Raw genomic sequence first — 144,179 nt, 5'->3', positions numbered from 1 at the left:
GGAGAGCGTCTAAACTCTCCCCGTTGTCCTCCAGGGTGTTAGAGATGATAAAACAGATGTTGTTAGTTATATGACAATTGATTAGTATATTTGGTAATACTGAAGCTTGGAAAACCTTTGTTAAACTCTATGCTACCATTTGCTTTTTCTCCGCCAAAATCTCCGGCGTCTGACGTCACCTACAACATCACTTCCGTCACTTACCGTTCCCTTCCTTTTTAGTTTCAAGATAAACCTTGTTTCAAGACAAAACTTTGAGACAGACTTTGCATCTGGAGCCATGCTGTAAAATGCGATCCGGTCAACTGAGGACACTGCTGTCATGCGGGAATAGCGGATGGTTAAATGTAGCTCCCTGCTGACACAGATACCATCAAAACTCATCCTAAGCTGGTAGAGAGGCAGTGTTTGCACATTTAAATCCAACAGAAAACCTCATACAGCTGTCAACACAATGAAATAAAAGTGATTAATATCATTTTTGCCAGATGCCATTCAAAGATAATCCAGCTTCCACTTGTGCAAGCATCGTTAACATTTTTGTTGCTCTGGAAGCCAAAACACAGAAGAGTGTCTGTTATGGTTGTGATAGATGGAAAGTTTGTGGGTAACCTGGGGACGAGGATTACAGAGCAGAGATTACAGGTTTTCTAGTTTTGTGATGTAACTTTTTCAGGGATAAGCCTCTTACACGTGCATGCAAACATAGGCAGGGATTGGTGTGTTGAGGAAACTCAAACGCATGCATACACACACACACACACACACACACACACACACACACACACACACACACACACACACACACACACACACACACACACACACACACACAGACACACACAGACATAACTGCGGTAAACAGAACAAATTTGAGACGGACAGCAATACCTTTCCCATTACATAGGTGAGTGAAAACTCCCTGATAAAGGTGTAATCAGATGCCGTGATAACAGACTGTGCATTGCTTTGATCTTAGTCTCACTGGAGCAGCCCTGCAACATTTTTGCCCGGTCTTGCAGCTCTGTTCTGCTGCAGGGGATTCCCTTACAGTTGGGAGTAAGAGCTTGTAAGATCAGGTGGCTCTATTTGACATCTCTCACCGGAAAGCATTAGATGGGAGACGACAGAAAAGTGAGAGGGACTAATTGTTTGGAGCGTTTAAAGATTTAATGACAGTATAACTGTAGCATCAGATTACTGGGTTGCACTGCGGTTAAGAGGCTGTGACTTCTGGAGTTTGTCAAGAAAATGGAAGGATTTTAACAAAAAGCTTTAGAGGTTTTCAGGGATATATCAAGAAGATTTTTTTCTCTCACTTTTTAATATCTAGTACAGCAAAGAGGCAGAGTAAAGAGCACTGCTGCAAACATCTGATCAACAAACTAAATTGTGAATTAGGGTGATCTGTTCACCTGTTCCCATCCACCTCCGGTTTGTTTTAGAGAGAGAGCTGAAACAAGCTGCCATCGTTTTTCTTCTAGCAGTGTTATCTGCATTGTGCACAAGTGTGTCTTAAGTTGCACTAAATCCATTTTAATTGTCACTTGCTAATTATTCTGCATATTTAGATGAATAGAAAATAAGGAATAAATTATTTTTTCTGAATAAGCTAAGCAGCTGTATAAAAATAATAAGAAAGAAATACAAGCACATTTCCAAAAAAGTTAGGATGCTGTGTGAAATACAAATAAAATGGAAAGTAATCATCTACAAATCCTATAAATCTGTATTTTATTCAAACATTTAAACATATTAATGTTTAAACTGAGAAAATGTGTCATGTTAAGAAAACTATTAGAGCTTTTTGTGTTTGTTGGCAGCAACACATTCTTTAAAAAAAACTGTGACAGGTTAATGTTTACCACATCTTCTTTCTTTCTTTCTTTTTTTTAAACAACAGAATATAAACATCTGGGTACCCAGCTGCTGGACTTTTGGGATAGAACTGTTGACCCATTTTTGTCTGATATTATCGGGGTTTTAGCTGTTCAGCAGTCCTGGGTCGTCTTTGTTGTATTTATCATTTTATGATGGGGCAAATATTTTAAATTGATGTAAATCGGTTCACCTCATCTACGATGAAGACAAGTTGTTGTAATAGATGTAGTGTGCGTGGTGTAGCATTGTCTTACTAAACCAAGTGTTTGTAGTACCACTTACTTTTCCAATCTTTCGTTGCCCTGTCTCAGCTTGTTTAAGACGCGTTGCTGTCATCGAATTCAAAACAAGCTAAGATTTTTCATGAAGAAATATGTTGTCACAATTTAAACATTTGAAGTATAGTTTGGGTTTGTGTGTATGTGCATGCGTGTGCATGCGTGTGCATGCGCGTGCCTGCGTAACAGGTAAAACTGTGATCTTATGGCCCACGGCCCAGTGAGGGGAAAAATGTTGCTTTGGACACTGCAGTTATGCAAACGCTGTCAGCGTGAAATGGCATAGTGATCAGAGTAATGTGTAACCACATTAAGTACAGATGTGTATTTGGTAACCTGCAGGAAGCCATGCTTGAAAGTGCACTCATTTCAATTACAGGGCTTTGAAAGAGTGCTGTATTGTTATTTTTGATCACTACCTCCCTGAGTTGGAGGAGTGGGTAATTTAAACGCTTGCTGCGTTTCCTTTGCCTGCTTTCTTTGACTCCCTCTCTGGAGGGAGTTACACTCTGCAGGCTTATCTGGCACTGTGTTTGTGCACTGTTATGCACAACACACATCATACTGATTAATGGCTACCTGATAAAGTTATATACAGTTTTAAATGGCTCTGAAATACACACAAAATACTTGTACAATATTTAACTTTTGGCTGTTCTGACTTTTAGACTAGTCGGCAAGTAAGATAATCTGCCAGAAAAATCCATAGTCAAATCTAGTCTTCAAATTAGGTTGAGAACAGTGTTTTTCTTTTTCTTTTTTAAATTGGATAGTTTGAAACATCGTGCTGTAGCATTATGTTAAACTCTTGTCACGCAGGCACTGCCTGGGGAGTTTCCAAGCCTTTATACTTCTGCTGGAATGTACAGTATAGGTGAGAAATGAATTTTTTTTTTATAGAGTATGTAGGAAGTATTGACCAATTCTTGCAAATCAAACAGCCTTTTGTAGTCTTATTCAAACTCCTGACCTACTTCAGGATAAAATAGTTGTTTATTCCAGCTCTGAGAGGCTGAGGGTTTTCTCGGTCTGCTTTGTCCTTGATCATTTCTGGACCTAAACTCGCTCACTGGGGCTCCTCTGTGCTTTTGTATGACAGGTGAAACCAGACTCTGTTATCAGTGTAAATATGAAACTACCTTTGTCCGCCCACTTCACTGCATGCCTTCCCGCTAACCCTCAAGCTGAGCAATTTTTCCCATGCACTGAAGCAGTAGACAGCATGCTGTGACTTAATGATCTTATCCTGTTTCCTGGAGAGGTTCAACATTTGTTACTCAGCTGCCTTTTCCTAGTCTGTGTTGCATATTTATTTGTAATCTACCAAGAAGGTTGACCAGAAAATAATGCCACTCCCTGTTTGGGAAACCTGCTGGTAGAGGAAACAGGAGCATTGTTTAGCTGGTTAGAAATTCCCCCGAAGGGCAAAATTATCTGAGAGGATGGAAAAGAAAAGCTGGAGCGTCATCGGTGATTTGTGGTTCTAAAGAAACAAAAGATGTGAGAAAGCACTTGAATGTGGTCTTTATCTGGAATAAATTCAACGGGTTCCTTTGTCCATGCTTCATGTCTCCATGTTCTGTGTGGTTGGGCCTGGTAGGTGTTTGACTATTATTGCCAGCAGACAGACAAACTGCACTGAAAACATTTACAAACAAGTTGAAAACAGTAGCGACCGAAAGTAGTAATTTCTGATTGGGTGGTATATATCTGAGCATATAGAAGTACTTTATTGTGAAACCTATGCACCTCATCTCATAGGCCTCATCAGGGTAATCATGAACAAGGTAATCTTATCATTACAACACGTCTCCTGAAAAGAAAAGAAAAGAAAAGAAGCTTCAGGTCGTGCATTTTCTAAGTCATCAGTCAACAGGTGAGGTGGTACAGAAAGCAGATGTTCCTTGGATGTCGTCATTGCTTACATTGAGAGACTCGCTGGTGTGGCGAGAATGTGTCTCAGAGGCATACAAATCGTAGAAGCAGAGGACAGCTTGAAGTAGCTCTGAAGCTACAAGCTGAAATTAATGTCAATCATCAGGTCCCTGAATCAGCCTCTAAATCAGAGATTTGGATGGTAGCAGCTATCCAAATATTGCTTTTCTTCACTGATATCACATTATCAACCTTCTTGTTGAGAGAAAAAAAGAGGCTGCTTGGGTTGTATCTTGTAATACTTGTAAATGAAAGCCCTGAACTTTTCAGACCTGCACAACCAGTATTGTCTTCTTGCTGCATTTTCCACGACTAAAACCAAAATAGGCTACTGAGAACAAGAATAAAATATTTGCGAGCGATGGTTTGTTTGACAAGTGACCTGCTTGGGGACAAACACCTTGCCTGACTGGTTATGTTGAAATCTGCTAGAATGCGCTCATCTTGCAATAAAGTTGCTGCAGTACCCTGTAGGAGGACATGTCAAAGTTGACCAAGAAATATGGAATATAATTTGTACATGAGTAAATTAATCTTCAGAAGCATGTGTGCTTTAATAACAGATAAAACTTTGTTTCCAGAAGTATGCCTTTCAGTTATTGACGTAATGCTTCTGCTGTGCCTGACATGGACAGGTAGAAACCTGCCCTGAGCTCTGGCACACACATTGGGAGGCTAGGGGTGGTGGTGGGACAATTTCCTGGGATAATGACTAAGAAATCCAGGTTTGCATCCCTTTGAGAGCTTTCATATCTGGTTTATTTATTGTTTTTCTTTGTTTTTTTTTTTTGCTTTCTAGTTTAGGTTTGGCAACAAATGTGTCGAGTTTAGATGCTAAAAACGTTTGGGTCTGCTACTAAATGCACAAATGCATAAAACAGCATTTGTTCTGGTCACCTTCCTCAACTCAACCACTCACTCTTTACAGTGCCACACCTTTCCTCTCACAGCCTCATGACTCACCTGCACACTGTTTGATGTTTTCTTCTATCAGGCTGTTATCTGATGTAGGTCATGGTGGATCCAGAAATGCTGTCGCTTAGAGCTTATTTACTGGATCTATCTGCCTACACAGTCTTATTTCGTGCAGTCTAATGAGTAGTAACACCAAGATCATCTCTGCCTACGGACACCTTCATTGAGCCATGAAGAAGCCCCGGAGAGACTCCCGTGCTGGCATCAGAATCAGACAGCTGCTGAGTCAGAGCATGCTTCCCTCTTACTATTGAGTGTCAGTTTCCCTCAGGCCTACAGGCTGGTGAAGAACTGCAGGTTCCTGTAGTGACATATCTAAAGTGATTGTCAGCTTTGCAGAACCAGACTAAAAATTTGTAAGTCTCAGGATTTCAGTGTTTAAACCTCTCAAGTTTGTGAAGAAGCCTACAGAATACCGACGGTATAGTCATGTAATAATATCCTTACATCTGGAGTGTCTCACATGTGCTTGCCATATTGTCCTTTGGAAATGATAGCAAAAGTTCCCATCTTTGACAGCCTGTCAAAAGAATAAAAGAAAGTCACACTGTTGATATATTGCGATTGAACACATTGTCCTTTTTGAGGCGTCTTTGCAGCTGGATTTATCTTCTCATTTTGCCAATAAAATGTCATCAAATGCTCTTTAAAAAATTAAACTTGGAACTCGGAAGTGCCAAAAACCATAATGTCCATTCGAGGCTGGCTCCTGAAGTATATCCATCTGGATGTTTAAAAGGAAAATGACTTCAGACATTGCTGCATTTATTGGAAGGTGCCCGGAGACAGGCAGCCAATCAGTGTCTGCTAGGCCCCACATCTTTAAATTGGAGGCACTGAACTGGACTTCTTCAGAGAACATCTGAGAGTTTTGTGCTTCGGGTTCGTTAGCAATCTAGTGTCCACAGTTTTCAATATTTTATGTTGTGTGATCGTAGATACTAATAACAGCTTGGGCTGATTCCCACCAAATGTGAAAATCAAAGAAAATTTATATTACCCACAATTTTTTCACTTCACATTTTCGATATAACGATATATATCGGATGACGATATAAAAACATCTATAGTTTCATTTTACGCTACCGTTTGTTTCGTGGTGTTGCAAAATAAGCTGTTTATGGCAATATGTTTTCATCGTTTTGATGGTCACTGTAGTGGCTATATTAATTAGTTCTCTCTTTCTCTTATATTTAATATAACCACACTACTGACGGACAAGCGCCTGTTTTTATGCGTTGTCATTAGCAACAAAGATGGTAAAACCATCACGTGTCCGCTTGTTTATTTTCCACATAAACCTTTCACAATAAAGCTCAAGATCCTGTTGAGACTTTTCAAAATAAACTGAATCACGTGAAAGAGTATGCAGATTATTTACAGATGAGAAGCAAGAAAGAGCCGCCACGTGCTAAAAAATAAACCGTAGACTCAAACGTTAGAACAGGCTTTTCCCTGCAGCACGCCGTGTAATAAATACTCACAAAGAAAACGACGCCCAAGATTAAAGTTGACGTTGAAATTTTAACCACTCATATCGAGTAATATATTTTTCAGTATATCCCTCATAACAGGCTGACATCACCATATTGTAATAAAAACATCATAAAACATCAAAGTTTTAGTGTAACCCTTGCCCTTTAGTGGGAGTTGCGTTGTCTGAGTGCTACTGTAAGTCCTACTTGACACTAATTAGCTGATATGTCTTTATATTGTACCTCTATACTCTATGGCTCCCACTGCTAACTTGGTACTAAGTTGAAGCTCCATAATTAGGACACCAAAATCAATAGGTGACGTCATGGTGGCAGTTTAACCTGCTTGATTTTATGAACATTAACACATACATATATGTAAGCTAGTATGGTGGTTTGTCGCTTGTGTTTGTTTCCTCAAAGCAAAGGTGCCCTGAGTTTCACCCATACCAGGTTTGGTGGAGTTTGCATGGTCTGTAGGTTTGTTTAGTTTCTTCTGCGAGCTCCCGCCATCAGAAACAGGTTATTCTCCGATCACGGTGCCCTTGACCAAGGCAGGGGCTTAGAGCTGGATTTGGCTTCCCAGGTGCTGCCCCTAACCACCAGCTTCTAGTCGGCATTTAACCTACCTTAATACTACGATGGATTATTCACAGAGAATAACATTTCTTCCAGGTATTAAATAAGAATGTTTCACAGCCCCTGAAATCCACAATTCAGAGGAACTTAGCATATGAGTTACCACAGTGTTGCTGCAGTTAATCTGAAAAGGATTACGGCAACTACTACAAATAAGATAAAAATGCAAAAGACAACTAAGGGGAAAGGCTGCCATTGATGAAAGAGGGGGACCAATAAACCCCTCTTCTTTCTGTGCCTTTACAAATGCAGGCCAATTTTACCATTTATTATATGCATGCAGGAGTGGCTGAGCGCCCAATCAGCACCAACGATAAACGAGGAAGGAAGGAGGTGGTTGATAAGGGTAATCGTTAGGGCTGCACGATTTTGCATAAAATGAGAATCACGATTTTTTTGGCTTAGAATTGAGATCACGATTCTCTCACGATTCTCTTTTCCAGTATAAATATTTATTGCACTTATTAACTGCACATCAACTTCGTAACAGTTGAGACTGAACATAAAAACAATAAATAAACATAAAAACAACAAATGTCTCACGTTTTGTTGTTGCCGCAAAATGTTGTACTGCTTGAAATTCCGTCTCCACCGTTGCTCGACACTGCGTGTATAGAGCAGGTAGTGCAACAATAGAAAAATAGTTGCAGGATGGCACTGTGTAGCGTTTGTCTAGGGTGTTGATCATTTTCCTAAATCCCTCGTTTTGCAGTGTTGATGGGAGCCATATCTTTGGTCGGGTGATAAGTGATAGCCTCCGTAATTTCTTTGTGCCTGCGGGAGTTCGACGGGTATAGGGAAGCGCTGTATAAGGTTCCCGTTATTGATGTTTGGGTGGTTGACAGGGACGGATTTTCTCCTGTCACTTTCTCGTCATCCCTGACTTGCTCTCCGTTGTTTTTTCCCTGATAATTTTAGCATCACACGGCACAGCTTCTGTATCACGTGGTATAAGGCTCCGCCCTTGTCATTTGTTGAGCAGGAGGAGTGAGCGCTTGTTTTCATGCAGATTACGTCCCGGATCAAAATGCGGTACAATCGTCATCGTCTTTTTTTTTTTTTTTTTTTTTTTTTATCGTTGTCATTTGGAAATGAGATCGCACATAAGTATGAATCGAGATCGCGATTTTCTAACGATTAATCGTGCAGCCCTAGTAATCGTTTTTCATTTGTCACTAATATCTGCATAATTTTTCGTCTCTTTAAATCTTTTAAGGGACCAGACAAGCCCAAAGTTTAAGGTATTTTTTTGCGATTCTGTGGTGGAACTTGATGACACATCATCTTTGTGTCTACATATTTGTGTCGTACTAAGTGCCTTAATTTTGCTCATGGTCCATCTGGCTCCACGTGCGTGCCCATTGTCAGGCAGCAGACGCTCGGTCTCACTGCCAGAGCTGCTTCTCTCTCATAACAAAATTATTGCTGCAGCTTCTCTTCCTGTTGCTGCTACTGTGAATATTAACAGATTACCCGTGCGCTGACCTTTCATAGGCTGAGCTTTTAATGTTTCCACAGCAGACATCTGTAAATAATATCTCATGGTATGAGTGGATCTCTTTTCTGTCATATCACTCTGCTTTTCATTTCTGACGTGTGATAACTGCTCACATTTTGTGTTAACAGGGGAGAATGAATGTGTCTGTAATTTTCATGAATAAGGCTTATAGCTGGAGGAGCACAATGAGTTTTAATTAATGACCGTAAGTGGACTTAGTCTGCATGGCTCAAGGGCACCACCTCGTTTAGTGAGCTGCAGTTTTGGAGGTTTTATTTTTAACAGTAAAAGCCCTTCCTCTTACCGGAAACTGTGCCAGCAGCCCTGGCGGTGTGGAGAGCTCAGCCATCTGCCACTCTGAGAGTGTGACAGAAAGAGAGAGAGTGTGTGTGTCTTTGTGAGATACCAGAGCTGAATCTTGCGTGGGTGTGTGTGAGCCTGTGATTGGGCAAACAGTCTGTGGTAGAATACTGTTTAGAGCACAGTCTGTGTTTATGCTTTTTTTTTTTTCCTCTTTTTGTGGAGATCTTAACTGATTTAGTGTAGAGTGCTGACAACTGTCATTCATGATCAAAGTGTTCTTATCCCAATGCATTGTATAATGCAGCTTTGTCAGATGCCTCTCCCCAAGCTGTCCTATGGTACCCTGATATTCCAGCTGCTACTAAAGCAGCTGTTGAACAGGCTCTACACATGGAGGCTTGGGGTGGTGGTGGTACAACTTCCTGGGATAATGACTAAGAAATCCAGGTTTGCATCCCTTTGAGAGCTTTCATATCTGGTTTATTTATTAACTTGCTAGTTTAGGTTTGGCAAAAACCTAAACTTTGGTCATGCAACACAGAGCACCTGTATAAAAAAGCCCAAAGCCGACTGTACTTCCTCAGGAGGCTGAGGTCTTTTAACATCTGCAGGAAGCTCCTGAGGATGTTTTACCAGTCGGTGGTTGCTGGAGTACTTTTCTATGCTGTGGTGTGCTGGGGGAGCAGCACAGCAAAGAAGGACTCATCCAGGCTGGAGAAACTGATCAGGAAGGCTAGCTCTGTGGTCGGCATGAAGCTGGACACTCTGGTGACAGTGGCAGAGAAAAGGACATTAAAGAAACTGATGGACATTATGAACAATGCTGGGCATCCTCTGCACACGGCCATAAACAATCAGAAGAGTCTGTTCAGTGACAGGTTGCTTCTCCCCAAGACAAGAACTAACAGACTTAAAAACTCCTTTGTCCCACACGCCATCAGACTGTTTAACTCCTCTCTGGAGGGGAGAGGGAGGGGAAACAGGAGGACAAAGGAGGGGGGGAACAACTAAGCTGTAGTGCCTCTTCACCTCACTGTACAATACCTTGTGCAATACTTTTTGTAAATAGTCAACAGTGCAATAGACTCAATACTTGAAATGTGCAATTCACTTGTATTTTTATTTTTTATTCCTATTTACTCTATTTATCCCCTTTGTATATTTTATTTATATTTGTCTCTGTATTTATATATGTGTGTGTGTGTGTGTGTGTGTATATATATATATATATATATATATATATATATATATAAAACAATTCTGTGACTGTAACTTCGGTCGTTGCTGTGCTTTTTGGAAGTCGAATTTCCCAGAGGAACCCACCCGAGGGATTAATAAAGTTCTATCTTATCTTATCTTATCTTAAAAATGTGTTACGTTTAGATGCTAAAAACGTTTTATGACTTGTGCTATTGAATAACACAAGTAAAAATTGTAGTGAAACCCTACCACTGCCAGTCTTGGAGCCCTGTTGTTCACTGTTGAGGCTCAAACCACATCAATGTTTGAAGGCCCGCAGTGATGTGAAATTATACCCCTCAAGTGACTTAAACCAAAAGCGAGCCCGTTTTAAAAATGTAAAAAAGTAAAAAGTTGTTAGAAGGAAATACTCAACTAAAGGTACCTGAAACTCCTACTTAAGTACAGTAATTAAGTATTTGTACAGTAGTAGTAGTTACTTCCCAACATTGCCAGAAATACAAATCTAACAGGGCCAGTCGCTTAGGTTTTACACTTTTAATGGAATGAAAAGGTACAGTGGACTATTGCTTGTAAAGTGCTTTTCTTCTTAATTTGTGGACACAAAGTGCATTCGTACTATAAGCCTCATTCACTCATACGTTATTTTATATGCCTGAGCACTTTGTAACCTAAAATTCCCACTCCAATGGAAACTATTTTGCATCAAGATTCTTCAGTATGCAGGTTGGATGAGCCAGGGATTGGACCACCGACCTTGCGATCAGTGGCTGTGGCTCTCTGACAAAAATGTAAAGCAAAGAAAGCTGGGTGTCATTGTGAGACATTAGCCCTTCTATCTGCTTTATGAAAAGGCGATGCAGATGCACCATCCTTCTGTGTAATCCTCTAACTTCTGTCTCAGTGGTAGTGTTTCTGAGTGTGTGTTTGTGAATGTTTTTAGAGGATTTTCATTTCCTCATGCAAACTCCATACAAAAAGAAAGGACTCGGGACCTTCTTGCTGTGAGGCAACAGTGCTGTCCACCGCACCACTGAGCTGTCACAAAGCACAATAAATAGCAATAGCATACACGTGGTGTGTGTATGCTTTTCTGCTTCTTATAGCCCCCAGTGATTTTCCTGGGGTTTGAAATCTCGCGTGATCTTGTCCAGGCAACTAACCACTCTTGCTTGATTAGGTGACGTCATCTCAACAAAAATAAATTTAACAAGCGTGAAGTTGTTGAATTTCATGCAGCTCATACACAACTTATTATGTTCACCATAGAAACTCTTGTAAATGTAATAACTACCCAATTTCACTTTTTTTTTGAGTGTATGAGTTGGAGTCTGAGGCCAGCTTGTTCCTGAGAATCACTTAAACAGTTTTTGTCTCTCTTGACAGTTGATTGTTGCTGACGTCAGTCACATCAGTGTGAACTTTTTTGCAGAGTAGAAATGCTACAGGATTGAGTGTGAAAAGATAACACGGTTTCCTGTGCGCTGAGCGAGCGGAACCTTCTTTCAGTTACAACATCCTGTGGGCTGATGTTTAGTTGAACTGCTTTTCGTCCAGGTACATTCAGTCATTGTGCTGTAACATTGTGATTTATCTAGCCTATTGCATCACAACAAACACCCAGTTGTGGATTTGCCTGCTAAAGCAGAAGCAGTGCTATAATCCAAACTAGTCACACTTGATGCGACCATCATTTTATATACAAAACCCTCTTCAGTTTCACAACAGTTCCCTAATAAGGTTTCTGGTTGCCATCTGTTTACTCAGACTCTTTTCACAGCCTGTTCTGACAGATTATTTATCACTGCTGCAGAATGCACACAACCAACAGGACAGGCCCTCAGTGATTTAGTAGAGTGTCCCCTCTTTGTGATTCATTCTTATGCTAATCAGTGCTGGTCTGTATTTTTTATACAGTGTTGCCTGAATTCACTGCAGTAAGATAAGAGGACTTTTTCCAAGAACATCCATCCATCCATCCATCTACTTTCATAACTGCTTATCCAGCATATTATATATGGTACAGCAGTTGTGTCTGTTTACATAGGTGTTTCCCTGCACAGAGTCTAAAGACAGGGATTTTCAAAATCCATGCACTGGTGCTTACATGCAGTCTTCCAAAAAAAAACCCAGCATATAGCTGTCATGAATGAGATTATACATAGGTTAAACACTGCTTGGTTGAAAAATGGTCCGGGACAGGCATAAAACAAACCCACCAAAGATCGAAACATACAGTGCAAGAAGCACAGATGGATGCTGAACGGGACACTTTTTAAAAAATTGTTTTATGGTTATATTTCTTCTCTATTAATGGATATTTGTGCAGAATGCAGAATCTAAAGGACAGGGACGAGATTTATTTGTACTGGAAGCTTTATGGTCTCTGTTTGTAGGCACGTTTGACTGGGCTTTGGCTCCCTGCAGGTGAGCAGTCCATATGGATCGCAGAAGAGGAAAACGATTGCCAAAATCCTGTCTTGTATAAACACTGGCTGCTTTCTGATGACAGTTTAGATTTCTGTCAACTAAAAAGTCATGGAGATAATTTTACTTTATCCATTTTAGTAGATTAAATAAATAAAAAGAAGTGTATGCATTTATTTATTTTCCCTAGTTGGGATTTTAAAACACAAAGAGAGGGGAAAAAAGTCAGTACACAAAAAGCCCCAAAGAAATACAATGAAATGAGTCAAGGCCGAGGTTCAGCACTTTCACAGACAGCGACTGCTGCAAGACTCGCTGACATTCACCTTGTGTGGTTAATGGAAGCTACGTATAGATAACAAACCTCAAAACAGAAAATTTTAATTCAGAACCACATAGACAAACGTTAATTTGTTTGAATAATGGTTCAAACTAGCTAATTTAATTTTTGGATTGTGTAAGTTAGTGTCATATCTTTGGCAAGCTTTTTAGTGTTGATCACCATCTATCCACAAGCACTAGACAACAAAGCCATGCAACTTAAAGAATCCTGAATTAAATTTAATGGGAGATTTCAGTAGCAAAGCAAAGCAATGGTGGGGTTCTTTGTTTTGTTTTTTTACACTTTGTGATTGATCATAAACTATTTGTTTAAGACAGAAGATTGACTCTTCTTTTCTGTCCTCTCTCTGCAGCCATCAAGGTCAACTGTCATGGCTCCTGTGGGGTCTCCAACACAGCAAACAGCACAGCATATAATGTGGAGGAACAGTACTTAAACAGCACGCTGTCTGTTGCCGAGAAAGGTAAATCAATATTTTCACACTCTGATAGGTTATCACACTTCTAGAGAGGTTAAAAACCATTGGCATACACTTGCTCTTTTTTCTAGGCAGCTGTTGCTCATTATTTGTATGTGCACTCTATGAAAAAACTTAAGGATATGCTGCTTAGATCTGCACGACAGTAAGACCAAACCTGTATCTTGAAAGCAGTGGACATACTGCAGGTGTGGCTCACTGGTTCAGCAGGTTCCCATGTACCTTATTGTTGAAATGCAGTGACCCAGGTTTGAGGCTGACCTTCAGCCCTTTGCTGTGTGTCCTCCCCTGCTCATTCTACCCTTTTCTGTCTGCTTTTCAATGCAAAACTGTCAAATAAAGGCAAAAAAGCCCCAAAATAAATCATCATTTAAAAAAAGAATATACTCCAAGTCAAAAAACAAACAAACACTGATATGATCATTAGAGTATGTGAACTTTGCATCTTTCTTTGCTGATGACAGATTTATCTCCCAACCTATATCCCAACAAATATCAGAACCTCCTTGTCATGGCACAACTGTAAGACTTGACTCACGGCGACTGGCTTTTTACCCCATTCAGTTTAATGAAAATCTGCTGGAATAGAGCTAATGTTACAGTGGCCTTCAGAGGTTTTTGCTTTCCTCTAACAGGGGAAAAGAATTTGACCGATCGACTAGTTTAAGAGTGGGAAAACAGTCAAAACTGCACCCAGTCCAGTGGTTGAGCTTGTAGATTGTATAAATATTGCTCACATATTTAAAGCCATTTTAAACAGTTGATCACATTGTTTAGAAATCATCTTTTTCCCCTGTAGGCTGACATGCATGCACCTGTGCACAACGTGATTACACATTTTTATGTTCAAGCGATTATATGTTCATTTAGTGTGACACAACCAACATAACTTGGGTCATTTTTAGTAGATCAAAGTCATTCTCTGTCATTTTCCTTTTATTGTTCATCTTCACATCAGAGAGCGAGAATGAGACACTGTCGTCTGTAATCTCAGCATCAGATCCTTGGGTAGCAAGAATGTATGTTTGTGTGAAAGTGTAAGCTAGTCCTGCTCAGCAAAAAATTATAGGTGTCAAAAGTGCTTTCTACTGAGAATACAATCAAAATTGTCTTTGAGATCATTCCAGACAACGTAAAAGTTATTTTCTGCAGATATGCATACAGATGGCTTTGAAATTTTTGCCTTGTCTTTGGTGTGCCTCGGGCACAACCCTAGTTTTTGCAGCCTAATGAAGAGTTACTCAGAGTAACAGTCCCCTGAAGCCTGTCTCCTCTCTGAGGTGAGACATAGCCAATCAGAGTCAAGAAGCACTGATGAGACGGTTGGAGAGCCCCCACAGAGAGCAGGTTAGAGTATTTTTCTCCCCTGAGTGTCTCTGTACCAACATGCTGTGCTGCACTGTGCTGTTCCTCCTGCCTACGGAAATAAGAGCTTACAAGACCTTCTTTTGCGAGTACGATCTTCCATCTTTTGTATGTGTTGCAGCCCATAAACAGAAGGTGAAATGTGCCACGCATGCATGAAATCTGTTGTAAATGCAAATCACACTGTGGGACACAATGGCAGGCATTAGAGCATGCAGTCCATGCTGGTTAAAACAGCAAACAGTTCAATGTTTAACTCTCAGGGCTGCGTTCTTCAGCGCATGATAGAAACTTCAGCCACACAATGCTGGAGAGTAGATTTAGTCAAGTACTTTACTTAAATATAGTATTCAGGTGCTTGCTATGCTACTTCATACTTTTTCAACATTTCAGATTGAAGAGTTGTATTTTCAGTATTTCTTGGATTGTTTTTTATTTTATTTTATTTCACTATATAGGTAAAAAAAAAAAAAAAAAAGGCAAAGATCAGAGGAACATGGCCAGACTTGCTAGACCATTGTTGTGTTGTGTTTGTGTCGCATACAAGTGATGTCACAGGACTTTCGGACTGCCTTGCTGTAACGACCCCGTTCATATTGAGGTGGCACTCAATTATAATGGAAGACTAACTAACAGAGTTGAGTCAAGCCGCTAGGTGCTAGTGGAAAAGAGGCATTAGAACCAAATGAACCGAGTTTGAAACTGAGTGCTGCTGGCCATGTCCATCGCTTTATACCATACCATACCACCTTTATTTATAAAGCACTTTAACATAAAACCAGAGTTCACAAAGTGCTGTACATGCTAAAAGCATAAGTAAAGAAAATTAAAATGAGATAAGATAAAATAAATAACTAAAAAACTAAAATAAATTGAAACATGTCAAAACAAATTGAGTCAAGAGAGAAGAGGCCTGCCTAACATGCAAGGGTAGATCATTCCACAACTTTGGAGCAACTACAGCAAAAGCACGATCACCTTTAGATTTATACTTAGTTTTTGGTACCTTAAGGAGCTGCTGATTGGCGGACCTAAGGGAACGGGGAGGTGTATATGGTTGTAGTAGCTCCGAGAGGTGGGGGGGGGGGGGCAGGCCATTAAGAGATTTAAAAGCAAATAAGAGAATTTTAAAAACAATCCTAAAATGTACAGGTAGCCAGTGGAGTGAAATTAAAATTGGGGTAATGTGCTCAAACTTTTTTGTTCCAGTTAAAAGACGTGCTGCAGCATTTTGCACAACCTGCAGGCGCCTAATGGACGCATCACTAACCCCAAAATAAAGTGCGTTACAATAATCCAGCCTAGAAGTAACAAAGGCATGGATTACTGTCTCAAAATGCTGTTTCGATAAGATAGGCTTTATTTTGGCTAATTCCCTCAAATGAAAAAAGCTAGATCTTACAACAGTTCTGACCTGGCTTTCAAGTTTAAGATTTGCCTCTATTTTAACTCCCAGATTAGTGATGACTGGTTTAACATACTGTGCCAGTGAACCAAGATCTATAATAGTGGCCTCAGAAGCGCCACCAAAATGGCGCAGACTGTACCCTTCCTTTAATGAATGCTATCGTCACAATAAATACACCATGTCACAAGGTTCACATCATGATTAAGTGCTTTTTTTCTGTTTTTATTTTGTTGACTACAGTCAAATGGCCTCCACAGTCACCAGATCTCAATCCAATCCAGCACCTTTGGGATCTGGTGGAATGGGTCATTTGCTTTATTGTGCAGCCAACAAGTGTGCAGTCTGTTATCATGTGAAAGTCGAATAAAATCTGTGAGGAATGGGTCCAGCATCGTGTCTATACCATGAAGGATTAAAGCTGCTCTTAGGGCAAAAGGCAGTCTACCTATTAGCAAGGTGTACATAATAAAGTGGCTAAATGGTAAATAGCCTGTATTTGTATAGCGCTTTACTTAGTCCCTAAGTACCCCAAAGCGCTTTACATATCCAGTCATCCACCCATTCACACACACATTCACACACTGGTGATGGCAAGCTACATTGTAGCCACAGCTGCCCTGGGGCGCACTGACAGAGGCGAGGCGGCCGGACACTGGCGCCACCGGGCCCTCTGACCACCACCAGTAGGCAACGGGTGAAGTGTCTTGCCCAAGGACACAACGACCGAGACTGTCGGAGCCGGGGCTCGAACCTGCAACCTTCCGATTACAAGACGAACTGTCAACTCCTGAGCCACGATCGCCCCCACTTCTAATTAAAGTGACAAGATATACGTTTTATTAACTTTATAGACACAAATAATGAGAGGCAGAAAGTTTGATTATCTTCAAGCAGACCGAAGTTTCCTCTTTCCTCCATCCTCCGAATGCCTTTGGCAAAAGTCATTACCAAAAATAAAACAGGAAACAAGAAAAAGAGAAGACGAGGAAACCAACACAAACAAAACTAAAGTAGACAAATACACAGAACATTAAAAACAAGAGAAAATAATAATAATTTAAAAAAAAAAGAAACAGACTGTGGCCATTTTTTGTTTTCGCCTGTGTGAGAAAAATCACACGTACTGTTCGTCAGCTGTCAGGCAGGGCGTTTCTGGGAGGTGAAAATTAAGTCGAACAGGAATCTTGAAATGTTTGTGCAGACACAAACATGAGCACACCCACTTCACCCATTAACATAGCAGCTTTGATGTTGTAAGAAAGAAAAATATATACATACAGCACTGTGAGAAAGTGTTTTCTGCCTTCCTGATTTCTCTTTTTAACATTAGTCAGACTTTAAATTTTCAAATCATGAAACAAATTCGTTTATTAATAACAAACATAATCTGAGTCAATACAAAATGCAGTTTTTAAATTTTGATTTATTTTTAAAAGGAAAAGGTTATCTAAACACGCATATCCTAAGTGAAAAAGTCATAAGAGAAAAAGTAATTGCCCCATAAACCTAATAATTGGCTGTGCCGCCCTTGGGAAAAGGAACTGTAATCAAGCATCTATGATAAATGGCAACAAATGTTTCACTTTGAATTGTTTTAATTCAGTTTTAATTCAGCCACATTGGAGAGTTTTTGTAAGAGCTGCATGGACGGCCTGTTTGCGGTCATGCCAAAGCACCTCGATTAGATTTAGGCTCAGACTTTGAGTCGGCCACTCCAAAATCTTCATTGTGGATTTGTTTTTCTTTTTGGTGCCATTCAGAGGTGCACTTGCTGATGTGTTTTGGATCATTGTCCTGCTGCATAACACAGGTGGTGTTGACTAGGGCTGGGTATCGTCACTGATTTCTAGAATCGATTCAATTCCGATTCACAAGGTCCCGAATCGATTCGATCCACGATTCGATTTAATTCGATTCGATTCGATTTAAATCTGGGAAATTTTGACAGTCAGAGATATAATTCAGATCAGGACATTTACATATTTTTGTATCTATAAAAAGGAAGCTGACACTCTCAAGACTTTATCCAAGCTGTGAGCATCACAGCAGATGCCTTTGTGTCAAAGTAGCTGAAGATAAAACACAGAAAAACATGTAGGTGATTTTCCTGGCCTGGGATTTTATAAAAATATTCTGCAGTACATCAAAAACGAAAGAAAACCATTAATTAATCAACATTACCTCTGACGTTACAGCGGTTTTATTAGACACACGGCTAAGCATTTTGCATTTTGAATAATTTTAAAAAGTTTCAATTTGTTCAGTATTGAACAGCAGAAATGAGGTTTTCTTTTCGGAAGAATGTAAAAGGGGAAAAAACAGCGGCCGACAGCGCTGTAAGCAACAGTAGACTTGTGTAACAAGCAAGCGAATAATGAAGAAAGCGAAACTGTTCGAGAGAGGGGGGGGAGAGGGGGAGGGAGAGAGGGAGAGAGAGAGAGAGCTGCGCATCGCAATGGAAGCAAAACAGTAAAAGAGTGAATTCATGACGATGTTTATGTGAAGCGTTTGGATCTTCTTTTGCTGCTGGTTCGGTCAATATTGTTTGGAGAGAGATCAAACTAACAGCTTTAGAATCAGCGCATAAAGGGCGTGAACACAAAGCGCGGACCCGGATCAGCGAGCTGTCGGCTTTCAGCCCCGACTGTGAGAAAGGCGACATCTAACTGATTCTGATCCGCGGGTCACGCCCTGTGTTTAAGTCTATGTGAAGAATCCCTGTACCTGCTCTCATTTACTGTTTGGTGGTTCTTGAAATTTTGTCAGATGTCACCAGAGATTCTGGCATTTCGGACAAAATAAATTTATATAAAAAAATCGATTCAGGATTTTAATGAATCGATTTTACGTTATCCAAGCCAGAATCGATTTTAATCGATGAATCGATTATAAAAACCCACCCCTAGTGTTGACCTTCAACTGATAGTTGGACGTTCTAGTTGGACGTGCATTTTGCTATTTATCGTACTGTTTATTTTAATCTTTGTGTACAGCGCTTTGTGACTACCTGTCTATGAAAAGCACTTAATAAATAAACTTTACTTACTTACTTACTTCAGGATTTTCTGGTAGAGAGCAGAGTTCATGAAGTAGACCCAGACCACTACGAAAACTTTCTCAAAGGCTTTGGGGTCATCAAGATGATTTTGGTAAATGTGGGATGAGGTTTAGAGGTACAGCTGAAGAGGAACAGCTGTAATGAGTCTGTATTATTGTTTAACTTGATTTAAAAAAAAGAATATCTAATTTTATTGCCTTGAACCTCTGAATTTATTATTATTGTATAAACAAGATTTGTCTCTGAGTTCTTTGCATTTCATGCAGTGGTGCTTATGAGTACATGAGGAAAGTCAATACGGTTTGAAGTGTATTATTAGAAAGCGTTTTCACTATAACTACGCACCGACCAAATAAATTCCTTTCAAATTATTAAATATTTTCTAACAGAAGGTTCTTGTTCTTTGAAGTGAAGACTCAGGCCTTCTGGCAAATATGTGATAGTAAAAGTTATTTTGTCATGTCGCCCAAATTCCTGGAGTTTAGTGTTTCACATTTTATTTTATTTATCCAGTGTGTGACCCTGGGCTATCTGTACCAGCGTGGTCCTCCAGTTAAAGAAATTGCTGTGAGATGAAGACCATCAGTTCTCACACTGGCACAGTCAGATATTACTCTGACTCCTTAACAGAGAGCTGCGAGGTTAAAAATGTTTTAATGTAGTGGTCTTGCATGCAAACATTCTTCCGTAGATCATTATTACTTCTTCTATTTACAGCTTTTAGTTGTATAAAGTTTTTTTCTGCTATATTTAAGAGTTTTATTAAATGAAATGAAATTGTTTATTTACTTATTGTTGAAACTGACACCAAAACCCAGGTGCTGATTCAGTGCTAATCCCAATAACTGGGACATGAATCTGTGAGTTTTCGTTTAATGAAGGGCAGGTTTGAGGTTTTTTTGTTTAGTTTTTTTATCTTCCTCTTAATAACAGAAAGAGACGTTGAAAGCAGGAAGTTCTTTGAAGCAATAGTTAAACTTAAAGCCTTACTGTGAAACGTAAGGCACCAGAAGGAGAAGGTCATAAATAATTCATGACACACCCTCTCTCGGAGTTCCTCTTTATCTCTGCCGTTTTCCCATATCTCGCTCTCTTCCATAAAGGGTCTGGTTCGCCCCCAAGGGTCGAGCAACGGAGGGAGAGTGAGAGAGGAAGGGTGACAGAAGATCATCTCTCTCTCACACACACACACACACACACACACACACACACACACACACACACACACACACACACACACACACACACACACACACACACACACACACTCTACAAAGCAAGCGACCCTCGCTGTGGCTGGTTGATAATGTGGTATGCCACAGATGCTTGGCGGTTAGGGGAGTGAAGACCGCTTACATCAGCAGCTCTTCATGGACACTGACTTTAAAAAGTGAGAGCTTCATATTTAGAACACGTTTAGGACAAAGCCACGTGGAAGTTTTTTAATAGTATTATTTACTAATACTGGCATTTCTGCAAAGACAATATTTCTTCTTCATTAGGTTTATAAATGTGTTACTAAAAAGGCACTGTTTGTGCCAAAAACCCTTCTAGTGTTGTTTTAAACTTTAAAAAACTTTGATTTCTACAGTGAGTAATCCAAGGTAGTAGCAGCAACAGTAGTTCTGTATTTTCAAAAGAGACTGCTTATCCCACTGTCAGTTTATGTCTTTGGTCTGTGCTGCCATTTATGCATCAAGGCTGTTTTGGTGTTTGTGTTGTAGACACATTTGCATTCTTTGTAAAAGCATAAAGTAAAAGGATTTTTGATGTTAAAATGCCAAAAAATACATTCGGAAAAAAATGGTCTAGAAATTATTGACCGGGTTACTCAAAGAAAATCCACAAACCTTTATGTAGGAAGTTTAATAGCAGAACTGTTTTCTTTCTGCTGTCTACACCTGCTAACTAAAACATGAGTGCATCTTAGCAATGTCTCTTTTTAGTTATCATGACTTGGTTGCCTAGTTTTAGTGTTACCCAAAACAAAAAACCTGGAAGCTTCATACTGAGATCATCTAGATGGATAATTAAAGCTAAAAAATATATATATTTCCTTATAAAGTATCCTTGTAAGGTCATCTGAAAAATATCAAAATATTTGTGAGCCTCTGGGCTGTGTTGGGGAGAATTGGTGGCTCTTAGGTGACACTAAAAGCAAAATATTATCTTTTTTTTTCTTTTATTGTGTCCTTGACTACACAGACTGTGTGAACCACATGAAATAGTCACAGTTCAGGTCTGTGTAGTCATCCTAGTATCTCGCACAACATGGGGCTTGATCAAAATATCGATGAACAAATATATTTATTTTCATTTATCCAACCTTTATTTAACCAAAAAGAGCAAATAATGAAGTTGATTAAAACAAAAACTGGTATTGAACAAAAATACAGTAAACTAGAATAAACACAGGGTTCAGGATTATCACTGATCTGGGGCCAGTAAAAACCTATATTGAGGCAAGTTGATTGGCCCATTTGGAGCCTCACTTTATAATCTCTTTATGATAATAGGTCCTGCTAGGTTTTAATAGCAGAATGAATGTTTGTTATTATTATTATAAGGTTAAATAATGATAATCATTGATGTTGTTCCTCATTTGTGACTTTTAAAGAGTCTTTTATTCTTTCACTCGTGTGGTCCTGGCCCAGTTTGCATGCAGTGTGTGCACTGCAGTGTTAAGACTGACTGTTTCTATTAGCAGTAAACAGGACTGAGTGATAAGCACACACACGCATACACACACACAGTCTGAGCACTTTCCCTCAGGAAACGTAGACTGAAGGGGAAAATGTTGTGCCCGTCCCTAATGAGGTGGGACATGTTGCTATCTGTAGTAATTTAATTGGGCTGCCAGCTCATCTACAGAATTAATAAGCTGGTTGACTCAAGGTGCTCTCAGTGTGATGGGGACATAAAGGCGATTTTTGTTTCCTAATGATCTAGTTATTAGTTTTAACTGAGCTTGTAAAGTAAACGGTGCATGTGATGATGGCCCATGTGAAAAATAAGTTTGAACTCAATCAGAATTTCTTTCTAGCTGATTTCTTTTATAGAATTTCTTTCTAGCTACAGGCAACAGTTGTGCGATTTGTTAAATTATGGGTAACTTGTCTTCAGGCTAATAAGATGAGATGCACTTTGACATGTTTATTTTACTACACTTTGGTTTTTAGGTTATTCAAAATTGTCAAACTCTGATTTTTTTTTTTTTTGTGCAAAAGACAAAAAAAACCTAGAGGCGTCTCTCTTCTGTGTGTTCTCTTCTGTAAAATTTATTATAGTGACGCCGATCAGGCACAATGTTTTCACCACTGACAGGTAAAGTTAATAGCACTGATTATCTCTTCATTATGTCGCTGGTTAGTGGGTAGGATATATAATGGAGCAAAGGAGATATTCTGTCCTAAAAGCAGGAAAAATGGAAAATTGTAAGGATTTTAGCGAGTTTGACAAAAGGCCAAATTGGAGACGACTGGGTCAGAGCATCCCCTCAACTGCAGCTTTTGTGGGGTGTTCCTGCGGTGCACTGGTGGTATCTATCAAAACTGGTTCAAGGAAGCAGCAGTGGTGAACCAGCAACAGGCTGATGGGCGGCCCAGGCTCAGTGATGCACAGACGAGCTATTGTAGCTCAAATTTGGCTCTGATGACAGGTGTCAGAATACACAGTGCATACAGGCCTGAACTGGCGACTGAAGAAGACTTGGATGAACAGCTTTCTGAGACCTGAGATCAACTTTCCCTCAACTTTCAGGCAACTGTTTGAACAGCTACCAGTGAGACCACAAGATACTGCTGATTGACACAGTGCCTGGTGGTAAATACATTGGAGCGTTGCCTAGACAACTAGACAGAGCGAAGCAACAATTTTCAACTTTATGTGGATTTATGTGTCGTTCTGATTTCTGCTGTAGAAAATCATGCAAATTTATTTAAATCTCATGCCTCATTTGCTTATTTAAACATGAAAAACGTGAGAAAAGTAGAGATGGGAAAAATAATTAATATTGTCTGCCTTTTAATATAAATCTTTCTTTGCGTGGGATTCTGATTATACCAGTAACTAACAGATGAGACTGGATATTCTCTTTCTTTTCCATACTGTCAACAAACCCCATGTCAAGGCCAAAATCAACAAAGAAGTAATCATTCTAATGAGCTTTCCTGTGCAGGCCAGGAGCTTTTATCTGCATTTCCTTTGCGCCACGGAGCTCCATTGTTGTCCAAAAACAAATAAAAAAAGACATCAGTGAATCCCGCTGTTCCACAGTCGATTACATTTTCCTTCATTACAGTAAACATGCGCTGTAGTTCATCTTCAGCCACTCTCACTTGCGCCATCTGGCTGTAAGCACCAGTTTACCAAATGTGTACCTCTCCCAGCAGGTTTCAGGTGAGAGTTGAACTTCACTGAGGGGGAAAAAAAAGTTTATGGTCTTGGACTAGGCTTAAACCATTTCTGGAAAACTGACCCTTTATATGATTGAGTTTGAATAACATTTATTTATTGTATTTATTTAAACCAGAGATAAAAGTTCGTGAGGATAAAGCTCAGGGCTGTGGCTTTTGTTTTAGGAATTTGCTAGCTATAAAAAAAAAAAACACGGAGCATTCTTATCTTAGCTTCAATCCAAACGGTCATACTTGTCACACTGATGCTGGCCTGCAGATGTGATGGGATGGAAGGAAAAGGCTTGGCTTTGATTGCTGCCGCCTCGCCAAGCCTTTAAATGATTGCTGAGAGAACCTCGAACCTTGCCACTTGTGTCACCCAGCAGTTTATCACTTCTTATTATTAACCATTAATAGTCTAAGTCACTAGAAAAGATAATTGTAATCGTCTCAGCTAAAGCCTGTTTTGTCTCAGAAACCTCATCCTGCTGGGAAAGCAGGTGAGCCCAGCCAGCACGCGGTGTCCTTAAATTAAAAGTTAATGAAAGAATATGGACATAAATTATGAGATTTTACAGCACATTCACTTTAATTTGCAGTTTTTTCTGTCTACTAATTTTACTATAATGATTTTAGCATATGTATATTTATTAGTATGTGCCTCTCTCCTCCTTAATGGATCTATTAAAATCTGTGTTTTGAGAAAAGCGTCATTATAAATGTAAACCTTTTTCTTTTACAGGTGTCCTTGGAGTGGGCGAACACAGTTTCCCGTTCCAGTTTGTTATTCCAGGTGAGTGAAACGTCATTCTTCTGTGTGCCCAGCACCGCCTCACTTCCCGTAACAAGTTTTCTTAGATTTGTTTTATCACCCATCTAGGTCAGTTCAGCGAAGGGTGCATGCTGATGCAGGTGTGATAACCCCTGTCGACAAAGCAGTTAAGGTCCAGTTTGTGTGTAGGCGAATGGAAAAACATTACGTAATCAGTGTTTAAAGATTTAGGAGTGGTACGCCATTTCCTGATACTTTTATTGCTACTAAAAGTTTTTTTTTTTTTTTGCTCATGATAGATAACAAAATTGCAGTGTGTAAATAACCCTAAAGATCAGCTGAACATTCTTGGCACCTGTAAGGCCACACATTGTGCAATCTGTCTGGTATCTTACACCCTCTCTGAGGCACAGGCTGACACACAAAGGGGGGTAGCCAGGGGTTATTTTTAGTTCCCTCTCCTTTTGTGCAGTCACTGTTTAATTGGGCTTCATGCCTCCGTGCTTTGTCCTCCCCTCCTTTCAGCCCACCAGTCTTGAGAACATCAGTGAAGGGCATGTTAAATATCAGGCAGAGAGGTGGCTAACAGAAGGATAAAGAGGCTCCTGCTGCCCCCTGCTGGTACCTCAGAGAGGCTAACAAACCCTAAAATGAACAGTGTGATCCTTAAGAGTTTTTATGGTAAAAAAGAGTCTACCTGAATTGTAACATGTGGTTTAAAAATTGAGCATTTATCATAATATCTTAGCAAGTTTTCTTTGTTATTCTTTTCAAAGTTTCTCTAATAGTCACAAAAGACATCATAATAAAAATGAATCTTCCGCAAAAACAGTGTCACCAATAATCAAAATACATACATGACAGTTGGTGAGGAGGCTTATTTTTGCAAATTTTTGGCACTACACACTCTTAAGGGCAAATGGAGTCTCCAGCTTATACAAAATGCTCTGTTTCACACAGTTTTTCTTCTACTCTTGGCTCTGAAAATCATAAAAGAGATGGGATCTTAAAGCTATTCAAACCTGTTTTAGAGGGACATCCAATTAGAAGAAAGTTGGCTTAAAAGGCTGAAAAGCTCAAATGACTTGTTTAACCCTCTCGAGGCAGGCGTTGCCGATTTGCAACAGTTAAAAACCAACAACCTGATTACCCAACATACATATTTTATGAGTTTTTTTTTACTCAGAAGTACCACTGCAGGACTTGGTTGTGCATTAGCAACAAAAAGTTTAATTTGAGCCTGAGAGGGTTAAATCAGCTAAGGAGCTGAACGAAGGCTCAGTGTAGGTTAAATAAGGATTATTTTGAACTGTGAGTAACACAGAGTTATAATGGGTCCACTTTAAGGTCAAAAGATGAACGGACATTGCATAAGGAGGGCTTTGACATCGCCAAGTTATTTCTAGGCTCTTATGTTTCCAGTCTATGGATTTTGTCTGCACTCCAAGGAGCAAGACAGGCTCTACAACCCTTAGCCACTTTCAGTAACCACGAGCAGCCCACTCCCCAGGGAAATTCGGCCTGATGTCAGCCAGTGATGGCTCCATTTTAGTTGCCAAGCTGTCTGCAACCAAACAACAACAATCTGCCTCTCCTGCTTAATTCTTATTGACAGCAGCAGCAGCAGCAGCAGCAGATAGTCCCTGGAGCAGCTGGCATTAACATCTGAATGAGGATCAAGGAACACATTAGAACAGAGACTGCGCCAGGGGGCTCTGCCATTATTTTGACACCACATTAAACTCTTTTGCTGTGCGTTCTGCTTGGAAATTTATACACAGATTACTCCATGAACAGGTTTTGAACCTGTTGTTTGGGTGTTTTTTCCTCTTCACTGGATCTGAACATCTCTCCCCTTCTGTCTATCTCACTGCTGTCTCCCCAGAATTGTTATTTTTCCTCTTCTTGAATTTCCTACGCTCCTATGTTTACCCTCACAGTTTCCACTTCTTCACTGTCCTTTTCCTGAGACACATGGCCTGTCCTTTTTTCACTAAGGACACCTGCAGGAATCCATCTGAAAGCTTAGTTTAATGACATCTCCAAGGGAATGCATACAGATTTCAGCTCAGTCTCTGCCTAGGGGAAAATATCTACAAAAAATAAAGTGTAGCCACATTAATATGACATTTTCTAGAATTTCTACATTTAATTTTCCTTTTTGTCCTTCTTTTAAATTTTTTTTTAACTTAAATTTACAATTAAATGTATTGAACTTAAACTTCTTTTTTTCCTTTTTTTCAATTTAAAAGAAAGTTTTTGCTAATCCTTAATAGAAAATGCTAAAAAGAAAAAAAATTATCGAGTCGTTCGTTGAATCCCTCGCACAAATTAGTCATCGAAATATATACATTTGTATGACTTTTTAAAAAATATTTCTTGTACTTTCTATTACTGTTCTAGTACTTTTGCTTTATTGCAATAGTTCTGACTAACAGCATTGTTTTCAGTCTAATTTACTTCTTTGTTTTTCCTAACCAGAGGCAGCCATTTCCTTTGATTTGTGTCAGTCACCCAAAGGTGAAATGCTGACTCCTTAAGTACACTTTGTAAACCAGAAACAAACAAGTTTGTGGAAATGCAAAAGCAAAATGTAGAAAATACAGAAATAGATGTAGAAATAATTTCATACATTTAATGTGATGTTATTTATTGGCTGTTTCTGCCCGCCATAGTTTACAGGCCGCAATATAACAACTCATTGGTTGTATGAGAACTTGAAAATGTTAGACTTTTAATCACATAGTTTACCTGTGATCCACTTAGTCGTCACCTATGGAGACAGTTTTTGCTTTTTGGGGGGGAAATTCTGTCTTACTGAGCTTGTTAGCTTTCTTGTACAGTGAAGGTATGACCCTCTGAATTTGATGTAAGTTACAGCTTTATTGAGAAATTGATGTGGGTTGGATTGAAATTCCCAATGTCACTCATGTTTGTGTTTTCTTTCCCCACAATCTCCTGCTTAGCTGCTGTCCCAACTTCCTTTGAGGGACCCTTTGGGAAAATAGTTTACCGAGTGAAGGTGACTATTGACACGCCACGCTTCTCCAAGGACTACAAAATCCAGAAGCCCTTCTACCTACTCAACATGCTTAACCTCAATGAGGTTCCAGACATTGCTGTAAGTGCTTGATTCACATTTGTTTTCCTTCACTTTGATCTCACCTTTATTCTCTTTGATTCTTGCCCAGTGCATTTAGGACTGGATTGAAAAGAATGCTGTAATGCATTTCTTTATTTAATAAACTTTTATCTTTGTCGAAGCTTATTTGATTTCGTTGCAGAGCAGGAAAGGGTTCTCTCCCTCCTACTCATAATCAAGTCTCTTCTCCTGATGACTGTCAGTTTCCTGTTTATCCTGCAATAAAGAGTCTGCACAGCTTCTGCTAGCCAAACTTTTTAATTACTGCCAACGTACAGACAGACAGACGTTTATTCAACAACTCTGCCTCTTCAGTATCACAGTTCTGCTGTGGCCACCAAGAAGTTCAACTACCTCCTGGTGAAGTCGGGGACTGTGATGCTGAAAGTTTGCAGTGACATGAAGGGTTACATCCCCGGTCAGGTCATCAAGTTATTCACCGAGATCCACAACAAATCTGGCAAGGACACGGGGTGTGTACTGGCCAGTCTCGTACAGGTATGTTATTAAATGTAGACAGTTATATCAGTATTTCTTAACTCATCCTTGGTTCGTGTAAATCATCTTTAAGAAGGACTGAGAACTCTTAGACCTTCTATAATAATAGAATAAACCAGAATTTCCACTCAAGTAACAAATCTTTTCATGTGGACACACATAAAATTCGTTTTACCTCAGATAAAAACAGTTATCTTGATCATTTCTAGAACAGTAAGTTATCCTGCGAGCTTTCACATTAGTGGTGTGTGAAGCGGTTTGAATTTGCCATTACATCTTTTCATGCTTCTAATTGTTTGACTTTGTCACACCAGAGAGTGGCCTACAAGACTAACAAGCCTGTGGTAGACCTACGGACCATTGCAGAGGTGGAGGGAGCGAAAGTGAAGGCAGGAAAACATGCAGAGTGGAAGGAACAGATCATCGTTCCTCCACTCCCTCAGTCACAACTGACAGGCTGCAACCTTATAGACATCATCTATTTCATTCAGGTGTGTGTGTATGTGTGTGTGTGTGTGTGTGTGTGTGTGTGTTATACCAGGTTGATAGCAGTTTTGCAGGTTTAACATATGTTAGTTGAAGCTTTTCAGCTCCAGCTTTTCATTTTTCTACTTCCTTTATGCCGTCCTAATTGTTTCTGAATCAGACCACAGAGTGTTGATGGCAGCCATCTGGTGGGCTGTGAAGGTACTACAAGTTAACTGTAAAAAGTCATTTAAAATAAATAATAATAAATAAATTTGACCCTAAATATTTAAATATCAAATAAAGATTCTAACTTTTCATTTTCTGAGCTATTTTTGGATCTAAGTTTGGATCTAAGTATTAGGAAATAACTAAAGTGGAGCTGCAGGTCTTATAGAGCAGTGAAGCTTTTAATGGACAGTTGACCTTAAGAAGTAAATTATCGTAGGATCCAAATGAATCAAAAAAATTCATGTGATTGTCCAAGGTGAAAGTATGAGTAGGTCACAATAGATTTTTGAAGTGGGAAGAAGTTCAGAAATTCCTCTATGATGATATTGTGATATTTTGCAAATGACCATTGCAGCTAATAGCAGATCATCTGATGTTTTTTTTCTTCCCCACTCATCATTTCAGATATTTTTTTACCATTTTCAGTGCTACATTGAAGTATGATTGCAAGTTTGGCAAAACGGTTCGATTTGCCAGGGGAAGCAATTTGCAAAACTTTCCAGGTTGCAGTTTCTTGGTGTTCTTGAGTGCTGCTGCTTTAAGAGGAACTTATTAAAGTAATCTGCTCGTGTCATTTCTAAGCTGTTAAAATGGTGGCTGCATGTATTAAACGTGCTTTTAATTCTTGGTGTCAGACACTTTTCTACACAAACAAAGGGTCTTTGCTAAGGGTACCCAAAAGGGGTGGTAACTTTTAAAGAATAGATTCTACAGACACAGGATCAACTTGGGTGGGGGGAATATAAAAAATAAATTAGCTGTGAGTAATGCACAGTTAACAGGGACTGATCCCGCTGCTCCCTTCACGGATCTCTGTTTGTGTTACAGGTGTCACTAAGATATCCTGAAGCAGCTGTCACTCTGCCTATCTATATCGGAAACATCGCTTTAAACCAGTCTCCGACGAGGTCTACACCCACCAGTCCAGCGGGTGCAGCAGGGGTGATGCCCAGCGCTCCGCCAGCAGAGGAGGATCGAGGCGATGATATATGTGCAGGAGGCTTTACCAGTGAGGAACTTCCCACAAAGAGTCACTCACAGCAGGATCCCTCAGGCCAGGCAGTCACAATGTCTCCCAGCGCCTTCAGCTACGCACCAGGTGCGGCAGCGCCGCCTAGCCACAATCCCCCCGATGCATCTGCTCCGCTCTTCTGTTTGTCCACAGGAGCCACCATACCTTTCTTCACTGAGGGAAATGTTGCTCCAACCCCCACTTCCTGTTCACTCATTCTCCCTCCAGAGTACAGCACTACTGACTACCCTCATGGTTAGTACTTAATAAACCTACCACACCCAGACAATCACCTGCAAGGTGTAATGGCTAATTAGGCATTTATGAGTTGCATCATCATCATGCTTCAAGTTTAAAAAATATTGGCCGATATTGGGTTGTTGTTTTTTAAATCACCAAATATCTGTACATACCAGTCTTATAAAGTCCTGTATCGGCCAGGCTCCATTCACAGCAGTCCACATAATTTGTCAGATAATAACAATAAAAATACTCCAGATTAGGAAGAAACTGTTGTAATGCTGTATAGTTGGGTATTTAAAATGTGCAGCCAGCCTTAATGTGGACATTAAAGGGCCTGCAGTTTCTTGCACTTCCACATTTTCAGCTCCAGAGTTCGACTTCACTACTACTCATGGAAGCCATGATAGCGCCCCCCCCCACTCCCCAAAATGACTAAGCAATGTGTTTTGCATTTTCTGGCCTATAATCTCTAGTAGATTAAATCACAGTAAAATTCCGAGATAACCTTAAACTCTTATCTAGTCCCGTTTACTTTTCTTTGCCTCTGTGTGTTCCAGAGCCCCCACCTAGTTATGAGGAAAGCTGCAGTAGTGCCAACTCCAGTTTCAACAGTAGACAGTAGAGAAGAAACAGGTGGATGAAGAATTGTGACCACTCCCACCTACACCTGTTTGCACTCGCCTCGAAACGAATCCAGAGACAAGGTGGATGAAAAGAGGATGGATGCTTCAAACTCCCCAAGGATTGATTCTTTGTCCTGCATTGAGTTTTGTTTTGTTTGTTTTTTTAATAAGGGGATAATTTCTTATAATGAATATAAGAATTTAAATTTTTCCTCATGTCCCAGCAGATAATGTCAGGTGAACATCACTGTGCCTAAAGAAAAAAAAGAAAAAAGTATTTCAGATTGTTATACAGCATTTAGAATAATCAGTCGTTGGACACGTCTGTTGTGTTTTTATTTCCAACATGTTGTTGCATCTGTGATGCCTTGAAACTAAAAACTTTCAGTCTGGCCTTTTTGTGGTGGGGCGGGGGGGTCCGGGGGTCCAAACATGCGCTTGTTAGTGTGGTCCGCTGCTCTTTGTACATGTCTCTGCTGTCCTCGTCGTCGTGCAGGCAGAGCTGCCTCCATCATGGATATAAAAAGAGGAATACACAGTCACAGGTGATGCCTGTGATAACAGCTTCTTTTCACATCAAAATCTGTTTTTAAATGCACAGAATGGTTATAAAGATAAGTAGGTCCTTAGGGAAACCACTCGGCTGAGTAACTGATTAAAATAATTCAAGGAGCAAATTCAAATTCAGTTCATTCAGTAGTTTTCCTCTGGTCTGTTGTGCTGTTTGTTTGTTTTTTATCTAAATCATCTTGATGTGAGTTGCCCGATTTCAAATATCCTTATTATGGAGCTACATGGAATGTTTAAAATAATACATTTCAAAAGGTCATCAGCAATCATGAGCCAGTTTCTCAAACAAAGTCCTAAACCTTTTATTCTACTGTCTATTGCCATCATTCTTCTGTCAACGTTTGCCAACCATATCCCTCTGCAGAAGTAAGCATCCAACGACAAATGACGAGAGGCTCACAATGTAATCATTAAAAGCCTCCACAACAGCTAAGCTGCTTCTTTTCTTTTGCAGATGTAGATAATAGAAAATAAAATTGTTCCTAAACGAAACTGCTCATGACAAAATCGGGGTATTTGTTTTGTGTCACCAGGTCATGATGTGGCTATTCCTTATCTTTCAGGCTGTTATGGGCTGTGGTTTGCACTGTTGGCAGTAATTCCGATGCGTTCTCGATGGGTTTTGGCTGCCCTTCTTCACAGATTCTGTTCATAACTTTTATTAATTTATAAATCCATCCAAGTGGTGGAGGGTTTCTTGTTTGGTGACCTCAGGATCACCTCTCTGCTGTTGGTAGATGATGTGTCTTGAGGCAGTGAGGCACTTTGCAGGACTGAGGGCATGGTTCTCAGCCGGAAAAGGGTGGAGTGTGCACTCTGGGTCAGGGACAGGTGTAAGTGTCCCGGGTCTTGAACCGACAAGTGAGGGAATAGAGGAGCGGGGGATGGACAGAGGGATGGGTGTGGTACGGGCCGTACCAGTGTGCTTTGAAGAAGAGAGATCTGAGCATAAAAGTTAAGCTGTCGATTTACCAGTTAATCTACATTCTCACCCTTGCCTGTGGTCATGAGCTGTGGGTAGTAAGCCAAAGAATGAGATAACAGATATTTGAAAGGTGTCTGCGCTCTCCCATAGCAGTAGGATGTGGAGCTCACATCACAAAGAGCCAGTTGAGGTAGTTCTGGAATTTATTTATTTATTTTTTTTAACACAATGTCCTACTGGGAAGAGGCCCCCATGGCGAACCTGAACACGCTGGGGAGATTACATTGCTCAGCTGGTTGGAAATGCAATGAAGAACCCAATGAGAGGCTGGGTGCCTCTGGGTAGACCTCTGCCTCTGTAACCTGAACCCAGATAAGCGGCAGAAAATGGATGGATGGATATTTTCCTTCTTTCATGTTTTTTTTTCTTCTTCTTTTTGTGTGTGTGTCTTTTAGCTCCAAAGGTGTCGTGCCATTCAGTTCCATTAAATCCAAGAGTAAGCAGACGGCTGCAGAGCTGATATGTCGGAAACTGGGAATCTCGCACCGAATCAATAGTGATGGATAAACAGCACTACAGACCAGAGGAAAATTAAATACAAATTAGATTTTAAGAGGAAAAGGCCTTTTAATCAAAAATGCTTCCACAAAGCAGTGCAGTCAAACTTTGTTATTATTTATTATATTTTTTATTTCATTACGTCTCCCTTTCATTGGCTCCTTAAGATATTTTTCTTGCCGTACCACTTTTGTATTCAGAGGAAGTTTGTCTCGTGAGCCTCATTTTCCCTGTAGCTGGTTATGAGGTCTGCAGTACCGAAAGCCGTACTCTGCCCCCTTGTGGGTGATACCGGTACAGGCTTTATCTCTTTTGAGCCTGCTCTTAAAACTGGAGACTAAAACGACCAGCCATGTTAACTGACCCACCTAACTTAGTCCTTGTTTCTGTGATTCACCAGCTGAAGTCCGCTCTAGAAATGTATTTCTTTCCTTTCTGTTGAGCAGAACTTATAAACGGAGGTTGAAGATGCATGTGGTTTGCATCAGGATGATTTATGTTATTTTTCCCCTTTGTTGCCTTAAATTTCTTCTGGTGATTTGAGTGTGTCAGTCAATGCAGATGTTAACACATCTGGACATCTCAGCACTTCATTTACTGTGTGTGTGTGTGTGTGTGTGTGTGTGTGTGTGTGTGTGTGTGTGTGTGTGTGTGTGTGAGAGAAAGAGAGAAAGTAAAATGCAGTTTAACTTCAATCAAACTTGAGTTCAAGCCAATTTCTGATCGAACATCTGTAAAAGTGGAGATATTTTCCTTTTTTGTCCATTTCTGCTTGTGGTCAGCAGTGGGGTTTAACTATTGTATTTTGTATTGATTTTATGTTGTTGTACCATAATATGATCTTAGCATTGCACAAATGTCTGCTATTTTCTGTTGTATGTATAGATATTTGTTCACCAAACCTTTTGTTTTGCACGTATAAAAACTCTTTTCTCATTTTATTCATAACAGCAAAATAGACTTCAGTGCTACAGTTCCACGTAGTTGCATACATTTGTCATGTTTTGTCATATATTGATGACAAAAAATTTAATCCACATCCTCCAGGCATAGTAATGCCTAATGTCCCTGAAAATCTGAAGCACAACATCTGCACTGAATGTTTGTGTGACTCTTCGTGTGTTTTCGTCTTATCTTGCCACTCCGCTTCAAATCACAGCATGAGTGTCTGATAACAGAAATCTTGTGGCTCTGCATTATTGTGAAAGCATGCCTTAAACAATCTGGATACCCTTCAACATTTACATGAGCCTGCGGTGGACTACCTTCTTCTTCTCTATGAGGACATCAGGACATGCTCCTCCTGCTTTGTGTCTGGCGGGACTGTGCAAAGTGCACTTGATGTACACAGATGTAGCTTTCAAAAACAGTAAGACACTGGACTTTGTAGACCTGCTGAACTTTGTTTTAAACTCTTTGTTTTAGGAGAAAAAAACTTGTGCAATTCCTTTTCTGAAGCCATTTCATGCTGCCTTTACCAGCCTTCATTCTGTTCAAATCCTCTTCACCAAAAGGTACTATAGCTTTATGAAACCCCTCGTTATGTTATCTTTTCATCCCTCCCCCCTCCCCTCATATATTGATGAGTGGTGTCCAGTTTTGTATTTTTCTACTATATGAGCTGTTTACAGGTGCAGTGTGGATATAGTTGCACCTCAACCATTACATGTACAGTTTCAGCTTACAGTGCAGAATCAAAGCTGTACTGCATAGAACGACAAAGTAAGGGGGTAAGGGGAAGCAAGGCACTACATCCACCCACATTTCTGTGAAAAAACAAAGTTTTCTGCTGTATAAAAAATAGACTGTTTACTATTACACCTGAACATTTTGCCAGACTTAATGTTATGGAAGGGGTTTCAAAACATAAGGTGTGGGGCCAGAAACGGCCGGCAAAGACTGCAATCTGGTCAACTGAATAATTTTGAAAAATGTGAACAACGTCATAAATATCTCCATTTTAATAGTGTTTTCACATGATTTAACAGCTTTGGCTACTAATAAAGACCTCCCCTACTGCCATCCATACTAAAGTAAATAAATAATAGATAAACATTGAAATGACAGAAACGTCCACCACAGGTGGTCCCTGCAAGAGACAACTGTTCCAGACAAACATGTATACATCAACAGTACGGGGTCATGCTGAGGAAAAGAACTGCAGATGTGATGCACTCTCTTGGTGGATTCTAGAGGAAGGCTATGACGGGTGCCAAGAGAGGAAGTGTGGGACTGCATGAGGAAGTCAGGAATGGTAGAGAAGTGTATGAGAGTGATGGTCTAGAGCAGGGGTGGGCAACTACAGGCCTCGAGTGCCGATGTTCTGCAGGTTTTAGATGTGTCCTTGATACAACTCCAAGAATCGTGTGAGCTGCTTCCGTCTGTCACATGACCACAGCGTTCTACAGTCATTGGTTCTGCATAATACATATTCATTAAACGCTTTAAAAGCTTCGATTTCTGCTCAGTTAGCGGTCTTATTTCACTCGTTTTTAAACTCAAATATTTGGGGGTTGTAGCCGCCCTCTTTAATCTGAAGGGTAACGGTTGTTCATCCGGGACTCTCTATTTCGGCTGCGCAGTCGCACTCAGGATGTTTGCCTTCGCCCTACATGTTGAAAAACTACATTAACCGTCAACCGTGGTTTGTTAGGCGAAGTCACGTGGTACTACAGGCTACATACATAGCGTCTTTGGGCTGAGTAGGTGGGACACTGGCTGTTTCTGTTGAGGCATATTTGAGAAATGCACGCCGATGATGTGGAAATGGCTCGTGCTTGAATGTCCGGACCGAGACTCATCTGTGATGGAAGCTGCGCTCAATAACCGCTGAAAGTGTGGTGTCAACGTTAGCGCAGCAAGCTCGTCAGGATGCGAGTGAGTTCTCTTTGTGTGTGTTTGTTTTGTCACTCAGCGGTCTAGCATACGCCATATGTGCTACTTTAATAAGCTGTTTTGCATTTGAGACGTTTCTTTGCTGGTTAATGTGTGGCACTGACTCACTTAGTGTGAGGAAAACACGTCATGCACACTTCAGGGAACCCAGGGAGTAGGTGCTGCTGCTTTATGCACTTGGAATTTAAAATAAGCTCAATCATTGCTTTAGGGTCTTTAGTGCATTTATGCCAATAAAACCCGAGTGACTTTTGTTAACTATAGGTCCACTAAAACGAGTAGTATTATTGCAGTTGTGATATTTTTACCCTAAATAACCTTTAAATGAAAGTTATCGGTTAAACCTAAATAGTGAAAGCACATTTTGAGACTCGGAAATTGTTCTGTATTCGTGTAAAAGTGCAGAATACAGTCATTTTGAGTGCTTGTAGTAGCAGCACTAATTACACCATTTTCAGTCCCAACTGTCACCTTGAAAACAAACACCTGGTTTTTCCAAAGTGTATTTGAAAGATAAGCTCACAGTGCTTTCCGAGTCTAGCCCCCAGTTGGATTGTTGACTCAAGCTGTCTGTATTTGATTTTTCCCCTCGTTCTTTCATTGTGTCAAATACTTCGACTTTTTTATCACCTCTGCTGTCCTGTGCCATTTTAAATGGAAACTTTGGCCACCATGTATCCGTTTCACATTAAAAGAAGTTATAAAGACATAAATTTAATGTTTCTCACTGTGCAGCAAAGCCAGCTCTTTCTAGCTCTTCTTTTTTTGCCTTTAAAATAATAACTACATTTATCACAAATTGGATGCTGCTTTTGTAGGATAGTTTATTATTTAAACGGAGTACAGTTCACTCAGTACCATAATTACTAAGATTTGAGCTTAAGGTGAGCTCACTAAAAAGATGACAAGGAGAGCAGTCGGGTAGCTGATCAGACCAGTTTTAAACAAACCACGTGTGGTTAGGGCTTCAGAATGAAGGTAAATTCTGAAGTTAAAACCCAAACTAAATAATTTTGAGTTATTATTCATGTACAGATGGCTTCATAGTTCAGTTTTGGCTCTGATTATACACTGTTTCTCTGTGGAACTGCGTTTTACCTCCAAAAATCCTTAATTTGATAAAACATAAAGGAAGGAAAACTTGGATAGGAAGTTAAGTGGTGCTTGGGTTAGCTTGAACCTTGTGGGTGTTTGAGACCTTTCGGTGTGGAGTGAGGTTACTTCAGTTCAGTAGGGTATTTGACAGCCTGACTAGGGTGTCAGTGATGGATGGGTGTAACTCTGCTGGTTCTAGTTGTTGTGATAGACCACTACCATGTTGAGTAAAATGTTTTGTAGATTAAGAGCCAATATAGGATTATCCTTTGACTGCTTTACTTGGTTTTCTTTTCTTTTTTTCTTTTTTTTCGCCTGTCCCATTTGGTTCTTTAGCCATCAGAATTGTTGTCTGAAGACCAACAAGGATACCCAATGGATTTACTTTGCCAAATGGATCATCGTGGCATTGCCGTATTGGTCCATTTGGTCGATCTTTGTTTTTATTATTTATTATATTTTATTTTCAGATGTTACAGACGGGACAGACATGAGTGAGAGATAGGAAAGGGAGAAAGAAAGAGGAAGGAAAGGAAAAACAGAAGGGGAGAGGGACAGTGAGAAAGGGGGGGAGAAAAAAAATAAAAATCTCCTGGATCACCTGTTGAGAGAAGAATAGAAAACAAGCAAAAAAAGACAAAAAAACAAAACAAAACAAAGCAACATACTAAACACAACACCATCGCATTAATCTAGCTAAGTGTAAACAGCAGTAAATACTAAATATTCAATGTTGTTGTGCAGCACGCAGGACAGATGTGCTTCGAAGTAGCAGCCAAGAAAGGTGTAATTTGGGTCTACGAGCAGTGAACACCCGTGTGCATACCTGTGTGGATCAGCACGCTTGTATTCCAAAGGTTTCTCCATGTAACGATCTGCTAGGGAGTGTGGGGGGGCCACAGCCCCGTCCTCCAGGGTGTGAAGCAGGTATGGAGGAGATCAAAACTCCAGACACCCAGAGGCCCCCAGAACACAAGAGACCATGGAAGACCAACAGAGGGGCAGCTGCGCCACTGTTCCAGTAAGAGCTGAGGAGAGTCCCAGATGAGGGTTCACTCAGCAGCCGCGGAGCAGAAGTCAGGGGGAGTTGCAGTGACGCGCCCGTGAGCTCCGCCGGCCGCCAGCTGTGCCTGAGTGACCGAGCCCCAGGCCGAGAGGCCTTTACTTGGTTTTCTATAGCACAGTAGTTGTAAGAAGAGTCAACTTGGTTCTTTTCTTAGGCCTCCATTGTACCTGTCACATTAGTCACTTAATCGAGAGGTGAACGACCGGCACCAGAGGATATGACATGACTTTTGTCGAATGGAACAGTAAGCATAATGGCCCCATTACATGATGTGATTGCCCAAATATCTGACCTCCAGGATGCCTGCCGTGCTTTGTCTTTTTTTTTTTTTTTTTTTTGCGAATGTCACAACTAGACAGGAATGTACATGATGGAATTAATTAGGGTTCATCATCTAGTCAGTCTTAGTTATACATTGCCACTTCACAACAAGGGTCATCTCAAAGAGCTTTTATTTTAACGACAATTTTTGTGAGCTGGAACCCTGATGAGCAAGCGCTTGGGGATGGTGGGGAGGACAAGCCTCCTTTGTAACAAGAAGGGACCATCAGCAGAACAAGGCTCAAGGAGGGGAAACCATTATTGCCACCAGGAAAGAGAAGAGGAAAAAGTAGAAAATAAAATCCTTCCCTCTATGCTTTGTCTTGTACTTCATATTGTGCTTTCTCCCTTGTTAGGTCCATATTCTAACAAGGGGTCATCACATTCGTCCACCAAGTTGTTTCGGGAAGAACTTTGAGGATGTTTGATTATCAGCACTGCACTTCTGAACTTGGTCATCTGGCCTGACTGTATAGTTGAAATTTTAGAAGTCCAGGAAATAAGGAGGATTAAGGCATCGATTGTTTTTACGTCACAGCCAGTGGCCACAATACCAAACAAAACAACTCTGGTTACTGTTGGACAGATGGACCTTTGTTCTTAAGCTTATTGATTTGGCCTCCGGATAAAGCAGATAATCCTTTGCTCCAACAGTCTTTTGTACTGCATTGTCTTTGCTGGGACGAGTTCCAAGATAACCAGACTCATCTGCATAGTTAACTGTCCCCATTTACTTTACATATCAGAAATTGCATCATCACACATGGCTTTAGGCTTAAATGCGCGGTTTTCTGTTGGGCATCAGTTTTCTTTTACAGTTGGTTATACTTTACGCAAGATCACCAGCAAAGTCTAAAACTGGGAAAACTGGCTCCAGTGGATGGCTCAGATCGGTTCTTGTTTTCCACCTTTTAGTGAACCTTTCAGGTAGTTTCCCATTGACAATGGTGCCGCTTTCGTAATGACATTGTGAAGTGTTTATGGTCCCACATTGGTATCTGTTTGTGTAGGTCTTCGAATATGCAGAGGATATGAAAATGTACTTGTGTGCAGTCCTCCAAAAAGCTGTATGTGGGTTGATTGTTCATTGGTTAGCTTAGGCAGAAAAGGGAGACTGTTCACAAAGAAAGAAGGCACAAATAATAACTGCAGTAGACTTTTTTCTTTTAAAAATGCTTTAAACGATCAGTGACACACAACTACAATATGTAGATGACAAACTACAAAGCTTTGTGTAATTCTACATGCAACTAATGTACAGCTATGCTGTGCACTTCAGTGTGACCATATTTAGAAAGGCTTTCGTGGTCTTCCCCTCAATAGTTGAAGGCTTTCCTAAAGTTGAGTGAGGTACTCCATTCAGTGCTTTGCTTGATAATCTAAATTCATAAAAACATTTATGAGGAAGATGAAGCAATAAGAGGGAGAGAGGCAGAAAGAGAGAGATATGGAGTCACGGAGAAAGAAGCCAAACGGTGGTTTGGGGGCATGAGGGGCCGAAGCTGCTCCCAGATTTTTTTTATTTTATTTTTTTTTTTGAGAGAAATATCGTATGTCTTAACAGTTTGTCATTGGAGGATTTCAGAGTGCCCTGAGATAAAGTGGTAGACAATGATCCAAGACCATCTAAGGCGAGAATTTTTAGGTCAGTGTGTATGACACTGGAAGCCAGTGTAGCTCTGTTAAATTTGGAACTTTATCATTTCCAGACTTTATAACTAGCAGATCTCAGCTAGGCTGATGCCTAACTGAGATCTGCTAGTTTGCAGCTGGTGAGAGGCAGTTATGCCAAGACAGGTGGTGAATTATCAGGGATAGAGCTGTGCTGCTGAGCAAGCAAGAGCCACAGACCGTGCATTCCTCTGTCAGCCCATATCCACAGCAGCAAGGCTGAACAAAGTGTGCCTTTGTGGGGCAGTATGTCCTCTAATTGTCGGACAAAATCATGTGTGTGTATATACAGCATATTTGTGCAAAGTAGTATAAATTAAATTCTTTGTTTTTCACTCTGTAATCAGAAATATTTTGAGTACTATTGTACGGACTGTTCTTGGAACATTGGACAACACTGCATTCAGTATAAATGTTGGCCCTAAACTCCACTTTACCAGTGAACAACTCCTAATACCCTTCTCATTTTTCTTTAGATGACTTTTGGGGTTTCGAGCAGTGTGACGCTGCTGTTTGACTTCTGGGATGTGCACAGCCCTGCAGGTAAGCTGCAGAGTATTAAAGTCTTGCGAAAAAGCCTTAGAATCAGTTCATCTGGATTTAAAAATTGTGTGGTGCAATTCAAATACTTATTTCTGATGACGGTGGAGTGTTTCTGTAATATTGCTGACATTACTATACAAACTTGATCTACCATGTTCATGAACTGAAGCTTGAATAAACCTGTTCAAACTTGTTTTTAACAGGTTGATAAAATTTGCTTCAGATTTATCTTTTTTTTTTGTCAAGTGTTTCTTTTTTTTTTTTTCTTTTTTAAACTTGTCGCAGGAACCAAAAATGTATTAATTGAAGTTAGTTTTTAAACAGCTTTGAAAGACTGTGCACCAACCCCTTTCTACATTTGTCCAAATATGCCAGCCTTGAAGTGGATCTGGATTAGATTTAATTACATTAAGGAGATGTTTAAGGGGTTATAATTAGTTGTTAAAGTGAAAAAAAAAAATTTTAATACTAAAATATTACGGTTGTAGAGGAGTTGCCAGAACAGATACCCCTCATGTATCCCAGGGGAAGCAGGGAAAATGTTCTCAAGCTATATGTAGAGAAAATGTATTGTTTTCTCAATGCTTCCAGTCCTCTGTATTTTTCATGAACCTGCTTTTGGCTGGAGCTTCGCATTAAGTGAACAGATGTTGGTGTCAATCTAGTCTAAATCTGAAAGTAGCAAAAATAATGATGTATTATTCAAAGGAACCTATTGAATAATAGGTTCCAATATGTGAGTATTAATAGCATGAAATCTAAACTTAGAAAAGTAACTTGTGGAGTTCCGCAAAGATCTGTTTTGGGACCTAAGTTATTTTTACTTGATATAAATGATATTTGTACAGCCAGTGATACTTTAAAATATGTGGCGTTTGCTGTTGATACAAACTTATTTTGCTCTGGAAAGGACATAAAGAAATTACTGAAAACAGTGGAAACAGAACGCATGAAGTTAAATAGATGGTTGTATTTAATAAACTATCATTGAATGAAAGTAAAACAAGATTTATGTTATTTGGAGGTAGTAAAAGTAATATTAAAGTAAAACTGACTTTAAATAATGTTGAAATTGAAAGAGTATATGAGACAAAATTTTTAGGAGTAATTATTGATGATAAACTTTGTTGGAAGCCCCACATAGAACATGTGAAACGGAAATTATCCAAATCTGTTTCTATTCTTTATAAAACAAGAGATTTTTTTTGAATAAGAACTGCGTTTATGTATTGTATACTTCCCTTTGTTTGCCTTATATGATCTATTGTGCAGAAATTTGGGGGAACACATACAAAACATATTTGGATTCAATTTTTAAATTGCAAAAAAGAGCTATTAGAATAATAAAGTTGGATATAGGGAGTCCACCAACCAGTGTTTTGTAGGATCATCTATGTTAAAATTCATTCTAAAACTTTAGAAATGATATATCGAGTGATGAAAAATGTTCTAATTTGTGTTTTAAGTATGTTTCAACTAAGAGATGGAAAATATGATTTGAGGGGGTCTTATAAGTTTGGTTCTCACTTTAGGTATTTCAATGTTAAGTATAGATGTGTGTCAGTTTTGGCAGTGAAATTATGGAATGGACTTAATGATGAACTGAAGATGTGTTTTTCTTTGTCATTTTTCAGGAAGAATTTAAAAATTTGTATCATTCAAGGTTACGGAAATTTGGTTTGATGAATAACTTCGTGTTGATTTAATTTCTTGATTTATCATTGATTTCTTTTCAAACTGTTATATAACTTATTTATCAATGCTATTTATTTTCTTGGTTAAGGATTTGATTGTTCCTATGGGGTAAAGGACAGGATAATTATAAGCCACAAGCCTTCAGCCTATTCCATTGTCGGTTACTGTAGGATTGAGTACTTTTATGTAAAATGATAATCTGTGTTGTTGTTGTTGACCGAAATAAATTTCACTTCATCATCATCATCATATTGCATAAACGTACTTTTTAATAGTGACTTTTTTGTGAGTTAACATTTTGTATTTTTGTACCTACAGGGATGGTGGTGTCAGTGCTGGTGGTCTTGCTTCTGACTGTCTTTTACGAGGTGCTTAAAGTGTGGAGATTGTGGCTGGGGAATCCCTCCAAGCTGACCCAGCCTCAGTCTCCATACGACGCCCCATCTTCCCACTGCGACAGCATCTCTGTCCTGGACAGCAGCCCCTCTGAATCCTCACTGACCCCTATAGCATCAGTCGTTACACCTCAAAGTACCAGGAACAGGTAAGCAAGTCATTTCTAGTAACTTTTTTTTTTTATCATGGATCGTACTGTGAAATGCAAATCACTGAATAAAATGCAGAAATGCATCTATTTGAACTGTATGGTTGTGGCATGGTGGTAACCTCCATAGCATGGTGACACCCTTTTTTTTTGTTGGTGTATCCTAGATTGCAACTATTATTATCTTTTGGGCGGTATTAAACAAAAGTGTGTGGCAAACTGAGACCATCACATATTGGCAGACTGAATGTCGAGACCTGAACGATGTATTTGACTTATTAGTTTATTTGTAAATAACCCTCTCCCTCTTCTTTTCATCAGCTGGTTGTTGCACATCATACAGACGGTCCTCCACATGCTGCAGGTGTCTCTGGCCTACATGCTGATGCTGTGCGTCATGTCCTATAACACCTGGATATTCCTCGGGGTCATCACGGGGTCGGTCCTCGGTTATTTTATCTCATTTCCTCTCTTAGGTCGGATGTGATGGCACAGACATTTAATAGTGAAATAAAGAAAAGTTTACTTTTTACTATCCGAGGATCTCGAAGGATGGAAAAATTGGTGGAGAATGAGCCACATGACACTAAACTTTGCCTAAACCTCATCTGGATATAGAAACTGAAAATGATTTTAAGCTTCCAGAAAACAGAAAATGCTACATTTTAACATTTTTCCCTAATTAACAAATAGATCATTTCTGTTAAAGGTACATAATGTTAAGAAAACACTCAGTTTTTCAGTCCTAGTATTAGTTCTGCTTCACTTTTAAGTCAGCAGACTGTGTGAGTAATACCTGTGGAAAAATGATTTTTTTTTTTTTTTTTTTTTTTTTTTAAATCTCCAGGAAAAGTAGGTGTTGTTCAATTCTGCTTTTTTAATTATTATTATTTTTTAAATTATCTTGAAAATCTAAACAATTGAAAGAAAGAAAGAAAGAAGAAGAAATGCACTGGAATCACCCACAGAATGATAACACAAAACCCAGAGATGGGAAGTCTGCACAGATTGTGGTGTGTTAGGAAGCTATGTTGTTGTTGTTGTTGTTTTGTTTAGGGTTGGGTTTTTTCTTTTCTTTTTTTTTCCATTTGCTGCCAAATGATTCAAGATGGAACTTGATATTTGATTGTCAAGTGTTTTGGACTAAAATCTTAAAGCTGACTTGCAGCTAAGTCAGACATTTACAGTCACGGGTCATGAGACAGAATTGCATTGCGCTGGAGTCCGTATGAGGAACTGATACATGTGATTCTCGCTTGTAAAACCTTGTGAAAGGTCATCTTGGTTTGTTATTATTCATGGTCATGTGGTTCTGTAGCAATTGTTTAACCACAATCAGAAAAGCAAAGTGCCTTGAAGCTGACAGTTGAGACGTTTCAGAAGTTCCTATCTTTGGTAATATTTTCTTTTAACTGATTAAAAAAAATCACTGACACTAAAGGCTTATACAGATTTGTTCAACTGCTTTATTTACTGTTGCATATCAATAAGATTTTTTCTGGTGATGGCTTCTTTTTTTGTCTTTGAAAAAAAGAATAAAGAGATAAAGAATGAAGCCGATAAAGTGTTTTGTGCTTTGTTTGTTTTTTATTCATCCATTTCGATACATATTTTAAGTAAACGTAAGTACAACAAACAGGAAAAAAACTGTTTACACCTGAATGTTATAATCCACATAGGTTTTATAATAAATAAAAACAAGGTAGCCCTCCATTGGAAATAATGAATCTGGGTCCTGACTAGATAAAATGGTTACATTAATATTAAATTAACTGCTCAGGATTTAATGGAAAAATACGACTTGGTCAGTGTCTCACACACAGAAAAGGGCTAAATATGGACACTCTGTAATACATGGACTATCAACCCAATGTCTAATCATTTCTTACCATAGTTAAAAACCCATTTTTCTAATTGCTTTTGCCTCCTTCTACCCTGTTTTCCTTTTTTTTTTTTTTTTTTTTTTTCAAAGGGAATCGATGGTCTAAAGACAGAAGGTGTTGTCTTTTCGAAAAGTAATGATTGACAATGTGTAAGTTCTGTTGCTCTTATGAATTAAAAAAAAAAAAAAAAGTTATTGGGTGTTAAAATGTAAATCGCACGCAGGTCTAACCTTGAGTCTTTCAGTTAGTACATAGCAGGTCTGATCAGGGCAGAATCAGGCAAAAACATTAAATTCAACAACATTCATACTGTTGTGCACATACAGAGCTTCAATTTCCCCCCTTTAGTACCAAATTAACAAGTTCTTTTCATAAAACCACTCATAGAAACTATAAACAAATTATACCCCCCTAAAATAAACGGTTATCTGTAGGGTTGCCAAACAGACTGGAATTAAAACCTATTATCTGTTGTCACATAAAACACAAGCTAAATTTACAGCTTGAGATCACTACAGCAGTGTGTATGATGTTAGATGGATGATTTTAAATAAAAGATGTGATATTTGATGCAAGTGATAATCTAGAATCACTAAAGCCAAGTTTTCCTTCTAATAATCAAGCGGGCTTCCTCCAGAGCTGTTGATGGTTCTTCAAGAAGCTTTATTTTTTAAATGTTTAAAAATAAAAACAAATCCATTGTTTTAAAGTTACTGTAGATGTGTTTAACATTCCCTGCCTGTTTGTACTGAAATGCATTGAAACATAAAGGCCATAAAGTAAACAAATTGCATGCTTGTAAAGTAACATTTTACAAAAAAATAGATAAATACAGATCAGGATGAAGAAGAAAGTATTGCTGTAGCACCCCCTGCTGACCAGATAGAGGCTAAGAACATTAGGCAAGGCTCCGATTACCTGTAGTAAAGTGTAAGTTGTAATTACAAGAGCATTTAATGTTACAGATATTCAAATTATTTCCTGCTATTACAAAAAACAAAAAAACAAAACTTGGTTTGGATATGACTTTACTGACACATGCGGAATATGAAGAAAGTCTACACTCACCAGTCACCAAATATACGTGTCAAAAAACTGGAGGACTGGGTTCTGGAGTGTGCAATATCAACAGCAACAAAGAAAAGGCATTTTTAACCCCTTAAATACAATCCATATTCACTCAGCTTCTCAATATTTATGCATGCTGCCATTCATCTCTGCAGGTTTCTCCAGTTTATTCGTGGAATGTCTTCTTATGATAAAACAACCTCCACTTCTACAGGGTCGACTATCTTTTCCTCTCCATTCAGACCATTTGTGATTGGCTGAGGCTCGCTGTCAACTGGTCCCTCGCTGGTGGGTGACTGGAAGCCGCTGTCCTCACGTGAGCTGGAGTCTGTAACCAGTGGTGGGGAGGACTCATTATCTGATTCGGCTGCAGAGATCTCTGTAATCTGTTCACTTTCATCTTCCTGCACTGCTATCTCTAGCTCCTCGATGGCGTTCTGGATGGCTGCTTCCTCCTTATCAACTTCCTGTTTCTTGCTCGCCAACAGCTGCTGGAGGATTGCTTGTGGGGACGTCTTCTCTCCCAGAGACCCCTTTGGAACAGTCTCCACCACAGTGGTGACGTGAGTCACGCCCTCCTCGACCCCATCCTCCACGCTGATGCTGCCAGTGGTCGCCTCTGTTTTGTTGGTGACTTCACTCTGCTCCTTGGACACTGGCACCGCCACCTCAACCACCGGATTAATCAAGTCCCTGATTTCATTCACGCTATCAGGAGACTTGGGGCTGAGGTCCTCTGCTTTTCCCAACTGGTCCTCCTCATTCTCCTCCTCTTTGCTCTCAGCATCCTCCTCAGGGATCAGCTCCACCCCTGGGACCTCCAAGCAGGACTCATAGGGCAGAGGCACCCCGTCCAGCTGTATCATTGACACCACCTGCTTGCGTCTTCTCCCAAAACCTCTTCCTTCATCTGCACTGCTGACAGAGCCCTCCGGCTCATCACCGCCAAATTTGGTGGCCCAGTCCACCTGGGGGTTTTCCCCAAGCAGGTGCAGGTTGGGGTCGCTGTTGGTCAGAATGATGCTGTCCCTGTAGAGGTTATGCCTCCTCTGCACAGCTGCTTCCTTTACAGCTGGACACGGGGGGAAAAGGTAAGGCATGTTATTACTGCAGCTATCCATTGATGCCATCATCATGAAAACTGTTTCTAAATCTTGATCCTGGCCCTTACCCATCATTATGTCTTTGGAGACAGACTGCAGCACCACTTCCTCAAACATATTTTCTATCAACAGAAAACGCGAGAAGTCCTCAAAGATTAGCTCCTTGAAACGAGGCAGCTCCTAAGGAAACAGAATTCAAATAAGACCAGGATGTCGTTTCTAGCACCAATCCTTTTAGTTGGTCAGCAGGTGAGGCTGAAATCATAACTCTCAAAAATGCTCTTTAAATGCATCCTCAACTCTTTTTTTTTCCCCCTCATAAAGACGACATTTATGTGCTCCCTGTATCCTTAATGACGAGTCAGTATTTTATCACTAAAGACATCTTTTGATGACCATTGCAGCAGTTTTTGGGATAGTCCAAATGTTTGCAGAAGACGAGATCCCCCTCTCTAACTTCTAGTAGACAGTCCTTTTGTTCTCTGGTCAGGGCTGAAATATGATTGAAAACTTCTCAGTTCACAAAAAAGCTTCAAGCATTACTCATGGCAAAAGTTCCTTTTAGAAACACGTCTGCCTACTGTGCAGCCATTTAACTACGCTACCTCTTTTTCCACCGACGTGATTCAGTGATTGTCGCTAGTTCTGGTGCCAGTTCAAAACCTGTTCTTTAAGTGATTTATGAGAACTTGTCTTCTAGTTTGGAAACTGAACGCTATTGTGAGACAAAAATTAATCACTGAATTTCTTTTGATAGTCATGGGACTGGTTCTAGATTAGACACAAGCATCATATTGATGAAGTAAATAGGATGGGGAAACAGGATGACAACAGGTTTTTTTCTTTTTGTTTTTTTCCCTCTGAGTCAATATTTATGCCTTTTTTTCCCCCTCAAATGTACATTTGCTGCTTTGGTGATTCATAGGTACTAAATTTTCTACTTTTGCAACCCACTCATATATTGTATGGCATCTTGTGTTTTATTATTTACAGTTTTTATCCTTCAAATCCCATAAATTATATGTAATTATATGTAAGGAAAAGTTTGTAAGACAGTTCATTCACTTTTATTTCAAGTGTTACTCACAGGTGAGCAGGATGGCGCGAGCTGCTGCAGCATGTAGGGGATGATGATCTGCAGCAGAGCCTCCCTGAAGAACTTCTTGCGCACCGTGCTGCTGTCATAGTCATATTTCTGACAGGAAAAACCAGAAACACAAACATAGCTTAGGGACATGAATTACCTTTAGCGATTCAGACCTTTCAACACTTATTCTGTGCTGCTGTAAAATCCTCTCCTCTTTAGACAGTCATCAAATTAACCTGCTTTGAGTTCATTTGAACTTTGATGGACTCAAACATCATTAACACAAACAGGTTTTTCCTGGAATATCTAATCTGAAAACTGTGAGCAATATAAGAATCATTTTAAAATATATATATATATGTGTATTTGACCGTCTCCTCTTTTGATCTTTCCATGTGTTCGTGTTTTACCTTGAGAACTCTGTCCTGGCATCTCTGGGTGAGCTTGCACATGTCACTGTCTCCCTGGGCCTCTAACGACTGGTTAAGCAGCTGTTCAAATGTGTACACTGCATTGTCCATTTGCTGTCAAAATGAAATCATTATAAAAAGGTTAGGTGTGCCACAACTCAGATTCAAATTGCATATTCTTTTTTTTGGCCAGCAGGTGGCGGTAGACAATTCAGCAGAGGTAGTGTGGATGCTGCTGTATTATAGCTTACTGAGGAGCAGGGAGTGTTGTCAGAGAGCCTGACAGGAGTGTGTGATTAAAACTAATATTTCCCATCATATTACAGAGGAGGGTTGTTGCATCTTACCTCCCTCATAAGGATCTGAGCCCTGCTGATGAACACAGATGGACTGGAGACGTCGAACCTCTGCTGCAGTCCCTCCAGGTTGAGCTCTTCCACCTTCTCGTAGCAGCTCTGCATTTTCACTGGATGGAAGGCAAGCATTGACAGCCTTTCCATGTTCTGAAAGAAAGAAAGAGAAGAGCAATGTGGTGAGTGCAACTGACCCAAGGAGAGGGAAAGTTAACAACAACTTGGCTGACTTCTGATTTAGGATAACGCAGGTTGGACATGCCTTTTCAGGCACTAACCTCTCCCATTTTTTCTTTGCCCCCTCCGTTGAGTGAGTTCTTGCTTATCTCCACCATCTCCCTGAAGAAAACATCCCTGACCTCGGCAAAACCTCGGCTAGTGGGGTCCATCAGCGCCTCCAAAATGGAGTTGATGTAGGGCTGGATGTTGGTCCGCAGGATCTGCTCTGCTTTTGGCAGCACTAGAGCTGCACAACAGAAGCAATAGAAGGATGGAAGAAGGGGTAAAAAGTAGTTAGTTACTGAAGCTTGTAAACAAGCGACGCATGCTGATGACAAGAAAAACAAAGGTGTGGCACCGACTTCAAATGAGCTGTGCTAGAAAGTCACAACAATATCAGAGATATTATTTGGTCGTTGAAATGGTTGGTATGCATGTGGTGACATTTAAGTAAACACACTAATGCTGCTTCCATGGAAGGGCCACACCTTTTGTTTTTATGGTTTTCTACCCAGTGTAACGCAATGCAACTGCAGATGCTAAAAAATATAAATATAAAAATAGATCATAGCTACAGTTACACCTGATGAAGCCATGCATAAGCCTCACATCCCTTACATAACCCTTTGTTATTTTGCTCAGTTGATTTACAAAGTCAGAAATGGCCTTTGCAGTGCTGGTGAAGGAATGCAGTTCCTCCACTCAGTGGGAGCTCAGTGGGAAATGGTACACACGAAGGAAACAACCAGCCTGCGCCAAAGACCGGGTACTCTGCTGCTTTAGAGCTCAGCACGCCAAGCAATATGTAAGTTACAGTGGGCAAAACAAGCTGTGACAACAATGTGCAAACGCCAGAAGAAGTGGAAAATGCCTGCTAAGGAGGGAGGTTTAGTTACAGAGTTACAGGACCTGTTACTAAATGTCCAAAAAGGGTTTTCAGAATTTTGAGCATGCGGTGATCAGACTAATCACTCCTCTCTGCCAAAACCGCTGATTCAGAGAATCCACAGCTACATGTCACTGAGTCAAATAGTGGGCGAACAATAGAGCACACATCTGTGATCGAGGGGGTTACGTGTCAAGTCACAGCGAGTACCGAGTGAACCATTTTCAACATACATCCTGCATACACACGAGTGAGGATGTAAACTGAGGCAGTGTACGGAAATCTAGCTGGGGTACTTTTTATGTCTGTGGCAGCTGAAACTGGAATATCTTCTTGCTGATACCTCGGATCTTGCTGCTGACATGTTCTTTAGACGTGATGATCTGGTCCATATCGGTTCGCAGCCTGGCGTCTAGTGGGCCTCTCTGGGCCTCGCAGGCTTCAACCAGAGCTTCGTACTGCCCGGTGGTCTGAGTCAACACCTGCTTGTACACGGCATCCGATATCTGGAGGAGTTCAAGAGCATAAATGGATTGCACTGGTTGACTTGTGTGTTTTTTTTACAAGTTTACTGTACAGATTGACAGAAACTCACCAGCATCCAGTTCTTCTGCCTCTGCTGCATCTTCCCCTTCAGGCGAGGGACGATCATGTTTCTTATGTCAGGGTGAAGGGTCTCCATCACCAGATTAGCCAAAATCTGCACACACACAACACGTGGAATAAACGCTTTTAGATTTATAATTAGATTGACTTGCAAAAATTTCATACTATGAATTATGAAATCATCTGCCTGTCCACAGCCAGCAGGATGATATAGTTACTATATGCCAACCAGCTAAAGCAAAACAAAAAAATAGAGCCTAAAAATAAGCTCCTCTTTCCTGTATGGCTACATGAACACAGTGGGACACTGGGAGGCAGGAAGGCTGCTTTTACTGGCACTGCCCTCACAACTGACAAACACTCACGAAGCTCAGATCCTTCATGATGCTTTAACTAAGCTAAACTAAATATTTGGTGATGGCTATGTTGCTGGGTAATGAACAGCCAGACAAAAGCAGCATAGATTTTCCACGCAGCGGGCTTTACAAATAACAGATATGTTGTAGCCTGAAATCCAGCAGCGTTTTCTTTCTGTAGTATATTTGCTCTACTGATTGCTGATATGTTATCCTTCACTGTATAACTTGACTTTAAATGGCCATAAAAGCCAACCCTATTCAACCTCAAACAGGCTCACTGATATCAAGATTAAAATGAAAGAAGTCATCCTACAGCAAGCATTAATGGAAAGTAAAGGTCTTTGCTTTTTCTGTCGCAATAACGGTTCAAACTGTTAACTGTTATTTCAACTGCTGTTCTGTCTGCGTCTTTGGTTAAAATGTGGGATACAAATGCAGTCACATATAAAGTGCGACACCAGATCAGATGTAGCCCGAATTTCATACACCAGAGTGAGATGAGGCAGTCAGAGTCAAAATTTTGGTCTAAAGCTACATTTAGACCAAACATTTGATGCTATTTGGGGTGTTATTCCATATTTGTCTCTATATTTACTGTAGTAAGTTAAAATTGGATATTTTTAAAGGGATACTGCCAAAAACTAGCACTAGCACACTGCCAGAGAAATATTTGAAATACAGTACAAATAAAAACCCTCATAGCTAGCCTAGACATATACCTGCAATTAGTTACCATGGTAACTCTGGCCCTTTTGTGAAAGGCCTTGAATTTAAACCACTAAAGCCCTGCCCCTCTGATTTGATCCTTCATGCTAATCTGCTGTTGCTAACGTAGCATTTCATTGAGGAGTTAGTCCACCAGCAATATGAGTATACTGCTGGAGGCCTGTTCTGTGGGAGAACGAGTTTGATGTTCTGGCTGTATCACCAGTGAAGTTTGAACGACACCTGGAGGGGATTTTTAGGCTCTCTGTGCCTCCATGAGTTCAACAAGGTCAGTAAATGTTTGCTTGCAAACTGTATTCATTGCCTCTGTTTGCGTTTGTAGGCCTGCAAGTAAACCATAAAGCTAACAGCACACACCACTAATAACAATGACAATGGCTCAGTTATGGTTAGGGTTGCCAACTCCCTGAAAAATAAATAAGGGACACCTCGTGGCCAGGGCCGGGCGACCCAGTTGTCTTCACCCTTCCCAGTGTGGTGAATTTTCTAGCTCTTTTTTTGTGTGTGAAATTATTTTTTTAACCATTTCACTTGAATTTGATTTAAGTAGACGTGTATTCTTTGTGATATGAACACATGTGAAACAAATGATCATTTAGCCATTTATTTTTTAGCTCAAAATGACAACATTAACACAATAAAACAGGTCTCTTTCTTAAACAGAAGCCTGTCATGCTTAACTTTTGAGAATATAAGTAAATCTTTCTTTAAAAGAACTCTGTCCTGCTTAACTTAAAATAATAGAAAACAATAGAAAGAAAAACATTCTTGTAACAGTGCACATTTAGTGCATTTAGTACAATTGGCTTAATGCTAATCAGCTGCTCCTGTTTGTAAACCCGCTTGTTCCCATGATTATGCATCTTAACTCATCATCATTATTCATCTATGTATTACTTTTATGTATTAGTCATCTATTTGTTGTAATCATCTATCCTTGCAGTTGTTTATTACACAAAATAAATTATATTATCACACTTCTGGCCACATAGCGCTGATATTCACTGCACATGCCCATATTAACTTTTTCCAGCCAGGTGTTTTCCTTTTCCCATTTTTCCCTTTCTCTGAACAAACATTGCTGCTCTAATGCTGGGCTCACACTGTGCGGTTTTAGGCCCATTTTGAGCCGATTTTTGAGTGATCGGACCGATTTTGGCCTTCATCGTGCATCGTGTAGTATACGTGGGGTAACGAGAAGTGATTAACACCTCACGACCAGCTCCCGATCATCAATCGCTCGTGAGGGTCTCATCACAGCCGCTCACACTGCTCACGCGCAAACGTAAACGTTGGTGTAAAAGATGGAGCAGCACGGCAGTGCAGCGTGTGATCTGGACACAAGCAATGGAGGCACACAACCGTGAAAATAGTTGGATTTACATTGCTGCTCAGTCACAGCTGCCCGATCAATGTTTTTCATAAGCAATTTAGCAAAGTTGATGGTGGTGTGCGTGTCTGTGTGAGTGTAAGACGGAGAGAGAGAGCGCGACAGATTTTCTGTTATAACCTTCATTTTATGGAGGCACAGTGTGAGCACTCAGGTCGCATCAGAGCATCGGGCGGTATAGTGTGAGACCTGCATCGTGACCTACGAACTTCTAACCCCTGCGAGTCAATCGTGCAGTTTGAGCAGGAGCTGAATAACGTGACTGAAAAAATCGCACAGTGTCTGCCCAGCTTTAGGTGTACTGTCGTCCGAGACTTGCACCACAGTGACGGCGTTTGTTTCCCTGTTGGCCATGCTTCTTGTTGTGGTCATCTGTTGTCTTCCGGTATTTTCTCCGTAAGCGACCTTTCCTTGACCAATGAGATGAGCGGTAATCTGAATTGTCATACTCGTAAGTGTGCTGTCAGCTCATTGGTCACAAAGCAGGAGAGGGGCTGGGAATTATGTTTTCAAACAAAGTGTTAATTCCATTAACATTTATAGACTACTTTTGATTCTCACTGTATTACGGGACAAAGTGCGTCCCTTATTAGCTCAATACGGGACGTGTACTTTTGTTTCGAAATACGGGACGATTCCGTATTTTAAGGGACGGTTGGCAACCCTAGTTATGGTCAACTTATATTTCCCCAGTGAGCCTGTTTCATGCTTTATGGCTTGTTGATGGTTCTCTGTTAATGCCGCTTCCAGCTACCTGTGTGCTGCATTCACTGCTTGTTGTTTTCACACAGCCACTTGGATTGTTTGAATATAATGGGTGTTGGGGCAGATTTTGTCACCCCCCCCCCCCCCCGCCCCGACATTTCCTACTGGCTCAGTGACAACACTGGTCTTAAGTAGAAGTTAATGTTTTTAAGTTGCTTTAGAAAATTCAAACAGCCCATTTAGCATCACGGTGCATGGCTTTTATTAGTGGAAGGTTAATCTTAACCACAGAGGTACTGGTGAGTGTTTGCTTCATATTTTCCCTTATAATAAATGTAAAAAGCCAAGCTATATAATGGGAATCAGAAAAATGATTGACTACATCTCAATAAATACCCTGGAGACATAACCCTGCCATCTGTTTCAATTAAGAAAACATTTGAACCCATACAAAGGATTCCTTTGTATTACCCATGGTGCTCCATCTCTACTTGGAAATTAGGCCTGAAAACATTGAACTTTACATAATGGAACAACGAGGAAATTTTACCTGGAGGCACTGACTCTGCAAAAGGTTTTTTTCAGAATTATTTTAGTTGGTTTTTGTAGCAAAGGATAAAAGTGGTTGCATAAACTGGCTGTATTTCTCTCTTAATTCCCTCTAGATGTTTATCCAAAGTATTTGTAGCATTACGTGCATGAGCCTTAATGCCAGCGTCTCTGTTAGACTGAAATAAAAGGAACATTTGGCCCCTTAACAGTAGAAAAGCCCAACCTACATCTATGTCACATTTCTATTCAGTGTCCATGTGGCATGGAGTAAACACTGTAATGTTCAGGAAAACTAAATATTAAACTGACATTCAGACTGAAAGTGTTTATAGCTAAAAGGTGGCTGCCATAAACACAGGGCTGTACTCGGCTCTGGCAAAGACTGAGACTAGGTCCTTGTAATTGCTGGTATGTGGGTTGAGGTGTTTTTGGCCTCTTTGAAGGATTTGTGTAGGTGCATTCTTGCTCTCTGATGTGAGGAGAGGGTGTGTGTTTCATTCGTCATCGTGGCCTCTCAACAGCTTCACCTATAGCCCTGACCTGCACTCTGAGCTACTCACAGAGAAAGATGAATTGCTCCTGAAAATGTCTTTTAACCATAACCTGCAGCAGTCTTGATATTTTGAGTTGGTGTCAGAGCAGCGGCACAGAAAGAAATTAAGGTGTGGCCCCGGAAAACTGTTCCCTGACAGAATCTGCGAGCAGAGTTAAACTTCCTGAAATGAGGTGCTTATCATTCATTCTGGAGTTTTTTTTCACATGTATTTATGTTAATTTGACATCCACAAGCAACGTCAGCCACTGGTAAAGGGTTTAGATACCCAGGTTGTGGCATTATGTAGTGCACAAAAAGTTTATGATTACAGGTCAGCATTTTCAGCAGTTAGTTTCTGTGTTGCCTGACTTGACAAAAGCCATTTTAACAGAAATGATTTAAAAAATAAACCCCCCTCATCGAAACACCGGATTTTTGGGGGCCAAATAAAACTGTGGGATAATGTCTGACTTGGATAAGTCAGCCAGGTATATTGACTGCTGCCCGACTGCATTTTGTGACTCATTCAGCATTTTTAATCTATTTAAGAGAAGGATCCCCACGATCCACTTACTAGTGATTAAGCAGTTAGCCTCAGGCCTACATATTTTCCCTACTGCTAGTTACTTTTGTGCCAGTCTTCCACATCCTCTCCATAAACAGTCTTATAGGCTTCTTGGACTGCCAGTAGTCCTTGTTCTGTTTCCCAGCACATTAACCAGTTCTGTGTGTTGAAGGTTCTGGTCAGAGTGGTACCGCAGTTCAAAGTGACTCTCCAGAGCAGAACAAGGCCTTTAGTCTATCTGCTCACACTATTTACTGTCACAAAGTATATAAAATATCTATAACTCATTGTAGGTGCTGTGGAAATGTGTATGGTATTGCGATTTATTTGTGATTAACCTGTGGTGGTGTTCCACACATCATATCCCAGGTCCCGTATTGTCCTCGGGCTTGTCTGTGGAGTCTCACAGCGTCGGTGAATGCCGGCGTCTTAACAGTGCAGTTCTCCGGCAGACCTGTCGGGGGCAGGGAAGAAATGGGCAAAAGTTGAGAAACAAGATATCATCCTTTCTCTATTCATGAGAATACTCAGCAGACTGAAAAGTGTCTTAGTAATTGGGTGCTGGATGATGTCTTTGTAGTGCAGAATAAAGGGTGTGGTGCTGCTTTATCGCAACAGTTTCTGCAACACCAACAAAAACTGTTTCCATCACATCTGAGTCACTCTGTGGGACAGTCTGGGAGCCTAATTTTGGTCAGCGGTATATTCAGTCACGGTTCCTGGAGTGTGTCATCTCTCAAAACAGGAAGTAGCTGGTTTGTTGAAGGACAGATTCATGTGGTTGCTATAGTTACTACAACTCGCAGTTGACAGGACAATAGAAACGGCTCAGAAAGCACTCGGCCACATGCGTGCATTTTTTAGGAAGTTTGTTCTCATCTTGTAGCTGGTGTGATGAAAATACACCCGGAGCTGAAGTCAAGCGCGGCTTCTCTCACTTATTGTCAAGGAGCATAAAAGGACTGAGTGCGGAAAGTCATGAATCCCACACAATAGTATAAACAGGTGTGTGGAATAAAACATCCCTGTAATTAGCAGCTTGTTATTCAGAGCAGTTCTCCCTTTCAATAAAAGTGACCAATGTTTCAGTTGTGTTTTCTCTGTTGCCAACAAGAAAGAAGCAGTCCTTTGTAATTAAGGAAGTGATTTACAGTTTGTTTGTTTTTCCAACTAGGCTTTCATTACATATTGTAAATTTCTGTCTTTAAAAATACATTCAAAATGTCACAGAATGTTTCATTAAAACAGAATGTGAAGAACCAACTGCTGTTACTTTGTCAAAAACACCTATGTTGACAAGATATCGGCTAAAGTTGTGCTACAGCTTGGCTCTGCTTTCAAGCAACACCACTTTGTACTACAACATGGTGCAGAAAATCAATGTGGCCTTTAGCCCAAGCACAACTTTTATTTCCAGAATATCCAAAGCCTGCTGTCTGCTGCTTCTGCATCATCAGTGGAGCCAAGGGCCAAGGTGTGGTGGGTTAAGCTGACCCCATTCCTGCAAGGTACTGCTTCCTGACTCAGAACATGTAAACACTTTTACTTGATTGAGCCAAGATTGGAAAAAAAATACATTTAAAAAAGTATAATTTGTTCTTTTTTATGTTTTAGTTTTAAATATTTAAACATGATCAAAGTCTGGTACTATTATTTATGACAAAATCAACTAGTATTTATCACATTATTTGAAATGGATATACTGCAGTTATATAGAATTTTCTAATAAAATGATCAACCCTAAATGCTCCATGACTTTTTAAAAACTATGCACATACTAACTGTATAAAATATCTAAATATCTGTGTTGATATTTAAGTTTTTTCACCTTTTGAAACAAAGAAACTAAAAAAACTTTATAAAAAATATATATTGGATTTTAAAGTCTATCAGGTTTCATCACATTCATTGTTAAGTCTGCACAAACTTGGTGGTGTACATTAAAGGCCATGTTGTTTGCTGACACCAGTGTTCAGCTTAAGAGAAAGATCAGCTGGTAGGAAAAAATACAAGAATTTCCTCATGTTTACATGCTGACCTTTGTGCCAGTAGAATTTATACCAATAATGTTTATGATTGCAGGTTGTGCCAACTCAGCCATTACAACCATTGATATATTAAAAATCAGGTGACGTCTTAACTGTATTACTGTGTAACATTGTCAAGACCTGTCTGTGTACTCGAGCCTGTCAAAACATCTTTCTCAGTGTTTATTCCTACTGTTTCCGTGACGCTGACTTGTCTTGAAGTGTCAGTAATGAGGTAACCGAAGTAGCGAAGTGTCCTGTTCTACAAATGGATGAATGGTTTGTTAGCCCGAGCATTCCTGAGTAGTGAACTGCTGTCTGTGAAGTCTACAGTGCACAAGGCCCACCATCCCCATGTGAGTGTTTCTTCCGTGGCTGACTCAGACGAGGTTGACAAAGACAGGAAGTTACCAAGAAGGAGTGAGGAGGGGGAGGGGCAGAGCCAGACAGGAAGCATTCAGCGAACAAATTCTGATGAAAAGCTGAGGGCCGGGGTCCCTGGTTTGTTTTGGCACCTTTTAATGAGAAGTCATTGGGCACTGAAGCTAGAAGCACAATGGTGGCACTAAGTTAAGATGGCTGCGATGCTGACAGGTGGTAAGCCGTCATTAGGATGTGAAATGCAATGAAACGCTGTTTTATGGTTTACCAGACAGGTGATAACTGTCGCCGTGTGGAAAAATACAATTTCTGCTGTTTTCAAGAAAGTGGTTGATTCAATGATAAACAAAAGGTTTATTTTAACTGGACAGAATAACCTCGGATGTAAAGTAATTGCCATTGAGCAGTAGGACACATGTTAGGCTGGCGTTTCAGCTATAACTGAACAGCCTCCACTCGCCTTCGTTACACTCACAACCCACTGACCCCAAAAGACCTTCAACATCAACATAACGGTGTCGTCATTCATTTATAAGAACAGAATAAAATCCTTCTCACGGTGTCCATAAAAAGACCATTTGGATGGCCTTGACTCCAGCAACTCAGTCGCTTCCAGCTGCTGAGTGAATAACTTTGGGAGGGAGATGGGCTACTAGAATACTGATCTTCAAAGTCAGTCAGACTAAGCTGGTAAATATGGGAGGTGTTATTTCATCTGAATGCAGCACAGGTCTCAAGTTAGAGCAACTGATAGATGGTTTAGTTTTGTAACTGTATCCAGAAATATTGACTAAACAGAAGTAGCAGTCATCATAGTGATTCAGTGACTCCCTCTGAAACCCAAGCTCCTCTTTTTCCGTAGTTGATGCTTGGAAGTTTTCAACACTCGCCCGACAAACTCAATGATGTGCCCGTCGCTTGCCTTGTCACAATTTCATACCAAAATAATACAAATATTCCTTTCTCAGAAAATCAGTAAAGTTTTGTTGTTGTTTAGATGTGAAAAAGCATTCACAGATAAAGCAAAAAATATCTGGATCATGTTTACAATTGCAAAAAATATGATGTGATAGAGCAAAATGGATATTTTTCAAATAGACAACCCTAAATTAGTAAAAAAGACTGCTAGATTTTATACAGCAACTGTAATCATACCCATAAAATGTTAATGTAGCGATAATAACTAGCCACTTGGCCTTTTAAAGCTCAGTGAATAGCCATTGAGAGGGCCCAGGGTTGAAATGTAGGGCCCTTCTGTGTGGACTTCATGTACATGTGTGGGTTTTTCCCCCACGAGCTCCAGTTTTTCCCATTGTTAAAAACAGACTAGGGTCATTCTGCTCATCTGATCCCAGGCCATGCTCGTAGCAGTAATTTTTAATGTCAAACATTTTCACATCACGGTTAAATGAAGGTAATTAACAACAAATGGCGTTCATGATCCAGAGATGAAGTAGGGTCCTTTTTTTCTTTCACATTTCAGTTTTTCTTCTACAGCCAGCATGCTGTTGAAAGATAAAGCTGCATTCCCTTCTGGGTGATGGTTAGATAAGCGCGCACAGGTGTTTATTATGCTGCACCTGATATTTAACTGTCCCCCAGTTCAGCTTAGAGCAACTCTTCAAAAGTATAAGACACACAACTTGTGGTTACTCAGTCATCAACCGGGTGACATCATACCCGCTGCCTTGGGCTTTTTTTTTTTTCTTCTTTTTTTTTTAAAGGTACGTGTGTTTTGTTTAAATCCAGAGTAACAAACTACCAAAAGAATGACTGACAAAGCTACGATTGCTTTAACTTTGCCAAAAGTGTTTATGTATTGCGTCGAAGAGATATTAGCTGAGGTTGAACCGGGCTGTACTTTTGTGTAATACTGATCTGTACCACCAGATGGTGTAGTGAGTCAAGGTAACCTTTATTTAACCAGCATATTCCTATCTACAACTATGCCCTGGCCAAAGACCAAGCCCCTTGAGGAAATGGGGGTAGCTCAAAGAAATGGCAGTTAAATAGCAGCACACAGCTGAGAACATCTCAACCCACCCATGTGTGAAATGCTGCCCCTGCTGGTGAAAGTTTTACCTAAATTCTGTAGGTGGTAAATGCAAAATGTACCTCGTTAATTATGTTTAAAAACTTGCCCCAGTGTTCACTTATATGAGACGCGTTGTCACAATATTGGTAGAAACCAATAATAAAATGGCTCCCTCACTGGGACATTGGAGAAGCTGCATCTCAATACAGTCCCTAATGTTACTGTATCACTGGGACATTGGAGAAGCTGCATCTCAGTACAGTCCCTAATGTTACTGTATCACAGATCATTAGATATTTCAGTACATCCTACACACAGTCTTATCTGCCCTACCTCAAAGCAAGAAATCTGAAATATGTCATGATGTCGTTATTTTTAGATCATTCAATGAGCTCATGCGAATGTGAGGCATCTGTCATCAGTCTGTCCTTCCACAATTCACAAAAGCCACCACTCCTCAAGAGCAATGGTAAGGTTTTAGTAAAACTACATTCATTTGTTCTGGGCCTTGACTTCTCAGTGATTCTAATTTCAAACTATTTGAATTTGTTTGTAAAGCCAACTGATGGCAACAAAACCTGTAACATTCTTTCTGTTCTTCACACATTACAGGGAATTAAACTGCACATGAACTGCAATAGATCATGAACTGGATGAGCTAATGCATCCCTGACGTTCTGGTCAACTCCTCTTAGCTTGCTAACAGTAATGAGAATGCACCCCATTCAGGATGAGCAGCTAAACAAATGCGTACCAGATGAAGTTAAAGAATAGATGGCAGGTTTTTTGCCCCCTTAAGTATTATTCTTAATATTTAAAGGCATGCACTGGGACCACATCACCAGTGTGATTTTCTTGAAAAGTAAATTTGCTGCATTCCCAGTTTGTTGCCCTTTTAAAGAGAAATGTCCTGCTGGTGCCAAGAGAAAGAAGAAATATTTCTGGACAATCTGCCAGGCCAGTAAACCGCTACACATTCGCCATGTGTCTGAACCAAGCTAGATCAAGGAGTAGATTAGAGTTTCTTTGCTCTGTGTGTATGTGTACTGTGTATAAATAGCACATGTGGCAGCACTTACCACGCTCTTTTTATTTAAGGCATTTCCCCTCCCTGCCTTTCTCACCATGCTCTGGTTGACGGGACTGTAGCAGAAGCCAGGAGTTGAGTTCCCAGGCCTTCATCTTGACAAATGTGTCTCTCTTTTTATTTATTCGACAAGTCAAAGAGGATCTGAGACTTCATCTTCAGACCACCTGGCTTCAGAATAAAGAGGTTTTCCAACATTTCCTTTCTTTCTTTGAGTCAAAGTGCTGCTGCTGCTGCTGCTGCTGCTGCTGCTTCCACTGACATGCATGAGTAGGATTTCCCCATATGGTGCAGACCCGTGGAACCAGCCAAACCCACAGTACAGTAAACACTCTCTGAAACATACCATCAGCTGCAGACTTCACAACCATGACTGAATAGGTCCTAACCTGCCATTTTAAACTCTTGAGGCCAGCAGCAGTGAATGCAGGAGGCCTTGCGTTTGTTCATTTTGCATGTTGGCACAGCATGATGTATGGTAACAGTGCCATGTAATCCATTATGCCTCTATTTTGAACTACATTGCATGCAGAGAAGCGCCATGCTCTTCTACTTTAACTTCTACTTTAGTTATAAACCTGGATTTATTGTTCTCTGAATTTTCCCATTGTAGGTCTGTTCTTGTTCAGTTAATTAGTCTGTGGTCTGTGGATCAGAGCAGAGGATGGTTGACTGGTTTTGGAGGCTGTGGGTGTGGAGAGTTGGCCACGATTGATGGTTCTCTAGCGGGAAGCTTGAAGCAGGCTTTGACTATATGACTGTGATTCCCTGCAGCATGGACAGCTTTCTGCAGGTCAAACAGCAACAAAACTAAACCAATTTGGGGATGAAATAATAATTTGAATCATCAGGAAATATCTTGATTTGCATTTAAATCATTGAGATGCAAAAATAATGTAAAATTATAAACTGAGACCAATGGTGATGAGATCAAAGTGCTTTTAGTTGCTTCTAACTAGTGTGTAGTAAAAATAAAATTCTGGATTTACACAGGGTAGTCTTCTACCAGGTCCACTTTCAGTCATTACCACATTTTACTCTCTATGAGGATAACTACAGTGGAGTAGGGGCAGGGACAGTTCTTTCCTGAAACTCGAGGACCCAGACTGTGGTTGCACACTACATTTGAGTGCATGACGTGACACCTTAAAGTGGACCTTTCATGCTCATTTCCATCCCTGTATTTTTATTCTCATACTCTTTTGAAGTAAAGATTGAATTGACCCTTTCCTCACTTTTCTACATCCTGACTTCCTGTCCTTTTTTCCTTATCACAGATTTCTTTTTGTATTCCTTTATCACTTAACTGAAACGTTGGCTTGGTTTCCTTTCCAGAAAAGCCCAAACTCTCACATTTAAGTGTGTCTTTAAAATAAATCTTTAAGTCCTGAGGTTTTAGTTTTATGCAGTTTAACCGGATGTCAGTGATGGCACCAAATTTCAACCTCATCTTATTGGCTGCCCCTCATACACTGAAGGTTTAAACAACAGCTAGGTGGCAATGCCACAGTGTGCCTTAGTTCCATGTTTAGCATCAGCCTCCACCATCGTTAAAAGTACAGATGTATGACAGAAAATCAGGAACATAATTACATGGTGTGGGTCCCGTTTAACTTTGGAACTCTGTGATTTAAAATGAATGAACTGACAACGTGCCTGAAAGCATGCCTAGCTGCTGATTTCTTATAGTGATAGCTCAATTATAAGGGTGAATTGCCACATCCCATCTTGGTAGCAGAACTGGTGTGTAAAATGTGTCAAAGTGACTGGTGTGTAGTCACTTTAACATGTTCAGACCAGCTTTTGGTTTCATGCATGCACACGTTACATCACTAGCCTCTCTGACACAGTGAGAACATCCAGCTGCTGTAGGTCCATCTCTCAGCAGCATAGTAGTATAATACTGAGCTTAAAATGCTGACCAATGACATGTGCTGGTGATGATGTCACCTGTTAAAGGAGCTGATTAGCAGGGCGCTTTGCAAATCACCCTGTTAAGGTGATGCAAAACAGTACCCAATTGTTTTATAGAAGAATTGTTAGGGCTAAAGCAACAAGAACTTTAGTGCATTTAAATATGCCTTTGGTGTGTCAGCGCGAACATTTTAACTTGTGGTTTCCGCTTATCAAAGCCAGCTGAATGGTGTCTGTGTTCCGTTAAGGACAGCTTTGCATGTAGCATCTATGCTGATACCATTTTATCCTCTGTACCGTGACTAATATGGTCTGTTTTATGCTTAATTGCCTAAATCGGTCATAATTTCAAACTTGAGTACATACATGTAAACTCTACCTTCAAATATGTCAAAGAGAGACATTTAACTACTGTCTATTTGTATGACTGAATGAGAATACTAAGAACTAAAAGGGCAAAGGTCAAGACAGAAAACCATATATCCTTCTTCCCAAGCAGAGTTTTTTATGCCATCTGGTTGTCCTCAGAGCACTGAAGTGAAGCAGTATGTGTGCACAAAGCAGAAAAAACATGAATACAAGTTCACACACCCAAAGAGCAGCGAGGTTACCTTTAATAGCCACGGGGACCCTGTGCTGCTTACAACATATTCGCTAAGCCCAACCTTGGAATGTGCGGCAAAGACTCTGACACTTACTGAGCATGCCCAGACAGGCAGTGTTTGGGAGTAACAGGTGAGTTGGTACAGAGTTGATCAAAAAAGTCAGTTGCTGACTTCTAATTCCTTTTTTTGGAACAGAAGGTACAGAGAAACTAAATACATCACACGCTGGATGTATTTAAATGAATACAAATGCAAACAGCTGTGAGCATCGTACTGTGTGGTTAAGCACAACGCTTGAATTCATGCAACATGATTGGCTGGCAAAATGGTTGGCTCTTCTGCCAAGCCTGAAAGAAACTGAATCAGGTTGAGCAACTTTGTCAGCCCGGTGAGGATCTTGGCGCCATTTATTTAGTATTTTAAATTCTGTGAACGAAGTTTAGTTGCATTAATCGTGACGCAGAACTGCTTAAGTTGCATTGGATACAGCTGTACAAACTATACACACGGGTGATTGGCATCTTTCTGCTGAGTGATTTGATGCAAGTGACTTGATTATTACAGTGACACCTAATGTGATCAATGCACTCACTTACTTAAAACACAAGTAGGGACAACTTAACTGCATGCTCTGCCAACCGAGAGGATCCAAACAAGCTAGATCACTTTCAGTGCAGCAGCAAATCGTTCAAGTTTGTTTTTGAAAAAAAATGAAAAATACAATCTCATCTCAAGTGAGGCACGCTGAATGTAAGACTGCATGCATGTGCAGTCATACCACAGAAACTGGTGCCCGTGTTCCTCCTGCCAATCAGAGCTCGACTTTGCAGCCAATGTGCAAATTAACTATTGGAAGAAGGCGGGTCATTTATATCACGGTGCTTCCAAAACGTAAATCTCAAAATAGTCCTGGAAAGCCAAGTGTTGCAACACACACACACACACACACACACACACACACACACACACACACACACACACACACACACACACACACACACACACACACAAAAATGTATTACACTGTTGTTTGCACATCCTCCAGGATGTCTCATCTCTGTCTCAATAACAATGACACATGAGTCACACTTTTGCAAGAAAGAAACTAATATGAAGAGGAGTCATCCACCCTAATTAAACAATCCTTTCACTGTGAAATGAAATGCTAAAAGTGCCAACAGTGCTGTATCCTCCAGAACACCATAAAGCTCAAACAAAAGCTATGAAAAGGATCTCAGTGAAGGCAGCAACTGTATTGTAATGTCTTAGTGGGGAAATTTCTCATTTAACAATGAGTTTCAGTTCAACTTATTCATTAATTCATTCTAAATAGTGACATATGAGTTACAGTGTTTGGAAACTTGAGGCTAACTACAAATATTTCACAAATGAATTGGGGCAGCAGCACGTTGGTATAGGTTAGCTTTAGTTAGCTAGTCTTCCCTGTAGCTGCGTTTCCTCAGAGTACTAAATTCTTCTGACATGCATGTTGAGGCGTAGGACATCCAATTATTCTAAACTGGCAGTAGTTGTGTTTTTCTGTCTTTTGTGGCTTCGTGTTAGCCCTCAAGTTGTACACACACGTTGTACCTATCCATTTCCTTAAGGCACAAAGTAATTGGAATGGGACTTTGGGGGTTGACCTTGTGCTTAAGCATGATTTGGCAATATTCTTTAGAAAGCATAATGTAGAAATTTGATAATGTGCTAAAAAATGATATGGCAATACTATGTGATACTCTGCACTTCAACCATCAAAAATAGCCTAGAAAACAAACCAGAAAGCTACTTTTCTCTCAAACATAGAATTGTTTCTCTTGTGTTTCTAATGTTGTCTACTATTTGAGCGTTTCAGATGCTCATCTTGACTGTAAATGATGCACAGAGTGTAGATCTGATCCAATGGCAACAACATTTACAAAACAAATACACCCCATTCCTTCAGCATTTCATGTGCACAGATCGACCTGCTCACTCAGATGGCATGTAAAAGCTTCACACTGTGACACACACCCTCATCGGAACTGCCAACAAAGGTACAGAGGAAGAGAGGTTTGCCAAGGTGGAGAGAGAGAAACACTGCTCATGCTCAGAAGATGTACATATGATCCGAATTGCATTAACTTCACACAGCCTCTGGCTTTCTAGTCGTTTCTGTCACTTCCGATTTATGTGCTGCTTTGTGTTTGCATTGTTACCATTGTTACTGTCTCTGACGCAATCCTGCAGCACAGCGTGCCACTTCTTCTGCTCCTTCTCGGTCATCACACAGAAGTAGTGGTGGCGGGCGTATGGGTGCCACAGGATGAGGGGGAACCCGGTTGCACACTTGATGAATGGGTTACTGCCCACTTTGGCCTTGACACCTGCAATGGACCAGATGATGAATTGAGATTTCAAAAGCACTTTAGGAGAGGGAAATAATGATGTTTAATATTACTATAACAATCCGACAAACTGTGGAGGGGGGGAAATATACTAATGACATAAGTATTTATTTTTGTAGTCACGCTAATCGTGTCATAACTTTCCACCATTATAGATGTACGGACAATCATGGTCACATTATAGGGTTAAACGAATAAGGTCCCAGTCCCACAGACTTATAGTCGAGTCAATGACTCCTGGGAAACCCCAGTTGCTAGGCAAAAATGTGTATTCCCCAACAAGTTAGAAATACCTCTTTGCACTTGCTCTGGCTGCTAGCAGATTGCTGCAGTTGGCTAGTTTGCATTGAATACGATGACTCACCTACAAATGCTCACCAGCAACTCTGAATGGAGCAATGCAAACTAGAAATAACTATGGTCACAATCTGCTAGGGACGAAAGCAATCATAAGGAGGTTTTTGGTACAGCACTGCTCCTTGAGACTGATTTTACCTAGTGACTGCCAGCAGCCTCCAGGAAGCACTCACCAACCAGATGGTGGATTCACTTTCTTTTTTTCTTTTTTCTTTTTTATATCTACAAGCCATAGTTTTATTATGTCCAATGTGGTGGACAACTCTTAAACAATGTGGGCATAGCACCACAAAAACCCAAAGAGAGAGTCATTTTGAGCCCTTTGCATCTTAAAAGGGGCTTAGTCATTTCAGAATTTGATGACTAACAACTGTATATTGTGTGTTATTTTCTAACCTGGCAGACTTTTATTAATCAGCTCCATGTACTCCTCCATTGACGTCAGGGCCTTGTACCCGGCGCAGTTGATGGTTAATTTTGGGTGCAGTCCCCGTTCGTGTGCCTGTTGGTGGTGAAATGGTTTTCATGCAGGTGACCAAATTGTCTAACCGGACATAGGTCGAGTGCCGTAAGTAGCTTTACTCACAGCTTTGCTCTCATAGAGGTTTATGGTGTAGTCCTTGGGCACAAAGACAAAACGATTCCTCCATTTCCGATTCTCCTCCAGGTACTGAAACAGACTCCCTGAGAAGATGGTGCAACCTGCCAGAGGGTCCTGAAAAATGCAAACACACACACAAAAGATTGCATGCGTTACTGTACCTTAGGATACAAACTCTAACAGGTGTGTATACTGTGCATTATTGAGACAACTGGGTGTTGTTACAATCTCCCATAACTAATCAACTTGACGCTTAACAGGTTTTTCCAAACGTGACAGGGTGGAGTTTTCATTTTGTTTTTCTTTTGTTTTTTTACTGAAACATGTTTACAAAAGGATATACACCACCCACTTTGTTTTCCTGTCTTGGATTAAACAATAATTGCTCAGATAGGAAGAAAAAACAAAGGCTTACTGCTTCCGAGCGACTGAAACGATAGGCCCAAAACATAATGATGATTATAAAATGGCTTGGCTTCTGTTTGCTAACAGCTGCAGACTTTTACGTGGATTTTGTGGCAGGGTCACTGGTGGTGGCGAGTGGGAGGGTAAAAGTGCCCGATCAGCTCAGAAACCAATCAAGTATTTATCTATAAGTTAAAAAATGGGAAGGGGGTTCAAATAGATTCCACTACAGTTAAATATTAAAGTTTTTTTACACATTTAGTCCAGTATTTTAATAACTCAAAGTCTTTTGAAACAGGATAGTTTCTTGCTGTGTGCTGGATCACACGAGCAGCTGACTCCCACACAGTGACCAGAAAAGATGAACCTGCATAAGAGAAACAGCACCTCTGCTCGTGTGTAAAATGTGCTCCACTTTCCCTCCAGAGTTAGAAAACATGGATTTAAAAAAAAAAAAATCCAGCCTTCAACAAGTGACCACAAAGATAATAGGGAACACAAAGACCGCTGAGAAATAAAGCAGGGGGCTTGCTCATTAGGTAATGTCCTTGTACATTCCCAAAGATGACCTCATTCATGCACTGTGTGCATCATCAAAGTCTGTTGGCTGTCCCGCCTGTGTGCATGTTTAAACAATGTCAAAACTCTGATGTACTCATTTCTTACTTTGTCCATCCTGCTCACTCCCAATAAAACCTTTAACTCCTGTCTTTTTGTCAGTGCCACCATCTCCAAACCACACGTCATGGCCGGTCTCACTAACATCTTGTAAACCTCTCTTTCACTTTTACTGATATCCTTCCTGACACTCGTTTCCACCTGCTCCACCATGCCTGTGCTCTCCTCTCTTCTTCATCTCTTTAGCACTGTCTGTTGCTTTGGATGGTTGACCACAGGGCTCACTGTTTCACGCGTCTCCATCACATTCACACACATGCATTCTGTCTTGCTTCTACTGACTTCTATTCCTCTCCTATCCAGAGCATACCTCCACCTCTCCACGCTCTATTCCACCAGGCTGTCTCTTGTGGCTTTATTAAATGTTCAGAAATATAAACAGAGGGGGTCTGAGGGGGCCAGTGGAGGCCACTATTTTATTTGTTTTTTTCCCATTGAATGACCAAGTGTCATACCTTTCTGTGAAGCAGCTGAGACTGCGTCCCTCCTCCTCCTTCTATCTCAAAGCGGACGCTGTTGAAGAGGGCGACTGCATACTGCTGCTCGTACACTTGGCTGAACTCTTTCATCCATTCTCTGGTCCGAGCTGCAGGGGGAGAGAGAGAGAGACACACACACACACACACACACACACACACACACACACACACACACACACACACACACACACACACACACACACACACAAAATCAGCGTCGTCTTCTGCACCAGTGCATGATTAACACAATCTATCTTATGTCTTATAGTAGAAGGACAAAAGATAAGTTCTGCAGTTTTCTTTCACAAGGTAACTTTAGAGATTTATAAAGTCAGAAATTGACCTAATTATACTACTTAAATGCTTAATACTTTATTTTGAATCTGGCAACCCAAGTCAGAGAGAAAAGAAATTAAATTCCTGAAAGGACAGACTGGTTCACTCTATTCCAAGCATGTTTTTCAAAAGTCACCAGTGCTGCAGTTTAAATTTCATTGTCAAAAATTAACTGGGTTAGATAAAGAGCTGCTGTTCTCGTGTGAAGGCACGCTGTCTCTTTCACTTGCTTATTTAAAGGCCTCAACCTTTACTCCTGCTATCGGTTCTTTATGAAAACTCCCATATAATAAAATGTAAAGTGGACATTTGAGATAGCGATTCTCAGGCAAAGCTCAACAAAGAGGTACCTCTCATGTATGATCGGCACAAACCGTTGTATTAAGTGAAGCTCTAACAGACTCACAGCTGAAGTATTACTTCAGTCATTACATAAATTTTAAAGCAACACTTTGTTTTGTTCAATTTCATTTTAATCGTACTGAATTTAAACTGTTACATTTAAATCAAAAGACAAAAGAAAAGTCAAATCAATCAAAAGAAAAGTTTATGGAACGACTGCATCGCTGGAAATATTGGTTTTACACACACAAACCTTTAAAAGGAGGAACACGAACAAAGAGCTACAGTTATGATGAATAAATGAAAGTATTTTTAGTTTACACTATGTAGCTTTCATAATATTTGGTTCGACCACCTTTATTCTTCAACAAAGCCTGAACTGTCTGAGGAAAGCTGCCTTTGAAATGCTTTAAGTAGTCTTCAGGAATAATTCTCCGGGCTTCTTGAAGGTCATTTAAAGCTCTCCTTTGGATGTTGGCTGCCCTTTGCTCCATCCTCTGTCGAGATGTTCCCACATTGCTTTAATTGCAAGGATTTAATTATGGGCTTTAATTATGGGCTCTTGGGAGGTCAGTGCATGACTGATAATGTTCCATTGCACTTTTTCTACCCAGATATGCTTTTAGTGCATTGACACTGTGTGTCATTGTCATGCTGAAAAACAAAGCTGCTGTTGATTAGATGATTTCCAGGTGGCGTTGAATAGTGGATCTAAACCTGATGGTACTCTTCTGTGTTCATAATTCCACAACAACACTGTCTAAAGTACAGAGCCTCCACCGTGTTTTACAGGTGGCTGTAGAAACTCACTGTTGCACCTCTCTTTTGAGCTCCTCTGCACATATTGATGACAAATTTGAATTCATAACTTGGTTTCTCAGCCTTTTCTCCCACTTTCCCTTCCTTATGAATTTTGGCTTACAGTTCTTAGGGAACCACCTTCTTGGTGGAAAAATACTATTTCTTTTGCTCTGTCATCTTCGGCATCTTTCATAGATTCAACTAGAGAAATAGGAATAAATTATTTTGATTGTTTTCTTTTTGCGACAGGCTACTAGTAATAAAATGCCTAAAGATACAATTTAAAACTCGTCCTTTACGAAGTTGTCTGTTACATATAGACACAACACTGTTAGCTGCTTTTGTGCTTGAACAATCAGTGTTATCAACAACAATAAAGGAAAGAAATTCCTCTGACAATGATAAGGTACAAGGACTGGGCTGAAAATGAGTGAAAAAACAAAGAAAAACTTTGAAAGGCCTTCAGAGAACCTGGGGAGCTATTGCTCAAGATCACATTCATTTACAAGAAAGTCTGCCTCACTGTAAACAAATTATGAAGAAATGATTGGTGAATCAAAACTTTTGCAAAATGTAAATATGACTCAACCTGAGTAACTTGAGAGCAAAATGTAGCAACAGCACTGTATATTAGAGCATGCATTATACTGGGGTCAGCGGGGGAGCTGGCCCCAGGGAGGGGTCACTTGCCCCTCCCTTCCTTCCCTCCCCATCTCCAGCTGCCTCCCTCTTCCCGCTCCACCACAACCACCCACACATGCAGGGCCTTGGAGTAGGGGTATGTCACCAGGGTGCAGAGGAGGCTACCCCCCCCCCCCCCCCCCTGTCCCCTTCTGGCTGCCTCTGCCTCAATTTTATCCCACAACTTAGACATTCACATTACTCACACTCTCATTACACATACATATAGGATCTTGGGGGTGGGCACGATACACGGAGTCCAAAGTACCATCAGGGTGTACACCCCACCCCTGGCATCGTTGCCCACCTCTCAATGTTAAATACACGTAGACATTGAGGGCTAGCAGGAGGGACCATGCGCTTACCTGCTGCTCTCTGGCAGGTAGCTCCATGCCCTCCTGGGTTTTAAATGCACCTTAGAACACACATGCATCAACACTACAATGAGCGGGTGGAGGGAGGTTTGGAGTCTTCTCTCACCCCCATTCTCTGCGACCTGCTGGAGCAGGGGGCTAGGACTAGGTCTGCCTCCCCCCACCGCAGGGAAAAGGGAAACACCACCTGGGTCTGGGTGCAGTTCCCCCCTCCAGGGGCGGGGGCACCTAGACCCGGTTTGTAGAGTACGCTTGGGGAGTGTGATCGTGTGTACAACGTCTCTTTATGTCTGTCTCCACGTTGGTTGAGTGTGGAGTGAGTGCATATGAGAGCATGAGGGTGGGAATGGATGTTTGTATCTGTGTGTATCTTTGTATCTGGAATGGATGTTTGTATCTGTGTGTGCCTGTATGTCTGTGTCTATATGTCAGGTTGGGTGTCAGGCGCCACCTCTCTGGGGACATCTCAGGCCCTCCAAGGTTTGGAGGCCTATCTCCCCCTACCACTTCCCCTGCCAGTGGCGGACTCCCTCAGACATCGGTGCGTTGGTGGTTCTTTGTGTCCGGGGATGGGCGTCCAGGTACACACCGGCTCACTCCTTGGCGGCCGCTTATCGGGGCCTGGGGCCTGGGGCTCGCTTGGGCCACTTTGGAGGTGGGGTGCCCCCGGCCTCTCGGCCTGGGGCTCGGTCACTCAGGCGCAGCTGGCTGCCGGCGGAGCTCACGGGCGCGTCACTGCAACTCCCCCTGGCTTCTGCTCCGTGGCTGCTGAGTGAGCCCTCATCTGGGACTCTCCTCAGCTCTTTCCGGGACAGTGGCGCGGCTGCCCCTCTGTTGGTCTTCCTTGGTCTCTTGTGTTCTGGGGGCCTCTGGATGTCTGGAGTTTTGATCTCCTCCACACCTGCTTCATGCCCTGGAGGACGGGGCTGTGGCCCCCCCACACCCTCTAGCAGATTATTACATGGAGAAACCTTTTAAAAAACAAAAAACAAGCGCGTCCATGCTCACAGGTGTACACACGGGTGATCACACCCACAAACTACACCCTTTTTGGCTCCTACCTCAAAGCACACTGTGTTCTGTTGATCTTATGTGCTGCACAATAATGTTTAATATTTAGTATTTACTGTCATATTCCCATATATCATTGTGATGTTGTTTATTCTATTACTCTTGTTCTCTTCTGCTTGCTTTCTTTTTTCTTTCTCAGCAGGTGATCCAGGTGATTGATATATGCATTTTTTTTTTCTCTGCCCGTTCTGTTGGTTTTTGTTTTTTGCCCTTCTCCCCCGTCCCTCTTCTCAGCTGTTTCTCTTTCCCTCTTTCTTTCTCCCCTTCTTTCCCCCAGTCAAGTCTGTCCCGTATTCAGTAAGTGAAAATAAAATAAACAATAAAAGGTGAATCAAATGGACCATTATGGCAAGGCTGGGATGGTCAGTTTGGTAAAGTAAATCCGTTGGGCATCTTTCTTTGCCTTTAGACAACAATTCTGATGGCAAAAGAGCCAAACGGGACAGGCCAAAAAAAAAGAAAAAAAAAAAGAGCATGCATTATATTTCAGCCGACGTCCATAATTTATTATGCAAATAACTTGAAATAATGCCAACTCTCATGAAAAAATACTATTAGGTAAGTGCACAATACAGTAGAAAAAAATACTCTGAAATGATCCTTTAACTTGTTTTAAGTCATCTCAAAATCTGATATTTAAACTCAAACTTGAATTTCTAAAAGGAATATTTAAGTTTACACAAACGAACCATTTGTAACTTCTTTGAGCATTTCAGACTACAGTGCACATTTGTTAATGCAGTTTGGAGGTTCTGGACAAACCAAAACCTGACAACATTTGCTCAGGCTCCAGTAAATGGCAGCTGCTTTCTCTTCATCGTTTGTATATATCAAATTATTAAGTTCTGAATATATCTGTTAGCGTAAGTCCTTGTTTGTATAAAAGCAAAGCCTCCTGGTATTGCTGAAAGACTTTTCTGTGTTCCACATATCCTCGAGATTTGTTATCTGTCGTCATTCAGCTTCCTAATAAATAGACTGAGAAGCTGCTGGAGGGGACAAAGGCTTTTCCCACGTTCTAATGCTGGAAAAGAGTTGGTGTTCGAGCTGATCAGTGTCTTTGGCTCATTCAGCAGCATATAGTGTTGACTATGATCTGTTTATGGAAGGAACGACGCAGGAAGGAGGGAGCCAGCTTGCAGTGGGAGAGCAGGAAGGAAAGAGCTGACAGGACAGGATAGATGGAGGGAATGTGGAGGAGACTGGGGACAGGGACACGCATTTAAAAACACCATGACATACCAGGATGAGAGGGGAGGGCAGGTTAAGGGGCTGCAAGATAGCGAGGCACCTGGAAAAACTAAACATCAGCAAGTACTTTAAATTGTTCCAGACGATGGCTTTGAATCTCTCGTCAGGTTTGTCATTCCATTCCTTTTATTGAAGGATTTTTTTCTTCATCCTCGGTGGGTTTATCAGACAGGGTCTGCCTTCAGAACAGTTAGTCTCAGAAAAAATGCAGAGGATATCTGATTTTGGATGGAAACTCTCTTTATCCTGGCTAAATTTCCTCTAGATTACGCTCCGGTTACTGTGGCCTCCACTGCAAACTTGCAGAGAGTTGGTACTTTCCACCGTTCGCCTTGCTGAGCCAAAATCAGCAGACTAGGAAGCTGTAAATGAGCACTTAGAAATTAAAACAAAGCCCACATCATAAAATACATACTCGGTTCTCTCATTCAAACTGTATAGCCATGTGCTATAGTTGTTACAACCCTCCTCCATCTCTTGTTTGCTATTTACTTTACATGTGACATCATGGAATAGAGTAAAAATGGAACTTTTGGTACTTTTTATACGCCATACTTAAGTATTTTCCAGTGTTTGCATGTCCTTTTAGAGGATTAAATGAAACAGGAAATGGTTAGGGTTAGCTTCAGACTCTGAGCTGGAAAGTAATTTATCACAAATACCTCCAACAAAAAAACCACATATTTTAGCTTTCTTTTTTTTTTCTTGTATAAGAATTACAGACTCTCTATCAGTGCTTCCTATGCTTACTTAAAATCTTAAGCCCATAACCCAGATTCATGACCTTGATGTAAACCTTTGTTTCATTCCTTCAATTTTTTAAGTGCATTTGTAATGAATAACAAATAACAGTAGGCAAGAGCATGGAGGAACTGATGGCAGAAGGACACTGCAGACAAAAAGGCATTGTTCAGTAGATGTACACTGAAGTGGGCTTAAGATTAGCAAAGGACAGCAGGGCCCACAATCTTTCCAAGTAGGAAAACCGAAGAACAGCAAAGGAAAAGCAGTTTGCAGTGACAAATTCTTTCAGGCAATAAGTAATGAAACTGCAGCCAACTTGAAATGCATTCATGCACTTCTTTGCAGCTATTTTGGAGCATTATCTAAATTGACTTAAATTTTCAGGCTCACTGGGGCATAACAACTGTGTGTATACAACAACCCTTAAAACATGATTTAAGAAGGCTTAAAAGGTTTGCTGACTTTGTTCCAAAATAAGATTTATGAAGTTTTTTCCCAACTGGAAGTTCTCCTCTGCTAGTATGCCCAAGGTTTGAGCTCAGGATTCTTTGAATACCATGGCTCTCTTAGAATAATTACAATTTCCTAAGGCAAATATAATATTTATGGAATAAATGTATGATTAATAAAGATGAGTTGGATATGAATTCTGTCGGTGCTTAAAAACCAAATTGTGCATTTTTTATAGGAGTGGATTTACAGTTTTGTTGTGAAGGGAGAGAAAGAAAACAATCATCACCACTTATCATTAATCAGTCGTCATTGTCAATCAGTGTCGTCATCAATTACCAACCCTCATTATCATCAATCATTGCCAGCAACTGATGATGATTGATAACAATCAGTCGTCATCAAGCACCAATCCTTATCATTATCAATCATTATCAGTCATCGTCATCATCAATCATCATCCACTGTTTAACATCAAAAGGCTTAGCCAGATAGGTGAGTAGATGAATAAAAATGGTAAAATACTAATAAAACTAAAAAAGGCAGACATGAGCGTGAACATTATTTTCAACAGATTTATAAAACCGTGTGCACAAACAGTCTGAGGTGTGCCTGAGTTAGGCATGTTGTCCCTTTTTATAATTACCTGTTTTGCGTCATGTTGGCAAAAGAGGGCGGTGTCACTCACATGGCAAAGTTCATGTTTTGTTGCTGAATTTAACTATTAGCTTCTTATCTTTTTTACTGCAGTGTTAGTTCTTTTTCTATTGATCTCTAATATAAATACTTTTTTTTTATTTTAACTTTATTTTTGAACAGTTTTTTTTTTGTTCCAAGTAACAATGCTGTCATGCTAATGTTTAGCATCAAAGCTACCATCTTCATTTCATTTGTAGCAAATTTCAGAGCAACACGTGCAGCTCCTCAAAGGTGAACACTGTGACTCGATCCAGAAAAGTCAGCTGATCACCAGAAACAGCTGACTGGATTTGACTCTAATTCTTTGGCTGTTTTTATCTAAAACCTGCTGTGAAACGATTAATCTACTAACTTATTCTTTGAGGATGATCGCTTATATTTCAAGGGTTTGATAGTAGGCAGCACATATCTAGGCCAAGGTTTGAGTCTGTTGGTTATTTCTGCCTTAAGCAGACCATAGATGGGTGAACATGTGGGTCAGCAGGCAGTTATGATTTGCATGTGTCTCACACACATGGGGTTGCTGTGTGGGTCCTATAGGGGAGGAGATCATTGAGTAGTTGCCTTTGTGGGAGTTAGACACAACAAGATTCCTGACTCAAAAACGCTGACTGGTCTTTACCCTGTCTCACACACGAACTTAAAAGGTGCAAACACATCGACAAGTGGGACCTGGATAAAAAGAAAGTTTTCTTTTTTCTTTAAAGACATGCACAGGTGTTCACTTGTCTTCTGTTGACGTGGGTGTTTTCACTGTGTTGATTTGTAGAAGATACTGGCAGGAACAACACAGAGAGGGGTGTGTGTGAGAGTCAGACGGCCTGTGACATGTTTCTACCTGCTTCACTTGTTATCTTCCCCTCTCCCTCTGACTAGTCTCTTTATATGGATCTTTTTCTGAGTGGACTCATAAGCAGGAAATACTGCACTCGCGTATTTTAACGATGAAGGCCTGCATGTAGCTAAATGTCATATTTTCTACCTTCGCAGCTTTCCACAGTCATGTGGACCCTACATTTTATAGTTTTAACATATTTTATCATTAACAAGCCTTACATTATGACACATGATGATACCTGACTGAGCGCCTTTCAAGAATGAAGACCAGCACATGTGGCTAAGGGCTCCAAAAAGCCAGTAAGACCAGATTGCTTTGTTCCTAAGGTCAAGAACTTTCACATTGAACACCTTGCTTGTACTTTCTAAAGCCCAGTTTCTGCTCATTCTGAATGTCACACATCTTTGGATCAACTTTGGATCAGTATAAGACAGCAGAAAACATGTATTTCTCTGGCCAGAACCCCCAAAGTCACACAAAAGGCAAAAACAAAACCCCTCATATTTGAGAAGTTACATTTGATATTTATCCTTTTATATGTGAACTACCTTTTTTTTTTTTTTTTTTTACAACAGCCAGATTCTAACAGGGTGATTCTTCCCACTTTTTTTCTATTTCTGCTCACAAAAGGAAAATCTAACAAACACACTCGGTGCCTGAGCCTCTAGAGAATAATTCTGGGTTTCCTCATAGGAGTACTTCTGCCAGCGTATGCACACAAACAGGATTACAACCCTGAACTAAAGGGGCATCCCAGCTGAGGCTGAAATGACCCTGATACAAAAGTTTTAGGAAATGACAAGTCTGGAAGATTGAACTCCATGCATTAAAACAAAAACAAAAAACACTAGTTTTTCCCAAATTCCTGAAGTGGTTTTGATACTCGAACGCATCACCAAGCTACTTCTAGGACAGGGATCACGTTATATCCATTGAAGTATCTCAGTCTTTGTATTGTTCTTCTACTCGCATGACTTTAATAGACGCCCAGACCTGCTGCCCAGCTCACTCTGTGGAGCAATCTGAGACTTAAATAGCAGTCAGTCCATAACTTATACAAACATGCTGCAACATCGGAAACCTACTTATTATCTCTAAGAAACAGGGCTGCAGTGGAGTTGAGATTCATGGGAAGCCTTCAAGTAAAGCACACCTACAAGGCGGTGGCACAAAAGTAACCGTCTATACTTGATTTCTGCAGTTTAGATGATAAAAGTAATATAAATCGATTTTCTTAAAGGCAACAACATGGTCAAAACTCTGTAATAAGATTGTTATAACGCGCAACGGTACTCATCTTACCTGTAATCATCTCCCGCCTATCCTCATCCAGGTGAGAGGAAACCACGTCCCCCATGGTTACAGGAGAGCCTCTGATATCCTCTAAGTATCCTAACTCGGCAGGTTTTACTCCAGGGGAAAATTTCCAGCAGTCTCCGGGCAAACCCTCTGGGAATTTCTCTCACTTTCCCCCCTTAGAGAGGAGCACTGTTCTGGCGTTGGTGCGTTGAGTGTGGGCGCCTTCAGCTTTTTCTAAAAAACAGGAGGAGGAGGCGGTGGAGGAAGAGGAGGAGGAGGACGTGCTGGTGAACAGTGCTGCGTTTCACAGCAGCGGGACACACCCTCTGGGAGTCATCACTGGTCCAACGTGTTCAGTCGGCTGTGCTAAGGGTGTGGCCAGAACCAGGAGCTTAAGAGTATCACAGTGCGTACTGTACGCGAGAGTGTCTGCTTGTAGCAGCAAACTTAATAATGTTAAACTTGACAGATGTTAAAAATACAACCTTAGTGCGTTTATTAGTAAGTTTCTTTAAAATGTTTCTTTTAATGATTTCATGATATTTATATTGTGATTAAAAATCAGGAGAAATTAACTAAAGGCTCTTTGAAGTGCGCGCTTTGGGCTCAACGTTGAAAGCGAGTCTATGGTTGGGCCCAGTAGCATTTTGCCACACACAGATAAATGCTGCCCCCTTGTGGAAAACATATTTCTTTACTATAATTTTGAAGCAGGCCAGTATCCAAACCAGCTCTTCCAAACATGTTGAATATTTCAGTAAGCGAGTTGATCCTTTAAAAAAAACCCATCTAAAATGCTGGATGTTAAATTGTTCACGTTTATGCAATGATCTCTAATGCTGCTGAAACAGTCTATGAATTTATGGTTTTATCAGCAATGAAGGCTGAAAATTAAGCTCTGCAACTTCCAAAAGTTAGCTGAAAATAAAGTGAAGTAAAAGTGTCATAAAAGGAGACTGCAATGCATCACATCTGCTTACTAGAGTCAATAAACTGGACCATTTGATCAAAAGTTTAAGACCACTTAACAAATGGCAAAAACTAATATTTTGCATGGTTGGATCTTCCAAATAGAGCTTTAAATGCAACAATAAGAAATGGGAGTGAGACACAACATTTTGTGAGCATGCATTTTAGTGAAAACATTGCTTAAACTGAATGAACTATATGTGCTGATTGTGTCTTTTTGTAGGTTTTAATTTAATTATTAAGAACTTACTGGATGTGCTGAGTGTTCCGGTACTTTTGATAAATTTATGGTCCAGTTTTTCTTCGACTATTATGTTTATTAGTTCTAATAAAAAAAACCTGTCTGGTCTTCTTTGCATCTCACCTGTACAGTTTATGAATGCAGTTTGTCAAACAGCTGAGAACTTATGTCTGCTGTGGTCCCCATTGATTTTTACAACTTTTATAGGCTACTCTGAGGGGAAAAGGAACAAAGAAACAAAAATACCTCATTTCTGAAACGTTAATTTTAACTTGATGAATCAACATGAATGGTTTAAGCGTAAAAAAGGCCCACAACTCAAGGGGATGAACCAGTGTCTACACATAACAGACAGCTTGGCAAAGAACCAATTTTAAACAGTATCTTTAGACACTTTGGTACTAGCGACCTGTTCTTGCTCTCAGGTTCTGACACAGGCGATAAGAGATACTTCTTGTCCTTCAGTTCATCCATTTACCGTTCACTGAAAGCTCATTAGACATGGCCAGAGTTGAAGGGTGGCTATCAAGAAGCCATTCCTAAAGAAGGGGAAAAGCTGAGTTGTGCATGAACTGCAAAGGAACTAGACTGAAAATTATGGAGTGATGAATCCAAATTTCAAACTGTTGGTTCAAATCATCGTTAGTATGTACGAGGCAGTCATCAAAGGTAAACAGTGAGTATCTAGTAATATTGATTCTATCAGTCATGGATTGGCTTGGTACCTGTACCCCAATATTACTAAAGCAGTGTGGGATGATCTTGACAGAGAACGGGTCAAAAGGCAGCCAACATCCAAAGAAGACCTTTGAATGCCCTTCAAGAAGCCTGGAGAACTATTATTGAAGACTACTTAAGCAAGCTTTCTTTGAATATCTTTAAGAGTCTATGAAGAACAAAGTTGCAAGGTCATAGCAAATATTGACTTTCAAGCTTGTTAGAATTGTGTATACTGTGTTTTTGTCTTATACTATACTACCATTTATGTTTGCACATTTCACTAAATCAATGACACAAGACTTTTGCACATCACTGTCTTCCTGTATAAATGTAATGATTCACTATATTATTATGTATATAAAACTATGAATCTATTATTGTGCCATCTGCTTAAGGTTATATGCATTAAAACTTGTTTAAAAATGAAGGGTTACTTTATTTTCTTATCATGTATTTATTTCAGGTTCTGTGAAAAACAAGGGTATTTTGCAGGAATCTTTAAATTCTATTTGGACAAATGAGCGGGTAAGGCTTAACAAATAAATGTCTTTAGTAGGAATTAGTTTGAGCTAATACACACAGCTGTAGCCAAACGTCCGCACATCACCAGTGTGGATGATGCGGAAGGATACGCAGTGACGTTTCCAAGTGGAGGCTCCTCCGCAGCGGTGTGACACGATCAGAGAGGAGGAGGAGGAGAGAGAGAGTAAGCAGAGGGTAATCAGTCGGTCCAGCACTCAGAGGCAGCATCATGGCACCTATCGGATTAAAGGCGGTGGTCGGCGAAAGTAAGACTTTTTTTTCCTCCTAATTTATGGTGCTCAGAATTTGTGCGGGATATGGTCTTGCTGCACCCCGATTCAGCTGTGTATATGCCAGAGAGCGAGTATATATTTAAAAAGAAAAGGGCCGGGGAGCGGGGGGGACAGGATGCGGGTGGCTGCTAGTGCATCTGAGTGGTGACGATGATAACGGTGAAGGTGATGTTCCATTGTATCCCGATGTAAACCGCAGAGGTGTAGTGAGGAAGCACTGGATGCCCTGAAGAGGCTGCTCCGTCTCGTTGGTCTCCTGCGGCGCGGATGCGCAATTGCATTTCAAGCGACAGAGCGTATAAAACGCTGTTGACAAGCGATGATTAGCCCACTAATAGAAGATGTTGGCATCCTCCTCCGGTGGGATGAGAAGCCACAGAGTAATGAAGCCCGTGTGCGCCCCTTTTAGACACAATTTACGTTTATTTAAGGACTAATCTGCCTCTGCCTGTGAGCTGCATCCCGATCTGTTTCTGCCTGAATATTGTGCCACAACATGCAGGATGCACGTACTGTTCACACGCTGGCGAGCTAATAATAGCCAACACAATGTAATGCGATGCTGTTTATTGCAAAATGAATGAAGATTAGCGGTCTCGATCCGTGGGATTCCCCGACTGCAGCAGTGCCTCACCCCATCCGATGGAGCATAATTCAGCTGCGTAAAACACCCTTTCTCAGCCGGAGAGCACCACCTATGCTCCGCTTCACGTTAATGGCGGAGTGCACCAGAGTCGTGAAAGTTGCCTTAAAACTGGCGCTGCGCAAGAAATTCCGCATTTTTTGTATATTTTTCCGCGGACGGCTTTTAGTCATCGTGCCCTTTGAGTAGAGTCGGTGCGGCACCGGCAGTCTGTGTAACCCTGCATCATTAGGACACTGTTAACTCAAGGTTCAGTATCCGATTGTGTCATTTCGGCTCATTACATTTGGGCTGGTGCTCTAGCGGTAGGTGTGCTGTGATGAAACAGGCCTGACTATGGTGGAGGCGCAGGAGGTTCAACTGGGTGCAAGTGTTAGTGGTCGTCGAAAGGCTCAGGAACGAGCCCATAAAACCTGATAGAGATGGCTTAATGTGAAGCCATGTATCCAGTTCGTCCCTAAATTCTTACACCAAGCTGCTCATTCTCTCTCTCTCCTCTTTTTTTTGGTACCGTGCCCTACCCCGGCTGCAGGATTTGCTTCATTTGGCGTCTGTTGTTCATAGTATTGATTCGGTGTCACATTTCACTAATACAAATCCACACAGTTGCTCTGTACCAGGAGCTAATGTGTCACTTTCTGGTCATGACATTGCTGGAATCTGAAAATTCTTAAGCTACACCCAGCTGTGCTCTAAGGTATATTTGCCTCACTGGTGCTGCTGCAGAATTCTGGCTCACACCCACCCCATCCCATTAAACACACACTCTCTCTCTCTCTCTCTCTCTCTCTCTCTCTCTCTCTCTCTCTCTCTCTCTCTCTCTCTATATATATATATATATATATATATATATATATATATATATATATATATTAGTGTGTATATATATATTAGTATATTTTTCTGTTCTTTGACATGAAGTGAAAGGATTTGTGCATTGTCACAAAGAGGAGCCTCGATCATCAGTAACTTCACATCTACTTTGAATCCAAGAGTACAGTATTAAATTATAAAAAGTATTCTGAGCCTGATGCTGGATGTTTGCACTGTGGCTGAGCTCAGCCCAGACCTGCATTTTTGTAAGTTAGTCTACATTTTTTTAAAATACAAGGCCAGAAGACTGAGTTTTGATAGAAATGATATCATCTGCACGCCCTACTACATTACACAATGCAGCTTCATATGCCAATTATCTGCGCGTGTTTTACATTCTTTAATTATTTAAACACTGTAACTGGCTATTGCATAACCCAGTTTGTGAAAAGCTGAAGGCAGGCCGAGTGAATCATCTTTTTCCTGAGCAATGTAAACACTGCGTGCATGTTTCCCAGTAAAGACAAGGACGCAGGGAGGCAACACCTGCTCTACGTTTGGCTAAGGTGAAGCGAGGGCTGTGATTGGTGGGGGCAGAGAGTGAAAGAGGGAGGGTGACACCATCGCGGGCTCTCTGTCGTTCTCTCTCTCTCTGCAGCAATTGATGTAGCAGCCAGAATGAAGGGAGGGGGGGGGATGGGCAGCAAGCTGAGCTTCACCCTCCCCGTTTCATGGCTGTATATGAACATCAGTGCCAGAGAGCAGCAGAAGGAGAATAAGGCTGAGTGACGAGGACCTCATCAGTCAGCAGTGACCTGAGTCATTTAGAAAGAGATGAGCTGCTCAAACTGAAGGAACGCAGTGTTTAGAGCGAGGCGGTGTTCTGTATTTGAGCTATATACTTTATGGTGATGTCTATGGGGTCAGATGCAGTGGGTTTTATTATGTTTTGAAGGTTTTCAAGGAAAACCTGCTGACCCAGACAAATAATGTTCCGCCTTTCATTCAGTCATTCAAGCAGATGCTAAAATGCTTCATAGCTGTACTTTATATGTTATTGTGTAACATGATAAATACCATAATATACTGAGAAACTGACCTTGGAATCAATTTACATCACCAGACGACTGTTTAAATCCTTTAAATCCAGTTAATTTTGAAATATTTCTGTAACCATAGACAGCTTTACAATTATTTATTCACCTCTCATTACCTGTGCATTTGTGCTCAAAGTTGGCTTGTAAAGCATGTGGAGAGTTATTGAATCAGTGGTTTTCAAACTGCGGGGCTGGCCCCAGAGGTGGCACACAGACAACCAGGTGAAAAATGAAAAGGGAAGTTGAATGATTTAGTTTGTTAGGGAAAGTGATCAAAAGTTTTAGCAGCTAATACGTTAAACGTTACCTATACAGTGCCTTTTCTAATATATGTCCCATTCACCCAGTTGCACATACAAATTCATACAGGTCTTTTTCTAACATTGTCAGGCACGCACACACACTCTGATGGATGGGAGCAATATGGGGTCAGTATCTTGACTAGGAATATATTGACATGTGAACCGGAAAAGTCTTTCAAAAGCAAAATTAGACATTTTTTATTGTTTATAATGGATAAAATTTCCGGGATGTGTGATGTAAACTTCTTTTTCCTTCTGAAGTACCATGCACCAGAAAACGTTTGTGAACCACTTTGTTTGACTGGCACCAGCATACATACTCGTCATCGCCATGCAGCCATTTCAGGTTTAATTAATGCGACAGCCTCCTTAAAAGAGAAAGTGGCACACTGAGGTAGCATAAGACCTCAAGTCTTCTGGAACTGTGTCTGGAAGCTAGACTCACTTTGAAAAATCATGTGGAACACCTTTCAAGAAAACTGATGCCAAAGATTGGATATTTTTATAGAAATAAATACAAATAGATCGGTGTATAATCCACAATTCAGTCTGTGCTTGACTGTGGTGACATTGGTCATATGCATGCTTCTGTATCTGCTCACTATTGCATCTAATATGAAAAAGTGGGGTGGTACTCCTCAGCGAACTGAAGAGAGCAGCATTTTATGATGTTTATTTACAAGCCTCTGCTGCAAAGATTGCCTGCCTACATCTGAGCCTTTGATTTAAACACAGGACTTACAATGTCAGGACGCTTCAGCATTAACTGTACGTCTTGTTCAGACTGATTTTTGAAAAACTGTATTCAAATACTTAACTGGATATGAATAGAACGAGCTACAAAAAGATTACAAAGTTACAATTTTGGATTTAACTGGAATATTTTAACAGGTTCTTTGTCTGCAACTAGTTATGCACACATTTTCTTAATTTGTGATTATGTGATATTTATCATGTGGCTGTCTCATTTAAAAAAAAAAAGGATTTAATAATAATAATTAGATAATTAATGAAACTTGCTACTTCAGTATCTTTCTATTATGTCTGTGGTAACCACACTCCCTTTTAAAGTAGTCTTCTTGTCTGCCTTCAGACTGTTTTCAGGGCTGCTGCTGCTCTTATTAGATCATTTCAAGGATCTCCTCCAGTGTGTCACAATGGTGACCCTGCAGGTTTTTTTTTAGCTATCAGGTTGTTTATTGTCAGAAGATATAAAATCGTGCTGCTCAGTGGTGTGACAACTCAAAATGGTTTTTGGTTTTTGATCAAAAAATGTAGTTTTTGGTGAGATTTTATCAAGTAATTAGCAAGCCAGGCAACCATTTTTGATATACGTTTCGCCAGTTTGCTTGCTTTTACCACTCAAAACATTCACTTGTCACTTCTTCCGTCTGTTTGTGCTCAATGAAATGAAACGGTACTAAAATTTGTTGCTCCACTGGGTGCAAAATGGATACAAAAATGAGCCCTGATGTTGCCTTTTATTTTTTAAGACAAACTAAAAAGTAACTCAAGAGGCTGCGTGCTGTAGGGATGCACAGATGTATTATAATGCCAGGTTGACAATGCTGATGGCAGTGGCTGATGTTTATCAGTTGTGTTACATCAATTTTGCGCCAGCTATATGTTCAGAAATGGTGTGATGGAGAGCTAAAAGACTTCAAAGCAAAGCTAGGAAGTGTTTTGTCTCCAGTTCGAATATACTCACATCCCAAAATGTCAAACAGAGTCAGTTCACTCTTCCTTGGAAGTTTCTGGAAGCATGTTGTATTTACTCTTCTCTGTTTGGGGTAGTGTGAATAAAAGGAAGGAGGAAGGTGAAATAGAAAAGGACTTTTATGCACATATTTGCACACACGCGCCTTCTATTGACCTTGGAAGCATCACTGAGCCACAGCATCACACACACACGTCTGGATCCAGTCTGACGCAGTGCCTGCAGCCCCTGGGCGTCTGTAAAACACACACACACACACACACACACACACACACACACACACTCTGAAATGTCATGTCACTGCAGTAATAGAGCATGAAGAGCTGGCTGAAATAGAGCTGTGTAATGCAGGGTCACAGTGGCTCTTAATCTTAATGAATTCCGTTCTCTTTTGCTGAGGATGAGTGCTGTGTCAGAGCTGGCAGACATCCTCTACCTCCCACTCTTCTCGGCAGCACTCAGTCCTTTTCTTACATGCATATACACACGTACAGTGGAGACATATTTAACACCACGTTACAGAAATATCTTCTTATGGAAGATCGCCACAGCACCAGAGCCTGGATGCTCTCCTCTTCCAGCGATGTAAACAAAAACAAGAAATATAGATGGCATGGCTTCATGATAATTTATCAATTTGTTAAATTAACTGTAGGAGGATTAAAAAAAAATTGTGTATATATATATATATATATATATATATATATATATATATATATATATATATATATATATATATACCATCTTCTTAGCTCTCTCTCTGGTGAGTGCAGGAAACCTAATTTGTCTTGCTTGTTACTCTCTTAAATTTTTGCACTTGTGTTTCTGCAATAGAACTAGAATTAATATCTTGTGACAAAGGTTGGATGAAATTAGGTTAAATATTATTAATGTTGCACGAAGTCACAAAATGGGTCAAGAGAAAAATCTCACAATTTCCCAGAGAAACAGACACATTTTAACTATGGCTATTTGATCATGGCAAAAAAAAAAAGAAGTTAAAATACGTTAAACATTAAAATAGAGAAATCGTATTGTTTTATTCAAGCTGATTTTCCTAAACTTTAATTATGATTCAAATACAATAAGTTAATGTAAAGCAAATTAAACCTGCCACAGTCTTGTACTGACTGAACTTGGACTAAAGGAAAGGAAATGCAAAAAGAGAAAATTATTGCAAAACAGTTATTTCAACCACAGATTTATAGTAATAAAGGCTGATATAATATCCAATAATAGAAATGATGATGCTGTATTAGGGACGAGACATCAGTTTCATTTTTTAGGAACAGAATAGAGGGGGAATATGATAAAAATACAAAACCAAGTATGTGTTGACATGTTGTATAACAAAATGATCATTTTAACATTGTACGGGTAAGACATGATTAGCTTAGTCTAATAAAATCAGTATGAGATGTTCTCTTAGGGCTTGTCACGCTTTTTTTTTTTCTTTCTATAGGATCGTGAAAACAAAGAGCTGCTGCTTTTTCTGCACTGGAAAAAATGCTGGCTTAAGTAGGTCAGCACTGTGTGTTTGCACAAAAGCAGTTTAGTAATATCAGATTCTCATTAAAGGTGTGTAGTGTTTCCTTTCCGATCTTTCCATTTATTCCATTCATTGGTTGGACAGCTGGTTTTCGCTGACCTGCAGTGCCTGATAAAAATTTGGTGCCACATCTTTGCAGATGTGGCGTTTTGTGCATTTGCCCTTGATCAAGGTATCTGTCACGGTCCGGGGCGGCGGCCGTGTGAAGAGTGGAAAGGAGGACTCAGATGCAGCACTTACTCAGATGTGAAGGTGATTTATTGACAATACTGAACATAAAGTGGAGATGGCAAAACAGAACTAAGGATGAACTAACTGGGAGAAACTACACAAAGAAATAGCAAACCTGAGCATGAAGGGAGAACAGCAGGGAGAGCATGCAGGGGATTACACCAGGTATGAACACAGACGACGCGACGAGGAGCAGAGGAAATCACACACTATAAGTACACAAAGAGACACTGGGAAATCACACACAGGTGGGAGACACAGCTGGACCTGATTAACCTGACGAGACAGGGGAACACTAACACCAGGGACCAATAGAGGGAGCACAAACCCAAAACCCAGTATCTAAAATCCCAAAACACAAACCATCCCAAAACAGCCCAAGAATAATAAAGAGAATAACAACAATAAGGAACACAAACACAAAGTCACTGAGTCATGGTCGCAGGACCATGACAGTATCAGCTTAGAGCTGCATTTGATTTCTGGAAGCTGCACAGCAGCTAGCTTACAATGCTTATAATAGCGTCAGTGCAGAGAAGGAATTCGGGGTATCAGTGAAGAGTTCTTTGTATGTTCTTTCATGTTCTTGTTACTGCATTAGTAACTTTTAGCTGAGTTTCCCACAAAGACACTCCTCCTGTCAGGGGAACAGAGGTGACAGACAACTCTTTGAGGTGCACGTGTGTAGACTACATGAGAGTGAATCAATGCCCACACACGTCTTTAGAGATCAGTCCACCGAGATAGCATTTGTGGCGGGGGGATTTCTGGAGATTTCTCAGTGGACCTCCAGTCGAGTATCTTTGTGTTTTTGTTTCATTTTTTTCTCCTGCATTCCTTCTTTTTTTCCCCATTTTGCTCCAGTGAACTGCACTCCTGACCTCTGACCTCTGACTTGCTATCCACTGAAGGTCATAAATCCTCTTCTTCTGCTTTCCTTACAGCCATTTTGTGCCGGCTGGGGCCAGTTTAGGGTGTTACGTAACTGCAGATGAATCTGAAGAGGCTGTAAATGGAAGGATAGCTCCTTCCATTTACAGATAATAGTTATCTCATGGAGTGTTTTTAGGTTTTGTTAAATCTGGTTAATATCGGTGCTTAAGGTGTACGGAAGAGATGGAACATAGAAACCATTTAGCCTCATTGAAAAGCTATTTTTTTTATTAATATTGAGTTATTTTAATCTTTTGGTTAATGTAATCTATTGAAGTGTATGTACAAACAAAAACTCTTTGATTTTTAAAAATACAAAACCTATGACATGGTGAGACTCTGACCATGAAGCTCTGTTTCATTTTTTCTTTTGTGTGTTTGGGTTGTGGTGAAGGCTTTGCTTGCATTTCAGTGTGAGTCGTGCTGATTTGTCTGCGTGTCTCTTTAAGATCAAGCGTGTCACATTCCCTCGGGAATGATGCTGCTGTGAAGCTGAGATCCAGAGAAAAAAAATGGGTCATGTACTCATAGGTGAAAGTCCCTGAAGGGGGGAGAACCACGAGGCAAAGGGAGAAACTGTCAGCCCAAGTCGAGGCTTAGGGGATTGGAGAGTACATCAACACAATGGCAATATCATTGCTCATAGTACTGCTCCTTGATATGGCTAACTGTGTTCAGTTTGTCTGGGTTTATAGAGAAGACGTATGCTTTCCCTTATTTTGTACATGTTAAACATCTAAACACAATTATAAATTAGGTCAGAATACAAACAACTAATCCCACTGAGCCAAAACCAGGCTTCAGGATCTAGGTACTCAAGTGCGCGCGCACGCACACACACACGCACACACACACACACACACACACCCATCTATCTATCTATGTATCTATAAATAAATAATAATGGAGAGAAAACCTCAACAATCAGATGGCTCCATTAGAATTTTTTTTGTTTTTAATTTTCTTCTTCTTTGTTCTACTTCAGTTTTTTTCTACTGAAAAAGGTGTTGAAATTGTTACTTTTTTGTTTTAATTTCAAGATTTAAGAAACAAAAATTTACTTTTTTCCTTTAGCCTCTAAAACCTCAAGAACCCCCCCCCATCAAGCAATTAACTATAAGAAACACATATTTCTTATAGTTAATTGTTAACCCTTCTGTTTGTGAGAGGCAACCAATCAGAAAAGTGAAAGTGATTTTAGTTCAGTCTAAAAATGAAACTATGTACGTGTAAATAAGCAACAGTATATCCAGCGGTGGTCTCTATAAAATTTGCTTATTAAAGACAGAGTGAGGAGTGAAGTCAGTTTGTGTGCATAGCTAATATAAATGCAGCAGGTGTTGATCAAAACTGTGGAAAACATAACACAAAGGCAAAAAAATAAAAACAATAAAATACGCATATTAAGCATTTAAAAGTGATTTCTATAAAAGATTACAATCATTTCTGAAGATTACAAAAATATTAGAAACAAATTATGATAATTTGCAAAACTACATTTGATCCACAAGGGTGCTTAATAATATAAACAAAAGATAACTGAGCCTTTACCGGAAAAGCAGAAGATTTTGGGGGGTTTGAATCCTGTTAATGACGTAGGAGAGCAAGAAAATGCCACAACTCTTAAAAACTTGCAACCTGATGAGATAAACAAGTGTCTGCTGAGGTGCTGAAGATGTAATATTTTAGTAGTCTTTTTAGTTTTATGTCTTAACTGTATATTTAATAAAGTCTTCATAGTCTCATTTATATTTGAGTAGTTTGACAAAGAAATTGTGAACTTTCGTCCCTGCTCTGACGTGATTATATTGTATCCTGTTTAACTGGATATGAGATGAGATGTGTGTGTATGTGTTTCTGTGCATGTTTGGTTGACACAGCTGCTGCTTGTGTTTGTTCAGGTCCCTTCCCTTCTTTCTGACCGGTGTGTTCCTGTTGTGCCTTTATCAGGAGGTCAGAAAGGAAGAATCCACAGTCACGCCTCCCCCCAACTTATTTTCAGTCTTCAGTTAGAAAAGAGTGCAGTCCATTCACTATCAAGTTAACTTCTCTATTTTATTGACTGCCTGGGTCAGTTCACTCAACCTTATGAAGGATAATCCCATTAGTCATCCTTTTAACTGAAAAAAAAAATGAACCAAAACTGAAGCTAACAGAAGAGAAGATAAATTGAATTAGTGTATTTGTTGTTTAGTATCTATCAACATTATAATCATTTTTAACAGAACATAATCCAGAAAAAGTTGTGTACTTGATTTTCAGCTCTATATTTCACTGAGTAGAACCACAGAGATGTTGATTTGATAGTACAGACACTGTTGTACTGAGGTGACTTGTGCTGGATCCATAGAGCCCCATGTTAAAATGTTCAGTTTCTCAGCATTAAAAAGCATGTTTATAGTTCGGTAACAAAAATACATTGGCCTCTATGGATTGTTAACCCCTTAGTAATTCAGTTCAGTTCTTTTATTATAACTCTTCTACCTCCATACTGGACTTGAAGGGCTTCCAGGGGAGATTACTTTAAACCTTTAGGGGGCTCAACCTCCAATCATAATGTCATCAATATACTGCCTTGCAGTTAATGTTAATCTAATATTCTGCTTGCAAACATATTCAAACCTTTTCACCTTTACAAACCTAAATTCAACTGGATAAATATTAAAACGTTACCTTCAAAAGCAATGACAGTAATTGGGAAAATGCCAGGAATGAAATTTAGGGCTCCCAAAAAAGGGTTCAATGGGGGCTTCTAAGAAATGGCAGCAACGAGGTTTGAGACGCATCTAAGGAAGAGATGTTCATATGGAAAGTGTAATGTTAAAGCATCGAGCTGAAGTAAAGCTTTTGTTGTGAATCGACATTAATGTTTAAGAGATCGATGGACTAAAGAATTTAGACCCTGGAAGAAAATGAAGAACAGTTAAAAATTCAATTTATCTTAATAATTGGAGCTGCTTTTATCTGAGCTCATTTATCAGAGGAAAAAGAGGAAACAGATTAGCAGAGGAAAAGGGAGGACGAGTCACGGATATCCTCAGTCCTGCTTTGTTTTCTGAAGTGTCTCATCCTGTGGCCTGGAGCCGCTGCTGGATGAAACACAAGTCAACTTTTCAGGAATGAAAAGGAGCCTGCTTTAATTTTGCAGCTGTTACTTGGAGTGTTTTACAGCAATTAGTCAGCACAGTGACAGCCCCGGTTCCCCAGCTGTGTAAAAGTCACAGGTTTTTTAAGGTTTTTTAGGTTGTAGTTTGTACTCACAGTGCTTCTTGGCTGACGTAGCAGCTAACAGAACAGGACAAAGGAAATGCTGGAAATAGACTGAAGCTGAGTTGGGGAATCTCTCATTTAGCAAGAATATTTCTACTATATTAAGACCATCTGTCCCACTGGAGGTCAGATACAGTTCGTCTCACTCACAGGAGGTTCAGGCTGAGCTCTGTCTGCTTCAGCTATAGTACATACGATAACTTATTTACTTTTAGTCGACCTTTATTTGCATGCATTCTAGATTTCTTTTATACTATAATTGGTTTTAGTTTCCAATTTTTATGCTTCCATCCTACTTCTGGCATATTTCTCCAATTGTCTGAAAAGCGTCATCATCTGACTCTGAGGAGCATACTGCTTATTGTTTTCGAGGCAGCAAACACTTGCATCCCTCATCTTTTTTTTTTGCTCAGGCCCTTTTTAATCTGTGGTAATCCATCAGTATCTGTGTGGTCGCAGGTTTTAGCTGGGGCCGGGAGAGCTTAGCGGTTTATATTCACTGTGATCCAACATGATGTTCAACAGTAATTCACCCTTAATGGATTTATCCTAATACGGCTGGCAGATGGTTGGCATACTGATCAAGCCAATATCAGTATTGTGGCACAAACAGGGCCATCGTGCCATAACCTCACAGTGGATACTGGCTTTCCTTTATTGGGTTTCCTCGTCTTTGTAGACACTCATCATTGAGAGAATTCATTCACTGATGTAGATCTGTGGTGGCTAACCTCACTGGAGGCATGAATGCATGGTGCGTGTTATTGTAATAGTAGCATTATTGGATTTTAAAATACATATGAGTAGAATCAAACAGTTCAGGGTTCAGTTATTTTAGGCTTAGTTTAATTTAGTTAACCATCCATACATCCATTGTCTTCTGCTTATCCTTATCAGGGTTGCCAGGGAGCTGGAGCCTATCCCAGCATACGGCAAGAGTTACTCAAACTTCCTGTTTTTAGACTTGATTTTTACTCCAGTGATTCTCACGGTGTAAGAGTTTGACACTCATACCCAATCTGCACAATTTCTATTAATCATAAAAATTGTTGTGTAGTAGTAAAATGTCTATTTTTAAAGTTGGGATTGATTTACTGTCATAATACAAACATTTTGTTTCTTGCCGTTTCTCCCTCTCATGTTAACTTTGGGCAGATACACACTAAAGGCTGTGTGGCTAATCGAATGTAACTTTCAGCGATTAATAATTCAAAAAACGTGAGATAAAATGATCATAATGCAACATTTTGAATTATTATGATGCTCTTGGTTCATCTTTCAGTGCACCCCTTTCCTAGATGCATTTTCTGCCAGGCTGTAGGAGGTTTGCTTCAGAAATTAATAGTTTCCGTTGAATTATAATTAAGGTACAAAAATCCTCTCTTCCGAGAAAACTTTCAATAAATCTGACTTTTGTTCAATAAATTACTGTTTTTCAAAGTCTGTGAGTTGGCTTCTTCTTTGTCTTTATCTTCTTTTAGCTGCTCGTTGTCACATTAGCACATCATCTGCCTCCATCTCACCCTATCTCTAGCATCCTCCCACATGACACCAACCCTCTGTCCTCCTTCATCCACAAACCTCCTCTCAGGTCTTCCTCTTTTACTCCTGCCTGGCATCTCCATCTTCAACATCCGTTGACAATCATTTCTCTGCACATGTCCAAACCAACTCAACCTTGCCTCTCTAACTTTGTATCCAAACCGCTCAAACAGAACTCTCCATCTAACGTACTTGTTTCTAATCCTGTTCCTCGTTGTCGCTGACAAACAATAATCGTAGCATCTTTAAATCTGCCACCTCCAGATTCACTGCCTTATTGTCAGTGCTTTCCAAAGTCTGTTAGTTAAGAGTTTTACATATTTGCAGTCTCACACACTGGACAGGTCATCAGTCTGTCTGATCCGAGGGTGAATATTAGCTTGCTGTGATGAAATGGTACATGAATGTGTGTGTTGTGTTTTCTTTGTATGATTGTGTATTCTTTACTTACAAAATGAATTAAAACATCTCTGCTCAGGTCATAGAGATAAGTATAAGAGGATGATGGGTGAATGCTTAGATAACGAGCCCATCTGATTTGTGATGATTCTTTTTCTTTCTTTCTTTTACAGAGATTATGAACGATGTTATCAAGAAGGTGAAGAAGAAGGGAGAATGGAAGGTGAGAGGACAGCACTCTGGGTCACGTGTAGGGCCCTGATATACAACAAACAAGATGATTAGAAAGCTTTTATCTAGACTCCGGCTGTAGAACTGACTGCCAGCGGGACCTATTCTTTTTAGTAAAATATAAATATATTATTTTATTCTTATAAATTCTGTTTTACATAGTGTCTCAACCTTTTTTTGGGAATGGGTTGTACCTGTTCATTACTTTAAAAAAACTGCTAATATAGTCATTGAGCAGTTCTCTTCAAAGAAGCATAACTGGACTTTGCTCTGAATCTGTAGCTTATGTTTCAAAATTAGACCTGAGTCAGTAAAAGAAAGAAAAAAATGTACTGGTGAAATTTGTGGGACTAAATATAGGGTTTGCCAAACAGTGTCTTGTTCCAGCTTTTCTAATGTGCAGTAAATGAACTGTTTATCTTAAACTTATAGGTAAAGTTAATGTCTTGGGGTTAGAAGATTACGGAGCCCCGCAGGGGACATGGAAGAAAAAAAATTAGGGAGAAAAAAAAAAATTAAGACGGACTTTTGCGAGATCTCGCAAAACAAACTCGGGATCTCGCAAAAGTTGAATTCCAACAATGGCGGCAGCTACTTAGTTGTAATATTACTCTTTCTGGGTCACAAAATACACTTTTAAGATATTTTGAGGCGTGAATGTAGTTGTGTAAACGTCAGATACCTGCTCGGTTTACAAGACATCACATATTTGCAAAAATGCTCCGACGTTTTTGGAGATCTGACACCCACTAGCTCGAAGCTAACGGGAGGTCGAGACCTACTACAGCCGGGAGGAACACCGCTTTCCCGGCACATCGTGCCTCGACCTCCCGGTCGGCTTCGAGCTGGCGGCCTCCGAAGAATGCGGCTAAAACTTTTGCGAGATCCCGAGTTTGTTTTGCGAGATCTCGCAAAAGTCCGTCTTAATTTTTTTTTTCTCCCTAATTTTTTTTTCTCCCATGTCCCCTGCGGGGCTCCGTAGAAGATTTATTTGTTAATGTTTGTTTCTTTTTATAATTGCTTTACATTTTTTACTCAGACAAACACCTATGACAAGAAAAACATATTATTCATGAATGGATGAATAATAGGATGGAATGGCAAAAAATTGAAAAACAAAAACCACTGCGTGCCTTACATGCACAGACGTGTTGGATGTAACTGGGTTTTAACAAAATCTAAAGACAAAGAAAATACTGGCCCTCGCTACCTAGTGTAAAATAATAACATTAATCCTGTTTAATAGTCATAGATTATTCAAAATGTATTTGTATAGCACATTTAAAAACAACAGTGTTGACCAAAGTGCTTCACAATCGGTTAAAAACAAGAGAAAACAATAGAGAAACAAATTCAGATAAATGAGAAGACTATGAATTAACAATAAAAACATAAAACAGACCTGATGGTACTCATACTGAACTCGAATTAAAAGCCAAAGTAAAAAAGTGAGTTTTAAGATGCGATTTAAAAGACTGAATAGACTCTGAAGTACAAATCTCCTCTGGCAGATTATTCCAGGGTGCTGCTACTGCGAAGGCCCGATCTCCTCTGCGCTTCAGTCAAGACCTTGGTTGTGCTAAGAGCATCTGGCTAGACGATCTCAGTGCTGTTTTGGGGTCATACATGTTGAGGAGTTCGTTTAAATAACTGGGTGCCATATTATTTAACTTTAAAAGTAAAAGAATCTTAAAATCAATACGATACTTTACAGGGAGCTGGTGTAAATTTGCTAAAACTGGAGTGATGTGTTTATACATACACCTGTTAAAAGACGTGCAGCAGCATTTACCATACCACGAGGCCTTCCAGACTCTTCGTCAACTCTTGATGGAGACACAACTAAATGTGTTCTTTTCGAGCAGCTGCACTATTTTGGCTCATTGGATGAAATGGATCCATTTCAGATGTTGCTCATTTGCTAAACATGTCTGAGTAAAGACTGTGCAGAAATACCCAGCCAAATAATCTATTAGTCAAATATTTGAATGTCTCTAGAATCGGTCTTTATTAGTCATTTAACAGAGGCTTTTGGGCAGACCAATGGAAGGAATGATTCTCACCATCCCAGGAGATTACATTTTCAATAGTTCTTTTTTAGATGTTTTCCAAAAAGAGATTAGAAGACAACAGTAGAAAATATAATAAATGCCATGAAACGCCGTGTGGCAGGCAGGAGATGAGGACTCAAAGTGCACGACTCAAAGACTCAAGGAATGAACTCAAAACCACAGCTTTATTTGCTGGTCACAGAAAAACGGGCATACAAAGTAAACTAAACTGGGAAACAACAAACCAAAACTCACAGGGAGCTCCACACAGCAAGAGGGACGACACAACACTGACTCAGAGAAACAAAAGGTTTAAATACACTGGGAAGTAATGAGGGGAATGAGACACAGAAGGAGGGCATGGCTGGGAGAAATCAGGACTGACGAGACAAGCAAAGCAGGACGCATTCACATAAGACACGGACCATCAAAGTAAAACAGGAAGTATAACACAGAGACGCGAACTTGACACGGTGGAGACAGCAACTAAGAAACACAGACATAAACCATAAAGCTGAGGAGAACCGAAGCTCTAAGAACCGAAAGACACAGAGGGGAACTCAAACATGCAGACACAGACACAGAACAGAGGGGACACAGAGAAACATGAAGGGCAAGGGATCGAAACTACAGGGAGTGCAGAATTATTAGGCAAATTAGTATTTTGTCCACATCATCCTCTCCATGCATGTTGTCTTACTCCAAGCTGTATAGGCTTGAAAGCCTACTACCAATTAAGCATATTAGGTGATGTGCATCTCTGTAATGAGAAGGGGTGTGGTCTAATGACATCAACACCCTATATCAGGTGTGCATAATTATTAGGCAACGTCCTTTCCTTTGGCAAAATGGGTCAAAAGAAGGACTTGACAGGCTCAGAAAAGTCAAAAATAGTGAGATATCTTGCAGAGGGATGCAGCAGTCTCAAAATTGCAAAGCTTCTGAAGCGTGATCATCGAACAATCAAGCGTTTCATTCAAAATAGTCAACAGGGTCGCAAGAAGCGTGTGGAAAAACCAAGGCGCCAAATAACTGCCCACGAACTGAGAAAAGTCAAGCGTGCAGCTGCCAAGATGCCACTTGCCACCAGTTTGGCCATATTTCAGAGCTGCAACATCACTGGAGTGCCCAAAAGCACAAGGTGTGCAATACTCAGAGACATGGCCAAGGTAAGAAAGGCTGAAAGACGACCACCACTGAACAAGACACACAAGCTGAAACGTCAAGACTGGGCCAAGAAATATCTCAAGACTGATTTTTCTAAGGTTTTATGGACTGATGAAATGAGAGTGAGTCTTGATGGGCCAGATGGATGGGCCCGTGGCTGGATTGGTAAAGGGCAGAGAGCTCCAGTCCCACTCAGACGCCAGCAAGGTGGAGGTGGAGTACTGGTTTGGGCTGGTATCATCAAAGATGAGCTTGTGGGGCCTTTTTGGGTTGAGGATGGAGTCAAGCTCAACTCCCAGTCCTACTGCCAGTTTCTGGAAGACACCTTCTTCAAGCAGTGGTACAGGAAGAAGTCTGCATCCTTCAAGAAAAACATGATTTTCATGCAGGACAATGCTCCATCACACGCGTCCAAGTACTCCACAGCGTGGCTGGCAAGAAAGGGTATAAAAGAAGAAAAACTAATGACATGGCCTCCTTGTTCACCTGATCTGAACCCCATTGAGAACCTGTGGTCCATCATCAAATGGGGCGATCGTGGCTCAAGAGTTGGGAGTTTGCCTTGTAATTGGAAGGTTGCCGGTTTGAGCCCCGACTTGGACAGTCTCGGTCGTTGTGTCCTTGGGCAAGACACTTCACCCGTTGCCTACTGGTGGTGGTCAGAGGGCCCGGTGGCGCCAGTGTCCGGCAGCCTCGCCTCTGTCAGTGCGCCCCAGGGTGGCTGTGGCTACAATGTAGCTTGCCATCACCAGTGTGTGAATGTGTGTGTGAATGGGTGGATGACTGGATATGTAAAGCGCTTTGGGGTCCTTAGGGACTAGTAAAGCGCTATATAAATACAGGTCATTTACCATTTACAAGGAGGGAAAACAGTACACCTCTCTGAACAGTGTCTGGGAGGCTGTGGTTGCTGCTGCACGCAATGTTGATGGTGAACAGATCAAAACACTGACAGAATCCATGGACGGCAGGCTTTTGAGTGTCCTTGTAAAGAAAGGTGGCTATATTGGTCGCTGATTTGTTTTTGTTTTGTTTTTGAATGTCAGAAATGTATATTTGTGAATGTGGAGATGTTATATTGGTTTCACTGGTAAAAATAAATAATTGAAATGGGTATATATTTGTTTTTTGTTAAGTTGCCTAATAATTATGCACAGTAATAGTCACCTGCACACACAGATATCCCCCTAAAATAGCTAAAACTAAAAACAAACTAAAAACTACTTCCAAAAACATTCAGCTTTGATATTAATGAGTTTTTTGGGTTCATTGAGAACATGGTTGTTGTTCAATAATAAAATTATTCCTCAAAAATACAACTTGCCTAATAATTCTGCACTCCCTGTAGAAACCATCGAATAACTCACACAAGTACAATAATACAAAAATCACAAAGAACTAAACATGCTGGGTCAGGAGACCCAGGAACCTGACAATAAAATATCAAATGGATACAAAACCTATACACAATATATATCTTGATGCGTAAATATGCAAATGGAAAATGTTTTTCATCACAGTGGTGCACATTAAATAAGCCAGAACAACTAAGACACACAAAAGACCTTGAAGCCTGGATGTGAATAAACCTGAGTCATCACTGCACAGTGTCTGTAAGGGATTATTCGAATAAGACTGTTTTATTGTCAGCTACATGTAATGAGAGTAATAAGTAGTTACTGCCTTCGTGTGTTGCCAGGCTCTGATTGTGGACCAGCTGAGCATGAGGATGTTGTCATCCTGCTGCAAGATGACAGACATCATGACAGAGGGCATCACCAGTAAGAGCCCATCACATTTAACTATTTCTTTGAACTGCGAGGCTTATTTTGTTCGTACCAGCGACTCTTTAACATGTCTGTGCCTGTTTCTGTAGTTGTGGAGGACATCATGAAACGACGAGAGCCACTGCCGAGCCTGGAGGCCATTTACCTGATTACACCCACAGAGAAGGTAGGGATACTCCTTCTTTTACCTATAGAGGCACATCCCTGTCAACAGGTATGCACTTTTAGAAGAGAGATCAGACAAGCTGCCATATTAAGCTGTTGACTTAGTCAAGAAAGATCGCTCATGCTTCTTAGTTTCCATGATCTATCTTTACATCCAAATTTCCTTTATTTGTTGAAAGTTGTACAGAGTTTACAGTATACCTCAAGTTGAATGTTGCAGACCACGAGAGAGAGAGGCTGCAGAGCTTGGTCATCAGGGAGGGACTCAGAGTAACGGTTATCCCTCAACTGAAAGGTGTCAGTTAAGGTAGTTCTGGTATCTGATTAGGATGCTCCTGAATACCAAGCATTAGTGCCCAGAGCAGCTCTGGGACATTCTGGAGAGATTGTGAGTCTTACCTGGCTGATGTTCCCTTGGAAGAACTAGAGGTGGTGGCTGGGTGGAGGGAGATGTAGGCATCTTGGCGCAGACTGCTGCCCCTGCAACCCGGACTGGGATAATTGGAATCAGAATCAGCATACTTTAGCAGCGATAGATGGATGAATTTTTCTTGGAGAAAAAAAAATCATTCATTTCTCTTAGAAGTGAAGAAGCTTCTCGGATGAGAGCTGAAACGTCTTCAAGAAACATAAAAAAGTCCAGTCGCTTTTCTTTCCACGCTCCTTAGATTCATGAATTTCAATCTTATACTTTTACACTAAAATAACTTCACAAATTAACAAATGGTTTGGGAAAATGAAAGTGAATATTCAAAATGTAACATGTGGTAGGGTTCTCCAAGGCAGGAAGGCCAGGCCAGTGCGGACTCTGGGACGCTGGAGAATGTAAACGCAGCTCATGGTTTGAAAGGGAAAGACTGACACTTGCAGCTTGACTAGCTACCAAAATATTGATCAGAGAAGCTCACATTATAAAATGCACATATTGTAAGGATTATCCTTGCTTCACCTTATCTTGAAGATTAAAATACAGAACTTTCATCGCAACACATTTAACCTGTTTCTCTCTCTTCAGTCTGTCCACACCGTCATTGCAGACTTCAAAGACCCTCATTCATCTAAATACAAGGCAGCCCATGTTTTCTTCACTGACTGTGAGTACACACAAGGACTTTACAGACAACCTTCTATTTGATATAGTGTTGATGCTGCTAAACAAGACTGTTTTGGATGTTGAGGGGTTTTTTAATTGTTGTAATTTTTTCTTTCATAGATACGAAAACGAATTTGATGTTGATGTTGTTACAACGTCTAATCCCACAGTTTCCTCAAAGTTCTTATAGTCACCTATTGTCTTCTTGTTTTGAAACACATGTGAACCGGTTTTATTAGGTCAAGTAAGAGAGGATCTTTTTGTACTAATAATCAAATATTCCCCTAATTTACAGTTTTTTGTAGACAAATTAAGTAGAACTATACAAAAGTAGTTATTTTTCTTTAAATATGCTTTATCCCTGCACTATTACAGGGGGTTACAGCTTCATAATAAGAGACTGAGTGGCTACGATGTTGCAGTTTCCCTTTAACAGAGTCACCTTGGCCTTAGAGGTGTCTTTATAGTGGAAGAATCTAAAGCTGCATCATGTTAAATGAAGGACGAGCTTCCATTGAAGCACTCTGTCAAAGTAATATGAAGAAGTTTAGTCAAAGATGATCTTTTAGAGACATCATAGGTCGATTCAAACTCTGGTGTTTAAGTGTATTTGTCTGTGAATGTGACTGAAACTAAGCATCATGTGATATTTTCCAGCATGCCCCGATCCTCTCTTTAATGAGCTGGTGAAGAGCCGGGCTTCCAAAGTCGTCAAGACTCTGACGGAGATCAACATCGCCTTCTTGCCCTACGAGTCTCAGGTAAACATACTGTGCAGCCCTGCATGGTGATGGTGCATAATGAAATGCAGAAAAGCATGTTTAATCTCTACAAAAAGATTCTGCATACCAATACGTATAATCAGTATTAAAGTTGTGCCCACTTGTTAAATGATGATGACCCTGATTTCAACTTCAACTGTGTCCTGCATTGGAGGAGCCTCTTGTCTTGAATAGACACAATCGCATCAATAACTATTAAGACATCATTCTCTGCTTCTGAAGGATACAGACAGCTCATCAGGAGCTTTTCATAGCAAGTAATTCAAACGTTGCAGCAAGATATTGATGACTGACCTCGTGTTGCGATGTGATCATCTCAGACGTTCACTTGGCTGAAGCTTTGTCCATTTCTGGTTACTTCTTGGGGCAATATGACAGCATTTCTCTGTGCTTGTCCCTGAATGGTCTTTTAAGAACCCTCTTCCGACATCTTCTCTATGCTGATGTGTTTAAATGAACCTATCCATAGTTCTAACCATGAGGTAGCAGATTACGATATATCATGTAGCTTCACTAACCCTAAAAATGTTGATGGCATCATCATCAAAATATTATCTTAAGATACTTTAATGGATGCCTGGATGTTAAGCTTTATTGTAACACCCGGGAGAACAGTCAACTCATCAGTTTATTGGACGTGAAGCAGTTTGGATGGTTTCTTGTATCTTCTGTGCTTGTATGCCTTTGGGACTTAAAAGAGCATTTTTGACATGAAAATGGTTAATGAAGTCAGACTTAACATGCAGTCTGACCAGCCACACCTGAGCATGCAGTTCGGGTAACAAAGTCCATGTGATGGGCAAAAGAAAAGAAATCCCCAATCCTGCTGTCTAATTGCAGTTTAGCTTTTTAAAGCACATCTGCATTTTCAAACTCTTAGAACTGTGCAGAACAAAAACTTCCACTCAAAGTCCATAAATATGCATTATTGTCCTTAACTATTGCCTAAAACGCCAGAGCCAGTGGTTTTGGTCCAACATAGCTAATGAATCTTTTTGTTTACCATTTATAGAGATGGTTCTGGGACTCTGCATCCATTAACACCTACGTGTAGGACTAGAAATCAGGCTTTTCAAAAGGGACTGAAATCTGCAGTGACTAAGGTTATAATATAAGAAATCATGCACATGCATGGCTTTATAAACGATCAATTTAGATCAAGATTTGTGCCATTAATGCCTTCTTGTGCTATTTCACAGCACACTTTCCTACACAATGACTGAAACCCAGCTGAGTTTTATTGTCTGTTAGTGACAACAGAGAGAGAGAGAAGGAGAGGGAGAAAGATCCAGAGATGGAAAGCTTGAGCAAGAGCAGCTGCAGAGATCGATTAAGACAGGTGGGAGGAGAGAAATGCTGCAAAGGATGTGGGCAGGAATAGTAACAGCGAGGTTATTGGTCGGAAGAGTCAAGGATGGCTAAAGAGAGGCAGAGCGAGAGGACAGAGAAACGCACTCAGGTGGAGACTCGGCACAAAGCTGCTGACTCACCAGACTCTCTGTTTACTGCCAGACTGTTCCAGAAAGACTCACATTTATCACACTGATTTCTCTCCCTCCCACCTGCTTCCCCACCCTTTGCCTCCATCTTGTCTTCTTCTCTGCCTCTCTCTGTTTTCTAGATTCTTTTTTTAAAGTCAGGTGCACGTTCTTATCTTTGCTTTTTCCCTCTCATTTGCATTTACTCCATCCTTTTCTCCAACCATTTTACCCCATTTTTCCCTCCAGCAACCACCCCTCTATTTACTGCATCTCTCTCTTTCTGTCTGTCCTTTGCTCTCACAATCTAAAGATGCTTCTTGGCCCACAATGCTTTGCTTCCCTCTTGTCTACTATGATTAATTCAGAGTCAGTGGTTTTCTGCTTCAGGCAAAAATGCTGCCTCATAGTCCCGCCCACAGACTTGCCCAATTGGGCGATTCACATCCACACAGTGGGCTGCAGCCAATGGTGGCCGTTCTGAGGCAGGGGCCCTTCTGCAGCGCAGGAGTGTGGTCATGTGACTGTGGACAGATGGGTTGGGAGAAGGGAGTGGTAGTGATGCAGGAGAGGAGAAAAGAGAGGAGGAAGAGGATAGAAACGAAAAGAGACAGAGGGAGGAGGTGAAATAATGGAACAGTAAAAGACAAAAGAGAGGGTGTAGGATGATGTGGTGAAGATCGAGTCGAGAAGACATTAAAGTGCAGGGGGATGAAATGGTAGAGACTGAAAAAAGAGAGGGAGAAAACATGAAAGCGATAACTGAGATCAAACAGTCGATTTGTGTAACAGCTGAAACGCATTAACACACACGCAGATGTTAAAAGCCTTGGGTCCTTTCTCCCTCTCTGTCTTGGAAATGCAGTTCAGTTTAATGCTTCTCAAGGAAGTTGTTTCTGGAGAAGCTTAGCATGAAGAAACACAGCTGTGCTTTTCCTCGCTGCTCTCTCTCTCTCTTGCACACATCATCACTGTGAGGGAGAGACGCCCGAGAGGGAAGCAAAGACACACTTAGGAGTGAAGGAAAAAAAAATCTTCTTATGCACATTAGGAAAAAGTATATCAGACAAATTAGTTCAAGAAGCTAGAAACACTCATGTCAGCACAGTTAGCTGAAGAAAAAAAACGACATTTCCTTGTATTTGTGTGTGCAGGTGTATTCTCTGGACAATCCAGATGCCTTTCACAGTTTCTACAGCCCTCATAAGACCCAGCTGAAGAACCCAGTGATGGAGAGGCTGGCCGAGCAGCTGGCGACGCTCTGTGCCACCCTGAAAGAGTATCCTGCTGTCAGATACCGAGGGTGAGCAAACAGGGGGCGGTTGTAAAACGTAAAATGTCTTTACATCTGTCATGCTTTGTTTTCCTTTATTTATCTTCCCTCCCACTTTCCCGTGTCTGACAGGGAGTACAAGGACAACGCCACCCTGGCCCAGCTGGTTCAGGACAAACTTGATGCATACAAGGCTGATGACCCCACCATGGGAGAGGTGAGCTCACGAGAAATCAAAATGTTGTCACTTTAAATATCCTGCTTATTATTGTTTTCACTTAGCACATCATATTCTCGTTGTTTTAACCTGTATCAGGGCTGTCCATGAGATCAGGTTACAGCTTAACTTGATCTCTGTTTGCTGTAATCAGTAAAACCACTGCACTAAAATATCCTCTCCAGGCTTTACTCCTTTAAGAAGTGCATTCTGAAAATCTGAAAGATTTAAAAGTAGAACTAAAACCTTCATGTGTAGAGTTTTTGTTATTGAATAATACAATAATACAAGCTGTATCAAAAAGAATAATCTTTTTAAATTAATGGACAAAGAAGCTTTTAAAACACATGGCTGAATATAAAGGTTTACACACAAAACTTGTGTGTAATGCAAAATAATCATGCATGCAGTTGCAGTTGCACGGCTGAATTCTACACGAGACCGGATGCATGATTATCTAATTGTTGTGCGTCTCCCTCTGTAGGGTCCGGATAAGGCTCGCTCACAGCTGATCATTCTGGATCGGGGATTTGACCCCGTCTCACCTGTCCTGCACGAGCTCACCTTTCAGGCTATGGGCTACGACCTGCTGCCCATTGAAAATGACGTCTACAAGTATGAGCAAACGCTGCTGTTTAAATTTTACTTGAGCATCATTTGCTTTTATTGTCAATTTGGCCATTGCTGTTTGGTTGATTCTTCTCCAGATATGAGACCAGCGGCATCGGAGACTCACGTGAGAAAGAGGTCCTTCTGCATGAAGACGATGACCTGTGGGTGAGCCTGAGACACAAACACATAGCCGAGGTGTCCCAGTGAGTACTTTTCATTCTGTCCTTTATTTTCCACTCAGGCTTTTGATATCAAATTAAATAATTCTCATATGTTACTGTCTTCTTGTCACTAGGGAAGTGACACGCCAGCTGAAAGACTTTTCTTCCAGCAAGAGGATGAACACCGGAGAGAAGGTAAAGCCGACTCTGTGGAGGGAGGTGATGCTATGAGTATGAATGTAAAGTTTTGTGAAAACATTAGGGGTGTCCTGTGGTTTACGTCATCGCCGCTTTATTGGACATTAATCGTGTAACTTAGTGTTGTTTTTGTTTCAACAGACCACGATGAGGGATCTCTCCCAGATGCTGAAGAAGATGCCTCAGTACCAGAAGGAGCTCAGCAAGGTTTGTGTGTTTTTTGAGTCTGTGCATGCCTTTCTTTGTGTGTGCGTGTGTATACGCTGACCTGTTTTGTCTTTTTCAGTACTCCACTCACCTGCAGCTGGCTGAGGATTGCATGAAACATTACCAGGGAACAGTGGACAAACTTTGCCGTGTGGAACAGGTGAGACGGAAGCAGAAAGAGGGGACGAGGAGAGAAAACCAGAGGGAATAGGAGGTGGAAGTAGCAGAGGCGAGGACAAAGAGCACAGTGCAGCGATCGGGGTTTTAAAGTAAGACGTAAACGAGAGGTTTTCTGTTGCAGGATCTGGCTATGGGCACAGATGCTGAGGGAGAGAAGATCAAAGATCCCATGAGGGCCATTGTGCCCATACTGCTGGATGCCAATGTCAGCACATATGACAAGATCCGCATCATCCTGCTTTACATTTTCCTTAAGAACGGTAAGCGACAGACTGAATATAAATCACATGAAAATAAGACAGAAATATTTATTTACTTTCTAGTAAACTGTTTATACAAGTTAGTGTTATTATTATTGTCTTAAACATTTTTTATACATCTGTATAAATTGCCGTTGCTTTAGCTGATGTTTGAATTTTGAATCTAAGGGAAGTAGAGTACGCTCATTCTTGTGTGTTACTTAATGTGAGTGAGTGGGCCATGAAAATGTGGCGTTATTAAATATTTTTAATTGTCATTTAACATTTAAAATACAAAAGAAAAATGAATGCAACAATGTTGTGGGTTGTTTTATTGAAGCAACATGCAGGAACTTGGTGATATCAAAACAAACAATCTTTGTTTTACAAATCTTGTTAATATTTTGTGTATATTTGTGTGCTTAGGCATTACGGAGGAGAACCTCAACAAGCTGATCCAGCATGCTCAGATTCCCCCCGAGGACAGTGAGATCATCACCAACATGGGTCACCTGGGCGTCCCCATCATCACAGATGTGAGTGTCTCCTTATTATCAGCTTACTCATCCTTTCCTAATTCCTTATAAACTAAACTTTGAATACTTTCCTTAAATTAATTTTTAAGTAATTGTATTGTAGTTTTTGCCTTTTAATATTAACGCCAATAGAATGTAATGGAAATTTGCTTATATTATGTAATCTGTCACAGCACAAGTCTTCCCATCAGAGAAGCTGTCTGTGTCGTTTCACTTTAAAGCACAAACTGTGTGATGTTTTTCATTTGGACAGTCTGACCCTTGGACAAAAAAGCCTAAGATGCTGGAAGTCAAACTACTTCACACTTCATAGATGTTGGGTGAAATAAAGCAGGCTAACAAAGAATTGTGAAAATATTGTATTTAGGCTTTTCTTTATTTACATTAAATTGTTAATTTGGTTACTTATATAACTGGTGGGTGATTGTGTATCATTGTATCTGTATCACTGACCCTTAACCAACACAGAAATCACAACGTGACACATTTTGGGGACATCTCAAATGCAATTTCTTATGTTGTCACGTTTTGAATCCAGGTTATTTCCACTGTACTGCAGCACTGTTTGATGGGGCTTCAGGCGGTACACTTTTCAATAGGTGTTTGACAACATCAGGGTTGCTCCTTATCTTCAAACCTGTTTTTGATTTTCATGGAGGAGCTCTCAAGGTGTCGTCAGTCGTTTGGGAGTGGGGGGCTACCTCCAGGAAGGGAATTCAAGTATCATGGGCTTTTATGCAGGAATGACGGGAAGGTGGAATGTGAGTTGGTGCTGTGTCAGCAGTAATGGGGCTTGCAGTGACCTGCTGTGTTGAGAGCTCCAACCCTCAGCTGTGGTCATGAAGTATGGGTAATGATTGAAAGAGTAAGATTGTGGATTGAGTTTCCTCCACTGGGTGACTGAGATAAGCCCAGCTGAGAAGCTCAGACCTCAGGAGGGATTGTGGAGCAGAGGCTGTGCTCTGTGCCACATGTGTGTTCCAAGAAACTGGTTGAGGTGGTTTGGGCCTGGTTAGGATGCCTCCTGGGCGTCTCCCTGTGGAGGTTTGGTGGGCACGCTCAACTGACAGACCCAGAACACACTGGAAAAATATATATCTTGTTTGTCCTCTGAATGCCTTGAGATCCCCTAGGAGGAACTGGAAAGTGTGGCTCGGGAGAAGGTTGTCTGGAATAGCCTGGTTAGTCTGCTGCTGCTGCATGTGTTGCTTATTGCTTAAAGGGGCTATAATGCTGTCACTACTTTATGTCAGATAAATGCTACCTAAAGTGTGAATGCTCATAATAAACGTAGCTAAAGTTTTAATGAGATCGACATATGTACAAGGAATCGCTCATAGCTGAGGCTTCAGACTGCTTTAAACACTCAGTTTCATACAGTTCTTCCACCTCTGGCTGTTCAGCAGATGAGAGCAGATATTCCTAATATGGTCAGCTCAAGCACAAAGTTTTGATTGTGAGCACAGAAGCCTCACCAACCTGCTATTTAAGCTCTGTTTCTGTGGGGGTAGCCAATCAGATGAAAGCTGTCTTTAAATGTAGACATTTTAAGATAAGTGCAGATTATTCTGACCTGTGACTCATGCAAAGCTACTCTAATACAATCCAAGAATAAAGCTACTAGTTACCTATTCGTTACTCTGAATGTATGAACGCATTTGGAGATCTGTTCACATCAGCTCTGAGAGAAAGTGAAAGATGACTAGCATGTAGCATCAGGACATTAAGCTTTCGTTATCTAACGTCTAGCAGATCAGTTTGTGCTGTTTTTAATGAGTGCTCAAGGAAAGCGTCTTTTATTTCCACTTCCTCATCTATTCTTTCTTTTCTCAGTCCACCCTCCGCAGAGGGAAAAAGGTCGACAGGAAGGAGCGTGTGAGCGAGCAGACCTATCAGCTGTCCCGCTGGACACCACTGATCAAGGACATCATGGAGGTGTGTTTCTAGGCATTTTATTTTATTATGTGTTAAGAAAACTAAAGAGCTTTATATAACCTGCTGTCTGGCAGATGCATTGAAGTGTCTTAGTATTTTAGTTTCAAAAACATCTCAACTATAGATGCAATCATTACTAAATTATGTATTAAAAAGTAGCTGTTACATACTTTTCACTTCTCATACATCCACAACAGTCTCAGTCAAACACCTAGTTGTCATCTACTATATTCAGGGGTGCACATAAATGGTCCGCAGGTGCGCGTTCGCTGTCAAAATAAAAGACGCGCACCAGATAAGAAGTTGCAATGCGCGTTTGCGTACATATAAACGGCACTGTTTTTGTCCACTCGAGTGGGATTTTCACGGCATATTCTGCACCACATCTCTGTGCGTTCATCATTTGTTTGAACCCAGCTCACCTCCTGGAACCACTTTTCCGAGAGTACGCGCTTCTTTTGCGGTTCGGACTCCTTCTGACACTTCTGTGGAGGTGGAGGAACACCAAAGTAATTGCTTAAAGGAGCTTCTTCAACATCTTTAAGAGTTCTAAACAAATGTCTGTCCTCCTCAGAAAATCTTATGTACGCAACCGCGCATTGCAACTTCTTATCTGGTGCGCGGCTTTTATTTTGACACACCTGCGGACCACTTATGTGCACCCCTGAATATATTAAGCCCCTTTATTTGTGCAAAGCTAATTCTGCAGTGGACCTCTGCAGTGGAAGTTGCTAAGAGATGTGAATTTGCCTATTTCAAGTGTGTACATGTACGTGTGAGAGACAGAGACAATATTGCTAACAAGGATATGTTTTATTTTTGTTCTCTTGCAGGATGCTATTGACGATAAACTGGACACCAAGCACTATCCTTACATCTCTACCCGCTCCTCTGCCTCCTTCAGCACCACTGCAGTCAGGTACATACACACACACACAAATGTATTTTCAAACAACATAGCATCTCATTTCATGGTTGTAGCATTTTCAAATTATGAAGAGAGAAATGGAGGTGTTGTATCAGAAGATGAGTCTGATGGGACTGAAAAGAAACAAGAACAGGGATGTGCTGCTGCTGCTTTACCTTAATATGGAGAAACAACCATTTCTTGCAGTTACTTCCTGATTATGTTATTTCACTGCCTTGGATTTGTAGAAAATGGTATAAATTCAGCAATACCTCCTTATACTCTGGTCCAGTCTGTGTGGATGCTGCTTATCCTGTCACGGTCCGGGGCAGCGGCCGTGTGAAGAGTGGAAAGGAGGACTCAGATGCAGCACTTACTCAGATGTGAAGGTGATTTATTGACAATACTGAACATAAAGTGGAGATGGCAAAACAGAACTAAGGACGAACTAAACTGGGAGAAACTACACAAAGGGAGTGGCAAACCTGAACATGAAGGGAGAACAGCAGGGAGAGCACGCAGGGGATTCACCGGGTATGAACACAGACGACGCGACGAGGAGCAGAGGAAATCACACACTATAAGTACACAAAGAGACACTGGGAAATCACACACAGGTGGGGGAAACAGCTGGACCTGATTAACCTGACGAGACAGGGGAACACTAACACCAGGGACCAACAGAGGGAGCACAAACCCAGAACCCAGTGTCTAAAATCCCAAACACAAACCATCCCAAAACAGCCATGAATAATAATGAAAGTAATAACAATAAAGAACATAAACATAAAGTCACTGAGTCATGGTCGCAGGACCATGACAGTACCCCCCCCTCAAGGGCTGGCCCCCGACAGCCACAGAAACACACCACCAGATCCGGGCGGGCGGCAGGGGGCCCAGGACGGAGGGACCGGGCCAAGACCAAAGACGGAGGCCCCAGAGTCCCAAACAAATGTTCACAAAAAAAAAAAACCTCACAGGGGAGCAGAGTCCAAAACACAGTTCAGGTGGCCGGCCAGGGGCCCGATAACACAGGAGGCCAGGATGGGACAGTTCAGGAGGCCGGCCACGAAGAAGGCCGTGGAGGCGCACAAAAGGTTCAGGAGGCCGGCCGTGCGGAAGGCAACGGCGGCCACTCAGGCAACGGCGGTCCGGGGGCCGGCCGTGCGGAAGGCAACGGCGGCCACTCAGGCAACGGCGGCCGCTCAGGCAACGGCGGTCCGGGGGCCGGCCGTGCGGAAGGCAACGGCGGCCGCTCAGGCAACGGCGGCCGGCCAGTAGCCCGGCCAGCGGTCCAGAAAACGGCCGTTTAGCTCCAGACCCAAACGAGGCTGGGCCAGGCGAGGCTGAGGGCACGGAAGCCGGGACCGCAGCAGGCGGAGATGATGACGCAGACACGAAGGCCGGACCAGACGAGGATGCAGACACAAAGGCCGGACCAGACGAGGATGCAGACACGAAGGCCGGACCAGGCGAGGCTGATGAGGATGCTGAAGCTGGACCAGGCGATGCTGACGAGGATGCTGAAGCGGAGGCTGGACCAGGCGATGCTGACGAGGATGCTGTGGCCGAGGATGCGGGCACGAAGGCTGGACCAGACGAGGATGCAGACACGAAGGCTGGACCAGGCGATGCTGAAGCAGAAGCCGAAGCCGGACCAGGCGTGGATGAAGCCGGAGATGAAACCGGGCCAGGCGTGGATGAAGCCGGACCAGGCGTGGATGAAGCTGGAGATGAAACCGGGCCAGGCGTGGATGAAGCCGGGCCAGGCGATGAAGAAGCTGTAGCTGAAGCCGGGCCGGGCGAGGACGAAGCTGTAGCTGAAGCTGGGCCGGGTGAAGCTGACGCTGTAGCTGAAGCTGGGCCAGGCGAGGATGAAGCTGGACCAGAACCAGGCGAGGCTGAAGCTGCAGGCTGAGGCGTGGCAGTAGCAGGTGGTAGCGCTGCAGGTGATGGTACTGCAGGAGGCGGCGCTGCAGCCACAGGTGGAGAAGCAGCCACAGGTGGAGAAGCAGCCACAGGTGGAGAAGCAGCCACAGGTGGCTGGACGGGCTCCTCGGGCCCCCCAGCTAGCGAAGCAGGAGGCTGGACGGGCTCCTCGGGCCCCCCAGCAGGCGAAGCAGGAGGCTGGACGGGCTCCTCGGGCCCCCCAGCGAAAACAGCCGCAGAACCAGTGGGCACCGGGGCCCCCGGCACACATGAAACAAAACCAGTAGGCACGTGGGCCTCTGGCACACATGAAACAAAACCAGTAGGCACGTGGGCCTCTGGCACACATGAAACAAAACCAGTACGCACGTGGGCCTCTGGCACATATGAAACAAAACCAGTAGGCACGTGGGCCTCTGGCACATATGAAACAAAACCAGTAGGCACGTGGGCCTCCGGCACACATAAGGAGGGCTGCAGCTGCGCAGAGTACTGACCCTGCTCAGGCAGTGACAGCCCGGTGCAGTTCACAGCTGGCATCTTGGCCTCCAGGGGTCCAGAGTAAGCTGAGGGCAGTAACCCAGCCTCTGGGGAAGCCCCGGAGTGAGCAATAGTCTCTAATGTAGCCAGCTTTTGAGGAACAGGTCCGTAGTGAAACAGTTTGTCTCCCTGCTCAGAAACAGCGGTGGAAAAACAGTGTGAAAATTGTGGCTTAAGGGAGGCTAATGGTTGAGCTACAGACTGGGAAGCTTGTGGTTGGACACAGAACTGAGCCGGAGAATGGCAATAAAGTCCTGGCTCAGAAGGAGCGGCAGAGACACAGTCTGTCAGTTTTGCAGCGGGTTTGTACACGCCCACTTGGGAAGGATCCGTTACCACGAAGGTAGGTAAGCGATCCATACAGTCTCCCATCCCGCTCTGAATAGCCCCAGAAAACAAAGTCCCGGAAACTGGGGAAAGCAATGCATCCCGCTGACTCACCGCATCGGGCTGCTCGAAAGTGAATGCAGACGGGGGGTGAAGTCCAAGGTCCAAAAGGAGAAACTCCCGCTCCCACGAACAGAGCGAGTCCAGCAGCCATGGGAGACCGGTCACCAGACGCTGTAGCCGCCTCTCTATAGCGCGCTGGGACGTGCCACCCGGGCTTTCCAGCCACAGGTCGATCAGCTCCTGTGTGGCATCGATGAGCGTCTCCCGTAGCTCCCTGGACGGATTAAGCGCTGCTGGGTCCATCTTGTGGTCGCGTCGTACTGTCACGGTCCGGGGCAGCGGCCGTGTGAAGAGTGGAAAGGAGGACTCAGATGCAGCACTTACTCAGATGTGAAGGTGATTTATTGACAAAACTGAACATAAAGTGGAGATGGCAAAACAGAACTAAGGACGAACTAAACTGGGAGAAACTACACAAAGGGAGTGGCAAACCTGAACATGAAGGGAGAACAGCAGGGAGAGCACGCAGGGGATTCACCGGGTATGAACACAGACGACGCGACGAGGAGCAGAGGAAATCACACACTATAAGTACACAAAGAGACACTGGGAAATCACACACAGGTGGGGGAAACAGCTGGACCTGATTAACCTGACGAGACAGGGGAACACTAACACCAGGGACCAACAGAGGGAGCACAAACCCAGAACCCAGTGTCTAAAATCCCAAACACAAACCATCCCAAAACAGCCATGAATAATAATGAAAGTAATAACAATAAAGAACATAAACATAAAGTCACTGAGTCATGGTCGCAGGACCATGACATATCCTGCATGCTCTCTTGCCTCTTTTACTGTCCCTCCCCCACAGCTGCACACACACCCAGCATCAAGTACCTTGTTGTGGGTACTATCAGATAACAGCTGTTACGTTCAGAAAGTATTTGCAGGTGAAATTTTACTTCATCTTGCTTATTTGGTTTTTGCTCTGAACATAAATTGCCTATGTGTGATGTGATGCAGGTACAAACCGAGCCACCTGTCTGCAGCTCATTCCCTTCCTTCGCTCTAAAACCTCAACTCTTGTTTTTCTTATTCTAGCTAGTAATATTATCCTCTCACGGTGTTCTTCTTAGTCTGGTTAGGTTCCTGCCTGCTGTGGAAAATCTCTAAAATTTCACTGTATTGCACGAGGTGGAGAGCGACTGGGACACTGGAGGGCAAAACGGTACTGTGGTCCTTTGCCCTTCAGCCATCCTTCGAATGTCTTCGAGTTTAAATTGGCCAAAATGCCAAATAGTTCCTGAGCTATCTGATGCACTAATCAGTGTTTATTTACGGCCGCCAGAGGCGTGTAGATTATGGCACCAACATGTGAACACATTCCTAACACTCTCCTAACGCTGAATTACAGGCCACCAACTCCTGCTTATCCAAATCAACCCTAACTAATGCTAGTAATACTACCAGAACTTTTCTGGTCCTACATTGTAAAAGTCCAGCGCTTATCTTTTCTTTAACTATGAATAACTTCTTATTTTTCACCTCCCTCACAGCAGAAGTATTTACCTATCCTGATTTGAAATACAAATACTTTCTGTAAACATTAAGCCCACAGGGGAGGAAGGACAGTATTAAATTCATTTTTGATATAAATGAAAATAATATTTCCAGAAAGCTAATATCTAGGATTTACCTAATCTTATAATTGAAGAGAAGTCTCGTCCAATGTGTGTTAAATCAAGCTGGGAGAAAGGAGCAAACATAGAGCTATCAGAAGAGGTCTGGATAAAGACACGAAGAGCACACCAAGTTTTTTTTGTCCAAAAGAATAAAATGGAGTAAAATACCTGAAAATGGGCAGTGTTGGCGAATGTGTGGTAATATATGTGCAGATCGTGTTCATATTTTCTGGGATTTTTTTCTTACTAGTTGGATGTGGTAGCAGAGATAAAGACATATTTGTATTATTTATTAGCAGAATGTTCCACTTGACCTCAAAAAACAAGACAGATACTTGTTCATATGATTAAGTGCAAGTAAGAAAGCAGTAACTAAGACTTGGTTAAATAAAGAATCTTCAACAACCCCTGAGAGGATAAAAATAGTTCATGAAATCTGTGAAATGGAACAGTTGACCTTTTTCTCTGACACGTGTGAGTGTAAGGTTTGAAAAGTACTGGGGAAAATGGATAAACTACCAGTCTGTGGATGAAACTTTGGATTCCCCTGCTTCCTGGAGAGCTATATCTATGGATTAGACTCATGAAGACCTTCTGAGTATTAAAAAAGAAAGGAGCAGGATTAAATAAACATGGTGGACAAAAATGAACTGCTCCCCCTTTGCATAAGGATGGGATCCACTCAGTTATGCTTTCTGTTGTTATCTTTACTATGGGATTAATACTTAAAAGTGACTGATGGCCTTGTCCTTTTGCTGTGTGAATAATTTCTTGTCTTTTTTTTCTCTTTTTGTACATTTTCACAAAAATAAAGTAACAAAAGAATGTATTAATACTGTACTTTCATTGTTGTGTTGTTGTTTTCCGGCAGTGCTCGGTACGGCCACTGGCACAAGAACAAGACACCCGGAGAGTACCGCACTGGGCCACGTGTCATGGTATTCATTATCGGCGGCGTGTCTTTCAGCGAAATGCGCTGCGCCTATGAGGTCACACAGGCCAATGGGAAGTGGGAAGCCATCATTGGTGAGTAGTGTTGCAGAGGGTAGTGTAGGCTGCTGGGGTGGGTAGTTAGAGACACATCCATCGCCTTGAAAACAAAGTGGGTGTGACTCTGAGTGGGCATGTTTTCACGAGAGGTGGGAAAAGCTGCGTCCTAATTCAGATTAAAGAGAGGCTGAAGATTCAGTGTGTGGTCTTTGATGGGCACAGATGACTTGTGACCTGGGACGTGGCTAAAAAACATTAAAGATGGGCAGGCGGAGAAACAAAGTCTGGAGTATAGAGGGAAATCTGACTGGAATAGACTAATAAACGTAGTTTTCTGAAACATTAAATGCGGTTTCATATTTTGGGCTTCATTTCAGTATTTTTACTTTTTTCAGCCTGTGGAAACAAAATGGAAATTTAGAAATATAGGCTCAAGTTTTATAAACGCAGCAGACCTCATTTCATCACACACATACAGGGCAGCATACATCCCACGTCACACATTGCTGTCACAGAAATTTCCCATCGACAGGTTTACACTGCAGCAGCTTTTTTTGCAGGATGCAATTACAGATAGCAGGTAGATTATTGTGTGCAGCATTTTGTGTTAAAGTAGCCCCTTTGTGTCATGTTCCTGTGTACTGTTTATTTGATGTCCTGAAGCTTTGCCAGCCAGTCTGTGTTATATTGTTATGTTAACTGAAAGTGTCTTTTGTTGTGCTCTGCTTCTGCTGTTGTCTTTAAAAACAACTGTTGTCTTTAAATTGCAGCCACGCCATGTCTTTCTCTGTGTCTGTGTTCCCAGTTTATTTGTGTTTGTGCTACTTGGTGTGTGTGTGTGTGTGTGTGTGTGTGTGTGTGTGTGTGTGTGTGTGTGTGTGTGTGTGTGTGTGTGTGTGTGTGCTCTGTATGACAGGTTGCTTGTTTTTTGATCCTTTTGTTTTCTGGAGAGAGCGAGTGAAGGAAGGGCAGGGGCATGGCATGTGCTGTGAGACGAGTGGTGAAGCCACTTCTGTTCCTCCACAGGTGCCACCCACATGCTCACCCCCACCAAATTCTTAAAGGACCTGCAGCATCCCGACTTCCGAGAGTCCACTAGGGTGTCCTTTGAGGACCCTGAGCCCTCAGCCGAGTGAGGCAGAGACAGATTGGGAGGGAGGGAGAGAGAAATCACACAGAAAAAAGTAAAGGCAGCCGTGCAAAGAAGCCCTTTCTGAACCTTCACAGCACAAGGGCTTTCTTCCTTGTTCCTTCTTCTTTGAACACTCAGTACTGTTTTATGTAACTCCACCCTCCTCCTCCCCACTTCCTCAGGGATGGATGCCCCCGACATTTCCTCACTGCATGGACTGCTCCATCAGACTCCCTATGTATCAGTAACTCAACCGCGACTCCGTCATGTGTTTCAGACTGAAACCATAACTCCAAACAGGTGTATTCTCGCAAAGTCTCTCAGCTTATCCACAAATCCAGTGCAATAAACATTTAACATTTCAACTACTTAAATTAACTCTAAGATTTGTTGGAGCAGTCTTAGCTCACATCCTCACAACGCTGATGTGATGATGGCATGCGTATCACACTTCCTGTATCCTGAACTCTGTGCTGATCAGCGGCCATGCCTGAGGAGGTCGTGAACCCATCCCTGCTGCCTCCTCCCATCATCTCTGCAGGGTGGATTAAATCGCCCCGTGATGGGCACCCAAAGGCCCTTTGATCTTGTTTAAAACTCACTCCAGATTTAATCTGCCCCAACATCTTTATCAGTTCCTCTGATTTATTTTTATAATTTGCCCTTTACATACACCAAACAAACACCTTTTTTTGTTACTGGTTTCTTTCCGGATTGGTCCTTGAGTTGATGTTGGGTTTCAGAGACACACTTTATCATTTCTTTTCTGGGTTTTTTTTTTGTGTGTGTGTTTTTGTTTTTTAATCCTTGTGTATTTTTTTTCTTTGTTTTGACCGCCTGACTTTGTCCACTCAGCTCACCATCACATGCTCACATGGCTCATGACCTGTCTGCAGAGGATGCTGGACTTTAAGCGAATGTTGTCATGATGATGGAGATCTGCTGACAAGCAGGGCAGCTGGGTGACAGAGGAAACCAAGCAACCAAAAATAAGTTCATATGCATTCATATGAATATTTGCCTTCTGTATTACCGTCACAACTCCTCTGTGCGGACAGTCTGAGAATGTAGCATTGTTCCACCTGATATGCTTTAGCAACCCACCTAAAAAAAGAGAGAGATCCCAAAAAAACACCTCCTAACATAGGGCACTATCCACATCTTCAAAATACTCATCTTCTGTCTTAGTATTCAGCACATCACCTTGTTTATGTGAGCACATATATATTAATAACTGATAATGCTTTCAAAGCAGCTCCTTTCAGACAACATCATACCTGGACACACACACTGATGGATAAATTAGTGAGTTTAAAGTCTTTGCTTTTGAGTCTGCTCTTTTCAGCAATCAACAGAAATCCTGTTACCTACATGTGTGGAGAACCAAACAATGAATTAAAGATTTAAAAAAAAAAAGTTTAGCTGCATAAAATTAGCCAAAAGCTCAGGTGTATTTAATAAAGATTAAATACCATACCTAATTTCAATTTGGTGAGTCTACCCTTCAGGGTGGTCTCCTCGAGCAGTGTTACAGTATTTCCTACTCCGCTGTTGATATTGGTCGGAGATAGTTCCATTCTGTCTTTTATTTGGTGCATCGGGATATTTTCCAGTGTGTTAATACAGTAATGTGAAAAAAGAAAGTTCACCGGACTCTATGCACAGTGCAATGTTTGGCATACTGACACAACCACCTCATTCCAATTATCAAGCACAGTGGTGGAGGAGTGATGATTTTGGCTTGTTTTGCAGCTGCAGGTCCACTCAGGTACTCAGTCAGTATCTTCAAACTCTTTCCAGTCAGTTTCAGTTGTTATTAAATCTAATCTGCAGTAACTGTGGCTCTTCTGTGATTGATCAAGCGATCCATTGTCATTGAACTAGATAACCTAGCCTTGATTGACATAACCATCAGAAGGCAGAGGCAGCTGCCAACCTCGTCTCCTGCACACCATCCTTGTACACCATAAAGGGTGTTCCCAGTGGCATCGATTTTGTTACATTAGATAACGATTCCTCCCGTCTACCTTCCAAGCTCAGCCATCACTATTCAGTGCATCTGCCAGGCCCAGGAGTCACTGCCTATTCTCTAATTGCAACCTCTGGCCAAGCTAGTGTTATTAGCAGTGGACTTCCATCATTTGTTTGGGAACTTACGAGTGAACTGAAAGTAATTTATGTGAATTTTTCCAGCTGGACCACACCCCTTCCAGTCATACTTCTATAAATACCTTCCTGCACCACAAACCCGTTTGTTCTAATTTGTATTTGGGGTTGTTGTCTGGGGTCCTGGACTTTACTTTAGCACTGTGACATGAATGTTGTAAAGAGTGGTCCAAAATGTTTCCACAGTGATATGAGAGACTGATGAAGTCATACAGAAAATTATTACTTCAAGTTATTGCTGCTAAATCATGAGCTGCTCCTAACAACACCACATAGAGTCTGGTAAACGGTTTCTCTTTCACATAACTGTATCTTAACCCTCCAGTTTAAATTTGTGTAATAAAATTGCAACTGGTCAGATGGGACTCAGATGGGATATGAAATGGGACCGGTGCTGAAAGCGATCAAAAGGTACACGAGGAGATGACCTTGAAGTGCACACTGACCAAACTTAAACCAGGTGTGGCTTCTGGTATTCATATGGGTGGAGTCGTGACCTTTTTCATTATACTTTTAAGTGAAACCAGGGCTGTTGAGAGAAGATGATGCTCGATTTGCTTTGAACAAAGGGTTAAAAAAGAAAACATTTTATGCTTTAACGAGCTTTTAATAAAAAGACTACATCCCTTAGTGATCACCAAAAAACATGGCTCCATAATGCTTTTCTATTAATATCTTTGACTGGTTATTTCATGATTATTAATTAGTAAAAAGCTAATATATAATGCAGTTTTTTATTAGACTAGAATGTTGAACATCCATCTCATGACTAATCTGCTAAAGCAATATCATTTACAAACCAAGCTTTTTTTAAGGTTTTCTCAGTAAGCTCTCACAGCTCTCACCATAAGCGGTATGAAGCCTCCCTCCCCACATGCTGCTGCATTCAAAGCTTCCTGAGCAAAAATGGCCATTACTTCCTAAAACAAGTCTTTTTGTTTTACTGTGCTATTATATGCCAGTAATTTTTGGTGTTGGAGCGTAACATCACAGTGTTGTTTCTGGGGCTAAAAATGGCCCACCAAGCTGTGTGTTTTGGGAACAGCAGAGAAGCAGGCGAAGCCAATTCGACATTCTAGCCTGACCCCAACTTTAACCCACTCACCCCCTTGAACCCCCACTTACGATCTCTGATTCCTGCAACCACCGCATCACCTTAACCCAATATGAAATGGACTTGCCTCTTTCTCTTCTGTTTATTTGGGGGATTTTGTTCAATTTTTTTGCCTTTAACTGCTTCCATTTCACGTGCCCCCACGTCGGATCAGGTTAACGTGTTAGAGGTAAAGCAGCTAATCAAGCCAAACTGGAAGAAACATGCAGCTTTGCAACAGAAACAAACCAATATAGGTCAAAAACTGTTGGTGTCTGGAGTAAATCAAATCAAATGTTTACCCTCCTTATGTTCAGGAATTAAGACACAAGTAAATGTTTGCTTTGCTCCAGTCCTGCACCTTTCAAGTTTTACAATGTCTGAAATGTGTCTTCAGCTGTCCATCCTTGAGCCATTAGAATTACTGATTTTCACATTTCCATTCAAATCTAAGTTAGACAGCGGAGTCAGCTCACTGGTTTTGGATTTCATGACTTGACTTCTTGAAATACTTATAACCTTTTCCGCTGTCTGCATGCCCTTTTAATAAAGGTTGCACATTTTCATGATTGTGCATATTGGGGTTTGTCACATGATGTCATGCACACATTGCTTGAGAGTTGTCTATCATACTGGATGTGATACAGTCATGGACTGATAGGGGAAAATGCATATTCCACCAACTGGATGGCAATGGTTTCTCGAGGTTGCTGGTGCTTGCTGGGTGAAATTGGTTGCAAAGACAATGCTGCAACAAAAACTTTGTTTGCTAGCAGGTTCCCACAGTCACCTTTAGTTTTTCAAGTTTGGCTGGAAATACTCATTAACTACTAGCCTAGCGGCAGATCATTTTGACAAAGTACAAGGAAGCCAGAAGAAGGTTCACATTTACACTTCAAAGTAAAAGCTGTTCTTGCATCACACTTGTCACAGTTTTGCTACAGCTAGAAGAGTAGTAGCTAGCTTCCATTCAAACTACAACTGTAGCAATAGGCTAGTAACTAGCTAGGGAATACACATTTTTCCGCTAGTAGGTGGTTACCCAGGGATTACTCACCCATGTTGTTGGCCTGTTTGATTGAGTCTTTAGCAATCATTTTCCCAATGTCTGCCATTAACCTCCAGCAAGCACTCGGAACCAGATGAGAAATACTCCTTTTTTTCGGTTGCCAGATAGCTGCAAACTGGTGGCTAGGCCTGTGTGACATTTCTCACTTACTCCTACATTGTCACCTTGATTGTCACACATCCAAAATGGCAGACAAGTTAACGTTGTGTGGTTCGCGGTCACGTGTCTGCAAAACCTCAATACAGATTTGGTGTTGCAGGTTTTCAACTAGCCCACCTGCTGCTTTAAGCTTAGTCATAGTAGTTGTGTGGCGCCTGTGTGCTCCCATTGTGTTCAGCTGCATGTGATTTATAACACAGCCTAATAACTCGGTATCTGACTGTATGCTTGTGGAGTGAGAGTGTATTAGAGTAGAGTAGTGCATTACATACTCCTGCACAAGGTCACAAAAATTCCAGAAACTAAAGGGGACCTATTGTGCTCATTCCCACTTTATTTTGGAACTATGCAAGAACAGTTTTATGTTACTAACAGTTTAAAAAAACAAATCTTTGTATCTTATACTGGTACTATTTGCAGCTCCTCAGTTCATCTCTTAAACATATTACAAATTAAATTTCTGATTCTTAAAACAAAATTCATACTTTGATGGACACAAAGATGCTGAGCATCCAGTACAATTTTGGGGATCTATCGGTAGGATAAGTGCCTGCCTAGATACACACAATACAATTGTTGAGAAAGCTAATTTAGCCACATTAGCCTAGCATTAGCCTTTGGAGCAGTCATCAATACAAGACATCCAGTGTCAGTGATATAATATTACAGCTTTTATTTTATAGCTCTGGCTCCACAATGAAAATTCAGCTTCATACTGGCCTCAAATTCCACTGTTTTGTACTTTTAGAAAGCTAAACATAATTAGCTTGTTTCTGTGACTGTATTTGGAAATACCATCCAATTAACATCTGCTACATCCCAGGATAGATTACAGGGATTACTTGTCCATATACTGAAGTATTTGAAAGTTTGTCCATGTCCAGTTCAATGTAATGTCAATTGTAACAGTGTGTGTGTATATATATATATATATATATATATATATATATATATATATATATATATATATATATATATATATATATATATATATATGACAGAAAATAAAGAGAAGCAAAATAGTTCCACTTTAATGTGCAAAACAATCTAAACCCAGAAAGGTTTTAGTCTATTCTTAAAATAGCCAGTATACAAAATTTGAAGTGGTTTAAATAGTTACTTAACCTTTAATTCATTTTCTGACTTATGTGATGTGAGCGTAATGCTTTATTTTCCCCTTCGCATTTAATGTGTGTGTCAGAAAAGAATACAAAGAATCTCCTCAAGACAAAAAAGGAACGGAAACCCCCAAAAGCACTTAAACCTCCACTTGAGTACAGTGAAAATACCCCCCCCCCCCCGCCCTAACACTTTTAAGACTCTTTTAATACATATTAATAATCCATTTTAACTTGCTGACTAACAAATTACGATTCCATAACTTTACGATCTATCTTTACTTTCAACGTTATGTAAGGTTGTCCTCGTCTAAAAAGTAGGCTTCATAACATAAGCTGAAAACACATTTTTCATCAGTTTCCTTCCAATCGTGCAGATCTAACACGCTGTGTTTGTGTGTCTCTTTATGCGTGTGCGTGTCTCCAGGATCGACCCACATCTTCACTCCCACCAGCCTGCTGGAGCAGCTCAAGGCCATGAACAAACCAGACGAGGAAGTGACGAGCTAAAAATCCTCCAATCAGTCTCTCTCCTCTTAACCTTACTCCCACCCCCTTACATCATCTCTCCCCCCCCCCCCCCCCCCCCCCGCACATCATTCCCAACCAAATCCTACACATTAACTGTGTATGCATCTTGCTTGAGAAGAGAAAAAATTTAGACAATTAAAAAAAAAAAAGAGAGATACGTTATATCAAAGAATAAAATTGTTGCAAGTATTCTCATATTTTACAATGGATGCAACTAAATAAACGTATTTAAAATTAATTAAATATCAGAAAAGAAGGCCATTTAAAATTGAAATTACCAAAATGTAATATTGTACGCTATGAAACCTGCTAGGATGTGTAAAAGGTAGATGATTTCTCTTGTTCGTTTCTTTCGGTTACCTCCATGGTGTGACTTTTACCTTTAGCAGATAGAGGAGGGATGTGCAGCCTGAGGGGTTCATATTGTAAAAAATATATCAGTCACCATGCAATTTATAGATATATGCATAGATATATTTCATCAGAGAGGAGTCTGTCCTATCACCCTTCCCTTACCCATTTGAGATGTTCGTATTCAGTAGCATGCTTCGACTGTGTTTGTATCCAGTGTGGATGTTCCGAGAGCCGCATGTAAATGTTGTGGTTGAATATGGCGCTTAAAAAAAACTTTTTGTTTTGAGCATCACAAAAAGGAAACTATTCTTCAAGGATTTTTAAGAGTTTAAGAGACAATTTCACTGGCCGCTTTATTAGGGATACCTTTCTCACTGCTTATTAACACAAATGTATTGCTAGTAGGTCATATGGCAGACGCTTGATGCATGTAGGCATGGTCAAGACGGCCTGCTGAAATTCTGGCAGCAAAAGGGGTCCAAACCTGTGTCAGCAAGGTGTAACTAATGAAGTGGCCGCTGAGTTTGTATGCTCAAGTAAACTTGGTCCCAGCTACTGAGCTTACAGGCTAGCAGAGAAGAAAGTAGAAAGTGTTCAGGGATGTATTGATTTTTGAGTTTTTGATACTCAAAACAAGATCTGTTGGTTTTAAGTATTCATTTTAAGAGCTCCACTTAGTCAGTCGGAAAAGAGGGAACTCTGTTAGAAGCCAGAATCATCCCTCCTCCAGCTGCCGAGACTGTAAAGTATTTACTTGCCACAATCTTTTTCCTTTCCTCTGCAGAGACGTCACGTTTCAATGTCAAAAAGGCCGTTGCTTGCTGATATTTAATAAATAATCCTCCAAAAAGGGCCAGTTGTATTTCAGTATTGTATCCTGTCAGATTAAGTCTTATCATTGGTTAGTAACGATGTTTAATTGGGCCATGCACTGAGTAGTGTTGTGTATATGCTATATGTTGCTGTTTTAGCGTCTCACTGTTGAATGGTGATTTTTCTGACTGTGAAGTAGTGACTTTTCCTTTGACGAAAAAACAAAACAAAAAAAAAGCCAATGTGAAGCCGCCGTGTTTGTGGTGTTTTAGCTGTAGCTGTTTAGTGGTCCACTGGGAAAAAGAACTAAGATCTATATTTTCTTTGTCTGTTTTCCTCCTCTGGTGCAATGTAAAACCCTCCAATGGTGAATGGCTTTGCAAGTTTAAAAAACAAAACAAAGAAAAACCCTGGAAACCCCTCGCCACTTTTCTTTCCTCCTTCTATTGCCTCTTTCCTGGCCAAACAGTTGTATATTGCACTATGATGCGTTTTCTGTGATGCAAACGCTTGTGTTTATTTTTTCTTTTTTATTATAATTTGCTGTTGTATAGGGTTTACGCTGTCAAATCAGTTGATTTATATCAAAATTATTTATCAGAGAAGATAATATTGAAACATTAGTCTGTCCAAAAAACTGTTTAACTTATTGGGATTGTATGTTTGCGAGTGTTGAAGCACAAACAATACTTCCATGTGTACCTAATATGTACTAAGGTTGTCTAATAAATTGGCTTCCATTATACTGAAAGACTGAACTTTTTTCTATTATTTCTAAAACAAACAACAACACACAGTCATTCTTTTTTTTTTTTCATTACGGAGTAGTGAAAATGACGTTGGATCGACATCGGCACAAATGAGCAATAAATAAAAAAAACAAAGTACAAAAAGCATATCTAGAACATCGCATTTTAAAATATATCATCTATACAGACAAAAAAACCTTTGATATCCAGCATCTGAGGCCCTTGGTACATCAAATGATTATGGTTTGAAGAATGACCATCTAAAACTGAGCTCATGGCTCATGAGTGCATTTCATTTACAGCAGAAAGAGTTTCTACATCATCAGAAAATGAATTTCTACAGCGACTAAAATAAGACTGAGGTTAATTTCAGATTTCTGAAAACTAGTGTCACATGATCAAGAAATGGCTCAAAGTGCAGAACTAATTCATGAGAATATACAGGTCTCTGTAGTACGTCATAGGTTTGAAAATAAATATGATCTATAAGACATAATAGTGTAAACAGAGTTATTGTAATGTTTACCAGCAGATAAAAATACATGCTTTGGCCACCTGAGCAGGGCGGGGGAGAGAACTATCTTTGAAAACATCAGCAAAGAAAACTTACAAAGAGGAGTTGAGATATTCACTTTGGTCCGACTCAGTTCTTTTGGCTCGTGCCTCGTTCTGCAGCTGCTTTTGAGTTAATGACTCTCAGTCTTAGTGCCTGTGATGACAGTTCACACTAGTAGCTGCAGGACTGAGTGAGCAGCTCCTGGTACTCCAGTCCAGATGCCAACGAGCCAGCCATGTGCCTGGAGGTGTGTTTCATGTGTCGAGCTGCTCTGATGGCTTTGTTCAGTGAGCTGTCCAACGAGCGCTCCCTGTCAACAGACAGTGAGCGTCTTTTCGTCCTCCTCCTCACCTCCCCAGGACCAGTGACCTCGGCAGACATCGGAGTTCTGTTAGGAGAGACGTAGAGGGGGGACGAGTACAACCTGAGGAGATGGTAAAAAGTAAGTAAGGATCAGGACAGAACAAGATGTTTCTATGTAACATTCTCTCAAAACTATATATGAAAAATGTTATGTATCAGAAACTGTTCAATAAACTGCACATAACTTGCACTATTTTGCCCCAAATCCTCATCCAGCAAACCTCTCAGCTGAGAGGGAAAACCTCCCTTCAGCGCAGCCATGTGCACTTAGGGAACGACCTGGCCAGTCAAGCCAGCGAAATCTTCCTTCTGTGTTTTTAGACTGAGGCGATAATGCTGTGTGGATTCTGGACACAGTTTGTCATCTTTAAATTTAAAATTAAATAGAAAATAAGGATATATAAATGAAATCTGTTATTTGCATGTTAATCTAAAAGTCTGGGAAACAAAACAAAAAAAGAAGCAGAAAATGAAAATTTTAGGCTTTTAGGATTTTTGCATACTGTGTCAGATGAGTGTGTGAGCTATGAGACCAGCGCACTTACAGGAGTGGTGGAGGGCACACTGGCATGCACTGCAGCAGTGCAGGTGGAGCTGCAGATGCAAAGAACCTGCTCCCCACTGCTCCATCAGGGGACTCGGCTGGCTGGTACTTTATGTGTGTGGAAGTGTCGGAGAGTCTGTGACTGTCTGCGAACCACAGAGCAGGCCAGGAGCTCCATTAACACTTAAAATAATTGCACTCATTTCATTTACTGCAGACTAAATTTATGAGTCAAGTGGAAATCGGGCATAAATTTCCACACAACTAAACTCTTGTCTTTGTGTGGTGAAATAATGGATTAGCCACACAAAGATAACAGTACATCCTTCTTCTGATAAGGATTTAAACCTCAGTGCTCTGTGCATCTGAAACGCATCTCATGGTCTCTAACCTGGCTTAATGACTTTGTATGATTCGAGGCGTCCGCAGAGAGGACATTGATGGCAGCAAGTGGAGGAATGGAGCATCTCTCTACCGCCACCAGCTGGTCCTGACAGTACAGAGACATCATAGAAGAGGCTTTATGGAGGCTGATCGACTCATTCAAACCATAAAATTAATCCAGATAAAGCTTTAACATTAATTTAAAGATGTTTTTAACCAAAGTGCACTTCAGACACTTGGATTCTGCCCTCTTTGCTAGCAAACATGTTTATCCAGGCATTCATTCTCACGTTCAGGGGATGCTCTGTGAAATGACAAACACTGAGAACAAACAGGAGCTTGACTTCTTCTGCTGTCAGGTTCATCTCCTTTTTCAGACACAGAAACAACAGGATGCTTCCCTGCAATACAGAGAGAGGTTTCCCTCAGCTCAAACCCTCAAGACTGCAGTGTAGATGACTGAGAACCTACATGGATTTATTTAACATGTCTGAACAGGTCCCACTGCAATTTCAAATTTCTGAAGCTGTATTTGACTGAATTTGTCTTTGTGTCTCCAGTGGTGTGGTAGGTGTTCTTACTGTGCTGTGTTCGCCTGCTGTAGACAGTAGTTGTGTGGGAAGAGCAGCTGTCTAGTGCTGCAGATGTTTGAGTGCATCTGGACACCTGAGGCTGTGGTGCACAGGGCTGCAGCGCCGATCTTGTCACTGAAAATAAAACACTGACTCAATAAGTGATAGGGCTTGCCATTAAAAATAGGAGTTAATGAGCATAACAGGCTTCAGAATCAAAAACAGGATGAGAACCTTAAAGGAGACGACACTGTTAGTCCCTGTGAGTGAACATGCTTCGGTTTGACCATACAAGCTTTCATAATGGCTAAATGAAATGAATAAACTGGTATCACTCCGTCTCCCTCCTTGATTTTAATGATCATTTGTTAATCACGATGAACTCACAGTAATCATGTTGTGGCTCTTGTTGGTTTATAGCAGATTTTCTCCTGGCTATTCGTCTCTGTGTGGACTCCTCCGCAACCTCGTCCACCATCTGTGTTTCTCTTTTCCCTGCACTGACATCACTCCGCTGCTCTCTAGACCTGAGAAGTGGAAGAAAACTAAATTAACAGCAAGCAACAAAAAGCAAGTCTGCTATAAATGCTTAAAACTTCACTTGTGACATAACTATGAAATTTCCAAATCAGGCCGTAGAATATAAGATCACATAGTTCATTATGCATCCACAATTATTATTATTAAATAAATAAATAAAACTTTATTTATACAGCACCTTTCTAGACAGAGTCAAAAGTGCAGCACATCAGATAAAAAGTCATAAATTCCAGATGTTGTTAGACATCTGGAATAATTTGAAAAATTTGGGAATATCACCCAAAGCAAGCAAACACAAATCAGGTTTTTAGTGCTCCTACTTGGCAGCAAAGACAAGTGACTGTATAATCCATCACAGTAGACTGACTCTGTGGTTTTATGTGGAGCATTGAAAAGAAAAAAACAAAAACAACCTGAAGCAAGATGAAGAGGAGCTTTGATTAGAGCTGTTATCCTGAGTTGATGGAGCTGATCTAATAGAGCTGATAGGCTTCTTGTTTCTCAGACTATCTTCTAGTCTCTCCTTCAGTTTGGTTACCTCAGCCTGCAGTATCTGGACTGCATCACTAGAGGAAAACAGAAAAAGGATCTTTACAAAATAATCCACCTTTGCAGTTCATATGTAAGCTTGAACTAATGCACTATCATACCACACCAAGTTTTGTGGCCAAATATTGTGACGTGACCTCTAAAATGCTTTACTGTGGAAAATATGCAACTAAACCATTCAGCTGGTAAAAAATGGATGGCAAATATTGATGTAGGTGCACTCGCATTCTGAAAAGAAACAAGAAACACCACACCGTGCAGGAAACAGAAGCTCCTAATATACAACCTGATTCAACAGCAGGCGATTCTGTAATAAAATACATAAAAGAAAATTATAATAAAAACATTACAACTAGTTTTTGGCGTGATCATGTTACTGCATTATTGTAGCAACAGTTATTGTCATTCATCAGAAATCATTAGGATTCACAGCGACACTGTAGAGTGACTATCTACTGCCTCACTCTCAGAGCTTTGTGTTTCTGGGACATTCTCCACTTGTACTGTTGACTTGTTTGCTTCAAGTCCCATCCAGACACTCACATGCAGTTCTGACTGGAACTCCTTGCTCGTGGAGAATCGCAAAGGTGGTGCTGAGTAGTGGTGGAAGAGCTTGAGTGTGAGCTGTCGAGGAAATTGATAGATTTGCTGTACTGGTCAGTCTTTTCACCTTCAGAGTCAATGCGAGCTGTAGAAATAAGGGGAGGTCAGCAGCTTAAATACTCAAAAAGAGAGAGAGAGCACTACTGATTACTAAGTAAATCAAATTGGAAACTCACTGCCGTCACTTTCAAGTCCAAACTCACTGCTGCCACTCGCCACCCTTTGTTGTCTCAGATTGACATAGCGCTTTGGAGAGCAGGAGGAGGTGCGTCTCCTCACTGCCCTTCTGCATCTCTGTGGTTGGTCGAGGCTGAGGCTAAGTCGGGAGCTCATAATCAGGTCTTTAGCTGTATGACTGTGCAACGGTGAGGAAAAATGAGATGGTGCAAAGACTCGGCCTGTCTGAAGACTCGTGCTTCCTTCCTGAGGCACTGGAACACCGCTGCACCATAATGGACAAAAACAAAAACACAGAAGACTTAATCAAAGAAAAAAAAACAATCACTTTAAAACAATAGAAAATCACATCAGAATGTGTTGTGTGTGTTATGGGGATGGCACCTGAGCTGAAATTATTAGTGCAGTAAATCACTATGGAGGAAGGGAGGCCGAGTTGGACTCACCTCTCTAATGCCCTCTGGTGGAGAGGACTGGAAGTTGCAGGAGTTAGACGGCTGCTCTCTGAACCAACAAACCCGCTGTCTGTCTCTGGAGAGATGATACCATCCTACAAAACAGAAGTTATACAACATTAATACTGATCATCACACTAGGCAGCTGCAACGAATATGTCAAATCTTTAGTAAAATAAAGTGTTTTGTTAATCATTACAGAAATATTTTAGTATTATTGTAGGGTCTTTATCTCATAGCATAAACCACCTTGAGGCGACTGCTGTTAAATAAAGTTTTTTTTTTAGCTACTTTGAAACTAATTAAACTTTGGCATGTTAAAAAGAGGCAATTCAAATAGTGCACATATACACTGATTGAGTTAGTCCAAGGATATAGGGAGCATTTTGCACTTATATATCAGCTGTATTTAAGAAGTCACCCATAGAGAAACCACTGATTGGTCATTAATTGACACTGTTAAATCTAAGCCTATGCAAAAACAAATCACAGAATATGACGAGCTTATGTTGAGGCGAAGTGAAGAGGAGGAGAGGGACAGGTGCTGCTAGGGTGAGACAGACGTCTCTCACGGAGTCCTTTAGTGCTGCAGGCAGGCAACATGTTCCGATAGCGCACAACTTCAGTTTTTTTATTTCTATATGATAATTGTGCATTATTAAGTGATAAGAACAAGTAATCTGATGCCCTTTAATCATTATGAAGCTGTAATTTGAGATACAATAAAAGATACAATAAATAAAATACGTTTTTGTACAAAGTATCGGTATCGGATCAGTATCGCCGATACCACCCTGAATTTTACTTGGTATCAGATCGGAAAGGAAATCAGTGGTATCGCACATCACTAGCGCTGATCTGTCAGCTTGTTAGTAATAATAATATTATATACAATATATTAATTAGCACAAGGAAAATGCATGAGTAAAACAATATATAATAGGCTATACCTAGCTAACTAATTTGCTAAAAATGCTAATGCAATAAATAGTATTCTGCCAGTGTAGACATATGACAGTATGTTGCTTTAATAGTGCCAACAATATGTGTATGTAACCAGGTTCTTCCTTTTAGTAAAATTTAACTGTTGTTCAGTATTTATCAGCTCCAAATCCAAAAATGATCAGCTCATTTTCACTCAAGCTTGGTAGAACCATACACCATACAGGCCATAATAAAGCAACAGTTTTACTCGAACTGATACAGGATAAGTGACCATCAATATCACTGACCTGAGAAAACACTCTCCTGCCCCCAGCCTGAACCTCGGAGCTCCTCACCTCTGACACTTTTACATCTCCGAGGCTACTCAGACTGCTGCTGTGAGACTTTCCCACCTCTACCCTCTTTATGTTACTCTGACGAAAAACAGGAAACATCATGAGCCGGCTGGAGGCCGGGCGAGGACTGGACCTGCTGTTTTGCTGTTTGTTCACGTCAGAAGAATAGCCCTGATGGTCTGATTGTGCATTCCTGTTAACAGATAATTGGAGAGAATTTAGTCCAGTGGTCGGAGAAATTAGCTTCCTCCCAATTGTGTATTTTTTTTTACTCAATTTTTTGTCCAATAGAAAAAACAAACTGCTGCTGGTGAAAATGCAGACCATCTTGCCTTTTACTTTGAGACTAACCTCTGAGAGAGAGTTTTCCAGACTTCATTGTTTCCAGTTTCCTGTCTGTCCTTGTGTTCAGACTGCATGTTAGTTCTTAAAGCAGGAGAGGAGAGAACTGCTTCATTCAGGCTACGCTCTAGAAGTTTGGGAAGCTCCTTGATGCTTCGGTAGCTAAACAGATGGAGGAGAAACAGTTAAATAATTAAAAAGTCCCAGCTGCAGGGCTCCTTATTTATCAGATTTCATGATATTGATGCATTTAAATATAGCTACTCACTGATTCACTGCCATGGTAAAGTCCTCTGCAACACTTTTAATTTTGCCCTTCAGAGGATTGAGGTAGAGAGTTTCTTCATCCTCTCCCTCGGACTTCTCTTCATCGTTCTCTTTACAGGCTGAGCTCACTTCTGCTTCCGCTGCCCCAGAGAGCAGAGGCACAGGCAGGACCTCAAAAGAGAAAAAGAGAAAAGTAATTGACAAGATAAAGTCTGGTAAAGCTGTGATCCTGTCCTGAACAGGGATTTCATCATAAACCAAAAATAGTCCAATTTTGTGAAATAAAAATGCAAGTTTTCCACTACAAACCACATTAAGCAGTTAAACACGTTATGTATAACACACTCACAGCACTCACAGGTGCAATTTCAGCTTTTTCCATTTTGCCTAAGGACAGTTCCATATAACAGTACACTGGAGGAGCTGGGATCTAACCACTGACCTTCTGATTTGTGGTAATCAACCACTCTGCAGATGTCTGCCTTGTAACTAGAGTGTGAATGAATGCAATTCCCTACACTCACTGTGCTACAAGGGCACTAAAAACACATACCTCCTCCACACTAAGCACTTCTGGATGGATGCAAACTGCATTTCGTTGCCCTGTACCTGTGCATGTGCAATGACAATAAAGTTGAATTCTATTCTATTCTAATTCACAGACTAGGTTTATTACAATTTTCCCACGCTGCTCACAGAGTCATAATAATCCCGGCCATACACAGAATAAAATGATGCTGTTGCTACCTGTGGGTGAGTGAAGGTTACAACATCCACAGAGAGGGCAGATGGTGTGGTTGGTTGAGGAGGTGGAGAGGGGGGAGTAATCCAGGTGGGCTGATCCGGTTGCATCTGTTCCACCTGCTCCTTCAGCTCGTCCGTACGCAGCCCACACTGAAAGATCAGCCCCTCTAACTCCCTGATGCATAACATACATGTTAAAAAAGAAAAATGAATCAAAACAACTGAGTAATGAGCACACATAAATGCAAAATATAAAATGTATTCAGATGTAATGCTGGACATCAACATTACCGTTCTGGGTCAAACTGGCTGATTTCTATGCCTCGCTGCTGCAGGAGTTTGTGCTCATCCCTCGCCAACAAGTATCCCCTCTCCAAAGATTCGAGCCCCTCGGCAAGCTGAGCCATACCCTAAAAGAAAGAACTTTTATGTATTCCATTCAATATATGTTCCCATTAGATGTGATGTTTAAAAACCTAGAGAATTCTGCTGTGCTTTTGTTGCTTTTACCTCAGTTTGTTCAAAAGGTTGAAGTTTTTTGCTTTTACGGAGATCCTCAAACGTCTGCAGCTGAATGAAAAATCAAAAGGTTTATCATTGATTAACTTCCTAAATGACCATTATTACCAGCCAGCAAATCGGATCATTCTCATCTCTAAAGATTTAATTGGCCAGTTACCTGCTGCAGAAATGTTTCGGCCTGGCTGAACAGAATATTGGCTAGCTGCTGTCCAAGCTTAGAGCCTGGTTCGGTAGGACTGGTAGCTGAACTTCCTGTTACATGGACAAACAGATTAGAAGGAAAATGCACACAATGCCTGTTGTATACAATCATCAAAGCCAGAGACAGTTCACCCAAAAATTCTAAATATCTGCAGAGTCATTTCTCCATTCAGATAATTGTGGTGCAAGCTGCCCGGTTTAAAGATACTGACTAATACAAGATTTAGCAGCAAAGAAGTAACCATTAAATAAAATGAAGATACCCTGATCTGTCGTGGGTTTCTGAGCCCGAGGAAAATCAAATTTTAGCAACTTTGAAGCACCGCAGTTTAGTCCTGATTGCACGCAGTGGCCGGGATTTGGTGGGTCAGAGTACAGGTTAACCTGGAAGAAACATGAAAAACAAAAACAAACGTGTTCTCAATAATTAATACCTAGCCTGTCTGTATGTGGACTTCTACATTTTGTAAGAGACACACTGTTTCACTGTATAGTACTTTTACCCATACAAAATGAGACTTCAGCAGGTTTTGATCAGTGTTTGTTCTAATTTCTCATTCTAGAAATGTGAAGCGAGTCAGATTAAAAAACAGTATACACACAGCAGGAAAACACTCCCATCTAGTGTCCACAGGTTGTAAGCTTTCACTAAGGCCTCACAACTATTCTGACTAACACATAAGGAGGGTACTGAGGTAATTAAGGGCAGGGGAGAATAACAGAGTTTGGAAAAAAATGAGTTAAACATAGTCAGTCATCAGCCAACCAAAGTGTGAAAATGAGCTTGACAGTCACTCAAAGCTGTAAATCTTTATGACCTTTAACGGCTCTCAGAAGGCCCTTTCCCCACACACACACAGCCTACATATTGCAAAAGTAAACAGCTGCATGGCACCTACAGGGACACTTTAATATACAATTAAGAGACAACAGAGATTAATCAGAAAGACAAAAACCCCACTTAAAACCTAAATTCAGATCATCAATCAGACTGGAACCAGTCAGATTTCTTATTAAACTGGTTATAAGCTCAGCTACAAAAGGTAAATCTACTGGAACATATGTCTAATCAGAAAAAAATACTTACTAACAAATATCTGCAAATTTTGTTGTAAAGGAACTCCTCCCACCCTGCCTGGGTGAGGGGAGGATAGAACAGATGGTGGTTCAGTTTGTAATGAATGAGATGGGAGAAAATGGAGGTGAGGAGTTCAGTAAGCTGATTTCAATTAGTGCTGAATGTGAAGCGCTGCAGCACAAACAGAAATGAGCCACCAAATCTTTAAATGACCCAATTCCGAACACTTCAGCACTACTCCTGCCTCTTCTGTATTTATTTCAAATCCCACTTTTCTGAGATTTGTAATCATTTGTATGACATACTGCTCTGTCTATGATGCGCTGAGCCTGCCTGGACCTGGGATGCTGATTCTCTAAATTTCTGTCCTGCAAAAATGAAATATAGACATATAAATGTTGTGACATAATGAATTTATTTCATAATTCTAATGATTCAAATTTTAAGCTCTACTTTGAAAGTACTTTCACAGCTGTTCAACTATCGAAAGCCACATAATTACTCTTTGTTGACAAGAAAAATTCAATAAATGCCTAAAATTTAAGTAAATAAGTTGTATATCACTTTGAAGTTTGGTATTAACTTTAATATTTTATAGTGGCTTAATGGTTAGACCACTAATAATTACATATGATAGTGAGATGTACTGTTTTTCAATCCACACCATTAAAAGGTGATAAATTATAGCTGGATCTCTAGATTAACTACCTTGGCTTCCAGACGCAGACGATCAATGGTGTTCTCTGCCTCAGCGTACTTAGTCAGCAGTCTGTCGTAGTCTTCCTGCAGCCAGAGGAAATAAAGGAGAAGGAAGTGAGGAGAAGCAGTGCAAAAGAAATGTGACATGAGGAAAAAAAAGTGAGACAAATGAAAATGAAAGGGAATAAAGCAAAAATGGGGGTGGCGATAAAAGAGAGGACTAAAAGACTGGAGCGGAATTTAGGTCCAGTTTAGTCTAATTCATCCTGTGAGGCTGTCAAACGTAAACAAAAGCTGAACATATGAGGACAGCCAGGCAAAATATCTCTGTGTACTTTGGTTTTGGATTTGCTTTTGTTGCTTTTGTTGGCTGTCCAAATAAATGGATGGATGTCTTAATGCTCAGTTTCAGTATAGTAACTGAAACGCTACAGCAGACAGTGACATTCTGGGTAATAATATTAAACAAAATTCATTCTAGAAAATGTATTTTTATGTTGTTGTTATATTATAGTTAAAACTAAGTGAAGAGAAATCGGTGTCTTATTTTCACGTTCAATAAAAAAATGAACAAAATGTCTCCATTATTCAGATTCCACCACTGTGATGAGTTTGATTTGAACCGTGACACTAAAACAAAGAGGAAATAAAGTGGGGCACCCTAAAACTACGAGTCTCATGTGCCATGTGTTTAAATGCGTTTCCCCTATTTTTCCCATTTTAAAACCTTGAGCTGGGAGCTGAGATGAGACTTTTTCTAAATATATTAGTCCCTTCTGGCATATCCATGTTTGATGTTCACACATTATTAAATTCTAAGTGCGTCCTGTGGGACGTTTTCGCCTTTTGAAATGAAAGCTCGTACTTTAAGTCCAGTCAGTATTGGCATTCACACTAACCTGGAAAAACTCAGACTTCTTCATGACATTTTGACTTGTTATAGTACAAAAAGCACAGATCTTATTACTGAAGCTTCAATTACGTGTCCCAGCAGACCCTGTCAGTGACCCTTATTCACAGAAATAGAACCTCCCCTAAGCAGAATGCAGCCATCATTACTACAACTTTGATTTTAATACTGGGACAAGTTAGATATCTTCTGTCCATCTCAATCAACTTTAGTGGTTTAAAGTAATTTTACAGAGAACTCTTCCAAACTGAAATACCTCTTAGTCTCTACTAGTACCTGAAGCTGATTGACCAGTGTGGTGGCCTGCTGGTGGCATCTGAACTCCTGAGGCACAATAGCGTTGATTGCACTGGTTGCCTGTCCGTCAGAATCTGGCGAGGTAGGAGATTCACCAGCGGTGTTCAGTAGGACTTCTTTCACTATATCAGCAGGGGATTTGAAGACTATAGGTGGCTCGGGTGATAAGGACTTCCTCGTTAACGAGGACCTGCTCTTGGGGGGCTTGTAACCGCCTTTGGGAAAATGAACTCTGGGTTCGACCTTCGAGAAGTCTGGTGTGTGGTAACTCAGAGGCCCCTTTCTGGAAAAAGAGAATTGTGATGTATGAAAATAGAAAAGAGCAAAAAGAAAGCCCAAATAAAATGGTTAATAAAATGTGTTTTACCTAGATTCGTCCTCTGCAACAGCATTGCTCCTGGTTCTAGGCGTTACCACGTCCCTGTCACGACGTGTGTTCTGTTGTTTGTTGGGCCTGACTGTGCCGGGGGAATGAGTTCTTGAATATGCAGCCTCAGGAGAGTGCTTCCTTATCTTTCTTGGTGTGGGAGTGGGGTGACTATGCTCCTTATCTCTCTTTCCTGATTCTTTTCCAGGGCCATTACTTAATCTCCTGTAATGATTTGAGATGACCTGTTCAGAAAACAATGCTGCTGGCTGAGGCGAAGCCCTGAGCTTTATCTCGGGACAGCGAGGACTGGAGTTGAGGCTCACGTGGCTACTGTTAGACTCTTGAAAACTTTCTGTAAAGCTTATTTCTGGAAAGGTTTCAGCTTCAATTCCTGGGGCAGTATTTAATTCCTCGGCAGTGAAATGCAGACGATGGGGTAAGGCAGAACGGGAGGCTGGACAGGAGACACTGTCCACAGCATGCAGCTGAACGCTAGAAGATTGTCCTGAGCTGATCTCTTTTTTCTCTTCTTTATCACGATATCCTTCAGCGAGTCCTGCCAGCTTTCTTCCAAGCTCCCCTGATGTTCTAGTGTGCTCAAATTTCTTTTTACTCCAATCACTCCTCCCTCTCTCTTCTCCATCTTTGTCATCATTCGTCGTGTCGTGGTGTTTGTTCCACTCAGAAAGATGCTCTGCTACCTGCTCCTCCATTCTCCGCCTCACCTCCATATCCTCTGACCACGTTTTTAACTCATCTATAATTACAAAAAGAAGAAGGCATGAAAAAATAATAAGGAAGCAAAAAATGTGTTGCGCAACAAAGGACTGTGTAGTTTTAATGAATCACACAAATGTGCACCGTCTTTGGTCTTCAAGTGCAATCAGTTCCATGACTCCAGCCATCAACAACCAAACTTATTTTAAATTTGGCAGTTTCCCTTAAGGTCATCATGTTGGGGACCCCTCCTCCCCAAAAACCTCGCCAGCGCTTCTGCAATTTTTTAGCTTTCTCTGCTTTAGACAGGTTCACGGATCAGTAGTGATGAGAGCTTTGTCTCAGACCACAACTCTGTACTAAACTGCTTGTTTGTTCCTTATTGTCTAAAGCCCAAGGTGGCACATAATGTGAGGAGTAGAACCAAGGGGATCCATGCCATTATTCAAGATTCACTCGGTTGTTCACGATGACCTTTTAAAAGTGTTACTGTTATGTGTCAAGGTGTGTGAGGAAAATATTCTGAACAATGTCAGTGTTCACCACAATCCTACTCACTAGATTTGGCTAAATCCCGTTTTGTTTTGACTTCTCAAAATTGCCCAAAGAGACTAATATGACGGGGAGACAGGCAAAATTTTGTGTGTATTTGTAAAGATTTTACAATTGTAAATTACTCTCTACAGTAGAACCAAACAAGCAGGGACCTCTTTTAATCACCTGATGACAAAATAATTAGTATCTCGAGAACAAAGACAGAATTTACATTTTTCAGTTGTCAGGATTTGTTTGTTTTCTATCATCTTAAGCATATTATTTTTAGGTTTTAGAAAATATAAAATATGAGAAAACAAAAAAAATGAAAACAATTATTCAATTGTTATTCAAACAGGTCTCAGAATTAGGTGTATTCAAGTGCTTTAGAGTGGAAACTAAGAAATGAAGGTCAAGAAAAAAGTTAATAAATTATAAATGAATGCTCACAGGATGACAGTTTTCCTGTATCTTCTTCTGTTGGTTTATGGTGCGACAGATGCTTACTCAGCTTGTAGATCATCTCCTCAGACGGTGTGTCCCTCTCAGCCACACTATAATCTGCCTCCTCTGGGGTGAGGGATCCAGGGCACCCATCTGAATTGCATTCCTCCAATTCCACATTTTCAAGTGCCTCTGACAGTCCAATGATACCATTCTCATCCATTTGACTAAAAAAGTCATCCTCTTCTTCTGCCTGTTCTTCATCCTCTTCATCCCACTCATCCTCTGATATAGCAGTGCTATTAGGTGAGGAGTGGACCAGGGCAGGGGTCCAGAACAGAACCCCTGCTGTGGTGTTCTGTCTTGTTTCCATTCACCTTGCAGCCTCCCTCAGTTCTTTGTTTTGACTTCAGTTACTGTTTCAGCCAGGCCTGGGAACCTTTAGCATCTTTTTTAGTTTCTTTGGCTCTGTAGCCACTTTCAAAACCATGGTGGAGGAAGTTTACAAATTGCGGTAGAAGTCATTGAGCTGGTGGCAGTCCAGAGGTAACAGCTACAGACTCAGTGATTACTCTTCAGTGCTGAGGAACAGGAAGCATTTGGATGCAATACCTGAAACACAAACAAGCAACCGATACTTATTTCACTACATGTAACACTTTGCAATGAATCAAGGTTAACACACCTTGAGTAGCACGATTTGTTAATGCAGAAGATTTGAGGCTAACCCCAATTCCTAATCTATTTTCCATTGAAATAATTTAACAAAAAAAAAAATAAATCATGTCACAGATAAAAAACAAACAAACAAACAAAAAACATCCTAGACATAACAAACACAATAAAGCCATGAAAAAAGAAAGAAATTACAACACTCTTTATTTGCTTACTTGCTTGGTTTAGGTAACGGCAATTATTTCCAATTAAAATAAACAAAAAACAAAAATTAAAGTTCTAAATTGTCTAATCCTTCAGTCTAAAAGCTTTTCTGTTCTCTTTATCAGTGCTTGTATTTTATTTTATTTGCATTGTACTAAACAATACAGTCAAACTCATTGGAGAGAGCTTTTAATGCCATCTACACGACTTTTTTTTTACTCTGTTTTAACACTGATCAAACTCTGAGACAGACAAACAGACTTGACCAGGATAATAATAATCAGTAAATTCAAAACTTAATACCTTTACTATATACATAATTAAAAATGTTCATAAATGTAATCATAGATGACAGAATGGGAATACACATATAATCTACCAGCTAGATGCTGCTACCTTTAAGAAAAGGCTCCTGATTATTTAAAGCTTAGTTGACTGACTATTTCCTTTGAAAATGTGCAGTTCAAACACTGACTCGTGATATTTTAGGATATCATGAGAATATTTACAATGCAGCACGTATGGACCGGTTTCTAATGCGACATGAACTTTGTGTTTACACCACTGATTTAGAATTCTTTTTATTGCCCCCTGCTCAAATCCTGTACCATCTGCTCACACCGTACAGCTTTTACACACACTACTGAATTCATCTCAGTTGCTTAACTCACAGGAAACAAACACAGTATACAGGTAACAGATCCTCGATTAGTCTGCTAGTTCAAAATGTCACATAGCAAGTCTCCCAAGAATTAGCTTGGAGCTGCAACACTCACTATGGCAACTCCACAACATGAGCTCAAGTTGTGTTTTCAGAGTGTGCAGTTAAACATCTCTGACAGCTATACAGCCAGTGGCTCACTCCCAAAGCTGCATTTCAATGTGCTAGAGCAAGGGTGGGCAATTAATTTTCCCAAGGGGCCACGTGAGAAACTGGGACCGTTGTGGAGGTCCAAAACAATAAGCTTATAAAAAGATACAATTAATACTGAGCAGAACTGAGTTCAACTTGGTGGTGCAGTCCTCCTAATTGCCAACAGGTCTCAAAGAACATCAAGACCATGCATATTTAAACTTTAAGCTATTTGGATTTGATTGCTTGAGCAGCAAAGTCACACTGTGTAATTATCACTTACTTCCACTTCCACTTACAGAACAGCTATTTCATAATGATGATGTAGCTTGATTATTTTGGTTTTGAGCCAGCAGGTCAGGAAATAACAACTGCATACCGGGTCATGGACTTTAACATGCATCAATGACAGAAGCAAAGTCTTGCAATTAACATTTTAAAACAAAGCGCAAGTAAAGTACACACTCTACAGCACTCACATTTCCATTAAGAAAAGTGGTAACCATGGTTGGTTGCTTCTTTCATCAATATCCCAGATTACCAAAAGAAGATTATGAAGCCTGGTGCTTCTTTCATCTCTTAACTAACATACAAACGTTACACACAAACACACTCAGATTTACCCACAGACGCGCATGCACAGACTCGCATCACGCTGAGCCCTTTCATACACAAATCACTGGCGACTCTCCACACAGGCCAACATGGCAAACTCACCATGCATTTAAACTAGACCACAAGGAACAAGAGCACGCAGCTCTGCGCATAAACAACATGAGAGGTAGGTTTACAACAACAGTCATTTCAGAATAGAATTGCTTAGAGCGCACAGTGTAATTATGGTATTATTTCTAAGGTTTCTTCCTTCTTGGACAAACACGAATTTTCAGGCAAATGAGGACCAAATCCCCACCAGGCTGTTGCTGAAGTGAAACTGCACAAGCCACAAATTAATGTGATGCAAATATATGTATCACCTGACAGTTTAGTGCTCATTTTATTTTAATAGATTCATAGCCATAATAAAAATTTCTTCACCAAAGATTTTACACACAAAATGAGATTCTATTATTTAAGCCATGCAAACATGTGGTCAAATTACATTTTTGTTCATTTTTTAAGAAAACTGTATGTGAACGTCAAGCTTACTGATGCTTTAGCAATAGCTTGCAGTTTAAAGTGTCTGAAATGTGATGTAGAAATAAAACTGGTTGTCAAGAAAGATTTGCACATTCACTGGGAAGAAAGATAAAGCAAAAACCCTGATGTGACTGCAAAGTGCTTGGAGGACGGTTTAGCTGACACAGTAGCAACAGCTCTCCTTTCATGCAGCATTTATGTACAAAAAGGTTCTACATGAAAGAATCATCAGAAAAACTTTACCTGCTACCTCATCACAAATGTCAGTAGAGAGACGATGAACAGATAAAGATCTTTAGTTACAACCATTTTGGAGAAATAGAAGGTGGGGAATATTATTAAAAGAACACATTTCCTACTGAGGACTGAGGTCGAAATACAATTATTATGAATTTTAATAATTCAACTAATCATGCAGTCAGCCCAGAAAAGTAAACTAAAAAGATACAGAGCTTCCAGGATAATTATCCATGTAATGGGAGGAAATAATAATAAAATTAAAATGAGGTAAGACAGCATAAAATGTAATTCCTAAATTCAGAAGCTTTTACATTATCTGTATCTATAGGAGCTTCATTTTGGTGAGGAAAAAGAAGCACAAAAAGAACTCACCTGTTACTCTGCTCATAACTCCATGTTCATGCCCAGGAGAACTAAGTATTTAACTCAGCTGCCAGATTTGGGGGGGGGGATGGGGTAAGCTGCTCTAAATCCCTGACAGGGGGCTTCACCGATTGTAAAGAGACAATAATCATCATGCAGAACACGAGACTGAAAAAACTCGGTGCTACAGACAAACTAATCACAACCAGATGGTGAGGCAAGCCAAGAATACATGTATGATGCACAGGTAAGCTGGATGTTCGGGAAGGACAGAGATGAGGAATGACAGCGTGAGAGAAAAAAAGGATAGATGATACGGAGGAAGAGGAGAGAACAGAAGAAGAAAAGCTGTCATAAAATCAACAGGGAATATATATGTTTTCACAGAGTGACACTTGCTGAATTTTGAGCACACAGTGAACAGAAGTGTAGGTGGAGCTGCCCCACAGAGCACCGATCTGTTTAGGAACACCTAGTGAATAAGATATGGCAGCTAATCTCCTTAGGAGGCACAGGGAGCACTGAGGACACAGGATGAATATGCAGAAGGAGCCGCTCAAGAGAGTGATTTAATATTTTTACTGTTATTTTAAATACTACTGAACTGGAATGCTCTGGCATTGGACTTTAGACTACAAGCCATATTTAACAATACATTCATTCAGTGCTTTAAAAGTGCTAATTAACCTAACCAAAGCATGTCTTTGGACCGTAGGAAGAAGCAAAAGTACCAAGAGGAAATTCAAAAAGGCAGGGAAAACAGGCAAACTCTACGCAGAAGGACACCAGCTGGGATTTGAACTAGGAAACTTCTTCCTATGAGATTATAATACACTGCCCACAATGACTGTTGACTGGTTGACTAAATTGTGCAGTGTCAAAATACGCTGTCATTCATTGAGCAAAACATTGGCAACTTTTGTAAGCAAAAAGGCGATTTTTTTTTGGCAGAACTGGCAACAAGTCTGGACCTAATTTTGACCATGTGCTTTTGACTATCCAGCCTCAATACTCTGCCTTACCTGCACGTAACCTGTACGTTACAATGTTTTCCATCTTTATGCACCTTCTTACTTCATACTCCCAGCGGACTCTGAGTTCAATAATATTGACATACTAACAACATTTTCAGCTTCCTCTGGCAGAACAAAAGGGTAAATAGACTGGTGCATGTATAATTTTCATCTACACTTACTAAACACTTTTTTTAGGGCTTTTTTACACTACAAGCTAAACCCATGAACAGACTGAAACACTTTTATCACACACACACACACACACACACACACACTCTGAAAGGAGTGCATAATTTGGGATTCAAGGACACATCTAGATGCAGACTGGAATAGCCCCGGAGCGAACAACTGACCTTCCAATTAGTAGACGGCCCACTCTACAGCCTAAGCCACATCACCCCAGTAGTGCTGTTAACTTGCTGTTCAGTGTCTCTAAGGTTTGCAAAATGATAATAATATGCAGTGCTAAAAACCAACTGTTAAGAAATCACAGTACAGTATAGCTGTATAGCAGTATATGTTAATAATAATAACAGCAATAATTACAGAATTCAAATGTTAAGGGACTTAAGATCAAGTAAAATCAGGTAAGGCTTTTCTTATACAAGTATATTTTGAAATGTGACTTAAAAGAACTGACTGAACCAACTGATTTCATAGCCTTGATTAAAAAAATGCTCTGGCCTCTTTAGTTTTCAGTCTAACCCCAGGAACAGACAAAAGACCTCTCCCCAAAGAACTTAAAGCACATACTGGTGCAGATGGTACTAAGAGGTCAGAGAGGAACCACTGCCTTTTTTATTGGTTTCTTCCAGCCTGGCCTCAGAGCAAACAATAGGAAGTATACTTCACGGCATCAACACTTCTTTCATTCAAAAGAGGGGACAGAGAGAGGACAAAGAGGGGGCATGTCACCATGGCAAACTGGAAAACAGAGCTCTGAATGAAAAGTCAATTAGTGTATTTGAACCCTAACCATGATTATGGCTTTATATACCTAACAAAGAATTTGCTATTGCCTAAACACAGCAAGAACGTAATCCTGCATTAAAAATCTAGGCAAAAATGAAACATGTTTGAACCAGCCACCGTGCACATGGTGATATGATCTATGGAAGTTTACCCAAAATATACTTTTAAAATTTCCACGATTGAATTATCAGATAAAAAGATACAACATCCAGTGTACCAATCCTTGTTTCTGTTACTCTATGTCAATGAGACTAAATGAACGCACTTTCAGTATTAACACTATCATATATTCCATGACATTAAGGTTAAACTTCAGTTACAGAAAAAAAAACAACTAAAGTTTGGGTTCAGGTGGTGACACTTCTAGTGGATGTTAAAAACAACAGCTAATCGTGAGAATTCAACTGGGAGGAGCAACTGATTTTGCATGGAATCACCCCACTTTGCTGTTCACTGTATCCCAAATATCAGTGCTGCCAAAAGGAGCTGATTCTGTAGAGATACTGTAAAAACATAACTTCGTGCCTTGGGAAAGCCAGGTAAGAAATCTACAGTCTTCCTTTGATCCACAGTTTCAGGCAGCATCAATATCCTTTCCCCCCTAACCACCTCTGCTTTACAACAAGGACTTCCAGTACTATAAAGAAAAAACTTGTTCAGATATACAAACAACCAAGTACTACCAGCCAGTCTGGTGGGCTGTGGGAGCCACAGAGCAAGAACCACCGTTGTGAAGAAATCTAACAGCATTACATTACAACTTACCTCGTACAAACACAGTAATGGGTCGATACTGGAGATGAGATGACCAAAAAGACTTGAGGGATTTCATGATGGGCAGATTTCACAGCATGGGTCGGTTGCCTTGAAAACAGCAAAACTAAAGAGGAGAAAAGACCCACCCCTGTGTCACCATGGCACACACACCACAACAAACCGCCATCAGTAAACAGGGTTCTGGGGGTTTTAGAAAACGGTTAAACAGCTCACTTCACGGTTCGTCGCTGTTAGAGTAACGTTGAGAGTAAACCGTTAGTAAATGTAAGCTAGTTCTACAGTAGTCACTGCCAGTTTTAGAACTTAGTTATCGTTACTATCACTAACTCCTTATTCTCTAGTTAAAGCAAACCTAAAAAACCCACACTCCGACCACTTTCAGCTACATTATGTTGACAGGTTAATTCCGACGCAGTTACACTGCTACACTCATTTCTCCAATAAAAAGAAAAGCTGAATTTTCTGATAATTATAGGGCTAATTATCAACCTTGGACGTTGGAGGAGCGTGGCACTGATTTAGCTGGAAGAACAGTTACTCGAGGCGAACTATATGGGGAAATATTAGCCCTGAGCTTATACTTCAGGCATTTTATTCTCTTCTAACCACGTCGTGCATAACTTGGCCATTTTTAAAAGGTGATATTGACGACAATGATAACGCTTTCCACCCTAGCCTAAACTCAGTGGTTGAACAAAAGCGTTTGTTGCGACCAGTGAAAACCTGACAGGCAATAGTGAGGAGCATAATTTTAACAGACGCACCCAAAGCTTCAAAGCTTCAACTCAACATCTGAGTAGTGATTGGTTATGATGGTGCTCAGGGGCGGGACTTCTCTTAAATCAACATACAAGGGAGGGTGAGGCCACAAGAGGGCACCGTTGCACATGGTTTAATTTTTTTCCTCCCATATTTAAAGGCAAGAAAATTGATCTTATTGATACTCCGCACAGGTTTGCACAAACTTAAAGACACAATTTAACAAAATAACACAAAAGACATGAAATTCCTTATTTGTTTTATTTGTTAATGAACTACTGTGCGCTCTAGGGAGATATCAATTTTGTTGTATTCATTTAATAACAATAAAGGTGTTCAATTCAGTTTTTAAAAAGGTAAAAGGGAATTTTTAAAACAATGTAAAGGGGAGTAGCGTGTACAGTGCTGTGCAAAACTCTTGAGCCATCACTAATTTCTTTATAGTTTCCATTGCTTCCAATATGTGAGGATTCTTTAAAAGAGTGACCATGATCTTGAGCAATAGTTCTCCAGACTTTCTGAAGGTATTTCTAAATTTTCATTTGGACATTGGCTGTTTTGTTTTGTTTTTTCAGTCCAGTCTTTATACCTGACACATTTCAGAGGAATCTATTTTGGTTGTTAAGCCACTTAACACTGATCTACAAATCATTCAAGCATAATGAAGACACCTACCTCAAATGACACAAATATTAACAGACAACAAAGAATCAGTTTTAAAGTGTTTCTTCAGGCACCTTCTGTGATGTATGGTTTGGAGATGGTGGCACTGACAAAAAGACAGGAGGCAGAGCTGGAGGTGGCAGAGCTGAAGATGTTAATATTTCACTGGCAGTGACCAGAATGGATAAGATTAGAAATGAGTACATCGGAGAGACAGCTCAGGTTGAGTGATTTACAGACAGTTAGAGAGGCAAGGCAGAATTTTTTTTTTTGGACATGTGCACCCTTTGTTCAGTGGATACAGTGAACAAAGGATGTTGAGCATGAAGCTATCAGAAAGGAGGAAAAGAGGAAGACCATAGTAACAAAAAAAGTCAGAATGAAAGAAAGGAAATGTAAAAAAAAAAAAAAGAAAAAAAGAAAGAAACAAAGACACAAAAAACAAAAACATGGTTGTAGGGAAAGAGGATATGAGGTGTGACAGAATGGGACTAGGGAAGATGGAGGCAGTAAAGCAAGCACCCAAAAGAAAAAGGGGAATGCACCTTTTTTTTTTTTACTGTCAGATTGTTACAAAAACACATCTTTTTTCCCATTTCTTGAGCTCAATTCATGAAAACTGCCAAAGATGACACAGTGTGGAATGCATTAAATAGTACTTTTTGCATCAACAAGGTGATTCCCAAACAGCTACTAGCTGAAAACTTGGCATATCCATACCTGGCCAGGGTGTACCCTGCACCAGTCCTATGGGAGCTACCCCTGCAACCCTGATAAGGATGAGCAGCAGAGAATAGATGGATCTGACAGAATCTGTGAGATGCATCTAGCCCTTCAGTTGATCCATCTACTGTTAGCTGAAGGCTCATTAGAAAAGGCCTCAGTGGGTGGATGGCTGTAAAGCCAGAGGTATGCTAAATTACACAAGAACTAGACTGGAAATTGGTGACAACAGATATGATGGAGTAATGAATAGAATAGAATAGAATAGAATTCAACTTTATTGTCATTGCACATGCACAGGTACAGGGCAACGAAATGCAGTTTGCATCCATCCAGAAGTGCTTTAGTGATATAGATATATTACAATATATATTAGCAATAATATAGATATGTGAGTATATTACAGAAATGGGTCTATTATGGTATGTTATAATGTACACGGTATGAAGTATGTTGTGAATATTCTATAACTATAAGTATGTACAGGCTGTAGTGAGTACAAGCTATGTACAGGATATGGACAGGATATAAATATGAAAAACTATACAGAATATGAAATAAATAACTTTACAGAATCTGGGATATACAGCTATACAGAAATGGGAACTATGCAAGTTGTAAACAGTTGTAGGATTAAAGATTATCGAATG

The 144,179-nt window shown here is 40.7% G+C and overlaps 5 protein-coding genes and 1 long non-coding RNA gene across 15 annotated transcripts in view; 4 read left to right on the top strand and 2 right to left on the bottom strand.

The window, feature by feature from the left end:
- arrdc1b (arrestin domain containing 1b) overlaps window positions 1-31,047 on the top strand; it is a 49,647-nt gene extending 18,600 nt beyond the window's left edge. Inside the window, exons 2-8 of the mRNA XM_085279048.1 lie at window positions 13,307-13,417; window positions 24,403-24,453; window positions 27,399-27,553; window positions 27,890-28,072; window positions 28,387-28,563; window positions 29,597-30,035; window positions 30,581-31,047. Coding sequence (XP_085135174.1) covers window positions 13,307-13,417; window positions 24,403-24,453; window positions 27,399-27,553; window positions 27,890-28,072; window positions 28,387-28,563; window positions 29,597-30,035; window positions 30,581-30,645 — 1,181 coding nt within the window. The 3' untranslated portion in view covers window positions 30,646-31,047. The remainder of the gene's footprint in view (window positions 1-13,306; window positions 13,418-24,402; window positions 24,454-27,398; window positions 27,554-27,889; window positions 28,073-28,386; window positions 28,564-29,596; window positions 30,036-30,580) is intronic.
- A 26-nt stretch (window positions 31,048-31,073) lies between these two features.
- Window positions 31,074-44,093, top strand: slc31a2 (solute carrier family 31 member 2). Its single transcript, XM_085279047.1, has 4 exons — window positions 31,074-35,576; window positions 40,224-40,290; window positions 42,304-42,529; window positions 42,851-44,093. The coding sequence occupies exons 1-4, from the start codon at window positions 35,571-35,573 to the stop codon at window positions 43,014-43,016; spliced, it is 465 nt and encodes a 154-aa protein (XP_085135173.1). The 5' UTR covers window positions 31,074-35,570; the 3' UTR covers window positions 43,017-44,093.
- A 3-nt stretch (window positions 44,094-44,096) lies between these two features.
- Window positions 44,097-77,045, bottom strand: niban2a (niban apoptosis regulator 2a). The gene is made up of 14 exons (XM_085279046.1): window positions 76,822-77,045; window positions 67,909-68,039; window positions 66,356-66,484; window positions 66,166-66,271; window positions 65,224-65,391; window positions 55,315-55,430; window positions 50,134-50,238; window positions 49,882-50,044; window positions 48,712-48,899; window positions 48,428-48,583; window positions 48,081-48,194; window positions 47,671-47,778; window positions 46,652-46,763; window positions 44,097-46,552 (listed from the first exon to the last, which is right to left on the bottom strand). The coding sequence occupies exons 1-14, from the start codon at window positions 76,874-76,876 to the stop codon at window positions 45,666-45,668; spliced, it is 2,538 nt and encodes an 845-aa protein (XP_085135172.1). The 5' UTR covers window positions 76,877-77,045; the 3' UTR covers window positions 44,097-45,665.
- LOC146570550 (uncharacterized) lies at window positions 51,301-67,573 on the top strand. Of its 4 annotated transcripts, XR_014893007.1 has the most exons (6): window positions 51,301-51,497; window positions 56,394-56,484; window positions 59,799-59,888; window positions 66,173-66,337; window positions 66,437-66,553; window positions 67,074-67,573. It is a non-coding gene; the product is annotated as an uncharacterized LOC146570550 (long non-coding RNA). The 4 variants fall into 4 exon arrangements; XR_014893005.1 differs by having other exon boundaries at window positions 66,437-67,573; XR_014893006.1 differs by lacking the exon at window positions 59,799-59,888 and having other exon boundaries at window positions 66,437-67,573.
- Window positions 77,046-79,391: 2,346 nt separating the features above from the next.
- On the top strand, window positions 79,392-121,998 carry stxbp1a (syntaxin binding protein 1a). Of its 2 annotated transcripts, XM_085279044.1 has the most exons (20): window positions 79,392-79,536; window positions 92,233-92,282; window positions 97,208-97,289; window positions 97,385-97,461; window positions 98,476-98,554; window positions 99,211-99,314; window positions 101,968-102,116; window positions 102,219-102,303; window positions 102,788-102,918; window positions 103,011-103,118; window positions 103,211-103,271; window positions 103,416-103,481; window positions 103,561-103,641; window positions 103,783-103,921; window positions 104,327-104,436; window positions 106,270-106,371; window positions 107,205-107,290; window positions 112,694-112,848; window positions 113,839-113,996; window positions 119,977-121,998. In XM_085279044.1, exons 1-19 carry the CDS (start codon window positions 79,500-79,502, stop codon window positions 113,946-113,948), a joined length of 1,812 nt encoding a protein of 603 aa, XP_085135170.1. In that variant the 5' UTR covers window positions 79,392-79,499; the 3' UTR covers window positions 113,949-113,996; window positions 119,977-121,998. The 2 variants fall into 2 exon arrangements, with proteins under 2 accessions (XP_085135170.1, XP_085135171.1); XM_085279045.1 differs by lacking the exon at window positions 113,839-113,996.
- A 147-nt stretch (window positions 121,999-122,145) lies between these two features.
- Window positions 122,146-142,060, bottom strand: akna (AT-hook transcription factor). 6 transcript variants are annotated; one of them, XM_085279037.1, is made up of 25 exons: window positions 141,874-142,058; window positions 141,373-141,487; window positions 135,151-135,756; window positions 133,447-134,206; window positions 133,059-133,362; window positions 131,882-131,956; window positions 131,479-131,541; window positions 130,359-130,479; window positions 130,052-130,146; window positions 129,883-129,942; window positions 129,664-129,782; window positions 129,376-129,547; window positions 128,630-128,799; window positions 128,371-128,523; window positions 127,972-128,212; window positions 126,731-126,834; window positions 126,284-126,549; window positions 126,048-126,192; window positions 125,369-125,521; window positions 124,803-124,942; window positions 124,425-124,550; window positions 124,134-124,244; window positions 123,851-123,949; window positions 123,461-123,605; window positions 122,146-122,976 (listed from the first exon to the last, which is right to left on the bottom strand). In XM_085279037.1, the coding sequence occupies exons 3-25, from the start codon at window positions 135,515-135,517 to the stop codon at window positions 122,724-122,726; spliced, it is 4,242 nt and encodes a 1,413-aa protein (XP_085135163.1). In that variant the 5' UTR covers window positions 135,518-135,756; window positions 141,373-141,487; window positions 141,874-142,058; the 3' UTR covers window positions 122,146-122,723. The 6 variants fall into 6 exon arrangements, with proteins under 6 accessions (XP_085135163.1, XP_085135165.1, XP_085135164.1 ...); XM_085279039.1 differs by having other exon boundaries at window positions 135,208-135,756; window positions 141,373-142,057; XM_085279038.1 differs by lacking the exons at window positions 141,373-141,487; window positions 141,874-142,058 and adding an exon at window positions 138,629-138,773.
- Window positions 142,061-144,179: the final 2,119 nt, after the last annotated feature.

The sequence above is a fragment of the Mchenga conophoros genome, linkage group LG7 (assembly GCF_057382185.1).
Source record: "Mchenga conophoros isolate Kocher_MC1m ecotype Shallow Benthic linkage group LG7, M_conophoros_male_GT1.1, whole genome shotgun sequence".
Taxonomy (NCBI): domain Eukaryota; kingdom Metazoa; phylum Chordata; class Actinopteri; order Cichliformes; family Cichlidae; genus Mchenga; species Mchenga conophoros.
This window is presented reverse-complemented; position numbering and strand designations above follow the sequence as displayed.

Excerpts from the sequence above, each read along its gene's own strand:
- slc31a2 (XM_085279047.1), top strand. Across the intron at positions 40,291-42,303 it reads GGATGTGCACAGCCCTGCAG|GGATGGTGGTGTCAGTGCTG; the intron begins GTAAGCTGCAGA and ends TTGTACCTACAG. Across the intron at positions 42,530-42,850 it reads CCTCAAAGTACCAGGAACAG|CTGGTTGTTGCACATCATAC; the intron begins GTAAGCAAGTCA and ends TCTTTTCATCAG.
- niban2a (XM_085279046.1), bottom strand. The coding sequence starts at position 76,876 with ATGGGGGACGTGGTTTCCTCTCACCTGGATGAGGATAGGCGGGAGATG. Across the intron at positions 55,431-65,223 it reads CGTCAGAGACAGTAACAATG|GTCTGCCGGAGAACTGCACT; the intron begins GTAACAATGCAA and ends TGCCCCCGACAG. Across the intron at positions 50,045-50,133 it reads GGCAGAAGAACTGGATGCTG|ATATCGGATGCCGTGTACAA; the intron begins GTGAGTTTCTGT and ends GAACTCCTCCAG.
- stxbp1a (XM_085279044.1), top strand. The coding sequence starts at position 79,500 with ATGGCACCTATCGGATTAAAGGCGGTGGTCGGCGAAA. Across the intron at positions 102,117-102,218 it reads CCTGCTGTCAGATACCGAGG|GGAGTACAAGGACAACGCCA; the intron begins GTGAGCAAACAG and ends CGTGTCTGACAG. Across the intron at positions 107,291-112,693 it reads TTCAGCACCACTGCAGTCAG|TGCTCGGTACGGCCACTGGC; the intron begins GTACATACACAC and ends GTTTTCCGGCAG.
- akna (XM_085279037.1), bottom strand. The coding sequence starts at position 135,517 with ATGGAAACAAGACAGAACACCACAGCAGGGGTTCTGTTCTGGACCCCT. Across the intron at positions 129,943-130,051 it reads CCGAAACATTTCTGCAGCAG|CTGCAGACGTTTGAGGATCT; the intron begins GTAACTGGCCAA and ends TTTTTCATTCAG. Across the intron at positions 124,943-125,368 it reads TCCTCTTCATCTTGCTTCAG|GTCTAGAGAGCAGCGGAGTG; the intron begins GTTGTTTTTGTT and ends TCCACTTCTCAG.